Source organism: Hyperolius riggenbachi, chromosome 2 (assembly GCF_040937935.1).
Source record: "Hyperolius riggenbachi isolate aHypRig1 chromosome 2, aHypRig1.pri, whole genome shotgun sequence".
Taxonomy (NCBI): Eukaryota; Metazoa; Chordata; class Amphibia; order Anura; family Hyperoliidae; genus Hyperolius; species Hyperolius riggenbachi.
The window spans coordinates 101644141-101788319 of record NC_090647.1 but is presented as its reverse complement, the minus strand read 5'-3'; the positions used below and the strand labels follow the sequence as shown (position 1 = coordinate 101788319).

Below are 144179 nucleotides of genomic sequence, written 5' to 3'. Positions count from 1 at the left end.
ACGCAATTAGGGCACATTTTCAGCAGAAATCAAACGCAATTAGGGCACATTTTCAGCAGAAATCAAACGCAATTAGGGCACATTTTCAGCAGAAATCAAACGCAATTTGAGCCATATTTCAGCAGAAATCAAACGCAATTTGGGCACATTTTCAGCAGAAATCAAACGCAATTAGGGCACATTTTCAGCAGAAATCAAACGCAATTAGGGCACATTTTCAGCAGAAATCAAACACAATTTGGGCCACATTTCAGCAGAAATCAAACGCAATTTGGGCACATTTTCAGCAGAAATCAAACGCAATTTGGGCCATATTTCAGCAGAAATCAAACGCAATTTGGGCACATTTTCAGCAGAAATCAAACGCAATTAGGGCACATTTTCAGCAGAAATCAAACGCAATTTAGTCACATTTTCAGCAGAAATCAAACGCAATGATGGCACATTTTCAGCAGAAATCAAACGCAATTTGGCCACATTTCAGCAGAAATCAAACGCAATTTGGGCACATTTTCAGCAGAAATCAAACGCAATTAGGGCACATTTTCAGCAGAAATCAAACGCAATTTGGGCCACATTTAAGCAGAAATCAAACGCAATTTGGGCACATTTTCAGCAGAAATCAAACGCAATTTGGGCCACATTTCAGCAGAAATCAAACGCAATTTGGGCACATTTTCAGCAGAAATCAAACGCAATGAGGGCACATTTTCAACAGAAATCAAACGCAATTAGGGCACATTTTCAGCAGATATCAAACGCAATTAGGGCCACATTTTCAGCAGAAATCAAACGCAATTAGGGCACATTTTCAGCAGAAATCAAACGCAATTAGGGCACATTTTCAGCAGAAATCAAACGCAATTAGGGCACATTTTCAGCAGAAATCAAACGCAATTAGGGCACATTTTCAGCAGAAATCAAACGCAATTAGGGCACATTTTCAGCAGAAATCAAACGCAATTTGAGCCATATTTCAGCAGAAATCAAACGCAATTTGGGCACATTTTCAGCAGAAATCAAACGCAATTAGGGCACATTTTCAGCAGAAATCAAACGCAATTAGGGCACATTTTCAGCAGAAATCAAACACAATTTGGGCCACATTTCAGCAGAAATCAAACGCAATTTGGGCACATTTTCAGCAGAAATCAAACGCAATTTGGGCCATATTTCAGCAGAAATCAAACGCAATTTGGGCACATTTTCAGCAGAAATCAAACGCAATTAGGGCACATTTTCAGCAGAAATCAAACGCAATTTAGTCACATTTTCAGCAGAAATCAAACGCAATGATGGCACATTTTCAGCAGAAATCAAACGCAATTTGGCCACATTTCAGCAGAAATCAAACGCAATTTGGGCACATTTTCAGCAGAAATCAAACGCAATTAGGGTACATTTTCAGCAGAAATCAAATGCAATTAGGGCACATTTTCAGCAGAAATCAAACGCAATTTAGGCTACATTTCAGCAGAAATCAAACGCAATTAGGGCACGTTTTCAGCAGAAATCAAATGCAATGAGGGCACATTTTCAGCAGATATCAAACGCAATTAGGGCACATTTTCAGCAGAAATCAAACGCAATTAGGGCCACATTTTCAGCAGAAATCAAACGCAATTAGGGCACATTTTCAGCACAAATAAAACGCAATTAGGGCACATTTTCAGCACAAATCAAATGCAATTAGGGCACATTTTCAGCAGAAATCAAACGCAATTAGGGCACAGTTCAGCAGAAATCAAACACAATTAGGGAACAGTTCAGCAGATATCAAACGCAATTAGGGCACAGTTCAGCAAAAATCAAACACAATTAGGGAACAGTTCAGCAGATATCAAACGCAATTAGGGCACATTTTCAGCAGAAATCAAACACAATTAGGGAACAGTTCAGCAGATTTCAAACACAATTAGGGCACATTTTCAGCAGATAAACGCAATTAGAGCTGCAAAAAGAAAAGAATTTACTCACCTGGCACTGGCAGAAGTCTTCTCTCCCCGTCTCCTCTCCTGGCCGGCTCCTCAGGCGTGCAGTTCCCACGGAGCTGCCTCCCTCCTCCAATCTCCCGCGCTGATTGAATGCAGGGCTACGGGAAGATGTCCACCCGATACCCTGTACTGGAGACATAAAATAGTCTCCAGAGCAGGGCTTCGGCGGCGGCCATCTTCCCGTAGCCCTGCTCTGCTTTGCCAGCCCCGCGGGGCTGCGGGAAGACAGTGACGTCACGCCGACGTCACGGAGCCGCCGAGGCCCCTAAGACCTTGAGGCCCCAAGCGGCCGCGTGGTCTGCTTGGTGCCTCGCGGCGTCCCTGGTTCCTCTTTATGTTGTACTATACAGTAATTGACAGAGTAAATTAATAAGATAACAATATAAACAATACACTCCCTCTCAGACCTGTTGTACGGAATAGAAAAATCTGTAAGTTTTACTAGCCCCACTGAGCGTCAACAGAATTTATCTGCCCCACCCTCCAATCCTTAACTTGAACTTTAAGTGGCATGTTTCATTATGAGATGTGCATGTACAGTGCCAAGTATACAAATAACTAGGCTGTGTTCCTGTTTTTTGTTTTTTTTACTTTTTCTACCTGAAAGAGTTAAACATTCAGTTATACAAGAGTTTCTCTCCAGTAAGACCCAGTCAGACTAAAGTGTAAGCCTCACTGATAAGGAATTACAGCCATGAAGCTCTTTCCTGGCAGAGATTAGCTTCCCACTGCAGAGGATAGATAAAAAGGGTCAACATTTCATATATTTTAGTTCTCTGAGACAAGAAAAGACTGTGTCATTGAGCAGAAACAAAACAACAAATATACTTTTTTTTTGATATATGGACTTTGTTTAAAAACACAACATCCAAAAGTGGCTTGATAGTGTACTGGTTAAGGGCCTCTGACACAGGTGACCAGAGTTCGAATCTCAGCTCTGCCTGTTCAGTAAGCCAGCACCCATGCAGTAGGAGACCTTGGGCAAGACTCCGTAACACTGCTACTGCCTATAGAGTGGACCCTAGTGGCTGCAGCTCTGGCACTTTGAGTCCGCCAGGAAAAAAGTGTGATATAAATGTTCTGTGTCTTGTATAAAAATTTGGGATATCTAATAAAGTCATTTTTAGAAGTAGGAAGATAGATGCAATTGTTTATCTCATCAGTTTATTTTCAATAAAGGAAACCTGAGATTAACTTAAAGAAAAAAAATGATACATACCGGTACCTGGGGCTTCCTCTATCCCCTTCGGGCTGATTGGGCCCTCACTATCTTCCCAGGCCACCTGCATCCTCTGCTAGGCCACTCGGTAATTCAGCCAGTCTAGGAGTACTTCCCATGTGCAGCCTGGCCTCGTGCACGCCCCATTGCGTTTCCGATGCTGGGAGAGTTCTGCGCCTGCGCAGTAGAGTGGGGCCGAACCTCCGATTTTAGGTTCGCGAACCGGGTTCGCGAACTTCCGCGTAAGGTTCGGTTCGCGTAAAAGTTCGCGAACCGCAATAGACCTAAATGGGGATGCGAACTTTGAAAAAAAAAATTATGCTGGCCACAAAAGTGATGGAATAGATGTTTCAAGGGGTCTAACACCTGGACCCCCAGGTGGAGGAGTGGGATACATGCCAAAAGTCCCCAGGAAAAATCTGGATTTGACGCAAAGCAGCGTTTTAAGGGCAGAAATCACATTGAATGCTAAATGACAGGCCTAAAGTGCTTTCAAACATCTTGCATGTGTATACATCAATCAGGTAGTGTAATTAAGGTACTGCTTCATACTGACACACCAAACTCACCGTGTAACGCACCGCAAACAGCTGTTTGTGTAGTGACGGCCGTGCTGGACTGGTGCGCACCATGGCGAGAGTGCAGGTTTTGGTGGCTTTACAGCCCATATGGTCGCCTGGCTGATGTACAGAACAGGTATGCAGTGGCGGGTTCACTGAACAGAACAGGTATGCAGTGGTGGGTTCACAGAACAGGTATGCAGTGGCAGGTTCACTGAACAGGTATACAGTGGCGGGTGCACTGAACACAACAGGTATGCAGTGGTGGGTTCACTGAACAGGAATACAGTGGCGGGTTCACTGAACAGAACAGGTATGCAGTGGCGGGTTCACTGAACAGAACAGGTATGCAGTGGCGGGTTCACTGAACAGTACAGTTATGCAGTGGCAGGTTCACTGAACAGGTATGCAGTGGTGGGTTCACAGAACAGGTATGCAGTGGTGGGTTCACAGAACAGGTATGCAGTGGCGGGTTCACTGAACAGGTATGCAGTGGTGGGTTCACAGAACAGGTATGCAGTGGTGGGTTCACAGAACAGGTATGCAGTGGCAGGTTCACTGAACAGGTATGCAGTGGTGGGTTCACTGAACAGGTATGCAGTGGTGGGTTCACAGAACAGGTATGCAGTGGTGGGTTCACAGAACAGGTATGCTGTGGCAGGTTCACTGAACAGGTATGCAGTGGTGGGTTCACTGAACAGGTATGCAGTGGTGGGTTCACTGAACAGGTATGCAGTGGTGGGTTCACAGTACAGGTATGCAGTGGTGGGTTCACAGAACAGGTATGCAGTGGTGGGTTCACGGAACAGGTATGCAGTGGCAGGTTCACTGAACAGGTATGCAGTGGTGGGTTCACAGAACAGGTATGCAGTGGTGGGTTCACAGAACAGGTATGCAGTGGCAGGTTCACTGAACAGGTATGCAGGTATCCAGTGGGCTCACTGAACAGAACAGGTATGGTGGGCTCACTGAACAGAACAGGTATGCAGCCAGGAACAAGCTAAGCCTAACTAATCTTTCCCTATGAGAGACAGTCTGCAGCAGCTCGCCCTACTCTCACTAACGCAGGCAGCACACGAGTGAGCGTAATGGCCGCTGCTGCCTGCCTTTTATTAGGGGGGGAGTGGCTCCAGGGGCTAGTGTAGCCTAATTGGCTACACTGGGCCTGCTGACTGTGATGTAGAGGGTCAAAGTTGACCCTCATGGTGCATTATGGGGCGAACCGAACTTCCGCAAAAGTTCGCCTGCGGGACGCGAACGCGAACCACTGAAGTTCGCATGGAACCGTTCGCAGGCGAACCGTTCGGCCCAACTCTACTGCGCAGCACTACTGCAAAGGCGCAGAAGGCTTCCTGCCACAGGAGCACAATGGGGGAGCGCACACTGCTGGACTGTGCCTGCCCCAACTGGCGGAATTCCCGGGCCATCTAGGTCAGGATTCAGGCTGCCTGGGAAGACGGGAAGGGATTGATCAGCCTGAAGGGGCTGAAGGAAGCCCCAGGTATGTATCATTTTTTTTTTCAGTTAGTCTCAGGTACACTAAAGGCTCAGTCCTCTCCCAAGCCTCACTGTAGAGCTGGATTGGGGCTTTACATTAAATGGAGAATCTCCATATTTCTTGGAATTCCCTTTAGCTTAGAGATTAGAGGACCAAGCAAGGAGCTTTTCTACTCAGCAGTCAGATTAACAGAGGTGAGCCCTGTTGGCCATGGATAACGGCTTTCTGCCCATCATGCTCTGCTTTGCCTGAATGGCCAAGTAGAAGCTAGAAAGGTTATGTGACCCATTCAAGCAGCATAGCCTCCGTTATTGTGAAATGGCAGCAGTGGAGGTAGAAAGGACTCAGGAATGCAGGAGAAAAAACGAGACAGGACTAAGTCCACACATAAAAATCCCTGACAGCGCCGCTCATCATTCATTCCCGGGCCAGACTCTGGTAGCCTTGTAAACAAGCCACCCGCTGATTCCAAATGATCCCTGTCACAGAACTCATAATTGATGCTGAGAATTGCTGCTGTAGCAGAGAGGGAGCCAGCAGAGAACACAACATGGCAGCTCATACAGTAGACCCATCTTACCTATCCAGATCCCTCATTTACATTCCTCACCATTATACAATACATTCCTTATGCTCCAACATTCCTCACGTCTGGCTTTGTTTATTTCTCAATATACTAAGCAACATGATCATTATTTCACAAGAAAACATTCTGAAACCTATAGCCATGCATCGACACCAGACTGGCCACTTACATAAAACAACAAGGAACGTTCATTGGGGCCTCACTAACTGGGCCCTGTAGGCACATATTGTGCTCTGTCTTGTTATGATGCATATCTTACCGCCAGCATCATTACCTGTTTTCATTTGTGTGGCCCATTTTAAGGGTAGCTGGTATTTAAAGGGAAATTCTGCTTTTATGATGAGAAAATAAAAACTTTCAGTCCGGCTCTACACATTCCAAAGATTAATGGCAAACATTATCTTGGCATGCTTATTTCATTTTTACGCGCATATAAAAAATTTGATGGTTCCACAGTGTATATCAGAGACTGGTAGATGGGATTCTCAGAGTTTTCACCAATTAAAGGATAATGGAAGTGAGAGTTACATGGAGGCTACCATATTTATTCTGTTTTACCATACCAGTTGCCTGGCGGTCCTGCTGGTCTATTTGGCTGCAATAGTGTCTGAACAACACCAGAAACAAGCATGCAGCTAATCTTGTCAGATCTGACAATAATGTCAGAAACACCTGATCTGCTGCATGCTTGTTCGGGGTCTATGGTTAATAGGATTAGAGGCTGAGGATCAGCAGAACAGCCAGGCATCTGGTATTGCTTAAAAGGAAATAAATATGGCAGCCTCCATATCCCTCTCATTAGAGTTGTTCTTTAAAGTGAATGAGAACCAGAAAAAAAAATAAACCAAATACTTACCTAAGGAGAGGGAAGGCTCTGGGTCCTATAGAGCCTTCCCGCTCCTCTCACAGTCTCCACGTTCCAGCACTGGCTCCCCTGGTAGCAGTATTCGACTGATTAGTCAAATACTGCTCCTCTGCTGCTGAAGGAGACTTTGGAAATCTTCGGAGCCCGAGTGCTCCCGAAGACGGACGGCTCCATACTGCGCATGCATGTGGATGCGCTCTCAGGCCTGCGCGGTATGGAGCCACCTGTCTTCAGGAGGATTTGGGCTCCTGAAGACTTCAGAAGCCTCCTGCGGTGGAGGGTTCAAACGGGGGAGCCAGTGCTTAACGGAGGGGACCGGGAGAGGATTGGAACAGAAAAATGTATAGGACCCAGAGCCTTCCTTCACCTTAGGTAAGTAGATGGTTGATTTTTTTTCTGATTCTCATTCACTTTAAAGAACAACTCTAATGAGAGGGATATGGGGGCTGCATATTTATTTCCCTTGAAAAAGAGCAAAGTAGGGAGTTTCTGGACAGTAACAAAACAATCACAACACTGAACCAGGGACAATTGTAAAGCTTAGAAGTGATAAATTGCGAAGCTTAGCATAAAGCAAATTTATATCCATGCAAATGCCTAAATCTAAGTACCGTATTTTTCGGAATATAAGACGCACTTTTTCTTCCCCAAAACTGGGGGGAAAAAGTGGGTGCGTCTTATATTCCAAAGGTACGGTATTTTCGCCCCATAACATACTTACCGGATCCTGCCGCCGCGATCCTAGCCTCCTTCGTCTGTCCGCCGTCATCCAATGTCGCAGCAGCCGTCATCAGAGGGTCCAGCAATCCCATCCAGTATCCCCGACTGATCCCCGCTCTTTAAGTGTCCAAGTCGCCGGCTCCTCTTCACTGCAGTCATGCTTGTATGCAGGCTCGCGGTGATTACGCGCTGCCGGGGCTGCCTTTCTCCATAGTTACGGCGTCCTCTTCTTAGATACAGTGCCCCCTTCTGTGTGACGAGCGGCGCATGTGCGCCGGGGTCACGCATGACGTCAGGCGCACGTGCGCCGCTCGTCACGCAGAACGGGGCACTGTATCTAAGAAGAGGACGCTGTAACTATGGAGGAAGGCGGCCCTGGCAGCGCGTAATCACCGCGTGATCACCCCGAGGCTGCATACAAGCATGACTGTAGCGAAGAGGATCCGGCAACCTGGACACTTAAAGAGCGGGGATACTGGATGGGATTGCTGGACCCTCTGATGACACCTAATGGGACCCTCAGATGACGGCTGCTGCGACTCTCGGGTGATGACAGGCAGATGGAGGAGGGGAGGATCGCGGCGACAGGATCAGGTGAGATGCAGCAGGGGTGTAGTGTAGTGTTGTTTGGGTTGGCTGAAGGGGTTACTTAGTGAAGTGTAGTGTAGTTTGGGTTGGCTGCAGGTGTTAGTGAGGGAAGTGTAGTATACTGTAGTGTAGTGTAGTGTAGTCGGGGTTAGTGAAGTAATGTGTAGTTGGTGGGGGCAGCAGGGGTAAGGGAAGTGTAGTGTAGCAGGTGTTAGTATAGATGGGCAGTGTAGCTTAGATAAAGACAGTTTTGCGGGAGTTAGAGGTCCATAAGAAGCCCCTGCACCATAGACGCACCTAGGTTTAGTTTATTTTTTTTCCTGATTTTTGCCCTCTAAATCTAGGTGCGTCTTATATGCCGGAGCGTCTTATATTCCGAAAAATACGGTAATATTCATCATGCCTGTTAACCAAGGACCGTTTGAAAGAAAAAAAGACTTACCATCCATGACATGAATATTCAAAAAATGTATTTGACAATACAGCAAAACAAAGATTGAGGGGGAAAAGATTTTACTCCATTGATCCAATTATTCGTATGTAATTCTTTTATTTTTAGGACATATCCTCCAAATAAAAGTTTATGAAAAACAACTAAAATTTATAATGTTCCTGTCGGAACTTTAGGTTTTTTTTCCCACTCTCTGCAACCAGGGGTGTAACTACAGGGGAGCAGTCCCTGCGACTGCAGGGGGGGGGGGGCAAAGCTGTAAGGGGGCTCTAACTACTACTACAGGCTGGGTGCACACATAGCAGAAATGCTAGTGTTGTGGGAAATGCTGCGTTTTTGCCGCTAATGGAAGTCTATGGGCCGCAGGAAAAAACGCATATAAAAATGCATATACATTTTCAAAACTGCGTTTTGTATAGGCGAACCGCAAACACATTAAAACGCATTGCAAATGCACCAAAAATGCAGTAAAAACGCACACAACATTAATATAAAACATGACATAAAACGCAGCCTGTCACGTTATGTTATGTGTGCCCCACTCCTTCTGATAAAGGGGTCCATCCTTCAGATCAGGTGTTTCTGTGGCTACACTTGTTATGGGTGTGAAGATTACAATGGCCACACTTGTTTTATGATCCTTGTAAGATGGGCCCCCAGGCTGTGAGGGTCACAAGAGGTAGTGAGCAGGAATAAACACTGACTTGGGGCGGGGCAGGGGGGTGGTTCTGGGGAGCATCAAAGTTTTGCTGGGGAGGGGCATGATCTTAGTTATGCCCCTGTCTGCAGCTATTATTTCTTAATGCTTTGGTCTTAGGGCCACCTCTCCCTGAATAAGGTTGACACCCTGATCTTCTGGAATGTTGCACTTTGGATGTCACTATTTAGCAGTTATTGATATGAAGCACAAAGCAATTATAATGAGTTGTTTTGTTGTATCTTATTGAAATCTCGGTTTGTTTCCCAGTGATATACAGTTAATTATGTAGCATGTTATATTATTATTATTATTATTATTGATTTATAAAGCGCCAACATATTCCGTGGCGCTGTACAAAGTAAGAAACAAACATGGGGTACATAATACAGACATTGGTGTACACTAATATACAAGATAAATAATTTGATAAAATACAAAAAATGATACAGCATACAGAATACAAAATACAGAATTGGTAATGACAGTGATAAAAGTAGCATGCTGAATAAAATGTATAATGATTTCCAAGAGACAAAAGGGGGAGAGAGCCCTGCCCTTGTGAGCTTACAATATAAAGGGAATGGGGGGAAACAAGAGGAGGGGTAGTATACGATAAAATATATAAAGGCAGTGTGTTTTAGGATACCTAGTAGGAGTGCAATTTGGTCTTAGGACAAAGGGAAGTAGCCTAAGGTAGCGCATATGCTTGTCGGAACAAATTAGTTTTTAGAGAGCGTTTAAAGGTAACAAAGGTTGGCGAGTGACGGATGTGTTGTGGGAGGGCATTTCTAGAGGAGGGGTGAAGCGCGTGCAAAATCCTGTAAGCGTGAATGTGAGGAGGTGATTCTAGGGGAGGACAACAGAAGATCGTGTGCAGATCTAAGATTGCGATTGGGTTTGAATCTGGAAATTAGTAAGGCTATGTACTGGGGAGAGAGATTGTGGAGAGCTTTGTAGGTTATGGTTAAGAATTTGAACTGGATCCTCTGGTTAATTGGCAGCCAGTGAAGAGCTTGACAGAGAGGGTCGGCAGAGGAAGATCGGGAAGAGAGATGAATGAGACGAACAGCTGAGTTCAGTACCGACTGGAGCGGGGCCAGTCTGTTAGAAGGTAGTCCACAAAGTAGTATGTTGCAGTAGTCCAGATGAGAAATTATAAGAGCATGTATTAACATTTTGGTTGTGTTCTGAGTGAGAAAGGGACAGATGTGAGATATGTTTTTGAGTTGGAGATGGCAGGAGCTGGTTATGGAGTTAAAATGAGGAATAAAAGAGAGAGAGAAAAGTCGAATATTACCCCCAAGCACCGTTCTTTGGGAACTGAAGTTATGGGAGTGTTATTAACATTTATAGTTACTTCAGGCAGAGAGGTGGCCAGAGACGGTGGAAAAATTATTAGTTATTATTATTAGTTATTGTTTTAATGTTAAAAATAAAAAACCTTGATACATAAAATTCATAACGTAGGTCCAGTCTGCATGTGCACACTACATAGAAAATAATAGTTTATGTATAGAAGTGTATATGAAACAATAAAAACACGTACAAATCAGATGCCAGTAAACTGAACATACTTATAGCACTGCAATGATATCTCAGCCTGTTCAATACATACCCAGTAATCAATTACCTCATATTGACACAATACAATAGTCAGAAAAAAAGTACCTAGTGCTTCATGCATATAAAAAGAGGACCAGCCGTTAAAATGTATAAGTTAGACTGGAGTCTACAAAAAAGCGCAAGTGCCAAAAACATCTGTACATGTGATACGCGTAACCCAGGGGCTGCTTCTGTTGGGTTCAGGGGGAACTTGTCACTATCAATCCAATTAAGTACATTTAAAACAAACCTGAATACTTATTTTAGGTTGATAATATATTTAATATTAATAATATTTAATTTTAATAATATTTGCTATTAATAGTATTAATAATATTTAATATTATTTTAGGTTGATAATATATTTTTATATTACATCTCTCTGCAGTTAATAAGCACTGTAATTCTAGCAAAAGTACATGCATCAAGGGGTACCTGAAATTATAGTCTCAAGAGGGGGTACTTAGTAAACACCATGGGCTTGATTCATTCAACCGATAGCACCTTATCAAAGTTAACCACTTAAGGACCAGGGGATTTTGAACTGATCGGTGCTGCGTGGGCTCTACAGCCCGCAGCACCGATCAGGAATGTGGCAGGGCGATCAGACTTCCCCCCCCTTTTTTCCCCACTAGGGGGATGTCCTGCAGGGGGGGTCTGATCGCCGCCGGCTACTACTGATTTGCGGAGGGGGGGGCTCCTCAAAGCCCCCCTCCGCAGCGTTTTCTGGGCTCCCCGGCTTTTCCTCAATCTACCTTTTTTTCTGAGCGGCGCAGGACGGAATTCCGTCCTGCGCCTGATAGGATAGGCTTCTGCCTATCAGATGACGGCGATCCCCGGCCAATCAGAGGCCGGGGATCGCCGATCTACGTCACGGCGCTGCTGCGCAGCAGCGCCGTGTGATGTAAACAGCGGGGAATTCTTCCCCGGATGTTTACATTATGCGTGCGAGCCGCGATCGGCGGCTCGCACACTGTTCAAGGAGGCAGTCTCCGTGAACTAGCATGGAAAGGCCGCTCGATCGAGCGGCCGTTTCCATGCTATACCACTAACGACCCGCCGACGCCTATCGGCGATAGGCGGTCGTTAAGTGGTTAACATGACTTATCAGTGTAGCATAGCAAGCGCTACGAACTTATGCCTGCTAATTGGCAATGGCACTCGTCCTGCCCTGAGCCCCTGTGGGTTTGTAGCACTCGCTATGCTACTCTGATAAGGCGTGTTAGCTTTGATAAGGTGTGCTAACTTTGATAAGGGGTGATATCATTGATAAGGTGTGCTATTTGTCATATCACGGTTTAGTGAATCAAACCTCATCTGTGATATGAGGCATGTACTCTAATAATGTTGAGAAGCACAGTTTTATATACAAATAGAGACAACTCATGTTGCATAAATGTATCACAAGTGCAGTTATGTCCTCCATTATATAATAACTGCAGCTATCTCATGTCCCCCATGGTCTAATATGTGCAGTTATTTCATGTCCTCCATTATATAATAAGTGCAGCCATCTCATATCCCCCGTGATCTAATATGTGCAATTATTCCATTTCCCATAGGCACATGCCCATTGTCACATAACATATAACATATTTGCAGCCATAATGTCTTCTATATTATAAGTGCAAACAACGCATGTACCCTTTTATATAACAAGTGCAGCCATCACGTCTCTCATCCTAAAACCAGTGCATTTATCATGTCTCCCATATTACAGGTGCAGCCATCATGTCTTTCATTCTAAAACCAGTGCATTTATCATGTCTCCCATATTACAGGTGCAGCCATCATGTCTTTCAATCTAAAACCAGCGCATTTATCACGTCTTCTATATTACAGGTACAGCTATCATGTATTACCTATAGCAACAACTATCATCTCAAGTTTGTTATGTAATAAGTGCATGTATCTCAAGTTCTTCATAAACATGCAGCAATACATTGCCCTCCATATAAGGGGTGGGGGAGCCAATGCATGCCTCCCCCACCCCTTAACCAAACAAATATGTCCATGTTTCAACCACCTACCTCTACCACACACAGCAAGAGCAATAAAGTGCTGCCCCTTCTATAACAAATATAGCCATGTCCTCCATGACATAATGAAAACAGCTATAGCCCCTCATAACATGTAATTTCCATGTCTCCCCATGACAATAACCATGTCCCTAATAACAAGTATAGCCAAGTACATCCTATATCAAGTATAACTATGTCCCCCATAACAAGTGTGGCAAATGGTGAGTAAAAGCTACTGTACAACTGTCCTCATTGTAAAAAAAAATCTGCAAATAGCTAAGCTGTGACTGATTGTATTATGCAGACTTCATAAAGTACATTCTTGGTGACAAACATTTTTCTGTAGTTTAGTGTAAGCTTTACTAGACATGAAAAGCTGCCAATAGCTGTGACTATTATAAAAGCTTGGAAAGTATCTATTTTTGATGACAGTCACTAATGAAGAAAATGTGGTATCAATTGAACATACCAGTCAGCAAATATCTGTAACTTTATTGCAAAGTAGTCACAAAGGAATGCCCACTTAATGCAAAGTTAGTTGCACACAGTGTGTGAAGACTATTGACCAAGTTCACAATACCCACTTCCTGGAGCCCCCACAACAATAATCCTTCTGTAAAATAACTAGTATCTCACTCTTTGTACTTAAAGTGGATCTGAGATAAACGTTTACACGTTTCATAATTGTGCCCATTACATAAATAGGCCAAATACTTTTTTTGTTTGTTTTAATGCTCTAATCACCTATAAACTAAACAAGCAGCGCCCACAGCTCCTCCATCGCCTAGGTATTCTGAGTCCTATGTAGCAAGTGTTCATGGGAGCTCAGACTGGGGAGGAGGAGGTGTGACGCTCTGCGGTTCCCGAGAAAACCGCTTTTGCGTCAGGGGAGCGACAAACGCAAATTTCTTTGCAAACCAACCAAAATGACATTTTTTGATTTAAAATCACTTTTTTTTCCTCTCTCCTTCCTGGCTCTACTAGCAAGCCCTGGCAGTTTTGTGTGAAATTTGTCACCTAGTGTTTCTGGGAAGTTATATAGCCCATCCATCACAGATAAGCCTGACATAAATCGTAAATCCCAAGTTTCTGGGAGAATGGTGTCTCTAGCTTTCTCTGGGCCTTGAGGACAGGGTTGGGGAACTCTGCCTTAACTGACTGATCTTTGTATGGGTGTAATGAATAGCGGAGATGCCGCCGCGTGGGCAAGCGGCAGGGCGGCTGTCTCAGCGTTCAAGCCGGCGGCTTTTTCCGCGTCAACATGTCTCTTGTTTCGCCTGGGCCTTCTAGTGCACACAGATGAAGAGCTACGTGACAGAACCTTTACGCCAACAGAAGGGGAATCAGCTAATCAGGCCGATCAGCTGATCCCAGCTGGACTCTGGATTGGCTGAGTGGCTGCTGCGGCACTGCGAAGCGCTGTAGTATATATGGGACTTGCTTGGCAGTTTCTAGTTGTCTGCCGTTGCGAATACTCACGTGTGAGCACTCAGACCTCAGTCAGATCTTACAGTGTGTTAGAACCAGTTGGAACTGGGAATTCACACTTAGCCAGATTCCGCTCAGGCGCTACTGTGTTATTGAACTGTTATACTTCAGACTAGTTCCCGGGTGTTGAAACCAAGGACCTCACACCTAAGACTAGGGAATTACTGTGTTATTACTGTGTTATACTTCAGACTAGTTCCCGGGTGTTGAGACCAAGGACCTCACACCCAAGATTAGGAGAATACTGTGTTATACTTCAGACTAGTTCCAAGATGTTGAGACCAAGGACCTCACACCCAAGATTAGGAGATTACTGTGTTATACTTCAGACTAGTTCCCGGGTGTTGAGACCAAGGACCTCACACCTCAGAATAGGATTGTGCTATATTGATACCTGTTATGATCCCTGGCTTTGCTGACCTCTCTCCTACTTACTGATTCGGTACCTTGCCTATCTGTCTACCCGTTGCCAACCTGGCCTGTACCCGGATACCGTATCAGTCTTCTGTCTCTGTACCTTATCTGCTCGTGTGTTGCCGACCTGGCTTGTATCACCCTTCTGGCTGTCACTCGTTCCTTGAGTGCACAGTCTCTCTGTACTCCTTGTGACACCAACTCTATAGGTGTCCATTAGCTGTAAAGGCTGCCTGCTCCTCAGGAAGTCTTCTTACAGTCCAGTCAGGGGACTTTACCTATAGGAGTCCACTGGCTGCAGTACAGTCTGATTCCCAGCCCATCAGGGAATCCTTGGCTGCAGTACAGTCTGATTCCTGAGTCATCAGGAAATCCGTGGCTGCAGTACAATCTCCATCTCCTCCTCTTAAGGAGATTAGTATCTACACCGTCAGAGGCCACCTGTTCCTCAGGTGTCCACTGGCTGCAGTGCAGTCCAATTCCCTGCTCTTCAGGGAATCCTTGGCTGCAGTATTGTCTGCATCTTCCGCTCCTCGGGAGATAACCTTTCTTACTGTTGCACCAAACAATCACATTACATAGGTGTCCTGTGTCTAGCTATACTTGTATTATTGGTGATTCTGCAGATCACCATATAATCAGGTATAACATCTGTATTATTGGTGATACTGCAGATCATCAATAATCAGATACACTCTGTGTGCTGACACCAATCGTTACAATGGGTAAAGGTGGCCATACACTGGCCCGATTCCCGGCCGTTTCGACAGCAGATTCGATCCTGGGATCGAATCTGCTGCCAATCGTTCGCGGTAAACGCCGCCGACGATCCGATTTCCTCCCGAAATCGGATCGGTCCGTCGATCGCGCCGTGCGGGAAATTACCCTCGATCGCCCGCGGGTAAAGTGCGCGTCGCTAGCGGCGGCCGATCCGATGAAAAATACATTACCTGATGCGTGCTCCCGGGCGTCTTCTCCGCATCTTCTCAGCGCTGCACCCGCGCCATCCCAGCGCTTCCTGGGTCACTGCAGTGACCCAGGAAGTTCAAATAGAGGGCACTCTATTTGAACTTCCTGGTCACGGAGTGACACAGGAAGCGCCGAGATGGAGCAAGAACAGAGCGGTGCAGCGTGCAGAAGATGCCCGGGAGCCAGCGTTAGGTAATGTATGCGCGGGGGGAGGACAGGCGGCAGGAGCAGCTGAACAGATTGTGATCGGTTTCAGGCTGAAATCGATTCACAATCTGTTTGCAGTAAAGGCAGCCATACGATCCCTATCTGATCAGATTCGATCAGATAGGGATCTGTCAGCTGGTCGATCTGATGGCACATCGACCAGTGTATGGCTGCCTTAAATCTCCTTTCTCTCATCATTCCCTCAGAGTTAACCCCTTCCTGATGCCTAAACCTAACTTCTTCTAACCTCTAGGACAGCTACATGATGAGGCTTCAGATAAAGGGTACCCGATGGCACATGTGGCACGGTGAACTAAATGATATTTAGAGCTTGCCTTTCTCATTGCAAGTAATAATAAACCAGTGCTTTATCTTTGCAGTTACTGCAGTCAAACTGCATTGGTAGCTCTCATGAAAACTAGTAAGTGGGCAGAAAACTTCTGTGTGCATATGCCAATATTTCTGACAGCAGGATAGAAATAAAACATTCAGTAGGTTATCCTTCTTCTCTTTTGAAACTAAAAGAATAGCAGCCATGTTAGTGTGATGGTAAACATGGCTCAGACATCAAACTAAGGTTCTCAGCCCTTAAAGAGAACCAGAGACGAAGCACCCTCATGTATTTTACCATATATATCAATGGGAACATGACAGTAAACACCTACCCTGTTCTTTGTTTCATTCTTCTCTGCTAAATCTGCCTGTTATCCACCCTGATAAAAATCCCAGACTGAGCATTCAGTCTAGCTTTGCCTGGAATGATTATAGCTGAGTCAGTCTTCTGTGATGTCTTTTCAAGTCCAAGTCTGCCCTCTTGTGACTCTGCTTGCCTGCCATTTATCCCCGAAGCAGCAAAGCAGAGCCACAAGGGGGCAGGCTTGGACTTGAAAAGACATCACAGAAGACTGACTCAGCTATAATCATTTTGGTGAAAGCTAGACTGAATGCTCAGTCGGGGATTCTTATCAGGGCTGATAACAAGCAGATTTAGCAGAGAAGAATGAAACAGAGAGCAGGGTAGGTGTTTACTGTCATGTTCCCATTGATATATATGGTAAAATTCATGAGGGTGCTTCGTCTCTGGTTCACTTTAAAACTCAAAAAAGAATATGGGACTTCAAGAAAATTCTTTTTAGGATCTTATAAATTTATTTTCAGTTCAGGATTGCTTTAAAGAGGAACTCCAGTGAAAATAATTTAATAAAAAAGTGCTTAATTTTTACAATAATTATGTATAAATGATTTAGTCAGTGTTTGCCCATTGTAAAAGCATTCCTCTCCCTGATTTACATTCTGAAATTTATCACATGGTGATATTTTTACTGCTGGCAGGTGATGTCACTGGAAGTAGCTGCTGCTTGCTTTTTTGGCAGTTGGAAACAGCCGTAAACAGCTATTTTACCATAATGCAACGAGGTTCACAAACAGGAAACTGCCAGGACCATGGTCCTCACAGTTTCCTGTGAGAGGGGTTTCACCACAATATTAGCCATGGTGTATACAGAAGTTGTTAGGTTCTCCTGCACAATATTAGCCATACAGAGCCCCCATAGGATTTGTGAAAAGGAAGGAATAGATTTCTCAGGTAAAAGGGGTATCAGCTACTGATTGGGCTGAAGTTCAATTCTTGGTCACGGTTTCTCTTTAAATGGGAGATTTTAATTTCTCCTTTTCTCTCTCAAGTTCTTTCGTAGAGAATTAAGTCATCATCTACAGAATACACAGTGGATGGTATCGTAGAGCAAGACAACGTGGCATCAGGGCCGGGCCGAGGCATAGGCTGGAGAGGCTCCAGCCTCAGGGCGCAGTGTAGGAGGGGGCGCACAATTCATTCAGCTGTCATTCCTAATTGTGTTTGAAGCAGAAAGAAATAATAAAAGGGGATACATAGCAGTGACTGCAAGCCAGATAACTAGATATTAAGGTGTTGGGGAGGGTGTGGGCCCTGTGGCGCTTCTTAGTCTAATAGCAATCAGTGTGTGACAGCTAGGGTGGGAGGGATGGAGGGGCGCACTTTGGTGTCTCAGCCTTGGGTGCTGGAGGACCTTGTCCCTGCTCTGCGTGGCATTATGCAATTGAACAAGAAGCAATTACCACTGCTGTCCACACTTTGACATCACTGAATGGTACTAACTGCCCCAAGTCTGATAAGGCTTACATTATCTACTTGTGTTTTGTTTTACAATCACAGACAATGCACTGTATCTCCTTTGAACAAAACAGCATAAATGCCATGGTCTGTATAACAATAGAGTCCCTCTATAGTTCGGTTACATTCACAGATGAAATTGATGATGTCATTTCAAAAAAATGATTCCACTGTACTCAGCAGATGGGATCAGGTTATTTAAAGAGAAGCTCTACAAAAATGTTTTTTTCTTTGTGTTGTGTGACTTACATAAGTGTTTTCAACACTGACAGAAAGTAATCTAAATGAATACCAAAATTCTGCATCTGTGACTTAAAGTGTACCAGAGATGAATAGGCAAAAAAAATTCATACATATCTGGGGTTTCCTCCAGCCCCCTTCCGGCCTGATCGGTCCCTTGGTGCCGTCCTCTGCCTCTTCGATCTATCGTATGGTGTCCCACTATCTTTGGCCAATCAAGTCAGTAGGTGTATGCTCCGTGCGGCCACGCGCCCCCCATCTTGCTCCTGGGGCCAGGAGCGTTCTACACCTGTACAGTAGTTCTGTGCAGATGCAGAAAGCTCCCAGTGGCGGGAGCACGGCAGGGAGCGGGTGCGCGGCTGGGCTACGCATGTGCAGCCCCAACTGCCAAAGATACTGGGAACCCTAATGGAAGATGCAGAAGGCGGAGGGGGCTGGAAGAAACTTTCCTATTCATCTCTGGTTCCCTTTAACAACCCTGGCAGTAAGCCGCCGGGAGCTCAATGCATAGTATAGCACGCAGCGGGTGTTTTTACTCACCTCCCGGGAAATCCGGACATCGATAGCCATTCTCCTTCCTGACTTCCGAGGCTTTGAATCACTCTGGTGAGATCACCGTCAGTGATCTCACTACAGAGTTACAGTGCTACCCGGAGGATGGAGGTAAAATTGCAGCTCTGGAGCACAGGGAGATGAGCGAGTGCTGGGGCTGCTGCAGGCACTCTGGCGGCATGATTTTTTTCCTGATTTTAGGGTCTGAAATGTGCTAAAAAGACTGTAAAATCCAGAAATAATCATACCGCCAGGGTGGTTACCGTATACACGCTCAGCAGAAGGCACGAATGACAAATGTTGCGGAAACAACTTTACGGGTGACTAAGACAAACGATGTGTCTTTTCAATGACATTAAAAAACACATAATACATGGGTACTTCTGCGCAGTGTAGGTGACAATGCAAGGGAATGCATTGTTTTGTAACGAAGACCCTGGCTTTTAAAGAGACTCTGTAACTTCGAAAAGATCCCCTGGGGGGTACTCACCTCGGGTGGGGGAAGACTCCGGATCCTAATGAGGCTTCCCACGCCATCCTGCGTCCCACGGGGGTCTCGCTGCAGCCCTCTGAACAGCCGTCAACAGGCCCGACTGTAATTTCAATATTTACCTTTGCTGGCTCCAGCGGGGGCGCTGTGGCTGCTTTCTGCTCGGAAATAGACGGAAATACCCGATCTCCGTCGGGTCCGCTCTACTGCGCAGGCGCCGGAGACTTGCGCCTGCGCAGTAGAGCGGACCCGACGGCGATTGGGTATTTCCGCCTACTTCGGAGCCGACAGCCGTCAGAGCGCCTGCGCAGGAGCCAGGAAGGTAAATATTACGTCACGGCTGTACGGAGGGCTGCAGCGAGACCCCCGTGGGACAGAGGACGGCATGGGAAGCCTCATTAGGATCCTGAGGCTTCCCCCACCCGAGGTGAGTACCCCCCAGGGGACGTTTTGCCGTTACAGTTCCTCTTTAACTTAGCTGTAGGGATAGCGGTGGTTCCCGGACAATTGATTCCTGTGAATGCAGTTGTATGAACACATGCATGTGAGTGAGCAACGGGTTAACTGTCTTTTCCAGTGACTGTCTACACACCAATATTACAAAGGACCAACACATTTAAATACTGCGTGCACAAGCGGAAGTGACATTATGCACAACATTGCTAAAACAATATTGTTTAAACGACATTGTACACACTTGGCCGACTGCATGATACTTGCTCAATAGTCGTCTGGGTTGATCCGTTGGATAGATCGGGCAAAGTGCCTGATATTGGTTGATTGTCTTTTGGTTACATTTTGTAACACAATTGTTGTACGATACGGCAACATCTGTAATTCGCCAGGCGTTTCAAATGACTTTTGTTGAGCGTGTGTACATAGCTTTAAGCCTTGTACACATGTATGAGGTAAGTCGCCCAGCAGAGATCAGGATTTGATCCCACAGGCGACAGTGCAGAGCAGAAGCTGCACAGAAGCATCACTAGCCTCCAGGCTAGCAACACGTCTGGTGCTATGCAGAGGGAGGAGGGCCAATGAGTGGTGAATGACGGAGCAATGCACTTGGGAGTCGGTCAAGCATGCCGGATCATTTGGAGGCAGGTGCTGTACACACTAAATTCTTGGCCGAGGTGGTCTTTATCAGCCGCCTCAGCCAAGTTCCATCCAGTATATGTACTCAGCAGGTCATTGGGAAGACCGAAGATAACAATCAGATCAAGCTGTGTGTGACCTGACTGCTATCTAACGTCTGTACACAGCACAAGATCATACTGAATCACTGTTGAATTCCAAGGCTCAGTTTTTTTCTAAACAGATGACAGCACTGTGTGGGCAGGAGAGAACCCTTTCATGCTTTGTGTGCTGTTTCCTCCTCACAGTTCAGCACCTCAAGAAACTTGCATGACTCACGTCATTGTAAAGAGTTTATACAACTCAAACAAAATGACCAGTCTGGCAAATCCCTGTAAAAGGAGTCCTCTCTGTAATTCATATTGTACACGCCTACCAGATGAATGGCAATAATGAAAGGAGTGGCCATTTCTAATGGCAGTGCTTGTTTCCCTAGCTAGCCCTATTAGAAAGGATCTGCTCTAACATGCCGGAGGTCCTGGAATGGTCATTGAAAGCAAGGTGATTTCACAGATTACACAACATCACTTCTAATATCTAGATGGGGAAAAGAGAAGGCAAGGTTAAAGGAAACCAGAGACGAGTTTAACTAAAAGTTTTATACATACCTGGGGCTTTCTCCAGCCCCAATGCACACGGATCGCCCCCACGCCACCATTCCCACCCTTCTTCTGCTCCGGTATCGGGTCCCGTAACTTCAGCTGTCAGTCTGCACAAGAGAAGTGCGCCCTCTACGTATCTCTCTGGCAGCCGCTGGAGAGATACGTAGAGGGCGCACTTCTCTTGCACAGACTGGCTGCGACTGGCTGAAGTTACGGGATCCGTAGTGAAGAGGGAGAAGACTGAGGATGGTGGTGTGGGAGCGATCTGTGCGGATGGGGCTGGAGGAAGGCCCAGGTAGGTATAAAACATTTAGTTAAACTCGTCTCTTGTACACTTTAAAGCGGAATATAACCCTGCATTTCAACTTTGCTCTAAAACATTATTTACAGTATATTATATGCAACCAGCATTTTTTTTTTACTAGACCAGCATTGGAAGGGTTACACAGTGCTTTAAAGTTCCTGGAGATTTCTGCAGACGCATCCGAAGCTGACATAGATACATTTTGTTTACATAAATGTATCTAAGTGTTGAATGTGACTCACTCTCTCTGACTGAGAAGGAGCTGGAGGACAGCCAAAGAGTGTGTAACATTTCTCAATAGATACATTTAACTAAATAGAATGTAACAATCTGAACTTCTGCATATCTCTCCACGGAACTTTAAACCTCTGTGTTTAACCCTTCCAATGCTGGTCTAGTAAAAAAAAATGCTTTTTGCATATAATATGCTGTAAATAATGTTTTAGAGCAAAGTTGAAATGCAGGGTTATATTCCGCTTTAAGAAGAGAAGAGGTAAAATGATATACCTCCCTAAATTTACTTATGTCTTTCGACAATCCCCAATTTGGCTTACGCAAAACTTCTTAAAAAAACTGGACTCTATCCTACTTAGATTTATTTGGGCGGGTAAGCAGCCCCGCATAGCTTTGGATATCTTATGTTTGCCAAAAAACAGAGGGGGGCTAGCCATCCCAAACTTTCAGAAATACTTTTGGGCTTCTATACTAGTAACGACCCGCTGGTGGTTTTCGCAGGATGAGTTCAATCCTGCAACCACCACAGAGGCTGCAATCCTGGGCTCGTACGAAAAATTAACAAACTTACCCTATAGAGGTCCTAAATGCTCTTCACAAACTACGCAAGCTTTGTTAACGGTGTGGAAGGCATGGAGGCCGGCTAGGGCCCCGCTGGCGAGGGAAGGTGTACTCTCACCACATACTCCGTTATGGGGAAACACCCAGCTTCAACACTTCATGACCATTCCGGACCCCTGTTTGGCGAATCCCACCTCACCCCGCCTCATGAGCAGGGCGGCCCTGGTTGCAGGGGCTTAACTAGTATTAACAGGGCCCCCTGCAAAAATCAAAGCATGGGGCCCCCTTGGTCCCCAAACCCCATGCAGGTCACATGACCGGGAGGCGGCGAATGGCAGCAGAGAGTGTTCTGCTGTTAGGCAGCGTCTGGAAGCAGGAAAAAAATGACACACGCTCCTACACACAGTTTTTGTGAGCGAACAGGGAGGTTTTTCTTTTCTAATTGGCTGCACTTTTTACAATTGTTCAGCGCACACCATCAGTAATCTGTCTTCATGTGCTCCGATATACTGTCCATATCCTTGCATTAGTGTAGTTGCATCAAATATCAGCAGCACCTCCACCATAAGCACCCACTAGAGATCAGACTCACCAGATATGTTGGCCACTATTAGACTGGCCAACCACGCTCAATTCCAGTGATCCCAGGCTCCTCAGGATCCTGGCGCAGACCGCTGCTCTGTTTCCTTAATCCTTTTATAAGTTGCAATACCTCAAAGAAAATATCTCACATAGCGTAATACTGTCTCCTTAAAATCACTTTTATTATAAAAATGCTCTCACATGTCCAAAAGAGTTATATTGCACACAGAGTTTTTTCCCACGGGCTCTCCCCCGTTGCCAGGCCGGGCTCACTTTATGGACTCCACTATTTTCCGACCCCCACTGGTTCCAATCACAGAGCGCCTCGCTTATCCTGGTACGTCCGCCTCCGCCCAATCGATTTCGTTACTGTCTCGTAACTCATCAGGGGCACGGAAGTCGGACACTAACCAGGATGTATTTATATTCACGTGATGCGGCTTTCTCGCCGCTCCCCTTTCCCCCATACACAGCGCTAATGCGCTCCTATTGGTTAAACTCCGTGATGTCGCATAAATCTACATGCTTCAATTGGACTTCACCACCTAATGCTGTGCGTGTCACCATATGACGCATTACGCGTCATAGTCCCGGCACGCTCTGCCTACTCCGTTCTCATTGATTCCCGTGGTCTATTTTGATTAGCTGGGACGGAAGTGTATTCAGCACTCCTATGACCCCTCCTCCTCCTAACCATCTATTTGCGTCCCAGCATGGCTAAAGGGGAAAACCGTTTACATTAACAATCCATATCCTGATATAAAATGGGCCCACTAGACCCTTTACTTATCAACCCCCCACATTCAAGTATATGTATATAATAAGTATACACATTAAATACACCTCTATAATTGGTAACAAATCATTCCATTGTGCTGATCCAATTACATATTACATCCTCATCAATCATGAATTGCCATAAAAAGTTCTTTACACTGTTGTGCAGAGCTTAAATACATCTCACATAATAATTTATATCCAGGGTAATGGTTCATATGGCATCTACCCCCATTTCACAATCAGTTATCAGCAATAAAGCAGTTTAAATCTAGATCAACATTGTGCCCTCCAGGCTGAAGGCTACCCATGCTGTAAATCCACCGGGTCTCCCTTCTGGAGATGTGCCTCACCCTATGACACCTCCTCCATCCATATGTAACTTTCTCAAGCCCACAAAATTGTAAGCCCCTTGGGTCACATCCATGGTGCACCCTAAAATGTTCAGATATACTGTGTCCACTGAACCCCTTTTTTATGTTCCGGATGTGCTCCTGCACCCTTTTCTTAAGGGCCCTAGTGGTTCTCCCCACATATTGTTTACCACAGGTGCACCATAACAAATAGACCACCCCCACTGTGTTACAGGTAATGTTTTGCATAATTTTAAACTTAGCCTTATTGGTAAATGACACCACCTCATCAGTTCTAATGCTATTAGCTTCCTCACATGCCAGACATCCCCTACAAGGGAAAAACCCTTTCTGACTCCAAAATGGAGTTAATCTTTTTACCGGTCCTTCCACCAGACTCGGTGCCAATATCTGCCTAAGGTTTGGCGCTCTTCTATATATAAATTGCGGCTTCTTCGGTAATATCCGTTGTAACATCCTATCCTCCTTCAATATATGCCAGTGTCTTTTCACAATAGACTCCATCCGTCTATGCTGACAAGAATACTCAGTAATGATGAACGGTACCCTATACTCCTGTGACCCCCCCTTCCCCCACCCCTTATCAAACCCTCCCTGTTTTTCTGCCCCACCTCAATGACCTCAGCATATAATTGTTCCTCCCCATATCCCTTTTCTATGAACCTATCCACCAACTTCTGTGACTGTGCCATATAGTCCTCAATTCTTGTGCAGTTCCTACGTACTCCAGTGAACTGTCCCCTAGGGACTGCTTTCAACCATTGTGGATGGTGACAACTGTCCATAGACAAATACCCATTCCTGTCCGTGCTCTTGAAAAAAGTCCATGTAATGAACATCCCTTCCTCTTTAGCCATGCTAGGACGCAAATAGATGGTTAGGAGGAGGAGGGGTCATAGGAGTGCTGAATACACTTGCGTCCCGGCTAATCAAAATAGACCACGGGAACTCAATGGTTGTATGTCTTTTTTCAACCAAAATAACTATGTAACTATGTAAACAATGAGAACGGAGTAGGCAGAGCATTCTGGGACTATGACGCGTAATGCGTCATGTGGTGACACGCACAGCGTCAGGTGGTGAAGTCCAATTGAAGCATGTAGATTTATGCGACATCACGGAGTTTAACCAATAGGAGCGCATTAGCGCTGTGGATGGGGGGAAGGGGAGCGGCGAGAAAGCCGCATCACGTGAATATAAATACATCCTGGTTAGCGTCCGACTTCCGTGCCCCTGATGAGTTACGAGACAGTAACGAAATCGATTGGGTGGAGGCGGACGTACCAGGATAAGCAAGGCACTCTGTGAGTGGAACCAGTGGGGGTCGGACGATAGTGGAGTCCATAAAGTGAGCCCGGCCTGGCAACGGGGGAGAGCCCGTGGGAAAAAAACTATACAATATACCGTATTTTTCGGACCATAAGACGCACTTTTTTTCTCCCAAAGAGAGGGGGAAAATATTGGTGTGTCTAATGGTCCGAATGTGCCAAAACAGACCTGCCTCCCCTAAAGAAGTGGTAGTGGAACATTCCGATCTGCTTGTCGGCAATGTCCCCAGGCATTTAGTTTGCTTTCCCCTGGCTCCTCCAGGCTGTTTATGCAGATACAGTATTTCTGCCCCCGGTGTGCATAGAGCTGCCCCCGGTGTCCATAGAGCTGTCCCCGGTGTCCATAGAGCTGTCCCCGGTGTCCATAGAGCTGTCCCCGGTGTCCACAGAGCTGCCCCCGGTGTGCATAGAGCTGCCCCCGGTGTCCATAGAGCTGTCCCCGGTGTCCACAGAGCTGCCCCCGGTGTGCATAGAGCTGCCCCCGGTGTCCTCATGTCGGCTTCCTCGAGCGCTGTCCCTAATCCCCTCTGTCCCGTCTGGCTCTGTGAAGTGTGAGGCTTACCCCATAACGCCGATATGAGTATCGGTAATCCTCGTTGTAAAGCCGCTGAAGAGCTCGCGCTCGCAGTCAAAGTACCGGTAATTCCCTCTTCACTTCCGCATACGTCACTAATGCGGAAGTGAAGAGGGAATTACCGGTACTTTGACTGCGAGCGCGAGCTCTTCAGCGGCTTTACAACGAGGATTACCGATACTCATATCGGCGTTATGGGGTAAGCCTCACACTTCACAGAGCCAGACGGGACAGAGGGGATTAGGGACAGCGCTCGAGGAAGCCGACATGAGGACACCGGGGGCAGCTCTATGCACACCGGGGGCAGCTCTGTGGACACCGGGGACAGCTCTATGGACACCGGGGGCAGCTCTATGGACACCGGGGGCAGCTCTATGGACACCGGGGGGCAGCTCTATTGACACCTGGGTCAGAAATAAGGACACCTGGGGCAGCTCTATGGACACTGGGGGCAGCTCTATGGACACTGGGGGCAGCTCTATGGACACTGGGGGCAGCTCTATGGACACTGGGGGTTAGCTCTATGGAAACTGGGGGCAGCTCTATGGACACCTGGGGCAGAAATATGGACACCTGGGGCAGCTAAATGGACACCTGGGGCAGCTATGTGGACAACTGGGGCAGCTATATGGACACAGGGGCAGAGATAATGCACATCAGGCACATATAAGGACACATGGAGCACATATGACACAGGGGGCAGAGATAATGACACGGGGAAAGGATAAGGACGCCAGGGAGCACATATGGGGACAGAGAAGGACACAAGCAGGGTAGAAGAGGACAGCAAGGAGACACTAAAAGTACAAAGGGATCACGGACAAAAGGGGGACATAATAATTAAGGTTGGAAGAAGACCCACAAGATGCCCCTGCACCATGGATGCACCAGGTTTTCGTATATATTTTTTTTCCTGGTTTTTGTCCTCTAAACCTAGGTGCGTCTTATGGTCCGGAGCGTCTTATGGTCCGAAAAATACGGTAACTCTTTTGGACATGTGAGTGCATTTTTATAATAAAAGTGATTTTAAGGAGACAGTATTACGCTATGTGAGATCTTTTCTTTGAGGTATTGCAACTTATAAAAGGATTAAGGAAACAGAGCAGCGGTCTGCGCCAGGATCCTGAGGAGCCTGGGATCACTGGAATTGAGCGTGGTTGGCCAGTCTAATAGTGGCCAACATATCTGGTGAGTCTGATCACTAGTGGGTGCTTATGGTGGAGGTGCTGCTGATATTTGATGCAACTACACTAATGCAAGGATATGGACAGTATATCGGAGCACATGAAGACAGATTACTGATGGTGTGCGCTGAACAATTGTAAACTGTAAAAAGGTCTGCCTGAGCCTGGTGGTAGCGCACCCTATGCGATATAATTGGCTATAGCGCTTTGATATTTGTGTTCATAAATTGGCTGCACTTGCAGTTGGGGAGAGGGAGGAGGAGGGGCCCCCAAAGCCTCTGGGCCCCCCTGCGATAGCGGGCATTGCAAAGGTGATTGTTACGCCCATGGGTGGTTGGAAATGCCGATTCCTGATTGTGCTGAAATTCTGAATTCCACAAATGCTGATTTCCGTTATTGCGTTATACCGATAGTAATGCGTTTTTCTAATTTCCATTTTTCCGCAGTAAAATGAAAAATTAGAAATACTATAGTATTGGACTAATCAGATAATGCAGTTGATTTTCCGTTTTCCATTTTACCACGAAAATTCGGAAAATCGGAAATACTTGGTAGTATTGGACCAATCAGAGAACGCAGTAATTGACTGTGAGAATCGGAAAAAATCGAAAATTTTAGATCAATCAGAAGACTTTGTAGTATCCAAATCTTTCGAATGGCCTATTTTTTTTTTTTTTAACATAATTTTATTTCGAATGGCCTATAATTACCCCCACAATCTGATTTCCGCTTTAAAAAAAATCTGAATTCTCTGATTGCTTGAAAATGTCCAAGGGCTGTGATTGGCCTAAAAGTTGCAGTGCAAATCTGATTTTCGCGGAAATCCGATTTCTGATTCTGTTTTCCAACTTCAGATTCTGTTTTCCGATCGGAATGCAGATTTCTAATTGGAAAATCTGAAATTTCGTTCCAACGGAAATTTCTGATGATCCCTAATCAAAACATAAGTGACCAACAGCCTGGCGAACTTGGGTTATCCTCCTGTAAATGAGAGACATGCTCAGACACAGAAGGCCACAACAGGACCCAGGGAATTGTAAAACATAGGAAGACCAGTGGACACAGGAGCTGATTTATTATGACAGGTGCTCAGAAAATTGGAACAATAGTGCAGCAGTGGTACAGCGTATCCAATCACAATCTTTTGTTTCCATAAATAGTTGAAATGTAATTGGTTTTGCTGTGCAGCTGCTCAATTTTGCTGCAGTTTTCTGTATAGCTGTCTTGATAAATCTCCCCCACAAGATAGTAAGGCCTGGAACCCACTAGCAGTATGTTACTAAGCCATTTCTGAGCTCTTTGTGATTTGAAAAGCTCTTGCTAATGTAATGCTATGGCTGTGATCCCACTTGAGTGATGTGATTTTATAAAAATCCCCCCTAGCATTGCATTAGCAAGAGCTTTTCAAATCACTAGGGCTTAGAAAAGGCTGCTAGTAGGTTTGAGCCCAAAGCCTACTCAAATAAATGCCACCGTTATTTGGACAGTTCAAAAGATGAACTCAGCTTAAAATGGGCACTGTATTGTAGTGACATAGGAGAATGTAATAAGCTATTCAGTGGTGCAGCTATGGAGCTATGGGCCCCAGTGCGAGTTTTACACGGGGCCCCCCAAGCACTCTATATGTAACACTTGATACGGCGCAACAAAACCTGCCAAGGTCATCCACAGTATTAGAGGTGCAAGAAGGGGATGGGGAACATTTTGTTAATGATTACTACTATTCAAAGCATCTATAGAAGTGATTATTACTAGAGTTGGGCCGAACGGTTCGCCGGCGAACGTGGTTCGCGCGAACTTAGGTGGTTCGCGTGCGGGTACCGCACGCGAACGTTTTGCGGAAGAAGTTCGGTTCGCCCCATAATGCACCTGAGGGTCAACTTTGACCCTCTACATCACAGTCAGCAGGCCCAGTGTAGCCAATTAGGCTACACTAGCCCCTGGAGCCCCACCCCCCTTATTTAAGGCAGGCAGCGGCGGCCATTACGGCCACTCGTGTGCATGCATTAGTGAGAGTAGGGCGAGCTGCTGCAGTCTCTCATATAGGGAAAGATTAGTTAGGCTTAACTTCTTCCTGGCTGCATACCTGTTCTGTTCAGTGAGCCCTCAGCCCACTGCATACCTGTACTGTGATCCTGCCACTGCATACCTGTTCTGTGATCCTGCCACTGCATACCTGTTCTGTGAACCCACCCACCACCACTGCATACCTGTTCAGTGATCCTGCCACTGCATACCTGTTCTGTGAACCCACCCACCACCACTGCATACCTGTTCAGTGATCCTGCCACTGCATACCTGTTCTGTGAACCCACCCACCACCACTGCATACCTGTTCAGTGATCCTGCCACTGCATACCTGTTCTGTGAACCCACCCACCACCACTGCATACCTGTTCAGTGATCCTGCCACTGCATACCTGTTCTGTGAACCCACCCACCACTGCATACCTGTTCAGTGATCCTGCTGCCACTGCATACCTGTTCTGTGAACCCACCCACCACTGCATACCTGTTCAGTGATCCTGCCACTGCATACTTGTTCTGTGAACCCACCCACCACCACTGCATACCTGTTCAGTGATCCTGCCACTGCATACCTGTTCTGTGAACCCACCACTGCATACCTGTTCTGTGAACCCACCCACCACTGCATACCTGTTCAGTGATCCTGCTGCCACTGCATACCTGTTCTGTGAACCCACCACTGCATACCTGTTCTGTGAACCCACCACTGCATACCTGTTCAGTGAACCCGCCACTGCATACCTGTTCTGTTCAGTGGACCCGCCACTGTATACCTGTTTAGTGAACCCGCCACTGCATACCTGTTCTGTTCAGTGGAGTTTGGTGTGTCAGTGTGAAGCAGTACCTTAATTACACTACCTGATTGATGTATACACATGCAAGATGTTTTAAAGCACTTTAGGCCTGTCATTTAGCATTCAATGTGATTTCTGCCCTTAAAACGCTGCTTTTCGTCAAATCCAGATTTTTCCCGGGGACTTTTGGCGTGTATCCCACTCCGCCATGCCCCCCTCCAGGTGTTAGACCCCTTGAAACATCTTTTCCATCACTTTTGTGGCCAGCATAATTATTTTTTTTTTCAAAGTTCGCATCCCCATTGAAGTCTATTGCGGTTCGCGAACTTTAACGCGAACCGAACCTTCCGCGGAAGTTCGCGAACCCGGTTCGCGAACCTAAAATCGGAGGTTCGGCCCAACTCTAATTATTACCATCACAGGAACAATAAATAGCTAATACTTTGATTGAGGAAGGGCCCCATGGGGCCCCTCTGGCCCAAGGGCCCGATGGGGTCCGGTCACTACTTCTGCAACCCCTATTGCTACGCCACTGAAAATATTTAAAATACCTAGTTTTATGTTAATTGAACTGGTTCCAGGATTAGAAACAGCTCCTATATCTATAAACAGCAGCTGTATATTAATATGTTACCCAGCCCTCCCAGTGATGTTTAGCCAAGGCTGTTTAGATATACTAAATTCTTCTCCCAGAGCATTCTGGGAGAGCGGTTGTAGTTTCTACTGACTTGGGAACACACAGTAAACAAAACATTCCCCAGAGATGCTCATACCAGCAGTGAAGATGTCGCCACCTATGATAAATGTAAGAATGTGAATTGCCGAAGTGAAAGATTTTAAAATGGGCAAAAAACGACTAAGAATAAAGTAATATTGTTACAAATAAACATGTAAAAACATAACCTTTCACCTCCTACACACAGATTCATTGTTAACCTTAATATAACCCAATAACTATCTCTAACCCCGATAGCATAACCATCACCTAACACAAGACTGACCTTGCTCCTAATACTAACAACATCCTCCCCCCAACCTCCAATAAAATCTCTAACCTAACAACTAAAGGTGGCCACTAATGATCCAATCTTTTTCATCCAATCTTACCATTTCTATGTAATATAAGGTAACTGCCTGAAGTATCCATTCAGTATATTCACTCAATTTACCCTTCTACTACATAGATTTGGTAAGATTGGATGAAAAAGATTGGATCATTAGTGGCCACCTTTAGTAGTACTTACCTAGTGGGGAAAAGAGTTCTGTTAATTTCTTCACACAGCTCTGAACACCGATAACCAGCATTAGGAACTGCTGCTTCAGACAAAGGTAAAAAATTAAATGAAATGCTAGCGTTTGCAAAGCAGTTTTCTCCTAGAGGGCTCAAACGACATTGGTGGCTAATGAGAGCTGGAGCCAGTTACAATGCACTCAGTTATCCTCCCTGGTAGGCATTTGCAGCGTTAAGGAGCCTTGCCCAAGGACTCCTTACTGGTTAGTTATTAGTTCCAGCCAGGATTTGAGTTCTAGTCTCCTACATCAGATTTGATGCCCTTAGCCAGTACACCATGTAGGTCATATTACTCACTGCCTTCAGCTGAAGCCAATTTGCTTGGGGCTTTGGTAAATTTGACATAACAAAATGGGTTGCATACTAACACTCTACATGTTATATTAATTAATGACAAAACTCAAATTACTCTTTAAAGTAGACATAGTGATATAATGCTTGGCCTGGCAAGTAAAGTGTAGGCTGACACTTTTAAATCTTTTAAAATCCACTTTAAGTTCAATCTTATAACTTAATTAACAGGATTTGGGTTAATTAACTGCGCATGGGTACTGAATATTTTCTTATCTGATGCTCACTTCTTACATCAGTCCACACAAGAAACAGCTAAACGATTGCTTAGTAGGTGAATGAAGAACATATGAACTGGACTAGGCATCAGCGATAAACAGGAGACAAGAAAATATGACAGCGCACAGAGAACATACAGCCAGTCTGAGGTAAGGCAGTATGAAGGCCATAAACAGGGCTGAATAAGAATAGCTGTATAACGCAACCCATCAAATTCTGCTGCCGGCTGCTGGCCAATCGGAAGGCAGAGGAGGAGAGAGGCGGCACGGCTGAAGAGTAGAGGCCACCACGTCATGGCTGGGGGCGGTACCGGGCACAAGCATCCACGCACACTGCCCGCCACCCCTTTGCCCGCTGAAGAGTTCCCAATTAATTTAAACCCGGGTTTAAATTGATTGGTCCATTTTCAAACTACATACATAATTTGCATAAAAATGTGCATACATCCCTATCCTCCAGCCAGCCGCGGCTGAAGGAGGGGCGACCAGGACGAGCCCCAGACACCGCTTCTGGAACTGGAGGGAGGTAAGTGGCACTTACACCTAGCTATCTATACTGAAGGCGCCTATACCTAGCTATCTATAGTGAAGGCACCTATACCTAACTACCTATACTGAAGGCCACTATACCTGGCTACCTATACTGAAGGCCCCTATACCTAACTACCTATACTGAAGGCACCTATACCTAACTACCTACACTGAAGGCACCTATACCTGGCTACCTATACTGAAGGCACATATACCTAACTACCTATACTGAAGGCACCTATACCTAACTACCTATACTGAAGGCACCTATACCTAACTACCTATACTGTAAATGTTGGTAGATCTCCTGGACTCAGCAAATTTTAAAGTAGCTCGAAAGCCGAAAAAGTGTGGGCAACCCGCTCTATGGTGTAAGACTTGGACCAGTCCAACAGTACAATAGAGTAACCAAGCAGCTCAGGGTCTTTCTGTAAGTATCTTTATATAAAATATGTGATCATTTTCAGATTCATTAGTAACACTGCCATAGTTCACCTACCTTATCATATACTCTGAAGCAAGGCCAAGAAAAGGTTCTCCAGTACCAGTATAGGTAGACAAATGTGCCCCCAGTATGAAGTAGGATCCCCCTCAACCCAGCATAGGTAACCAGATGTGCCCCCAGAATGAAGTAACAGTACTTCACTAGCGGCCGCTACTATGTCAATTAACGTAGTTTCTATGTATACATTCATTGATACTTAAGGTTGCTATACATCAGGCGACTTGGCAGCCGATCGACTATCCAATTCAATTATTATAATCGAATCGGATGAAAATTGGTGCCGCCAAGCGCATACCCGACCGACAATGCAACCAATTTTGGGGCGATCACACATGCTGCAAGATGTTTGGCCAACTTACTGGATAGGGTGCGCAGCAGGAACAGCGTTCAATTTCAGGACAATTGATGAATGCGGCGAAAACCCTGGTGCTGCCCCCCCTCCCCAATGTTAAATGCCCCCCCCCCCCCCCCGGTGCCCAGTGCAAGGTATACATTACTTGTCCGTGGCCTTCCGCTTGTCCCTCTGCTAGCTCCAGGCGCACTCCTTGCTCCATACACACGTGACACCTGGTTTCCTAGTAATGGGGCACGCCACGTGGCACTCATGTTTGAAGAACAGAGTGCATCTGGAGCCAGCGGGGACAAGCGGAGGCCGTGGACAGGTAATGTATACCTTGCACTGTGCACGGAGGGACATTTAACATTAGGGTACAGTGTCGGGGCAGCATAGCAGTCGGATGCGGCATCACAAGGCTGATTCCGGATCGATTTCAGCTTTAAATTGATCGGAATCGACCTATGGTGTATGGGCATCTGAAAGATCTCTCTCTTATCAGAGTCGATTAGAGAGAGATTTGTCTCTTGGTCGAATCAGCCCATACATCGCTAGCTATATGACGACGCAGGGTTTTGAAAAAACGGTGGCCTTGCGGCGCATGCATGGAAGCGTATCCGCTCAGCGGATCATCTAGGAACAGCCTTATCAGTCCGCTGACAGTACGTACACACGCACTACAGTCTGCTGAAAGTCCGCCCAGCGGGAGGGTCCGACGGACCCGTCGTTGGCTTCTGTAGTGCGTGTGTACGCACCTTTAGTGCTGCATCAGATAGTGCCAGAAATGTGCCCAGTCTTGCACAGCACTGCTTCTGTACAAGTCAGTAGATCTACTGACTTGTGGCTTAGATGAAGTCACAGAGGACGTATATCTACTGACTTGTGGATAAAGTGGTTAAAAACGCTACCGCAATTGCTCATGAAATTGCTTACAAACCGCCCATACAAAACGCTAGCGATTGCGATTAGCAATTTATAGTGGGTTCCAGGCCTAACAGGATATAAAGGGATCAAAATGTACATATGGAGCACAATTATAGCAATTACTATCATTTTCAATATAAGACTATAGTTTCATTTGTGCTTAATTTGATTTACATGAGCCTTTTTCCTGGAACACTAGCGCTACACAAACTGAGAATCCCCCGTAGGTTGTGAGTCTTTCCCATTCTATCCAAAACGGAAATAAAAAAAATGGGTTGAGCTGAAGTTTAACTTAGAAAATGGCTTGTGAAACTATTATATATCAATTTTCAGCAAAAGCGTAGTTTCAGAACTAGGAACAGTTGACAAGTGTGCAGACACCACCTCCAGTCACTGAAGACGACCAAATTAATTTTCCAATATGAGAGGGAGAGTTTCCAAAGACTGCCTGTGTCTGGCTGTAATGGCTTCGGCATGAGAGGCGATACACACGGCCTCCTGCCTGCGTTACCCATCTGCCGTCCTGACCTATTTCTCCAAGAGGTAATATGAGTACAGGTGTTCCTTCCAGGAGGTAATTGCTGTAATTAGGCTGGTGCTGTGCTGAGCTCTGGCATTGGCTGGTGGAGTTACCATCCTGGAACTGCTCCCCTCATCACTGAGCTGAACTGAGTGCTGTGCAGTTATAGCAACATCAGTAAATACAACCTTCATTTTGTGGTAACAAAATCACAGTACCTATAAAACAATATTTTAATACTTTATAGCTTTACTGGACTGAAGTACTGTATTTTTTTGTATTTTCTTGCATCTATAGTTGAGTGCCCAAAAACTGGAAGAAGCCAATGAAAGTGTAAACCATAAATACCGCTGTGAATTGGGCACCAAATAAAAATGAAAAAATATTTACAGTGGTAATTAGGGCTGCTCAAATGCGGATCCGGGAGACACCCGGATAGTTGCTATCCGGGTGTCTCCCAGTAAACCTGTGCAGGTTGGGCGGGGGGTCAAGCTTACCTGTCTGACGTCTTCTTCGTCCGTCCCTGGCGCCTCCCACGATGCAGTCCACGCGCATCACATGACAACACTTCCTCATTCAACCCGGAAGGAGGAAGTGTTTGTAGTCACGTGACCCCTGCGTGGAACGCATCGTGGGAGGCGCCAGGGATGAACGAAGAAGACGTCAGACAGGTAAGCTTGACCCCCGTCCAGGTTTACTGGGAGATATCCGGATAGCAACTATCCGGGTGTCTCCCAGATCCGGATTTGAGCAGCCCTAGTGGTAATGACGATAGTAAAACATTGGTAAATGTTACAGATTTTTTACTACAACTACACCTAACCATATTCTCTCTCACACAGAACCCTCCCTCCTACGATGCCTAATTGTAAAACCCCCCTTCCTGACGCCTAACCTTAAGGGTCAGTTTCCACTATAACTAGGTGAATCACATGAAAAAAAACGATTGTGAATTCAGATACGTAAGCAAGTTTTTTTTTTCTTGTTGTCATTGATCACTATTGACCCACGCATGTGAAAACGCGTACACGTCACCGCATAAACCGCACTGAAAAGGGTAAAGCTAATTTCGCCTGTAATGGAAACAGGCCCATTGAGGGTAGGAACACACTAGGCAGAATCGCATATGCGTTTTCCACTATGTGCTATGGAAATTGCATATGCGATTCTGCCTAGTGTGTTACTACCCTTAAATACATTGCTATGCGAATTTGCATGCGGATAATTCATGCGAATTCACCATAGTGGAAACAGGCCCTAAAGTGTACCAGAGCCGAAGCTCGGGTACAAATTTAGATACTTACCTAAAGACAGGGAAGCCTCAGGATCCTATTGATGCTCCCCTCTGAATCCTGATGTCTCCCGTCGCTGAGCGCAGCAACTCTTCCAGCAGTTTGGCCACACAGTAGCCACACGAGCCAGCCAACGCATGCGCAGTAAGTGGGAGCTGCTCGTGTACAGTGATCTAAGGCTTCAACTCCAATATACCTTCCCTGGTGGTCTAAAGAGGGCCAAACATCATACAAAGTGGCAGGGCCGGGCCGAGGCATAGGCTGGAGAGGCTCCAGCCTCAGGGCGCAGTGTAGGAGGGGGCGCACAATTCATTCAGCTGTCATTCCTAATTCTGTTTGAAGGAACAAACTATGATTCACTACTGTCTGCTTGACATATAAACTTTATTAAATACTGTACACATACTATACCCAACCCATTAAAAGAGCAGTACTGCGGTGCAAGCCTAAGCTAAACACAGCCGGCTGTGTCACATACACGGATCTCCACTGCATACAGCCACACTTCCACACTCACTGATGTTTATACTCCCGGGAGTTTTTATGAAACAGTCTGCATGCAGCAAGCTAGAGTCACATAGCACCAGGAGGTCAGTGGTTAGTCATGCAGGGGCTGTAGCCAGATTGTTAGTGCAGCAGTTCCACGTTAATGGCTGGCATGTGCCTCATCAATGTTTTCATGCAGCGTTAATGGTGCTGGACAAAACTTGCATCGAGCGCATAAAGCATAATATGGGTTGCCACTGAGGGCTCTCACCACCTCCTACGCAATGTCCCACTTCGCTGTAACTGCTCAGCAGTCTCCCGTGGTGCGCTCTGTGTCCTGCTTAGTCCACTCCGCTGTCATGGGTATACAGAAGCCGGCATACTTGCGCTATGAATCACGCTTCCTGCTGTTCACAGTCTCGCTGTTCGAGACCCGGATGTGACGTCACCGCACTGCCCCAGCATCACTAGTATCGGCCGCCCACCGGCCTTCGTCATCTGACGAAGGCCGGTGGGCGGCCGATACTAGTGATGCTGGGGCAGTGCGGTGACGTCACATCCGGGTCTCGAACAGCGAGACTGTGAACAGCAGGAAGCGTGATTCATAGCGCAAGTATGCCGGCTTCTGTATACCCATGACAGCGGAGTGGACTAAGCAGGACACAGAGCGCACCACGGGAGACTGCTGAGCAGTTACAGCGAAGTGGGACATTGCGTAGGAGGTGGTGAGAGCCCTCAGTGGCAACCCATATTATGCTTTATGCGCTCGATGCAAGTTTTGTCCAGCACCATTAACGCTGCATGAAAACATTGATGAGGCACATGCCAGCCATTAACGTGGAACTGCTGCACTAACAATCTGGCTACAGCCCCTGCATGACTAACCACTGACCTCCTGGTGCTATGTGACTCTAGCTTGCTGCATGCAGACTGTTTCATAAAAACTCCCGGGAGTATAAACATCAGTGAGTGTGGAAGTGTGGCTGTATGCAGTGGAGATCCGTGTATGTGACACAGCCGGCTGTGTTTAGCTTAGGCTTGCACCGCAGTACTGCTCTTTTAATGGGTTGGGTATAGTATGTGTACAGTATTTAATAAAGTTTATATGTCAAGCAGACAGTAGTGAATCATAGTTTGTTCCTGGTGTCACATTGTCACTACTGGCTCCCCTACAATAGGGTAGACATAATTATCTTACATGATTCAGGCGCAGGATATTGTTGGAAGGCCTTAATTCTGTTTGAAGCAGAAAGAAATAAGAAAAGGGGATACATGGAAGTGACTACAAGCCAGATAACTAGATATTAAGGTGTTGAGGAGGTTGTGGGCCCTGTGGCCCTCTTAGTCTAATAGCAATCAGTGTGTGACTGCTGGGGTGGGAGGGATCGAGGGGCGCACTTTGTTGTCTCAGCCTTGGGTGCTGGAGGACCTTGTCCCTGCTCTGCAAAGTGGGGAAACCATTTGAGGGCCAAATTTCATGACTCTGTGGGTCAGTTTGACATGTATGGTTTAGAAGAATTAGACTTCTGTATTTCTACAGCAGACCCTTCCAGGATTGTAAGGCCCTTCCCACGCTGATTCTGTTGCATTGTGTCGCAAAGGGCAATATCCATTGCAATGCAATGCAATGATATTCCTATGGAGCTTTGCACAAGGAGTGCGGCGCATCGGGTTCTGACGCATGCTGTACTTTAACTGAGCAATGCGCGCATTTACAGTAGGAGTGAAATATACTTTCATTGCACTGTAAGCCTCAATGTATGGTCGCACTCGCACCGCAACGCAACTGCATTGTGTCTTTTCGTTGCGTTGCGATATGAGCAGCACAATGTTATTGGTGTGAAAGGGCTGCCAAACTGGCAGTAGGAAATTTGGGCGCCACCATAGGGTTCTATTAAATTTATCGTCAAGGAAGGGAAATTTAGGTTCCAAATCCCGCAGGCGGCCACATTTTCCTTGCTTGCCGATAAATTTAATGGAACCCTATGGCAGCGCCATAGTTTTAGGCATCAGGTAGGGGGTTTTAGGCATCAGGTAGAGGGTTTGTGTGTGTAGGTGTGTGGGGGGGATGGTTAGGCATCAGGAAGGCTGTTTGTGCGGGTGGCGGTTAGGCGTCAGGGGGGAGGATTCAGTGTGAGAATAGGCTTAGCTATCCTCTATAATAATCCTCAAGTGTCTCTGCGTCCCATGTCCGTGTGTGGTTTTTTGTTATGTGTATGTGCAGGGAGGGAGGCAGAGACACTGAGGAGAGCTGGGGAATTACGCGCGGCTTGCAGGGGAGGACGAGGCCAGGAGGGGCGGGCGTGCGCTGATATGAGCGGTGACAGACCTAGCCCGTTTTTAAAAGGGCTAAGGTCACTAGTAGTATAATATATTTAATAGATATTTTACTATCTTTTTTACGTTTTAAAGGAAACATCTGAGGAAAATAAAAAACAAGATCTACTTACCTGGGGCTTCCTCCAGCCCCTGCCAGCCGATCTGTCCCTCGCTGCAGCTCCGAGGTCCCCTCCATTGCAGATGCAGACCTCGTCAGAACTAATGTGCCTGCGCATAAGATGCCGACCTGGTGAGGTCGGCACTTCTGCGCCTGTGCTCCTGTGGGCCACTCGCGCTCCCGTGGCTGGGACTCGCAGAGCAGGATCATCCACCAGGCAACCTAGGCAGGTGCTTGGGGCCCTGTGGGTGTCAAGGGGCCCACAAGCTACCTTTTCTGCCCTTCTCTCCACTACAGCATACCAAAACAACCACAAGGGGCCCCAAATATACTACCTTGCCTAGGGCCCCATTAAATCTTAATCCATCTCCAGCTGGGAATGTTCTGCGCAGGAGCAGTAGTTCTGGTGAGGTCTGCATCTGCAACAGAGGAGACTCCAGAGCTGCAGCGAGGGACGTATCGGCTGCCAGGTACTGGAGGATGCCCCAGGAAACTACATCTTTTTTAAATTATTTTCTTCGAACCTTTCCCTTAATAGTAAAATATTAGTATTTTACTATTTAAATTACTGAGCGGCCAAATTTCCAAGCACCTTTATTTTGAATTTAGGCGTAACAATCAGTGTTGCCAACCGTCAGTAAATTTACTGACAGTCAGTAAAAAAGTCAACAAATCTGGGCTGTCAGTAAAGTCCATGAAAACATTTGTGGTGTCAGTAAATAAAAACCTCTCTCTCCCAGAAGATCACAGCACTTACTGCTTATCAGTTCACGTATCACTCTGGAATGTACACTGCTCTAGCTAAAGGTGGCCATACATCTGTAGACTTGGCGGCAGATCAACCATCAGATAAGACAATTATTATTGATATTCTAAAAATCGGTGCCACCAAGAGCATGCCTAGTTGACAAGGAAACCAATTTCGGGCTGAAATTGGTTGCATGCAGGGGCGTAGCAATAGGGGTTGCAGAGGTAGCGGCCGCATCGGGGCCCTTGGGCCAGAGGGGCCCCGAAGGGCCCTCCCTCAACTGCAGTATTAGCTCTCTATTGGTCCTGTGCTCATAATAATTACTTCTATAGATACTTTGAATAGTGGTAATTATTAACAAGCTGCTCCCCATCCCCTTCTTTCACCTCTAATGCTGTAGTTGACATTGGCAGGTTTTGGTGCGCCGTACCAATTGTTATGTATAGAGTGCTTGGGGGGCCCCATTATAAAACTTGCATCGGGGCCCACAGCCCCTTAGCTACGCCACTGGTTGCATGTATCAATTGCATGTATCAATCGGATAAGGTGTGCAGCGGTAAGGGCTGCGATAATCGAGAAAACATGTGATGGAAACCGCCAGTCCGTGCATTAATACTTCACCTGTCCGGTGTCTGCCAATGCACTCTTTTTCCTCATTCGAGCCCTACGTGGTTGCCGGTGTATTGCACGTAGGGTGCATGTGTGATATCTTTCATTTAATTTCAATAATAGTAGATGTCAGTAAAAAAGTGTTCTGTCAGCAAATTTTTTGTGCTTTATCAGTAAAAATGTATTTCTGAGGTTGGCAACACTGGTAACAATGCAAACATGGTTTCTATAAGTCACAAAAGTCTGTCCATTAAACACACGAACTTCAACTTGTAAACTTAGTTTTTTTTTTGTAAACGAGCCAGTCTGCTTCTTATAAAGTGGCCTATGTCATCATCTGCAAGGTCTAATGTCATGTTATAAGCCTGGTAACCTTAGCGCCGCCACATAAACACCTCTATGGAACAATGAGTGATCGGCCCCGACTGCTTGATGCACATTAACCCCTTCCTGCCAAGTTGGAAGTTTGGCTTGGCCTCTTCCCTGCAGCCAGAAAGTTTCCCGGGGTCGCACCTCTGTGCGGTCCCGCCCCGAGAGAGAGGCTGCGGTCCCCCCCTCCTGCCAGGGATTAGGTGGCTGCTGCTGCTGATGGAGGAGGATGCTGGGGAGAGAGAGGAGGCAGCTCATACAAAGGATCGGGGAGGCGGCGCCGCTGCTGCCGGGGAGGGGGAAGAGAGGAGGTCAGAAGGCGGAGAGTGGAGGACAGACAGGGCACAGGGGCATCGGGGGCTCAGCAGCCGGGCACCCTGCATCTCTGGCAGAACACCATGGATGCCTGAGCCATGGAGAGCAAGGCTGCAGAGGATGACTGCGAGGACTCGGGGGCGGAGACCGGGGGGTAAGTACTCTCTGGGCTCGGAGTGTGACTTACAGGCTTAGCATTGGGGGGGGGGTTGTAGTAGTGTTTACATGACACACACTGCTGGGACAGGATGTCTTGCCTGAAGAGCTGACACTCGTCCCCACCGAGTTTACTGGATGTGTGAAGTTTTGTGCCTGGAAAACTCCCGTTGTGTTTCTACACTGAGATCGCTGTATTCTGTATTGAGGTTGGATGTAGCTGTACAGTTTGGGTAGTTGAGTTATTTAGGTGAGATGGGTATTAGGAAGTACATTCCCCACACTTATAAACTTCTTCTGACTGTTGTGATGCTGTGTGCTGCGTCCCATCGCTGTATCCCCAGCATCATGCTATAATAATGTGTACTGGAAGATATGTTTCTGATATTCATCATGTGAGGAGGATGGATGTATGAACAGTTATTGCTCCTTGCACAACATGAGATAAGCAGAGCATTGGGTATAAAGGAAAATAAAAACAATTATTATGGTGACAGGACTGCTACACTTCCCTCCTGACAGGAATGGAGAATGTTATAAAGTTTGGCTGTCACACAGAGCTGACTCTCTAATTGGTATTGTTCAATTTGGTGATATATTCTGATGTTAACCCCATTGGTTATCATCAATTACATATCACTTGTAGAACCCGTGTGAAAATTCCTTGCTTGGAAAATTGCTCTGTTTTAGTGCTTTTTAGAGCCTTTCCTATATTTATAATTGAGACAGAATTACCCCAGAAATGCTGCAGGACCTGCCTTTGCGTTTGGGGAAAAATCACATCACTCTGGTGTGATCCATCCCATTCAAACACTTTAGCCAAGTGCTTTCTTTTCAAAGTGCTAGCTTTTTGAAAAGCTCTCTAGGTGTGCAGCAGCCCTTTAACTGTTTTCTCTCTATGGGGAGAATAAGGACTTTATCCCAAGATACTGTACTTTGTTTTGCCCTAACTAACTTGCACTGTTATAGTATACTAGAGACCTTAGCCCGTTTAACAACGGGCTCTAGGTCTGTCACTGCCACCACCTGTAGGCGCGCATGCGTGCGCCCGCCCGGCCCCCTGGCTGTCCTGCTCCTGTCCCAACAACAGCTGTCCCTGCAGCACATGCGCAGTAGTGCAGACGCAGGGACACACACACACGGACATGGGCCACAGAAACACAGGCTGCTGGAGAGATATGCAAACAGCGCACTTCTCTTTCGTTAGACAAGACAAATAACATTTATAACTCGCTTTTCTCCTGGCGGACTCAAAGCGCCAGAGCAGCAGCCACTAGGGCACGCTCTATAGGCAGTAGCAGTGTTAGGGAGACTTGCCAAAGGTCTCCTACTGAATAGGTGCTGGCTTACTGAACAGGCAGAGCCGAGATTTGAACCATGGTCTCCTGTGTCAGAGGCAGAGCCCTTAACCATTACACCATCCAGCCACCATGTTAGACTGGCTCCGGCTGACGGAAGTGTGAGGACGGCAGCGTGGCAGCGATCGTTGCGGATGGAGCTGGAGGAAGCCCCAGGTATGTATAAAATCGTTTAATTATTCAGCTCTGGTACACTTTAAGGGCCCATTCACACTTAAAAGCGCAAACCGTTGTCCAGTTTTGCAGGAGTGATTTTTCCGCGATTTCATGTGGAAAAATCACTGGACAGTGCAGCGATTTCTCCGCGATCACATTTAGCGCTTCTATAGCACTGAAACGCGTTCGCTGGAAAATCGCCTGAAAATGGTGCAGGCCATGCGTTTGCGTTTCGCGATTTGCGGCGATTAGCACAAATCACTCAAGTAAGAACGGGCCCATATGGTTTTTATTACACTAGCGCTTTCAAAAGCGCTAGCGTTTGAGCGTTTTACTGGCGATTTCGGGCCCAAAAGGACAACTGAAGTAAGACGAATATGGAGGCTGCCATATTTATTTCCTTCTGGCTGCAGTAGTGTCTGAATAACACCAGAAACAAGCATGCAGCTTATCCAGTCAGATCTGAAAATAATGTCAGAAACATCTGATCTGCTGCATGCTTGTTCAGGGTCCGTGACTAAAAGTGCTAAAGACAGAGGATGACCAGGCAACTGATATTGCTTAAAAGGAAATGAATATGGCAGCCTCCACATCCCTCTCATTACAGTTGTCCTTTAAGTTGAACACACACACACACATCACGCACGCACGCACACACACACACACTCGCTGCCACTGTTTCCCATTGTGCCACCAGGTTCCCCCACTAAGTTTACTCACCACTAAAAGTGTCCCAGCTCCAACGAGCTCTCGGTTTGGCTCTTCTGAGTGAGTGACATCATTGCAATGGGCATTTCTCTGCAAGTTGTATGTAACTCAGGACATATGTAACTCGAGGACCACTTGTATCTTAAACGGATGACAGAGTCAGCATTTTAGGGCTGGTTCATACTGTGAGCAATTGCGCTCAATTTGCTGATTGCCAGTGATCAGCAAAGTGCTACAGCAGTGTCGCCCTACGAGGGTGTTCTCACTGCAGCGTTTCGATTTGAAGAAAATTGAAAAAGTGCTGCTTGTACCATTTTTTTGAGCGATTTAAAAAAAAAAGAATGTGAAAAAACACACATTTTAAAAAACACTTTGCAAAATCACAAACGCTTAGTGCATTGCGATTGCGTTTTGTAGTGTGAACTAGGCCTAAGTATTGGGGCAGCATGGGCCCAATCACAAAGCAGGAGTTGTAAAGGAGTGCAAAAAAGGGTACATGCAGGCACTTTTTTGCTGATTTTGTTTGCCGATTTTAGACAGCTTCTTTTTTAGGCTATGAGTTCTGAAGCAAACATAATTTCAAGAGCCAGAGTCAAACATAAGAGCCAAAGTAAAACATTCTTTTAGTAAAGCAGTTCCTAATGTCTTTAGCAGGCAGATGCTTCACTTGTGTATCAGGGATATACAGCTTGCTTATCCCATTTAAATGCAGCTCAGTAGAAGTAGCAGCCAGATGCAAATGGCAGGGGGCTTCTGGGAAGGATGTTAGTCACAAATTAGGTGTAAAAACGGCACTTTTTGCTTTCTATCACTAGCAGTAGTGAAAATATCCTTCCAGCTGCATCACATCAGCTGATGATTTGTATGCAATGACATCAATTCACTAAGACACCTTCGGGAAAAATGTCATGCTTGGTAATTCGCCTCATGCAGTATTTTAGACTTTTTTTTTACAAATTCACAAAATTTTCATGCATGAGGCATTATGTTGGTAATTTACAGAAAAACTCATGACAATTCAGTAAGGGCTCGATCACACTGGAGGTGATTTTTTTTAAGCGCTAGCGATTTTCAAAAACGCCCAGAAATCGCTTGTGCAATGATTCTTCATGAGAGAGTTTACATCTGAGCGGTTCGTTTCCGATCCGCTCAGCAAAGCACTACCTGTACCATTTTTTGAGGCGATTCCACCAGGGCCGGGTTTACCATAAGGCACTGTAGGCACGTGCCTACAGGCGCCTGATGATGGAAAGGCGGCTCACTCCCCTCCCCTAGTGCTGCCCTCCTCCCTCTCACCTTCCCTATGCAAGTCCTGATGAGAGTAGAAATGAGAGATTACTGACCCTGCTCACTGCATTCCACTGACAAGATCTCCCTTCAGTCAGGCGCACCACTAGCTACTTAATACTGAGTTTCCTCTAGCTACCTAATACTTGGGGGCACCTCTAGCTACTTTCTACTGAGGGTACGTCTGGCTACCTAACACTAAGGGGCACCTGTAGCCGCCTATGATGGGCAAGGGAAGTAAGGGAGAATTGACAGCTGGCATAGCCAGCACATTTGTGGTGAGGTTTGGTGGGGCTTGTAGGTTCATGTAGGGTGGAGTCTAAGGTGCCAGGACATCTGTGCCTATAGGCTCCTGTGAGGTAAATCCGTGCCTGGATTCCACCTCAATGGAAGGTATAGGAAAAACACAAAAAAACTCACAAAACTGCTTTGTGCAGCGATTGCGTGAGCAGTTTTAAGAATAAATACATTGGGCTCGATTCACAAAGCGGTGCTAACCCAGTTAGCACGTCTAAAAGACTTTAGGCATGATAACCATTGCACCATGCTGGTGAAAAGCCAGTTTAGGCGTGATAAGTTTAGGCGTGATAAGTTTAGGTGTGATAAGTTTAGGCATGCTAAGTTTAGATAAGTTTAGATCGCTTGCAAAGTCCCGCACGCAAAGCAGCGCCATTAAACTTTATACAAAGTGCACCAGTCTTTGCTAGCGTAAAACTTTTGATAAGCTGTGCACTGCGGTGCTAACGCAGTTGGCGCTTAAACTTATCATGCCTAAACTTATCACACCTAAACTTATCATGCCTAAACTTATCACACCTAAACTTATCACACCTAAACTTATCATGCCTAAACTGAGTTTAGGCATGATAAGGGGCTTTTCACCAGCGTGCTAACTGTTAGCACCGCTTTGTGAATCAGGCCCTTTGTATTTATTCTTTTCCGGGTCAACGAGTTCACTTCCTGACGTGCGTCAGGGAGTGAATAAAAAAGTTTGGGAAAAGGGCGTAGAAAAGCGCTTTTCACAAAAATGCAACACCCACCCAAGCACCGAATCACAAATAAAAATTGCATCAAAAGTAATAAAATGCGAACGCAACGCAATGGGAACAAGGCTTAAGATTTTGACCTCTTGCAGTATTTCTTTCGTTATTTTAAGGACTCGGGGTATTTCGTTTGTTATTTGATGGATTATAACAGTGATAAAAACAGCATTTTGTTTTATTAATTATACTGACAACAAGTAAAGTCCAAGCAGCATAAAATTAAAGTTACTTGAGATGGGACCCCTTACCACTTCAGGACCATGCATATTAAAATCTATGTCCTGTCTTTGAATACTAGTTTCTGGCACATTGTAGATTTTTACTCCATTATTCTTATATACTTTTACAGCTCACACCTTCTGCAATGAATGAGGAGCACTTTTGATTGGCTCCTGATCACCAGGATTGCAAATTATCACTTTTTCGCTCTTAAAATCCTAATTTCCACCTCTTCTTAGTGCCCCGGCAGTGTACCTAAAAAATAGATCATCTACATAATGTTTACATTTCTGCATAGACAACATATTGAATAATCTGTTTCTGATAGTTTTACTGCTGCAATTTAAGATATTTACTTATTTTTAGTTGAAAGTTTCAGAAAATTCATTCTTGTTTATTTTTTAAGCATATTATCTCTTAAAAACACAAGCTAATTCCAGATTTACTATAAGTAAGTGATATCAAAGGACAGTCCTAATGGTCCTGAAAAAAACAAGACTAGATATGTTTGGGTAGACTAAAAATTGCCCGAGATCTATCAACTTAAAGTGAGGGCTCGTTTCCACTATTGCGGTGCAGAATCGCCTGGATTCCACCGCTGATGAAATCGCTTGCGGATGCGATTCCCCATGCGTTTTTTGCCGCGAATTCGCATACGAATTCGCATAGGTGAGGGTATATGCGATTTTAACCATGTCACTGCCTGTGTGAATTTACATCGGTACCTATGCGAATTTGCATGCGAATTCGCGGCAAAAATCGCATGGGAAAAACGCATGCAATTTCCCTATTAAATACATTGCATGCGATTCGCATGCATTCCACTCTCAGGCGAATTCGTTGGCTCTTTTGTGCGTTTTTTCACCGCTCAAAAAAACGCACATCACCAACGCAACTGTGGAAACAGGCCCATTCACTTTCATACCATGTGCGAATCCGCATGCGTTGGACGCATGCGGATTCGCGATAGTGGAAACGAGCCCTGAAGGTCCAAGCTAAAAAAAACAACAACAAAAAAAAACTCTACTTACCTGGGGCTTCCTTCAGCCCCGGCAGTTGTTCTGTGCCCTCGCCGCAGCTCCGTTGGCTCCCGGTCTTCCCCACTGCAGAAGCCGACCTTGCCAGGTCGGGTTCCGGGTCGGCTTCTTCTGCGCCCCACCGCGCGGGTCACGTGATCCGGTTGACATCATCAGGATTGTACTGCGCAGGCACAGAACTACTGCGCCTGCGCAGTACAATCCTGATGACGTCGGCCGGACCACGTGACCCGCGCCGTGTAGCGCACAAGAAGCCGACCCAGAAGCCGAAGGACACCGAGAGCCACCAGAGCTGCAGTGAGGGCACAGAACGACTGCCAGGGGCTGGAGCAAGCCCCAGGTGAGTGGAGTTTGTTTGTTTTTTTAGCTCAGATGTTTCCTTTAAGCAAAAGCATAGCAGAATTATGAAAATTGGCTTGGACCTGAAGTGGATGTATACACACCTGGGGCATCCTCCAGCCCCCTCCAGCCTGATCTCTCTCTCATTGTCCTCAGTCGCCTTCTTCTTCGCCCGCAACTGGACCCCCAAAAAAATCCTCCTTTCGGGGACAGTTGGTGCATGCACAGTCCGGCCAGGCGCGCTCCCCCATCTTGATCCCATCGCCAGGAGCTTTCTGTGCCTACGCAGTACTACTGCACAGGCACAGAGTGCTCCAGGCTACGTGAATGCAGCAGGAGCGTGCGCGCTGCCAGGCCGCTCTTGCATAGTTGGCCTGGACCGAAGGACTTTCCAGGGCCATTTGTGGAAGAGGAGGGGGTGGAAGTGATCAGACCGGATGGGGCCTCGAGGAAGCCCAAGGTATGTACATTTTATTGCTTTGAGCCCAACTCAGGTCACTTTAAATTTTTATCAGCTCAAAACCATTAGTATCTTATTAAAAATGTTAATTACTACATAATGATTATTAGGAAATTAGAAAACTGAGTTGTTATTATTAACTTTCTATTTTTCCTGAATAGTTTTACTGCTTCCGGACCACGCTAATTGAAATCTATGCCCTGTTATCCCTGTCAGGGCGTAGATTTCAAGTAGCCCGCCACACATTGACCACAGGGTGAGGAGCCAATGAAATCGGCTCCTGACCTTCTCACAGAGCTCTGCTGGCATTGCGGCGGCAGAGCCAGTGAGCTTCAGCGACGACGGGAAGAGGGAATGACAGGTCTGGGCGGTGTGACGTCGGTAGGCATCTTTTTTTTGAACCAGTGGTGTCTGGTCCTGAAGGGACCAGAGACTGCTAGTACTGAAATGTCCTGAACTGTCTGTGTACAAGTGTGACCACACTGCGCAGCGGCAGTAACATCCCACCCCTGCGCAGTAGCACGGTGCCACTTGTGCAGGCCATCCTTGCATCTGTGCAATGTGGCCATGTTCTTGCATGGCTGGGAGTGCCCTGCATGAACAGATTCGACAAGCTCCTGTTAAATGTGTTCAGAGGGTCCCCGGCACTGGATCGGTGGGGTGGAGATGAATGGTGGAACCTCTGGACTATCCACAGGCTTTTCTTTAGATACGTTTCTTTTTCTTTTTTTTTTTTCTTTTGCATTTTTTTTCTCATAGGTACACTAGAATTCCTTGAATACATATGTATCGCATGCAGACATAAGCTCTGTAGCTATTGGAACATTCATGTAACAGGTTGCTTTTGCAGCATTGTGTGGTGTTTATGTAGAAAGCTAGTTCTTTGTGAGTGACGTACATTTCTTTATAAGTCAGCATTGTTATTAATCCGGCACCAACTGTCAACTGTCACATTGCTCTGGTAAGCACAGGGCTTCCATAATCCCTCACTGAGTTCCCTGTGGTAAAACTCCCTGTGTGGCTTATGCACAGCCTAAGATGATGGACACGAAAACATGGCTAAGCTGCCTTATTTAAATAACGTTTTTATATTGTCTGTTGATTGGTTTGCTGTTGAAGCTCTCTCAGTACCAACGTGCTCTACCGGCGGCTTGTCATTTCTGTTGAACTGGAGCAATGCAGATTGCATGAATATTCTATCCCTGAGAGGAAAATGCATCCTACCATATCCCCACTTGGTCCCTACTCTCCCCTGTTTTATTAATGGAAAACAGAAATTTGCTATCTTAAAACAGAAGGTATTTGCAATAATTCAGGTTGGAGTGAGTATATGATATCTCCCACAATGCATCACTGCTGAATATGCAAATTATCCCTTGTTGCCGCTAGAATGCAGTGATGTGTCAGCTTGTTAATTGTACATAGCTACAATAATCCAACATGCACACAGACTGTTTCGGATTGGTTGACGCTCATCAGTGCATGACATGGATTAATGTGGCCCTATGGGGTAGGACTTGAAACACCCAGAGTTACAGACTACCCAGCAAGCTCATGGTGAACCAGAACTGATTGGCGTGTATAAGGGGCTGTGTGTGGAGAGATAGTATACTGTGTTTCAAAGAGTTTAGAGGCATCAAAGATGCTTTTGTCCCACCCCCCTGAGAAAGCCGGAAGCCGGCGAAACCGTTGGGAGCCACTTGCTTGCTCGCTTCATGGGACGCCACGCCACCCTGCACATGTGGCAACGTGGATTCTCGGGCTACACCATCTGCCTGGCATGACCGTCTGCACAGCATCGGGCCGTCATTGCTAATCCCGGAAACGCTACCCTCTGGCACACGCCGATATCACCGCCTACCCTTGGTCAGTGTATGGTCCCTATGGAGCTGCACATACTATGGAACAGTGCAGTATGACCACTGAGTGCACACTCAACACGAACTTTGACACTGGGAACTGGTGAGGGTATTCAATGCTGATTCATGTTGCTTACCTACTCATCTGTGCTGCTTTGCCTGGCTTTACATTGATGTCGCTAATGCCGCTGTGAGTCCGGAAGGATTTGTCTCTTTTCAGTTATCTGTTTAAAGTGGATCCGAGATGAAAAACTAACTATAACAAGTAACTTGTCTATATATCTTATCTAAAGTTTAGATCGTTTACACAGCAAATATAGCTGCAAACAGCTTTAATAGAAAATTATTATTTCTTCCTGTGATACAATGACAGCAGCCATGTTGTTTGTAAACATTACACAGAGGCAGGCTTATCTGCATCTTGATCACTAAGCTTGTGAAAAAAACCTAATCCCCCTCCTCCCCTCTGCCTCTGAAATCAATGGCTAGTAACACCTCCTCCTCCTCCTGCCCAGTCTGAGCTCCCATGAGCCCTTGCTACTGCCAAGGCTCTCTGAAAACCTGTGGGTGTGGTTTATTTAGTTTATCGGGAATTAGAGTATTAAAACAAAAACAGAAAAGTATTTGGCTTGAGGAATTCCCAATAAACAATAGGAAAGGAACACAATTATGCAATGAGTGAAAGTTCACCACGGATCCACTTTAAGTTGTGGCAGAAAATCTGCACGTTTTGCTGGCATCAAGTGTTGGACTGGGTTGCGATTTAGAACAAGTTTTCAGTGACTATGCGTTTCAGTATTCCCTAAGCTTAGTATTAAGGACCCTAAATTGGTGGCCTGTGTGGGGTGGCCATCCCATGCGGTTTTAAAATCGCTGTTTTTAATATAATACCAATAAAATGTTATGCTTTGAATTAATTGGAGGTTATCAAGCAGTTATTATCACACTAGTCAGTTGTTTTATATTCCACTTCCCACTTTATTTGGATGCTATCATCACACACTTCCCTGGATAAATAATGGACAGTTAGAATGGGAGGGGAGTACATGGCAGCTCCTATAGCTATTAGAAACCAGGAAAAAATAAGTAGGGCTTGGTTTCCTTTATGCCACACACTAGACAATTTTTATTTAAATGATTGGACATTCAATCTGATAAATCCATTGAATTGAACAAATATTGCTTAGAATCTTGGGCATTAGTTGAACTGTAATTTTTATCAGTTGCTCAGGGGGAGGAGGAAGTTTCGAGAGATCGTGGCTGCTTACTTTTTTATGGCATCAAAAGGTACAAAGCAGTGTCATTAAAATAAGTGGAGACAGTTCAAGTGGCTTTATAACACTTTATAACACATTTCTCCTGAAATCTGATTAAAATTTAGTGCTGCATGATGGTGTAATGATCGTCTTTCCCAGATGAATTACAAGTCAGTGGGTAATCGATCATTTGCTGAAGGGTACCACTATCGCATAATGTATAGTTAGACTTAGCATAACTATAACCAGTCACCTCAACCTATCTCTATTACTTACCTTATCTCTCCACTAAAGCTGATTACTCACTGCTCAGCTGCTCCTGCGATGGTTGTCAGCGACGCCTCTTCCTGTCGGTGGGTTAAGCATGAGGTCACGTGACGTACACGTCGGTGCGAGTGAGACTTCCAGCGATTGCAGTACTTTGTGCGATGTCGTCAGGAATCTTAAAGATCCGATCCGCCGTGTTGGTCTTTCGTCATTGGCGCATCACTAAGCGATGTTCGCCTTGTGCGCCTGTACCCACCTTGCAACGTTGTGTAAAAATTGCCGGTCGTTAGGAAAATCATCTGGAAAATCGCCAGGGGGGTACTTGGCTTTACAGTAGCCTGGCACCTTCTAAGCAGTAGTGACCCTGACTAAGGGCCTGTTCACACTTGTCAAGAAAACATACCCGTTGGGGATGTTTTTTTAACCCTTGCTCAGCGCAGTAGTGGATCCTAATGTTAAAAATAGGACCTGCTTCCACTTGGTAAAAAAAAACAGATCAGCTTGAGTACAGATTTCCAGACAGGTCGGGAAAATGTATGCGAAGAAAGTCGCCACATTCGGTTCAGCCGCTTTGATCACCGCTGTGACGTTAACACTCACGTGTCTCCCCGCTCGCTTCCAGGAAGCAGATCGGTGACCGGAAGAAGCATGGGGATCTCCAGTGGGCTGCAAAAGACTCACGGTGGACCAATGAAAATTCTCCCAGCTGCTAGAGAGAATTAGTCTATTTCTCTATTGTATGCTATGTAGAGCCTCATGCTCCTGCTGGCCTCCGGGCTGTGTACTGTGGGACCGTGTGGCGGAGGGACACATGAGTGGCGATTGCGGGTGAAGTGGACGGGCAGATGCGGAGTGGGCGGACCAGATTGCTGCAAGCGGGTGCAAAATGGATGGAGCACATCCAATGGGCAGATGCACTTACGTGTCCGTTTTGCATCCGCTCAAGTGTGACCGGCCCTAACACAATACAAATAGTTTTTATTTATTTTCAAATTGAGAGGTGAAATCATTTTTTCTGATTGACTGTAACATTTAAAAAATCTGACCAATGTATCACACACACACACGTGTTTCAAATTTTCCCCAATTAGGAAAAATAAAATCACTGAAAACTCGCAAATTGCTTGGGTTTATAAATCACAAAGTTTTGAATTATGAAATGGGGGGGGGGGGGGGGGGGCACCTCCAGCCTTATGGTAGGTACGCCACTGCTCTGAAGGATCCAGGGCTTCCCTGTATAGAGGTACCGTAAGTACCCATTTGGGGCATTTTTTTTTCTCCTCACAGGTTTGTTCAGCCTCATAAAACAGTAACGTACCACAACACACACATTTAGAGATGTTAGTTTGCTTCTACCTCCGGCAAAAATGAGTCCCAGAAGCAGAATAGTTCTCAAGAAAGGAATAGAGCCCATGTTATAAATATTTGATTGCCTGTGTCTACAGCCAGGAGGTATGTAGGGCTGAGTTATTGTCCAGCTGCTACAATAACATTCCTCACTGTTATCAGGCTGTGAACAAATTGTGCAGCCCATAAACACTACTTAGTGAGTCATTTGTTTATTTATTGAGCAGATATTGCCAGCGGTTGCCTGTAACCCACTCAGGAAGGACTGGTTGGGGGCATCGGTGGCAGATTGATGGATGGGGTGCCCTGCCTCCAGCCAATAGAACAGCAGCATGTGAAACACAACACCTGTGTCCAGAGAGGACCAGACAGTGGGAAGCAGTTAGAATAAACAGCACCAGTTTCTCCTTTATCACGATCATTAGCGGCCTTTAGGGATAACATGGAAGAAGGACCACCATGGTTGTTGATGACATTGTTTGGGGATTCCCATGAAGGAAAGGACACACTACTTCATCATATTATCCAGGAGAACAGATGCTGGAGGATTTCTAGACCAGCCAAGAGAAACAGATCTCTTACAAGTGATATACAAACTCTATTTGCCTATAGTTACAGATTGGCCAGCAAGCTCTTGATGAACCAGAACTTCTAGGAGCGTGTAAGGGGCCGAGGGCCCTTTTCCACCTGCAATCGCTAGCGTTCACGCTGAACGCTAGCGATTGCTGAATCGCAAGACCGGCGATTCCCCCGACGTTTGCGGCCGCGATTTTGCTATGCACTGCATAGCAAAATCGCGGCAATTATCGCTCCGCCGCGCGTTCGCGTTCCCGACAAAAACGAATCGCGGTAGTGGAAATGACCTACCGCGATTCCTATGTTAAAAAGCAAACCGTAGCGATTGTAAAATCGCTAGCGGTTTGCGTTTTTGCGATTCAGCCAGCGCAAACACGCTGGTGGAAAAGGGCCCTGAAAGGGATCAAAAAGCCTCCTTACTAATATGCTATGTAAAACAGAAGTTTGCCTTCTTAAAACTAAAGCTATTTGGAATAATTCAGGTCGGAGGGAGCATTTGAGGTGTCCTACAATGCATTACTGCTGAATAAGTAAATCATCTCTTTGATGTCCCTGAAAGCTAAACACAGACTCAGAACGGATGCATGTAGTCCTAGGAGTTCTGGTTCACCATGAGCTTGCTGGGTACTCTGTAACTCTGGGTGTTAGAAGTCCTACCACATAGAACCGTATTAAAGAAAATCTGTAACTAAAAAAGTTCCCCTGGGGGGTACTCACCTCGGGTGGGGGAAGCCTCCAGATCCTATTGAGGCTTCCCCCATCCTCCTCCGTCCCACGGCAACGGCGTTAAAGCTCCCGAACGGCAGGGATGCAAATATTTACCTTCCCAGCTCCAGCGCAGGCGCAGTGTCTGCTCTCCGCTCGGAGATAGGCGGAGATAGCCGATCGCTGTCCGTCCGCTCTATTGCACAGACACAAGTCTCCTGCGCCTGCGCAGTAGAGCGGACCCGACAGAGATCGGCTATTTCTGCCTATTGCCGAGCGGAGAGCCGCAACAGCGCCCCCGCTGGAGCCAGAAAAGGTAAATATAGCACAACTAGACAATTGTCGCCTGTGCGTTCCGTGGGCCGCAGCGAGACCGCCGTGGGACACAGGAGGACGGGGGAAGCCTCAATAGGATCCAGAGGCTTCCCCCTACTGAGGTGAGTAACCCCCAGGGGAACTTTTTTTTGTTACAGAGTCTCTGTAATCCATGCCATGCACTGATGTGGATCAACCAATCTGAAATAGTCTGTGTGTATGTTGGATTCGTTTGGCTCTGTAGTATTATCAAGCTGACACATTTTTGCATTCCAGCAATTCTGGAGGTGTGTTTGGCTATCAGGGACTACAAAGGCACAATTTGCATATTCAGCAGCAGAGATGTGGCGAACGGTTCCCAAACCGTTCGCCGGCGAACATCTCTAAATCCCTGGGGCTTTTACTACTTCCGGGTCGCTCTGACCCGGAGTAGTACGCCTGTAGTACGTCACGCTCATGCGCAGAGAGTGCCCGGCAACAGGAGCGCGATCTAGGACGCGCTCTGCCGGGCAGCGCAGGCGTACTACTCCGGGTCAGAGCGACCCGGAAGTAGTAAAAGCCTCAGAGATGTTCGCTGGGCGAACAGTTCGCCACATCTCTATTCAGCAGTAATGCACTGTGGGACACCCCAAACGCTCACTCCAATCTTTTTGCCTGTGTTAAAGGAAAAACTCGGGCCACATATATTCTACTAATGGTGAATGAACCAATAGCAGCTCCTTAATACTTGGTCAGAAATTAAATACAGAAGTGAATATAAACCATCAATAGAAGCAAAGTCAGCATCACAGAGATAGATTGTGCTATATACTGTAAACCAATACTAATAATAAAGTGCAGGACAGAAGTATATATTTCAAAAAGCCACATTTATCTTTAGCATGCATTAGCAATTCTGCTCTAGGTTTATGGTGAATTTGTAAAAAGGAGCCGTCAGCCATACTATACTAAAATACACATATATAAGTAGATAAATACTTGCTCCACTTACATAATATATGTATTGCACTGTCCAAGTTTTGATTTTAGTGATTTTTCTACAGTACAAAAAGAGAAAATCCTTCTTAGCATTTCCCATTTTAAGTGTGGCTATTTTGAGGCCAATTCTGATGTCATTTCCTGCCCTACTCCTCTGCTTGATTTGCCCGCCCTTCACTATAGAAAGTGAATTATCTCAGCATGAGAAATATTGGCCAATCAGAGAGGAACAGAGGTGTAGGAGGGGAACACAGGAGGGAAAGAGGCTTCAGCCAATCAGGCTGCATTAGTTAAGTCTGTTAGAGAAGTAAAAAAAGGACAACCCAGCATGCCTTGCAACTTCTTTTTTGTGTACCAAATTTTGTGTGTACCAAATAAGAGTCAGGTAAACTGGGGAATGATCATTTATCAACAAGAAAAGTAATAGTTATTATAACTTTTGAATTGCCTGGTTAGCATCCTTATTACTTGTTTACTAGATAAAAATAAATAATTGTTTTTTATTTTATGCTTGACAGTTACTCTTTAACCAATCCCCATAAGAAAATCCTCCATTATGGTGCCTACAGGATCCCCTTCCTGATGCCTAGCCCTAAACCTGGACTGTTGGAATCAGGACCTTGGGTACTCCTGAACTCCCATTACTGGGTTTGCCAAGTTCTGCCACGGTACCCTGGCATCACCTTTTCCCTCTTTCACCGGCTTACCATCGTGCTGGAGGTTCAGCTGACCCGTCTTTCCTCTTCTGACGCTGCATCATTATTCTTGGTCCATAGGGAGCTGGATGGGCAATATGAAAAAGAAAGTCCTGTTTTACAACCAGTCAGAGGGCTGATCTCCTTCACGCTGATCTTCCAGCTTGCCCATCCAGTTCTGTTTCCTCCTCGCATGATGTCAGCCTGGCTCCCATGAGAAAAAAATGAAAGTAAGAGAATTACAAAATAATCATTTAGCCTCCGCCGCCAGGACTGTTTACTCCCTTTCTTCCTTGTGCTGGATATCGAGGGTCTTTGCCATTCTAAGCTATATCAGCAACCATGATCTATAACAAAGGGGGACTCTGCAGAAGTACAGAAATTCTGTGCCTCTCCTGCAAAATCATGTCATTGACAAGGGACTCATCCCCAAGAGGTAACTACACTGAATGTACAGCTGCTAGGCACCCTAACAACTGCCGACAACTGCTGCACCACTGCCGGATACCCCCGACACTGAGCTATCTGCTGCAACCCCGCCGCGCATAGTGGCTCCCTGCCACCATACTATAAAGGCATCCCCAACAGAAGTGGTTTTGAATTTGCTGCCAGGGCTCCCTATTGGTCCAGCCAGGGAGGATTCCCATTGGTCCAGTCTTAGGGAGGATTCCCGTTGGTCCAGCCAAATGACCAATGTGGAGCCCCAGCAGTAGAATCAAAATTGCTTTATGCAGGGGGGGCCTATACTGCAGTATTGTGGCAGAAGAACCCTGGCAAAAGCATCTTTGAATTTGCCGCCGGGGTTTTCTATTGGTCATTCCACCGAGCACTGGGATTCTTTTTGGCTGGATAGTGCAATGGTTAAGGGCTCTGCCTCTGACACAGGAGACCAGAGTTCGAATCTTGGCTCTTCCTGTTCAGTAAGCCAGCACCTATTCAGTAAGGAGACGTTGGGCAAGACTTCCTAACACCGCTACTGCCTACTGAGTATGCCCTAGTGGCTGCAGCTCGTTTTGAGTCCGCCAGGGGAAAAGCACAATATAAATGTTCTATGTCTTGTCTTATTTATAATTTTTGCTCAGGTTTACAAATCATATCAGTGAAATAACGTGATAAGAGCTGAGCAATTGTCATACCTGACAGGCAGAATTACACAGTTCTAAACCAGGAAGGTGAAGCGTATTCCTCATCAGGTTTACTAAATTGCTCATTTGTCACAGCTTTCTTATACAAAATAGGGCTCTGGATACTTTGTGATCACGGCCAGCTGCCTGTGAAGGGAAAGTGAAGTCCCTTAATAGATAAAATTACAAGGGAGACAGCAGTGCTAATGAAACTCTGGAGCCCCATCTTGTACAGGAAACCTGGTGAGCCACAAGTTGGTTGGGGGGGGGGGGGTCGGGGTTAAGGGGAGGAGGGAGTCTGTGAAGCTTCTTTTTCATGCATGTCATAAAATATCCCCACAAAAAGTAGCTAGTCTGTTTCATGTAGTCTTTATGTATGGATAATTTACTTACTTTAGGCACCAAGTGTCCAGCCTAGTTGCAAGTATTTTATGCAGCAGATAATTGTTCAGGTTACATGGCTAAAGGTGGAAATGTCTATGTTCCTTGTCTAGTTAAAGAGAGAACAGCACTGTCAGTGGCGTAGCTAAGGAGCTTTGGGCCCCGATGCAAGTTTTACAATGGGCCCCCCTAAGCACTCTATACATAGCAATTGATACGGCGCACCAAAACCTGCCAATGGCAACTACAGTGTCAGAGGTGCAAGAAGGGGATGGGGAGCAGCTTGTTAGTGATTACCACTATTCAAAGTATCTATAGAAGTGATTATTATGAGCACAGGACCAATAGAGAGATAATAATGTAGTTGAGGGATGGCCCTTCGGGGCCCCTCTGGCCCAAGGGCCCCGATGCGGTCGCTACCTCTGCACCCCCTATTGCTACGCCCCTGAGCACTGTATGTTGATAAGTGATGTCCTGCAGGTGGCTGCAGAACTAGGCATTACCCCCCTCCATCTAACCCCCGCCCCCCACCTCCCATCCTTCAAGGGAAAAAAAAATCAAATTATCTGTTTGCACTCTAAGGCCTTGTTCACATTGCGTTCGGCTTGTGTGTCCATCCGCGTTGGTCTGTTTTTGAGGCGTCTTTTTTTTTCCGATTCCCGGCGCTTGGGTGGGCGGTTCGTTTTTGTTCTTAGCGGTTTTCGAAGCGTTTGTTCCGAGCAGTTTGGTAATTCACTCCCTGACGCACGTCAGGAAGTGAACTCTGACCCGGAAAATAATAAATACAATCTATTTATTCTTAAAAACACAAACGCAATCGCTACACAAAGCGGTTTTGTGAGCGTTTTGCGTTTCTCCAATACTTTCCAATGAGGCGGAATCGCCTTAAAAATGTTACACGCACTGCTTTACTGAACGGACAGCGCACAACCCGCGCTGATATGAACCTTCTCATAGACATTCAGCGTTTGGTGGATGATTTTAAAAATCGCCCACGTGTAAAAAAACCTGAAAACGCCTGTAGTGTGTACAAGCCCTAAAGCTATGTGCAAACAGAAGATATTTCTCTTTCACTTGTTCTCCTGAGTTCTCGTCTGTTCATTTTGATAGCACTTTTTCACCTAGTTTTTTTGGTACTTTTTCAATTGCGAAGTTCTGAAAAGTTATTTTAAAAAGAAGATGAAAAATCATCTCCTAGGAGAAAACTCAGGTGAATCAGTGAATTGCATATGGGCCCAGGTGTCCTATGACATCATTTACCAATCCGCCATGACAGGTCACTAAGGGGTTGATACACAAATGGTTGGTAAATTTATAGTGCACTGGCTACTAATGCCAGGGGAGCAATGGGGCAGCCCAGGGGCTACTGAGGTAAGTGCAAAGTGCTGGTGAAATCACTGTGCGCTACCTGTGCAAGACAAATTTACCAGTCATTTGTGCATTAGGCCTTAAAGGATACCTGAACTGACATGTGACATGATGAGATAGACATGTGTATGTACAATGCCTAGCACACAAATATCTAGGCTGTGTTCCTTTTTTTCTTTATCTGCCTGTAAGAGTTAAATATCAGGTATGCAAGTGGCTGACTCAGTCCTGACTCAGACAGGAAGTGACTACAGTGTGACCCTCACTGATAAGAAATTCCAACTATAAAACACTTTCCTAGCAGAAAATGGCTTTTGAGAGCAAGAAAGAGGTAAAAAAAGGGGGGAATTTCTTATCAGTGAGGGTCACACTGTAGTCAGTTCCTATCAGAGTCAGGACTGAGTCAGCCACTTATATACCTGATATTTAACTCTTTTAGGCAGAGAAAGAAAAAAAGGAACACAGCATAGTTATTTGTGTGCTGGGCACTGTACATACACCTGTCTATCTCATCATGTCACATGTCAGTTCGGGTATCCTTTAAATGTGCTTCTACAAACAAGTATTATTGCTCAGCACCTCCCACTCAGCCACTGCGCGTCATCCCCCTGCCCTATCCATAGAAGGAAACAGACTGCAGCGTGTCTGTACAGGAATCATTACTAAAACTGTTATCTGGAACAATCACCAATGATGGTTCTGGACGATTGTGATTGAGCATCTGGCAGCAGCTTTAGAAAAATGCCCACTGGATGCAGCACATGCCATTGCTCAAGAGCAAACGTTGGAGGTATCCTGTCCTGAGGACATTTAGACTATAGGATTTGCATTTTACAACTCAGCATGATATTAAACTGTCACAACTGCAAATGTTACCTTTGATGGGATTTACTATGATGTCACCGATGACTTTTCCCGAGCTGAGAAAGCCGAGGGTTTTCTTTGTTCTAAGCGTGTTGTTGTTTTAAAGTATTATCGAAGCAATGACCTTCCAGCCATCTGCTGCTAATTAAAAGGAAAAGTGGACAGAGTAAAAAATCTCCAGCTTATTTCTGAGACCTGCGTCGGCCTTGTGGCTGGTCTGTGACATTTGCCTTCTGCAGTATGTTCCAACCGGTCACACATCAGGGATCACACATACTTCAAAGTGAACCAAGAACCATTTTTAGCACACAGGGGAATCTCAATAGCACAATTAATATGCATGCCAACAATGTGGCTCATTCATAAAAAAAAACGTAAATTTTACCACTTTTTACATTTAAAAGTTTAGAAGAGGCTTTTATTTCCGAGAGGTCTGCCTAACTGCAGACGTTTCAAGCAGATAAGGACTGATGTAATTATTTCATTGCACACATTAGCAGAGATCAAACAAAACCTTTCATAGGGGGGGGGGGCGGGGGGAGTGGAGATAGGACACTATACTTCAAAGAGTTTACAGAAGCCACAGATGCTATCTTCACACCTTCCCCTGGATAAATAATTGGCAGCTAGAAGGGGAGGGGGGAACATGGCAGCTCCTATAGCTATTATAAACCAGGGAGCAAAAGTGGTGATTGGTCCCCTTTAACATATGTAAATATTTTCCTCTGCCTGTAAAAAATATATCTTGCTAATAACTATTCCGTTTTAAAAGGTAGTTTCCTAACACGTGCAGGAGAAAAAGCGGAGGTTCTTGTGCCTTATGGGAGAAACATACTGAAAATGTTTAAGTCGTTGGATTTATAAGCAATGAATGCGTGTTGCTGGTTCCATTTCGGCGGACACTACTCCATTCATCTCTTTCAAACGGAGATTTTAAAGTCGCCATTATACGGTGACAATGATTCATTTAGTGTGCAGCCCCTTATTTCACATTCATTATAAAATACTCTCAAGCTGCCACAAGCCCCATCAGCTGGTGAAGCCCCCAGGCAGATTACTGGACCAAAATAGTGTCTGAATAATGAGCAAAGGCTCTAAGTCCGGCCACAAAGAACGACAAATAAGCCAATTAGTTTACATTGCTCCGCGCTGTACACCCAGCTTCTGGGAAGATGCACAATGCCTTTACTATTAGCACTGTAGTACAAATGTATGATGCTTATCTTTATTTTATTACAATATTATTTAGTATTTATATAGCGCCGACATCTTCAGCAGCGCTGTACATATACTGTCTTGTCACTTAACTGTCCCTGAGGCCCTTTTCACACCAGAGAGTTTTCATTGCGGTACATTTCATAACTGATGCGGTTTGATGCGATGCGCCGGAAGTATCGCATCTGACTAGAATGCATCAGCGATTTATGGGTTCGTGGTGACGTGCGTGACTGGAAGTCATGTAAATCAATGGCGCCATAGATATTTTAAACTATTTCGCGGTATGCCTGCGCAGAAACAAATTTTTTTCAATACACTTGCCTGCAAGTGAGCGATAGAGAGCCTCTCTTATGATTTGAATTGCTGCCGAGAATTACTTGAAAGCTCATTACCCCAGGTATCTGCAATGCCTGTTTTTAGCGTTGGGGTGCGAAGCGATCATCCGATCACACCGCAATAAAAACGCTAGTTGCTGGTGTGAAAACTGCCTCAGAGGGGCTCACAATCTAATCCCTACCATAGTCATATGTCTGTGTATGTATTGAAGTCTAGGGCCAATTTAGGGAGAAGCCAATTAACTTATCTGTATGTTTTTGGGATGTGGGAGGAAACCAGAGACACGCGGAGAACGTACAAACTCTGTGAAGTTATTTTACACATTTCCCCAATTTTTTACCCCTCCTATGTTGGCACAGGTCAGCAAAACAGGAATATACTGAACTATCCCAAATTCTTTCTGTCCTCATTTTGTGCCTGCTGCTTATCACGGCTCTTTTCACTGACCAAAAGGGAACCTAAAGCGAGAGGAATATGGAGGCTGCCATATTTCAGAATCAGATTTATTTCGCCAAGTACAACATGAGTTGTACCTGGAATTGGTCTCGGCACAACAGGGTCGGTGGTGGTACAGTAGCAGTAGTACACAGGTGCACACTAAAACATACAACATACAGATAACGTACTGTGATGCAAACAGTGGTAGAATGCATACACAAGCAAGAGTAGCGATGCAACAGTGGTACAATGCATATACAAGCAAAGCAAAGCAAAGAGTATCAGGCGTAGGAGGAAGGATCCATTGAAAGATGGACCCAGGAGAAAAGACCCAGGAGAAAGGACCAAGGGTAATCCGCCGCCATCGATGGAACTCAAAACGCTTTGCAGCGATACTTTGAACCAAATGCCTTCCTGTCCACCCCATGGGAAGAGAGAAAGAGAGGGAGTAGAAGAAAGGGAGAAAAGACGATAAAAAAAGTGAAAGAGACAGCAAAAGTGAGAGTTTGACCCCTTGGGATTGCGGTTGTGGTCAGTTTGTGTTTTGGTTATTTATTACCTTTTATACAATATCAGGCCTGGCTGTCCCGCTGATCTCTTTGGCCATGGTAGTGTCTGGATCACACACCTGAAACAAGCATGTCAGCAATTTAGTAGAAAGCTTCCGGGCACCAGTTGCAATTGAAAAAGAAAGCACCTTTATTTCATCCTCAGTACAAAGATTAAAAAGCAGATGTTGTAGCTTTACAGTCTGTTTTGCAGAGTCAAGCTCTGCTTCTTCAGAGGCAAAAAGTTTTTGCCTCTGATGATGCAGAGCTTGACTCTGCGAAACAGGCTGATTTGCTAATCGCAATAGCTCCAGTGGAATTTGGCCCATCCATTAACATTGGCAGAGCATTTAGGGAAATCGCTAGCGTTTTGAATCGCTCTCTAAACGCTCAAAAAAAAAGCTCTAGTGGGTTCCAGCCCTCATTGTGATTTGGAAAATCGCAGTACATGCAGCATTAATCTATTGCATAGCAGCGAGGAAATCGCTTACAAAGTGCTACCACAAATCGCTAGCGATTGCAATAGCATTTTGCAGTGAGTCCCAGCCCACAGAGTCTTCATGCGGGGGTAGCTAGTCCATACACAACACAGATATGAACACTCATTTCAGGAAAGTGAAAACATCAAGGTATTCAGTCATTCTTCAGAGATGACAGCTTCTTTATGTGCTGGATGAATATTTTAGCACTTTCGGGAAAAATATAATTGCCTAGTGTGATGAATTTAGCAGTGTGAATAATTCAGTGACAGCCATATATTCTAACAGCTGTGCATGCTTGCTTTGCAGGTCTGACTACAGCCGTATGTCCTCTACAAGCAGTAAGTACATTGCGTGATGTGTATTCATGAATCCCAAAGACTCTCAAGCACTCCATAAGACTTTATTCTATTTAGCACTAGTTTTGTTCATTTGTATTGGCCTGCCTTCAGCATGTGTGAAACAGAATATTGCTAACATTTGTATAGCGCTTTTCTCCTCTTAGGCTCAAAGTGCTTGAGAGCTGCAGCCACTAAGAGCGTGCTCAGTAGTTCACCTTGCAGTGTTAGGGAGTCTTGCCCAAGGGCTCCTTACTGAATAGGTGCTGGTTTACTGAACAGAAAGAGCTGAGATTTGAACCTATGCATCTTCACACCTAGGTTCCCATCTTTACAAAATGTAAGTCTGTATAATCTGTAGCCTTATGTATCTTTGAAAGCAAGAAGTCTTGAATCTGGATGATACCATTTATTGGCTAACTTAGAAGAAAAGCAGTAAGCTTTCGGCTATGAAGCCTTCGTCACACTGATTCCTGTATACTGACAACATATAGAACACAGCTTATATACATACACTGGACATTAAAAAGGAGATACATTGTTCTGCAATAAAAGTAATTGGATGCCTTAATTAAGGGGCCCATACACCTAACGATTTTCCCGCCGATATACAGCCATTTGGATCACAGTGATCAAAACGGCTGTGAAATCGCCGCGCACACCGCTGACAGAACGATTGATTTCCGTCCAGAATCGATCGTTCCCGTCGACCCATCTGTGCAGAAGATTTTTCTCGGTCGCCGGCGGGTCGGGAGTGCGTCGTTAGTAGCGTTCGAATGCCTGACGACCGACGCAATACAGCGGGTATACATTACCTGCTCCGGCCGGCGCGAATCCCCGCTCACTGCTGTCTTCTCCGCTCTGGTGTTCGCCATGCTTCACTTCTTCCTGCCCGACAGGAAGTTTAAACAGTAGAGGGCGCTCTACTAGTTAAACTTCCTGCCGGGCAGGAAGAAGTGAAGCATGCCGAAGACCATACCAGAGAAGACAGCAGTGACAGCGGGGATTCGCGCCGGCGGACCGGGTAATGTATGGGGGGGGGGGTCGGCAGCACCACCTCCACCACAGATTGTGAACGGTTTCAGGCTGAAATCGATTCACAATCTGTTTGCAGTTAAGGTGGCCATACGATCCCTCTCTGATCAGATTCGATCAGAGAGGGCTCTATCTGTTGGTCAAATCTGATGGCAAATCGACCAGTGTATGGCCACCTTTACATCAAGAGGATCTCACAGGGATGCTAACAAATTAATCTATGACCTAAAGATAAGACCACTAGCGATAGTTCGCGGGAGTGTATACTCTAAGCCAGTGATCTGAAAACTCCGCTCTACAGCTGTTAAGGAACTACAAGTTTCACAATACATTTATTATGAATCATGACTGTGGCTGTTAGACTCCTGCAATGCATTGTGGGACTTGTAGTTCCTTAACAGCTGGAGAGCCACATTTGCAGATCACTGCTCTAAGCGACAAAGATAGTCTGCAGGCAAAGTCTTCTCTGATCGATTAAACTGGTGAATCGCTTGCAGCTTTTGTCACGCGAACCCTTGCGTAGTCTGTTGTCCTGCTGTGTGTGCAAAAGTCTTCAACAGAGTCGCTACCAACATACATCTAAGGAAACATCCGATGAGGGGGCTCTATGTAGTACATGGCAGACAGCGACTGCCGTGTCTTCACGTTGTTTGTTGTCGCGTGTGTAAAATTGTCGCAAGCTCGAATTATCGCTTCTAAATGCACACTGTCTCTTGTCTGTTTGTCGCTTCAGACAAATGTATGCCGTGTGTCTTAGCCTTATCATACCACAGACTTAGTGTGATGTGGAGACATCGTAACTCTTTCAAACATCACTGGGTCATACTACATGCAATGTTTGTTAGAAGAAAAGCAGTAAGCTTTCGGCTATTAGCCTTCGTCATACTCATTCCTGTATACTGGCAAAATTCAGTCTGATGAAGGCTTCATAGCCGAAAGCTTACTGCTTTTTTTTCTAAATTAGCCAATAAATGGTATCATCCTGATTCAAAACTTTTTGCTTTTACTGATGGCTAACCCAGTACAACACTCTACTTTATCTTTGAAAATGGATGTTGCAGACTAAAGCTGGCCATACACCACTTGATATATGTAACGATTGTGGGATATCTCCGTGGTCAGCGCACAAGATGTGCGCTGACACTGCGGAAGTCCTCCACAAGCATGTCAAAATACTAGAACCCAGCTTTTGGTGCAAGCACCAGTAGAGGGGAATTCCCACCGGCAGATGGAGCTGTGGAGAGCAGAGGAATAAACCCTCTGCGCTGCCACAAATGTCAGATGGAAATTGTACGAAAAGAAGCAACACAAGGCAAGATAGCCCCTAAAGAGAGAGAGCGCAGAGACAGAGTCAATGTGTGTCCACCAAACTAGTCGCCACCCAGCGGCGGTGAACACACAACAGCGGAAACGAAGTGGGAACGCAATCGCAAGAATGGCGATTGCCAAATAGTGACACCAGACTGAGCAGGACAGAGCACGAGAGTAGCAAAGGCACAGCAAATAATAAGGAAAATAACAAACGCTAGCTAAACGCGAACACCGCACTCATTCGCAACAGCGAACGCGTTTTCTGCACGATCACCGTGCGATAGGCACCCAGTGATAAGCATGCCACCCTAACTAGCCACAAGTAACACAAATGTGCACAAACAGACAAGACAGACAAATGAGGTAGCCAGTAGCAACCGCTGCTCCAGCTTACACTCCAGGAACACAGATCAGAAGGATCCACAGCCACTACCGCTAGAGGCTAGTGCGATCCAAACAAGACAGACAGATGAGGTAGCCTGTAGCAACCGCTGCTCCAGCTTACACTCCAGGAACATAGATCAGAAGGATCCACAGCCGCTACCGCTAGAGGCTAGTGCGATCCAAACAAGACAGAGCAATTCGCTATCAACCACCGCTGGCGACAGCGCAATCGCGACAGACAAGACAGGACAGAATAGGCAGTACAAATTTTACACAAACTGACTGCACTAAATAGGAATGCAAGGAGCACTCCCCAAGAATTAACTATACTAAGATAGCAGTGGCTGACACTCCAGGTGAGTCCAGCAGGAACAAACCTCTATGAGCAGCAAAGGATTCTGGGATCACATGGTATTTATACTGCAATCCTTCAAAGGAGGCAGCCAGGCCATTTGCATGACAAGTGTATGCAAATTGCTCTGCAGCAGAACAGGTCTGAAACTTGCAAAGCACAGGCAGGTCTATTTTCCAGAGACCTGCAGCCCTCAGACTTAAGGAATGGACAAACAGCCGTCTTCCCGTGCAGACAGCTGAGCAGATCGTTACAATATAAGGCTAGATCGATCATCAGATAGATCCCTCTCTGATTGAATCTGATCAGAGAGGGATCTATTGCCTGGACACATGTTGTGACGTCACACATCTACCAGCGTCACATGGAACAGGCGCTCACAGTGAGAAGGCCAGAAGTCCCGCTGTGCAAAGTTGAGACTTTAAAACATTGAGCATGGGCACCGGGAGGGGGGGGGGGATTGTCAGATAGCACACAGTCAGGGTCTCCTTAGTGTTGTTTTGCAGTCGTGGGGAGGAAATCGATATATAAGTTCTGGTTACGCAACTGTAGGCCACAGAGATGAGTGAACTGAGGATTCATGCTTACTTATCGCCCCTGGCTCATCATCATCGCCACATGCATACTTGATGAAAGTTCACCAGGGGAAGTAGGCAGAAGCAGTCGATGATATGAATGTTCAGAGAGCTGAAGAACCACCCGGATCACTCCTAAACGTGCAGAGGTTTAATGGTATGCTTAAAACAGTCTTCTGTCAATTGACTGTCACGCTGAGGTTGTTCTCATCAATTGCTGTATATTGGTGTGTAGATCCGCCCCCCCCAGTGATATTTAGATACTTACCTCAGTAGTAGGAAGGCTCTGGATACACCCCACCTTTCCAGCTCTGCGTCCTTTCAACCATATACGACAAGGCTTGCTGGAATATTCTTCTCATGGCTGCACTACAATCCATGTAGGAGCGCATCCATACTGGGCATGTTCGAGTAAGGGCCATGCACAGCTTTTTCCTCTATGTGCGAGCATTTTATTCTGCTGGGCACATGCAGACCTAACTCACACATGCCCAGTACAGCGAATCTCGTACTCAGAGCTGACGTCAGGGATTGCTTACTTTATTTGATTTGTTTATTTTAACAAAATTCTAATTTCCCTTGAAGTCCATGTGATGAAGTGTTACAGACAAAAAAAGGTATCACATAAAAAAAAAAAATTAGGAATCCAGAATTGGTGAAACCATGAGGAGAAGATATACATTATGTTATGCCCGCTTTTGTCGCCAGCTGCTGACTCCCTCTGTAGACCCTGGTATACATTCACTTCAAACATATAATTTGTGGTAGTGCCTTGGATTGTTACTGTCTTTTAAACTCCACAGTCAATTATTACAGGGAAGGCAGAAGGCAGATGGTTCTTTTGACCTAGCGTATGACATTACCCAGAATCCCCCATTACAGATGAATCATTGTAATCCTTCTTTTGTATAAGTAGTAAAGCGGGACTTGTGTTTTCACTTGCTAATTCTTTGTACTGGCTTTGAGCTAACGAGTGAAGAGAGGTAAATCTGCTTATGGAGAAAATTGTCATTAAAATACTAAATTCCACTTAAGTAGAGTCAGTCTTGTATACCCAGTTGCGAAGCCTGACTTAATGCTGGGCGGTTTTAACAGTAAGTCACACGATCTTGGCGTGATAGTCAGCAGCGGAGATGGCGAGGAAAAACAGTCACGTGTCTGTACCGCGCATATTCTGGTGATGCCTTCATACAGAAATAAGTCTTTACACGTGTGTTTTCCATAACATTGTCAAAATACATTTTATGATTGTGACTGAAGATATAGTAGAATCCCTTTATAGTAAACTCCAAGGGACCAGGCAAAGTAGTTTCCATGCACAAGCAAGTCACAGATGACAGGCAATTCCCTCAGTAATCAGGCGGCAGCTTACACAGGAAGTCTCATCAGTAGGTGCTTTTGAGGTAATCCACGCAGGCCCAGAGTAGTGTGCAGATAGCGAGCAGGCTATAAGTGGCTGCCAGCCTGCCCGCCCACTGTCCACTGCTCATGGGTCTTTGACTGACGTATTGACGCATGTGCTCGCCCACTTTCCACTATAGCCATATATAGAATACCACAGGGGCCAAATACAGGTTTACTATAACTGAAGTTCTGTTATATCAGGGTTTACTATACCAGGCTAATGCCTCCCATTTACTTATAATGGTGCTTGGCTGGCACCTGGGCACTTAGATGTATGTTTACTATATGTTTACTATATATATGTTTACTATACCTGAATGTTTACTATATTAGACTATACTAGAATGAGATTATACTGTAATAACTGATTTATATGTAGGGCAGGCGTGATTGTACTTTATAGTTTTATGGCCCATTTCCACTACTGCGGAATACACAGGGTTTCCCTGGCACTCCCCTGCCAGTGAGTTCTTCAAGCATTCAATCCAGTCTGCATCTGCAAACCAGCCTGAGCCAGTGGACTTGTGACAGCAACAGAAAATAAAAGTTTAGTGCCAGCTGGTATTTCTTAAGCATAATAGCTAGCTGCCTATTGGTGTTTACTCTGCTCCACACTGAGGCATATGATGTTTAGAACACTTGCGAGTCCCCCCCACCCCCCAGTGACGGGACCATTATGCTACTATATTTCTGCTTCTGCTGCAGGGGCTTTCCATGCCCTGACAATACAGAAATCCACTGGCGTTTGGAATTACACAGAACGCCTTACATAGCTTTAGCGTAATTTGTTTAATAGTGGAGTTCTCAGCTGGAACCTCAGGCAGCACAATTACTAGGTACACTCCCACGTTTTTATGTGAAGTGAACTTCCCATGCAATATAGATGAGTGCTTAAACTGCTGATTCCCAGAGTTCACTGGAGGAACTGGGATGATAAAACATGGAACATGGTGCACTGTGCTTGCTTCTCTTATCCATTTCTGTTGGAGAAACACTATATGATCCACCACATATGAAGAACGAAGCAAGGAGAGGAATATGTTTAACCCTTACATAAACCCATATAGTTAGCATCAGCTGCAGCAATTTGGAGCTAAGAGCAGGTGGAATAAGGGAGATTAGTGGTCATTACATTTCCTCTCTGGTAGGCATACAGGCACAAAACTACCCTAATGACTTAGGTTCTTTATGACCAAAAGTAAGAAAATTAAGGTAAACCTGTACCAAACTGTCCTTCACTAGATCTTATTTCTACCATGTTGTATTTACCCATATAACAATAATTCACATTGCCATATACCGGTGATCTAGCTGGACCAAGCTACCGAGGGTGTAGATTATTTAGTCAGTGTTTCCCCACTGTAAAGTCTTTCCTCTCCCTGATTTACGTTCTGAAATGTATCACTGGTGGTGACATCTTTAGTCCTGCAGGGTGATCTGTACGGAATGTTCGTTTACTTAGAATTCTGTACACAGAGGGAGATACTGGTTGTTTGGCAGTTGGAAAAAACTGTTATTTCCCACAATGCAACAAGGTTCACACACCTCAAACTGTCAGGACCATGGTCACGACATCACATTGTGGGAGGGGTTTCACCACAATATCAACCATAAAGATATCCTTGATGATCTATTTGAGAAAAGGTAAAGATTTCTCATGGGAAAGGGGGTAACAGCCACTGAGTGGAATTAAGTTCAATCCTTGGTTAATGTTCCTCTTTAAGCCGCGTACTCACTCTAGATGAAACTGCTGGTGCGGGTGATAATGACGGTTTCTGCCAATACTCTAGTGTGTACGGCAGCCTCCAATGCTTCCTGACACCTCTGCCAGTGATCAGCCTGTATGTTCTCCCTGTGTCTTCGTGGGTTTCCTCTGGGCACTCAGGTTTCCCCCTCATCCCAAAAACATACAAATAAGTTAATTGGATTCCCACTGAAATTGGCTCTACACTACAATGGATATATGACTATGGTAGAGATTAGATTGTGAGCTTCTCTGAGGGACAGTTAGTGACATGCTTATAAATACTCTGTTAAGTGCTGTGGAAGGTATCGGCGCTATATAAATAATACATAAATATATGTCCCCATGCAGTCTGGCTAGTTACTGCAGACAATCATTTCACATTTATTTATCCATACGTCATGGTTTAGCTGTGAGCTTATATATATTCAGGGGGTTGCCCACATCCCAGTGGATACTTTATATTGTGTGAACTGTAGCTAGGTAGAAGTTAGTGAGCGGTATAGTAATGACCTGTCTCCCCGTGGTTTGCGCCTGGCCGGATATGAATGGAGACAATTATAGGACATGAAGCTGGGAGCGGGCGCGCTGTGTTAGATGATCCTGCTGCTGTGCTGATGACTATGTTCTTTTTACACCAGGAATTATCTTAATACTTCCGCATCAAATCATTTGTCAAGACTAGAGAGTGCTTCAGTTTTCTACAAAAGCCGTGCTGGCAAAAGACAACATAGCCTAATAGCAGGACGGCAATGGATGTATCTGTGCAAGGGCCATGCTACTCAGTCACGGGCATTCAAACCTGCAGATTAGTACTGTGGTATGAAACTCAGTATTTCCTCTGTGCTCTAAAAGATTATTTACAGCATTAAATCTACTATGACAAAAAAAACTGTAGTAGAACAGCATTCAAACAGTTAAACACAGCACTTTATTCTTTAGTGGAAAGCTCCTTGCTTCAGTGGAAAGCTTCTGGCCACATCCCAGGAGGTGATATCATTATCTTTTGTTTACATTCTTTTGCCGTATACATTTAGTAAACATTAGCAAACTGCTGAAACTGAGCTATACTGACCTGAGAAGCAGAAAGAACTGAGAAGTGATCAGTAGATAGATTTTAATATATAAATACAGCAGCTATGCAGTGAAATGCAATAGCAGCTTTCAGAGCAGATAAACTGTATTTTGGGAATTTGTAATTTTAGACAGACAATATTACTTGTGCACAAAACAAATATGGTAACTGTAGGGGTAATAAAAACGTTTTTAGTAACATTTTTCTTGATTGTTATGTCAGTTTTATCCCACTTTAAGGCTGTGCACATAGGATGGCAATATGTATTATTACAGCACAGCCTGTTGACCAGAGTCCAGCTAGTGGCTTAATATACAGTATATGGGAAGTGGAGGCTGCAACTGCATCAGTGCCCCTGGACCTGGCTGAGGGACCCACATAAGGCCCTTCTCAGGTCCCAATAAAAGTAATAAAGCGCACACCACAATTCAAAATGTCAAACCAATATATTATACAGTAGAATCCCTTTATAGTAAACTCCAATGGACTGGGAAAAGTAGTTTAACATTTCAGAAATGGTCATACTCCAGCACATAAAGTGTACTATAGCTCTGGCTCTTAATTCGGTCAATAATTGGGAGTCATTTTCTTCTCTTTAATGCTTCAGCAAGTGAGCACAGACATTGGCCTCAATTCACTAAGCTTATCTCCTGTCTTTAATAACTCTTCTAGAGTTGTTACCATGGTGATAAGGCATGTAGTATTCTGAAAACATTTTACCTCAGGCAAACCTAAAGTTAACTCTTCTGTCTTTAAGTTAACTCTTTAATCCTTAAAATAACTCCAGAGTTAAAGACAGGCTGTTCATTAACTGCGTGTGAAAATAACTACAGAGGAGGTAACTTAACTACAGAGGAGGTAAATTAACTACAGAAGAGGTAACGTAAGGAATGAAGAGATAAGATAACTCTCTTACTGTGTGGAGGTAAGTTTTCTCTTGCCTTATTATCTCCAGCATGATCTTAGTGAATTGAGGCCAATGTCTAAGCTAGACCAAAATGCACAATGTTCAATATGCAGGAATTTGCATGCAATAATCGCGCACCAGCTTGCATAGGAAGTATAGTTCTCACCACTTAATGCAGGTACAGTACTTTACAGTGTGCTCCTCTATCCACATTTCTGTGCAGCCTGGATGATACTATAGCATTGCAGCCATGCACAAGCTAGTCACAGATGACAGGCAATTCTCTTAGTAATCAGGCAGCAGCTTACACAGGAAGCATAGGTCTCACCAGTTAATGCAGGCACAGTTCTGATAGTGTATAGTACTGATAGTGTGCTCTTATAGCCACATGTCTGTGCAACCTGTATATTACTGTAGTGTTGCATCCATGCACAAGCAAGTCACAGATGACAGGTAATTCCCTCAGTAATCAAGCAGCAGCTTACACAGGAAGCATAGGTTTCACTGACTGCTGCTTTTGAAGTAATCCAGGCAGGCCCAGAGTAGTGTGCAGATAGTGAGCAGGCTATAAGTGGCTGCCAGCCCGCCCACTGACCACAGCTCATGGGTCTCTGACTGACGTATGACGCATGTGCCCTCCCACTTTCCACTATAGCCGGATACAGACAACTAAAGGGGCCAGAAAACAGGTTTACTATAACAGAAGTTCAATTATATCCAGGTTTACTATACCAGGCGTTTCTCCCTGGTAGGGATTAGATTGTGAGCTCCTCTGAGGGACAGTTAGTGACAAAACAATATACTCTGTACAGCGCTGCGGAAGATGTTGGCACTATATAAATAATAATATAGTTCTGCACTCTTCACTACACAGCCTTTAAAAAACAGAGCTCCACATAGCGTAATATTGTTTCAGAAAAGTCTAAACACAGGTATTCCACCTTGGGATCGTGATCAAAACAAGTGCTCTCTTCTGTGGGGCATTAAAAAAAACACCTCTATTCACCAGCAGCTCACCAGATGTGAACCACTGGTCAGTCAGTCAGTCAGTCAGATGGATCAAGCGTACTTTAAAACACACAGGGTAGAGACAGCACAAAGCGGCTGATTCTCAGTTAACAATGTGGTACTGTACTGTGCAACTTACAGTTAAAACCCAGGATACTGGACAACTGAGCAGTAGGGGTGTCTCTCCAGACACAATCAGGCCAGTGGTTAATATAGTTTGCCTTATTTGGCACATTAACCATTTCCCATCCAGACCTTGTCTCCCCCTTATGGGCCAGAGTAGTTTTGACAGTTTAGCTATGTCCCTATTTAATCAGCAATAACTTTATCCCTAATTATGACACATAAATGAAATACAGTAGGATGCGAAAGTTTGGGCTACCTTGTTAATCATCATGATTTTCGTGTATAATGTGTTGGTTGTTATGATAACAAATTTCAGTTAAATATATCATATAGGAGACACACACAGTGATATTTGAGAAGTGAAATTAAGTTTATTGGATTCACAGAAAGTGCGCAATAATTGTTTAAATAAAATTAGGCAGATGCATAAATTTGGGCACTGTTGTCATTTTATTGATTCCAAAACCTTCAGAACTAATTATTGGAACTCAAATTGGCTTGGTAAGCTCAGTGACCCCTGACCTACATACACAGGTGAATCCAATTATGAGAAAGAGTATTTAAAGAGACACTAAAGCGAAAAAAAAATGATATAGTGAATTGGTTGTGTACTATGAATAATTACTAGAAGATTAGCAGCAAAGAAAATATTCTCATACTTCTATTTTCAGGTATATAGTGTTTTTTTCTAACATTGCATCATTCTATAATATGTGCAGATTACACAACACTCAGCGTTCAAAATGAGTCTTTCAGAGCAGTCTGTGAAGTAATGACCTCTCCTCTAGCAGAGAAAAAGTAAACAGTTTACTTACAGTTGAGATAATAAAAGTCAGATAACAGCCCTCTCCACGACTAAGGGCTGAGAGAGCGTTTACTGCCAGCGTTCGGGGCTTGGCGTTAAACGCTCCCATTCAAATGAATGGGAGCGTTTGTACCAAGCTTTTACGCGTGTTTACACGAACGCGGCGTTCGGGTCCGGATTTTCACTGGCGTTCAAGGAGCCCCTGGAAGCTACATGTTGCTTCCGGGGGCGGTTAACCGCGATGGGTAATGTTCCCCTAGGGGAAGAAAAAACGCGACCGCATCCAAAAGCAACGCGAACGCTGCTAAAAGCCCGAATGCATTACCGCCGCGACGCCAACGAACGCGACGCCTCCAAACGTCCGTCTGAACCAGCCCTAACTTAATCGGAGAGCTTAATGGCTTGTTTGCATAGAGATAACAACTGGAGTTTCTCAACTCTTCCTGTACTGGAAACAATTAGACTGATGTATCTGATCTTAATGCTTTATTTCTTAGCTGTACTACACATACAAATCATAATATCATAATTTTTTTTCCGCTTCAGTGCCTCTTTAAGGGGGTCAATTGTAAGTTTCCCTCCTCTTAATTTTCTCTGAAGAGTAGCAACATGGGTGTTTCAAAACAGCTCTCAAATGACCTGAAGACAAAGGTTGTTCACCATCATGGTTTAGGGGAAGGATACAGGAAGCTGTCTCAGAGAGTTCAGCTGTCTGTTTCCACAGTTAGGAACATATTGAGGAAATGGAAGACCACAGGCTCAGTTCAAGTTAAGGCTTGAAGTGGCAGACCAAGAAAAATCTTGGATAAACAGAAGCAACGAAGGGTGAGAACAGTCAGAGTCAACCCACAGACCAACACCAAAGACCTAGAACATCATCTTGCTGCAGATGGAGTCACTATGAATCGTTCAACCATTCAGAGCACTTTACACAAAGAGATGCTATATGCAAGAGTGATGCAGAGGAAGCCTTTTTTTCACCCACAGCGCAAACAGAGCCGCTTGAGGTATGCTAAAGCACATTTGGACAAGCCAGCTTAATTTTGGAATAAGGTGCTGTGGACTGATGAAACTAAAATTGAGTTATTTGGGCATAACAAGGGGCTTTATGCATGGAGGAAAAAAACAACACAGCATTCCAAGAAAAACACCTGCTGCCTACAGTAAAATATGGTGGTGATTCCATCATGCTGTGGGGCTGTGTGGCCAGTGCATGGACTGGGAATCTTGCCAAAGTTGAGGGACGCATGGATTCCACTCATTATCAGCAGATTCTGGAGACCAATGTCCAGGAATCAGTGACAAAGCTGAAGCTGCACCGGGGCTGGATCCTTCACCAAGACAACGACCCTAAACACTGCTCAAAATCCACTAAGGCATTCATGCAGAGGAACAAGTACAACGTTCTGGAATGGCCATCTCAGTCCCCAGATCTGAATATAATTAAAAATCTGTGGTGTAAGTTAAAGTGAGCTGTCCACGCTCGGAAGCCATGAAACCTGAATGAGATAGAGATGTTTTGTAAAGAGGAATGGGCTAAAATACCTTCAAGCAGAATCTAGACTCCCATTGGAACCTACAGAAAGCGTTTAGAGGCTGTAATTTATGCAAAAGAAATCTACTATATATTGATTTCATTTCTTTTTGCCTAATTTTGTTTAAACAATTATTACACACTTTCTGTAAATCCAATAATCTTCATTTCACTTCTCAAATATCACTATGTGTGTCTCCTATATGATATATTTAACTGACATTTTTATTGTAAAAACCAATGATTTATACAGGAAAATAATGATGATTAACAAGGTTGCCCAAACTTTCACATCCCACTGTATATATTGTTTTTTTTCAAGACAAACTAGGCTTTCATTATATGGCATTTTTCCCCTCGAACAATGTTGTTTTATATGCATTTTAGTGGGGGAAAAAATAGAAAAAAACACATTATTTCTCAGTTTTACCAATTCAAGTTGAAAAATAAAAAGCACTACTGTAGTTAAGAAAAACACATTTTGTTTGGCTATTCTTACCGTTTATCATTTAACTTAGATTATGTTCCTGTCACAATCTATGGTGAAGATATTTGATTCTGAAATATTGCTACTCTGTGTTTTTTTCACTATGAACTGAGAAAATAAAAGTATTTTTAATGGTAAAAAGAAATCTCATTAGCTCAGGGAGCATATATTCCCTTTCACCAATTAGTGCTGTATCAGGTAGTGCCAGAAGTGTGCACAGGAGCAAGCCCAATCCTGCACAGCACTGCTTCTGCTACAAGACGTATATCTACATCCTCGTAAATTAAGTCGCAGAGGATGTAGATCTATTGTAGTGGTGGATAAAGTGGTTAATAGTAATTGTGGTGGTGTCCCCCTGAGCACTCAGGGAGTAACTCTCGGCGTCCCGCTTGCTATCCCCTCCCACACGTGGCTCTCTCTCGCTTACACTTTGCACTCGCCTGGTCGGCTCGTACTAGAGTGATATAGGGTATAATTCTGACTATTTTAGTCTAATAAAAATGAACACCTGTTAGGCATCGGATTTTCAGACATACTGGCATTAAAGCAAACCAGAAGTAAAAATAAACTTATGAAATAAGTGATTGATTTTGTAAAACTAATCCTACATAAAGCTTTCCCTGAGTCCCATATTTTTACTTCAGGTTTTTGGATTGAAAATCCAGTTTTGAACTTTGAGCCATAGTTAACGTTACACTTGCCTAACTGCTGTTCACTGAGCTCCCCCACAGAGAAATGATGACCTACTGAACATTTAATTACTACCCTGCTGTTATGAAAGCTTACACAGTCACACAAAGTTTTCATGACCTCCGAAGTCCAGCCTTGCCGACTGCAGACTGCAAAGATACAGCACTGGTTTATTAACACATGCAGTGAAAAAAATATAATATGGTACAATGTAGTGTGAGAAAATTATACTCACAAACAAGGGTTACCGCTAAGGCAACCACTGTAGATGCAGGTGAGGAGATTAAACATGTCCTCACTCAGGGTTAAGATGTCGCTCTCTGTAGATAGGAAGATGGATAGGGGTGGGTCCCCCTCCACCAAGGGTGGACACTGCAAACTCGTAGGTAAACAGGGGCGCCAACAGGATAAAAACATTCACTAAAAGTTTTAAAATATGCCTGGAGGAAGTGGTGGACTTACCTCCAAAAGCAGACTAGACAACTATCTGACATAAACAAATAAATGCTTTATTGGTACCCCAAATGGATGCAACGCGTTTTGCAGGACAAAACCTGCTTCATCAGGCAATAGGCAGGGGACAAACAGTAGCCGTTCAGCAGCACGTATAGCGGGGGGAAGCCATCTAACTTATCTGTGTGTTTTTGGGATTCGGGAGGAAACCCACGCAGACACACGGAGAACATACAAACTCCCTGCAGATAGTGCCCTGGTTGGGATTCAAATCAGGGACCGCTGTAAAGCGAGAGTGTTAGCCACTATGCCACCATGCTGCCCACTGACAAGTGACCAATGCAGCCATGTCACTTAAGGTACACTTTAAATTATCTTTCAGAATCTGTGCACATCAATGTCATTACTATTCTATGAGAAAAAATCCTATATAGTCAAACGGGCAGAGCTTATCCTGAACTTTTCTGTAGTCAGTACAGGAGGCCTTTGAGAATGTATATAAAAGATGCTACCAGATGACTACACAGTACCCATTGAATAAACTCTGTAAATAAAATTAATTGACCATTGTTGGGGGGGAGAGGGGGGGAGGGGTGTCACATGTTAAGTTGAATTAAGATTCTACGCAGTACATTTATCTTCTTCAGTTCTGAGGCAAGGGAAATTCTATGAAATGTTTCAGTTATCTGCTATTTGTTTCTTAAATGAGTGCTTTCTCTCTGCCAGAGGGTATAGCTTGGCATCAATTGTGTATGTCTATTGCACTGAGCACAGATAAGGGCACTTTCCACCTCAGGAAATTACTCACTTTCCCATAAAGAAGAGATAGATGTTTTCCACTTGCAGAGCTTCAGTCACTAGAAAGCCTATTCTGTGGCATCATACATGTATCCATATCTCACTTCATTTTGAGTCCCAATACTGTTTGCTTGGATAGGGTGATGACCTCAGGCTGTGGCTGCTATGCTGTCACTTATTCTCTGAACTGACATGGTGTAATACATTACCACATGAACTAGCTTTTCATATACCAGAGTCGGGACAAGGTCCTGCCACCCCAGCCGTCACACACGTTCAGACTATGTGCGTTCCTAGCTGTTTTTACAGAACGCATACAGAAAGATTTTACGCATAGAAACGGCTACTAATGTTTTCTAATGGCCTCGTTCACATGTATGCGTATGAGACGCATACGTTTCTCATCCGCATTGCTGCACGCAGTTCTGTGCATCATGCACAGAAACGGACACAATGAAAGTCTATGGACGCGTATCAAAAACGTGTACTATTGCGTTTTTAGCGTACGTTTCCCTCTGCGGTTCCCATAATTCTTTTCTCTTTCTGTTATTGCAAAACGCAATAGAAAACGTATTCGAACGCAAGAAAATGCATGCGTTTTTCAACTTGTGTTTCTTTGAATTTATACGCGTTCTACAAACGCTGACAGTCTGAACAGGGCCTAAGAGGCGCCCCAACTGTGTGTCATTTTTGTTCTGTGTTACAGATATTTTACAATCAACTTACCCGGTCCCTTATTCTCACACAAACCCTCCCTTTTTATGCCTAACCCTACCCCCCTCCCCCTGGTATCCAAAGTAACTAGTAGCCAAAGCACTAGCCGTTTGACTAGTGATAGCCAATTGGTTGGTATTGCCTGCTAGCGGTGGGCGAGGTAGTAGCTGATCAGCCAGTGATAACCGATTGGTAGCCGAACTAGAGCTGTATAACCGCAGTTTAACATTCCGCGCTCAATTCACCTGTTTCCTGTGAGAGGCCCCAACTTCTTACTCTCCCTCTTTCAGAAACAGAGCCCCACCCCTCCAGACCAGCTGCTGTTATAGCCACACTTGTTACAGTTCCTTTTGGTGGAAGATGATGTAAGTGTTGGGGAGGAGCAGTTTTTATGGACTCCCCATAATTTCTGGTTACAACCCATGCAAATTTCATTTAAATAGGGAGCCAGTGCTGAAATAGTAGACATCAATGAATTTGGTCAAGGTGGAACTGTAGTGAAAATAACACAATGAATAAAATTGCTTATGTTTTACAATATTAATGTATAGATTATTTAGTCAGTGTTTGCCCATTGGAAAATCTTTCCTCCCCCCGATTTTCATTCTGAAATGTGTCAGGGCTGATTCACACTACAAGAGCTTTGATTTGAAAATCTCTCGCTAATGCAATGCTATGGGGGATTTTTCCAAAATTACATCTCTCCATTGAGAACACACACACAGGATAACATTAAAGAGAACCAGAGATGAAGCAACCTCATGTATTTTACCTTATAAATCAGTGGGAACATGACAGTAAACACCTAATCTGCTCTTTGTTACATTGTTCTCTGTTTAATTTGCCTGTTATCACCTCTAAGATAAGAATCCCGACTAAGCAGTCGGTCTGGCTTTGCTACAGAATAATTATAGCTGAGACTGTGTTCTTTGCTGTCTTCAAGTCCAAGCCTGCCCCCTGCTGGCTTTGCTCAGGAATCATTATAGCTGAGTCATTATAGCAAAGCCAGAATCAATGCTCAGTCCGGGATTCTTATCTCAGCTAGATAACAGACACTTTTAGCAGTGAGGATGGAACAGAGAGCATGGTAAATGTTTTCTCTAATGTTCCCACTGATTTCTATGGTAAAATACACAAGGGTGCTTCGTCTCTGGTTCCCTTTAAGGCCTCTTGCACACTGCACGTGATTCAGATTCAGATTCCGCTTTTTAATCAGTTTTTACATCCGATTCAGATTCCGATTTGCAGTGTGCAGGGAGCAAACTGAAAATCAGAATCGGAATCGGATGTAAAAACTGATTAAAAAGCGGAATCTGAATCTGAATCGCTTGCAGTGTGCAAGAGGCCTAACAAGAGCTTTTAAAACCACAAAGTGCTTAGAAAAGCTCTTGCAGTAGGAATTAGCCCTCACAGGTGGTGACATCTTTAGTTCTTCCAGGGGATCTATAGGGAATGTTAGTTACTGAGAATTCTATGCACAGAGGGAGATACTGCTTGCTTGGCAGTTGGAAAAAGCTGTTATTTACCACAATGCAACGAGGTACACTGATAGCAAACTGTCAGGATCTTGGTCATGACATCACACTGTGGGAGGGGTTTCACTACAATATCAGCCATACAGATGTCTTTGATGATTTCTTTGAGAAAAGGTAAAGATTTTTCATGGGAAAGGGGGTATCAACTACTAGCTGGGATGAAGTACAATCCTTGGTTAAAGTTCCTCTTTAAAGGACACCCGAGGCAAAAATAATCTAATGACATAAACAATTGTATCTATCTTCCTTCTCCTAAAAATGACTTTTTAAGATATTCCACAGTTTTATTTTATGTTTAAATCTACTTTTTAAGATTTAACTGTTGTATTGTTTTTACTCAATGACACATTCATTGAAGTAAGCCAGAGCTAAAATATATGAACTATTGACCCTTTTATCTCTTTCCTGCTCTCAGAAACCCTTTTCTGCTAGGAAAGTGTTTTATAATTGGAATTCTTATCAGTGAGGGTCACACTGTAGTCACTTCCTGTCTGAGTCAGGACTGAGTCAGCCACTTACATACCTGATATTTAACTCTTTCAGGTAGAGAAAGAAAGCATAGTTATTTGTGTGCTAGGCTCTGTACATACCCATGTCTATCTCATCGTGTCACATGTCACCTTGTGTATCCTTTAAATGACCAGTAATGATGTGCATCATTTTGGCAGCCGCATCTATAGCAGATATAAAAAAAATCCTGGCCACATATCATCACTAATGCATTTTCATTGCAGATTACAATATAGAAGCAAATAAAGCAGGTGACAAGAAAGCTGCTGAGAATAAACTATAGTGCCAAATATTTATTGTATTCCCCATTTCCACCCAAGCCTGAAATAAGAGTGTTCTGTAACGCCAAATAATCTGTTAGCATGATGGAGTTTTCTTCTCCATGGATCTTTGATACCAAATCCTATTTCCATCTACATCATGCAAATCCTGCTGCTCTTCTAAACTGCTCCTTTGGGTGCCATTTGGCATCACTTTTGTAATATAAAAAAATCCAGCTCAGTTCTGGAATGTTAAAGCACGTGTTTATAGTATGTCCTCCACATTCATCTGCTAAGTGTTACTTGTGTGTGTCAGTTTCAGGAAAAATCAACATGATTGGAAATCCATCTAGCGCTTGTAACAATGGCTGGATGTGTCGTGGGGAAGCTGGGGGAGGCTCTGGGCTTTGATGTGGAATATGAGCGTTTCCATCTTTCTGTCAATCTTTTTTCCAGCACTCAGCTACGGCCGTAATCAAGAAGAGGAAATTCTTTTAGTGGCGGGGCTGAAATGCTCTTCTCTAATTAATAGGCGCACAGTTTGCGGCGTACGTCTGTTACTGCCGCTATTCATTTGGGGCGCAGAGAGAAGCCGAGAGATGGCTTTCCCTACGCTAGATAATCCAGGGTAATATAAAATATATATCCTCCTACTGATGACCTAATTCCCCCCTCTCTGCATGTAATTTGGGGTACCCAAATTATGGTGGTTGAACCGTGTTGCCCGAATCTGGCACTGTGTGGACCAACTTGAACCTACTTGTACCAATTTTCATTATCTTCCCACAAAGAGGACCTAAAATGTAGTCCATTTTTTCAAAGAAGTCCTAAAACTAGATAATAATACTTAAAGTGTACCTCAGGCGACATGTGACATGATGAGATAAATGTGTATGTACAGTGCAAAACATATTAATAACCAGGCTGTTTTACTTGTTTTATTTTGCTGCCTGAAAGAGCATGGAAGTGACAGCTTCTGTTTTGTTGGTACCTTGTTGGGAATATAGTAAATTTTACTGATTAGCCAATGAAAGCCATAAAAGTTCTCCTGGCAGAATACAACTTCTGAGAGCAGAGGAAGGTAGAAAAAGTTCAATTGTTCATGTATTTTTATTTAGGGACACTTAACCTCTTGAGGACCGCAGTGCTAAACCCCCCTAGTGACCAGGCCATTTTTAGTAAAATAGGCCACTGCAGCTTTAAGGCCAAGCACAACACAGCACACAAGTGACTCTCCCCCCCCCCCCTTTTCTCCCCACTAACAGAGCTCTCTGTTGGTGGGGTCTGATCGCTCCCCCATGTTTATTTTTTTTTATATACAGATATTATTATTATTTATTTTTTTTTTTATAAAAAAGTGTGTTTTTTTAAAATATTTTCCCTCCCCACAGCCGGCCAATCATGGCGATCGGCTGTCATAGGCTTCTGCCTATGAGAGCCGATCGCTCTCCAGTGTCCCAGGGGGACAGCCGTGTCACACGGCTGTCCCCAGTACAGCGCTGCTGCCGATCGCAGCGTAGTACAATGTAATTAGACGGCTATTTCACCGTCTAACAGTCTCCCGCCGCTCGGAGACTGAAGGAGTGGCGGAGCTCCGCCCCCCGAACAGGAGATGTTCCTGCACTGCAAGCCCCAAGGACTTTACGCAGATCGGCGTTAGGCGGTCCTGGGGCTGCCGCCACGCCCATCGGCGTGACGCAGTCGGCAAGCAGTTAATAGGTTGCCACTGAGCAGAGACAACAAAACATTCATTTTACTTTGTAAATGTTTAAATATAAAAAAAAACACATGGGATATCTAAAATAAAGTCATTTTGAGGCGTAGGAGGATAAATACAATTGTTATCTCATCAGTTTATTTTCACCTTGGGTTCACTTTAAATTAAATAATTGCATCTAAAACATTATGCTAGTTAATGCATGGCAGGGTTAAAAGATAAGACTAGAGTTGTCGATCTACAGTTTGGTTAACGCCACATGAATAAGCCAGGATTCTCCCATCTTTGTCTGGGAGAGACAGTGATTGAACATTTCGCCTTGAACGAAAAGTGTCATACGAATACTGCATTCCAGCATGAGAGCCTTCTCCCATCCATAATATACAGTTATGGCGGTTTCTTGTATCAGGTGTGGTTAGGTACCTCTGGACAAGGACAATTTGTGATTATAGATGGAACTATGATCGTTAACAAATTATGCAAAATAAAAAAAAAATGTGAGAGTATTTATCTGTGAACCGAAGCTCAAGAGAAACTAGGTCATGCAGCTAGACAATGATTTGAAATATACTACATTATCTACCATTGAATAGTAAATCAGAAGAAATTGAATGTTTTGGGATGGCTGAACCAAAGTCCTGATCCTAATCTCATAGAAATGCTGTGGAATTATGTAAACCAGGAAGTTCATGTGCTGAAGCCAATCAGAATTTCTAAATTAAAGCTGTTCCATTAAAAGGAATGGGCTAAATTTCAGTTACAGTTACAATCACATTAATTGCCCTAGTTGGGCCAGCTCATGCACTCTTACATAGACTATGCATGCAGCATCTGCCTATGACTGAATAAATTCCATAGACCAAGTAGACTGTGCCTACAGTTACTATGAAGTGTAGGCGATATTGGGCACACAAAAGAATGTGCCTGACATTTCTGTGCAACGTGGGCAGTGTTGGACACAGCCTCAGCATCCCGGTAGTAACATGCAACATACAGTGCTGACCATACAGGAGATTGTCATTATTGTCTGGTTCTGTTGAGATGATGTTGTCATCATGTTCTGTAAGTCTGGATGATTGATTGGCTGCTGTGAAGAACAGCTTGTGATAAACGGGGCCCATTGGTCTCATCTTGTACTCTCGTATGCCTGTGGCCAGGTACATAGATGATGTTTTTCAGATGCAGTATTATATTTCATCACACTATTCGCTATCATGTGCATGGAAAGCATTTCATTTCATCACCACTTGGATACTGAATGCAGTTACTCCCCATTCTCTCTGTAAACTGATCCGTGGCTTCCTTCCAGCCATGATCCCCTGGGACGGGGATGACAGGCCTGTGTTTAGAGTAAGCTTTTCTGTGGAATGTGGGGCTAGTATCTTGATATATAATATTCAGCTGTGCAGCCCTAACCGCAGTATGATAGGTGCAGTGCCTAGATTCTATGAAGGAGGGGAAAAAATGAAAAAAATAGGAAAATAAAAGTTAATATTATAAGGCAGATGTGTAATGCAGCAAATACTTAAAAATTTCAGCCTTATTTCTTCTATCCTATAAGTTCCTATACCTGTTCTAATGTCGTCTGCCTTACTGCAGCCTTTCCTAATTGCACAGTGGCTGTATTATCTCTGTTATATAATCTAATCTTCTTTCCTTTGTCGGCTCAGGCAGGAATGTGCTACTCTGCTGTGATAGGTAGAAGTTATCCCCTCCCTCTCCACGCCCCCTCCAGGCTCTGTATGAGTCACAGATTGTGCTTCTCTCAGCCTATCACATGCTGGTTAGCAGCCATGTTTTTTGTTTGTAAACACCTAAAGCTGGCAATTACAAGCCAGGATTGCAGCCGGGAGTGGCAGAAATAGCATAGAGAGGCCCAGGAGAACATAATGAATAGAATGGTATGCTTTTTATTGTAAGAATTTTAGAGTACAGATTCTCTTTAAAAATTTCATTTCAGAAGCACATCCACGGCATTTGCTAAGCTTCTTTCTTTGGACTTTTTAGCAGGATACAGTATGCTGTCTGTGAGGCCTATTTATAAAGAGTGCCGACAAAAGTTTTGTACTTGTTGTTTCCTTTTTTTAATTCAAATCACCACTTTCTTACCGGTAATTCCTCATTTATAAAAGTGGGGATCAGGTCTGGTCCCCTGGTGATCTAGCCTTGAAACATGGATAACTGCAGCGTGGAATACCCCCCAAGGGCTAGTTTACATCAACCAAAATTCATTTATAGACTATAGACACTCTACACCTGTGGTTCCAGCATTTAGGGACATAGAAAGATGATTTGCATATTCAGCAGTAATGCATCATGGGAGATTGTTCTTGCTCACTTAAAGCTGAATTATTGCAAATACCCTCTGTTTTCAGAAGGCACATTTATACTAAGCAAAACTTTTTAAATAAAAGTAAGAGGGCTTTTGGTCTCTTTGATCCCCTTAAACTACCCTAGTGGGTCACCATGTGGGCACTCTGTACTAGTTTGGCCAAATCATATGTCCTATAGCGATATTAAATCATGCCATGCACTGATGAGGAGCAACAACTCTGTAATAGCTGTATGCCTGTTAGATTAATGTGCCTCTGTAAAATGTATAGTCTATAGGCTCACTATTCACCTACGGATCTGGGTGTGTATCTGGCTTTTTGGGTCATAAAGAGATGATCTGTTTATTCAGCAGTAATGCATTATTACTAGAAGCTGGAGTATTATTCTTCGCACCGCTCCGCATCCACATCTCCCCTTTGTGAATCCCTGCACTGGCTCCCTATCCATTTCAGGATAACTTTCAAGATTCTATCCCTGGCGTATAAATCTGTGCACAAAACCTGCCCTACCTACATCTCGGCTCTTGTTCACAGGTATACACCAGGTCGCCCCCTCCGATCCTCCAACGATCTTCGCCTCACCACCCCACGCATCTCCCATTTCCATGCCCACCTGCAGGATTTCTCAAGAGCCGCCCCCCACCCTCTGGAACGCCTTTCCACCACCCATCAGACTTACTCCCTCTTTCAACACATTCAAGCAAGCCCTCAAAACCCACCTCCTACCACACAGTAACTCTCTACTGAATATTTCACAGCCCCACCTAGTGTTTCCACCCCACCCTTTAGATTGTAAGCCTCTGGTAGGGTCCTCCTTTGCCTAGTGTAATCTACAGGATCCATGTGCTCCTGTCCTATGACAGCCTGTACTTGTATTACTGGGCCTACCTAACCAGCCCATATCCCATGATTATGTATTTTGTACAATTTGCATGTATAACTTTGCTCTATGTTGTATAACCTTGTTATGTCTGTCATCCTTGTATCATTGTATATATGTATTGTTCAGCGCTGCATAATATGTTGGCCCTTTATAAATACAATGAATAATAATAATAATAATTTAGTATTTACAGTATATATAGCGCAGACATCTTCACCGCGCTAAACAGTGTATATATAGTCTTGTCACTAAATGCTCTCCAGAGGGGTTCACAATCTAATCCCTTCCATAGTCCTATTCCCATGATAGTCTAGGGCCAATTTAGGGGGATAGTCAATTAACTCATCGGCATGTTTTTGGTATATGGGAGAAAACTAGAGTACCCAGAGGAAACCCACACAGATAGAGCCCCGGCTGGGATTTGAACCTGCGACCCAGGGCTGCAAGGTGAGAGCGCTAACCACTATACCACTGCACCATGCAATTACATTCTGTTATTAAGAAGGCACATTTATATGCCTTTTTAAAAACAGACCAAAAATGAATCAACAAATCAATATTAACCACTTCACCCCAAAGCATTTATTACTCTAACGGACAAGGGTGATTTTCCCCTTTCAGTGCTCATTCCTTTCATTTGCCAATAGCTTAATCATTACTAATCACAATGAAATGATCTATATCTTGTTTTTTTCTCCACCAATTAGGCTTTTTGGGGTTGATATTTGTTTTCACTAATTACATTATTTTCTATGCATTTTAAAGGAAAAAACAAGGACAAAATGAAAAAATACCCTATTTCTTTAATTTCATCCCCTATAGTTTTAATATAAACAATGCTACTGTACATAAAACCCACACATTTTATCTGCGTATTTGTCCTTGTTATTACAAGATTTTAATTATGTCCCTAGTACAAAGTATGGTGACAATATATTATTTGGAAATAAAGGTGTATTTTTTGTATGGTGTTTTTTTCCCCACTAATCTCACGTGCACGCGTGCGGGAACAGCGGCAGCAGCACTGTTTCACTTATCAAAAACGTCCTGGAGCCGTTAAGAGGCTCTCGCATGTTTTTATAAGTCTGCTTGTCCTTTAATGGTTAAGGTAAATGCAAACTTGGCCTAAAAAGAATTTTGGCTAGATGGGAGTTTCACTCTCTGAAGGCAAACCTGTTCCCTCACAACCATAAATCAAGTCCACATCTGATTCTCACCAGCCGCTTAAGACAGAATGTATGAAGACTATAGCTCCCTCAATGCAAACTCTGATGTTTACCAGTTGCCAGCCATGGGTGCCATTCTCCAGAAATTACGGTATATCATATGGAGATGAATGGTGCAAGCAGTTAATAGTCTGAGAGTGAATAGTGATTATGGGTAATGTGAGGTGAAGTGACACATAACAGCATGTTAGATTCTTTTTTTATTTGGGGAAAGGGAGGGGGCACACAAAATAGTGTCCAGCAATGCATTGTCGGAATACACTAAACCGCAACACATTAGCGGAAACATCAGACATTGCTTTCTATGTAATTCCTGATGTCCATTGGACATAAGACCAGTTTTGAGTGTTGCAGCCGCACTTATAGTAATAACTAATTAAGCGATCAGTATCTTTATTGTTTATTAAAATCAATAGTGTATTCAACCAAATTGTAGTGACATGCAGTTAAAGCGGTATAAAACCCCTAAAAACATGTCTTCCTACTTTTTATATGCCATACGGTTATCATATTTGCTTTTGTGCATAAGTATTATTATTCATTTAGAAATTACAAGTTTCCAAAGTCCCCTTTTTTGCTCTGAGAGCTGCCTTTGCTTTTTATTCATAACTGCTTTATTCATCTTCTAATGCAAGCAGAAATGCTTTCTGATTGTCTGAGTGTCTTTAGTAGAGTCTGCAGTGTCAGAGAACTATTTACATTCCTCACTTGATACAATTAAGTAAACACAACATAACATTATCTCCAGTTCGGATGCGTCCAGCTTTCTCTGCACTGAGCTTCTAAGTCCTGTGTTTAACCCTTGGAATGCTGTTCTAGTAAAAAAAAAAAAAGGTGGTAGTATATAATATGCTGTAAGAAACAATAGACTCGCACACCAAAGCAGTAGTTTTAGAATGCATAAAGTTTATGTTGGTACACTAAGTACAAACAGCAATACATGATCAGCAAATGTATGATCAAAAGGTGATCAGCAAATGTAAATGTCATACAGCAGTACACATTTAGGGTATCACAGTAAGTGGAAGTACAGCACAACAAGATTCCCTGGGTACATACAATAAAGAACCTTCACATGTCAAATATGAACGATAAAGGAGTACAGCAATAGAGCAAATAGCACGAAGCGAAACACATTGACAAGTGAGCAATCAAAAATGTCCCAGAGGAAATGATTATACCCTGACAGCGCCGTTTCGGGGGGCTTCCCTTCGTCAGAGGGTATCAAGTAATGGACTCTTGCCTGGCTGCTGCAGCGTTGTATACGCTGTGCGCAGTTTAAATACCTGTATCTAAATGGATAGCACGCCCGCTGTGGACACCGGGCCGGCCCGACTGGCGTCCCTGACGTCACGCGGCGTGCGCCGCGCGCCGCGCGCGTCATGACGTCACTTCCGGATGTCAACCTCCGCCCTGCGTTGCCAACCAAGACGGAGCGGCCGTAGCCAGCCCCGACATGGCCGCCGTGCATGCGTGGGCAGAGATCTCAATCCGGGATACATAAACATAACCTGGTTAGAGAAATACAAATTGAGCAAGGCAATGTATATGTAGAGTCCATTCCACGGGTCTTGTAGAAGAAAGAGCGGTGTCCAACAGTGGCGGGGCGCAGATTATCTATAATGAGAGACAAAAATACAAGAAATTTTAGACCAATAGCATACTAGCAGCAATTCTCAGCAACCTTAAAGGGGAAGAGTCATAAAAATTAGAAAAATAAAACAGTGCACTCATGCACCAGCAATAAGGATGTGGTTGTACAAACCACTATATTGGGACAGACAGCCCACAGGCCAACATCACCAACACCCGCCAGCAGTAGATAAGTCAATTCATCTTAAAAAAAGGGGACAGATTAGAGTCCTCATTCATTCCACGCGGAAATTTACTATCCAGTCTATAGATCCAAAATAGTTCCCTCTGCATAAGTTTAAGTTCCCTATCACCCCCCCTGAACGACGGGGCCACCTCCTCCACAACCCTGTACCTCAATTGAGTGACATTGTGGCCTGCATCCAGAAAATGACGTGCCACAGGGGAACTGACTTCACCGCAGCGTATGTTGCTGCGGTGTTCGCTAATCCTAGTACGGACATCTCTAGTGGTCTGGCCAACATATAGTTGGCCACAGGGGCAAAAAAGACAGTATACCACAAAGGTACTAGAGCAATTGGCAAAAGTTCTAAGCACAATACGTTCCCCAGTACGTGGATGGGGGAATGATGTACCCTTATAAACATAACTGCACTGTGCACAGTGTCCACAGGGAAACATACCGGTTGGTTTTGGTAGATTAGAGAGCCAGTTGCCCCGATCACTAACAGTCGGTCTGTTGCTTTTAGCATGGACCAAAGAGTCCTTCAGATTTTTCGAGCGATGAAAAGCACAAATTGGAAATTCCCGGAATGTATCCCCCAGTGCTGGGTCACTGTGCAACACGTGCCAATGTTTGGTAACAATTTTCTTTGCCTGTAGGGATAAGGGAGATTAGGTTAGTACCATTGGGATACGTTTGGAGTCAGGCTTAGGATTGCAGGTGAGTAGGGATGAACGATCCCTTGCAGCAGCCCTGTTAAGTGCTTCAGATAAAACATTGTCATCATAGCCACGTGCCTGGAAGTTACTGAACATGATACCGCCGCGTGACGTCAGGGACGCCAGTCGGGCCGGCCCGGTGTCCACAGCGGGCGTGCTATCCATTTAGATACAGGTATTTAAACTGCGCACAGCGTATACAACGCTGCAGCAGCCAGGCAAGAGTCCATTACTTGATACCCTCTGACGAAGGGAAGCCCCCCGAAACGGCGCTGTCAGGGTATAATCATTTCCTCTGGGACATTTTTGATTGCTCACTTGTCAATGTGTTTTGCTTCGTGCTATTTGCTCTATTGCTGTACTCCTTTATCGTTCATATTTGACATGTGAAGGTTCTTTATTGTATGTACCCAGGGAATCTTGTTGTGCTGTACTTCCACTTACTGTGATACCCTAAATGTGTACTGCTGTATGACATTTACATTTGCTGATCACCTTTTGATCATACATTTGCTGATCATGTATTGCTGTTTGTACTTAGTGTACCAACATAAACTTTATGCATTCTAAAACTACTGCTTTGGTGTGCGAGTCTATTGTTTCTTACTGTACTAGTAGGACTGCATCTGCAGCCCGGTTTACTGACTCAGCACCCATCTTTTGATTCTAGTTGTATACACCTAGTATGTGTGAACCAGGTGTGCAAACCTTTTGTATTTAATTAGTATATAATATGCTGTAAATAATGTATTAGAGCAAAGAAGAAATACTGGGTTTTATTCCGCTTTAAGTCGTAAGACAGGCAAATATCAGTGACTTATCTGTGAAATATCTGCAAGTCCACATAACAACATCATTTTGCAGTCATGCACCTCAGACAACACAAACAGCCAGGAATGCCCCCAAACACAACTCTTAAGGAGCGTACACACGCCGGACTTGTTCAAACTACGGGTCGTCAAGTCCCGCCCGCCGGGCAGTCGTTCTGACGACAGTTGCATGTGAGTACAAGCTGTCGTCAGACTGATAAGACTGGTTTTGACTGATCGGGTCTGACGACCCGTAGTTTGAAAAAGTCAGGCATGTGTAGTCAGCAAAGCCTCCCAAACAACAATTAGGCAGAAATACTCCCAAATCAACACCGCAGATGCGCTTGTCTATTGCTGCATCTGAGGACAGACATAGATTACATACAGAGTGCACTAAGTGACGGGGTGCTTTAAAAGATAGTTATGTGGAGGGTGGGGGGTGCATTTTTATACTGCTTGTTATTAAAGCAAACGTGAACTGAAAGTTAAAAGTCAAAATAAATATAATACACGTCATACTTGTCACCCGTGTAGTCTACTCTTCAGTCTTCTTTCTTGTCTCCTACATCCTCTGTGATCGATGGGATTCTCCATCCTCCATTTTGAAAATGGCCATTACCCCATAACAGCTTCCTGATCAGCACACTGTTAAACTGTATTATCGCCCATGTGAGCCATAGGGAAACATGGACATTACCTTGCTCATCAGTAATTCTTTCCTAAATAAATATAACTGACAACAACTGATAGATACCGGACAGCGACTCATATATTTCAGTTTTTACAAAATCTTGTCAGAAATGGAAGGAATCGTTGTTAGAAGAAAATGGTGAGCATCTGAGAGGAACAGATGGTGAGGTTAGTATGTAATATTCATTTGCAGGTACATCATGTGTTTATTTTAAATAATTTTACTCGTTCAGGTTCCTTTTAAGTTAATGCTGGTTATGGTCAGGGCCGGATTTCTGGCAAGGCCACATAGGCCATGGCCTAGGGCACCAGAAAATTAGGGGCGGCTCAGTGAGGGGCAGTAAAGCTATTCTATGCAGCCATCCATATCTACAAGAACAGATTTAACCTTCAAACTCCCTGTCCTGTACTTGTGCCGTCCCTGCAAGACCTGTAAGCTCTATCCTGCATGTACACTTCAGCCTAGTTCTCAATGGTTCCATCATTAATGAGATAACAGACATAACATAAAAGTTCTTAAGGAAAACATAACTTATAATCTATACGCATATTACTAAAATAGTCATCTGTGACAACTGACATCCAATGAGGGAAAGTAAGTAGAATTCTCATTGGGGCACACAGAGATAACAACCAAACAGACGGTATAGTTGGCCTTGGGCGGTGAAAAGTACAAATCCGGCCCTGGTTATGGTTACAGTTTGTGATGTTAGTTACATATAGTAGCTCTGTTGAAAGAAAAGCTAAGCTGTATGTCCATCAAGTTCAGCCAAAAATTTGTTTATAATAAACCTGATTTAAGAATCAGTAGTCTTGCTGTTCTGATTTTTGTGTTGTAGTAAAAGTGTCCTGGACTAATCTCAGCTACCCAATGCTGACATTCACTTCCTTGGCCGGGTGCCTCAGAGGGATTACTCCGCAGCTCTAATGCCTCTGAAGATTTCAAGACTCAAAAACAATCCCAGCAAGAGGTGACTGAAATGTCTCACCCGTTGCACATCAGTCTCCGTCATTTTCCTGCCACCACAGAAAGCACAAGAATCACCTGCCAGATTTTGGGAGTCAGACAAAGTCCGTTCTGTTTCCGGACAAAAAGCATTTCTTTTCCTGCCAATAACTGTAACAATATCCAGTATTAAAATAAAGCACAGGCTTTTCTAGACAGTTGCCCTCTGCAGTCAACACTGATCTGATCGAGTAGTTTTCTCTGGAAGCCAAAGTACGGCTGGTTATAGACCTACAATAATAGTTAGGGTGTCTATATATTACTCATTTTTTCGGGCCAGTCGTTCTTCCAATCGGAAAATTTTATCGAATAGGAGGAGAATTGAAGCCACAACGTGGCCTTCCGATCAATCTTTCCATCGAATCAGCTGAAATTGATCAAAAGGATGGATCGGGCATGCTGGAAAATCTCGGTCACAAGGGCTCAATCGGGTGCATGGTGGTAATGGCGTTAGATTTTCCTGGCCATCAAGTGTATGTCCCCCACTTCCCCGTTCAGGGCTCGCCTGTCCAGTGGTGAAACTCTTGGCCTCCTTCTATGTCTTGCGTCACCACAAGTGCCTGACCACGTGATGCCAGCCAGTGTTACGTGGTATAGGGACTTGCGGTGATGCTGGACAAGGGAGGAGGGCAGAGATTGTGCCACCAAACAAGTGAGCCCTCAACACTCGCCACAGGCACGGCAGGAACACATACATTTGGGTGGCACGGCTAAAATCTATTGGAAATCTGTCTGCAGTGTGTGGGCAGGCAATAGATCCCTCACGGATCAGATGCAGTCAGAGAAGGATATATGTAATGGTTGATCTGGTGGCAGATCGATAGGAGTATGGGCACCTTCAGTTAAGCAGGACAATCCAATCACTATGAAACAAGCCCACTAACAATGTGATAGGCTAAAAGTTTTTTTTGTTTTGTTTTGCACAAACAATAGCATGTGATCGCCCTCAATGCAATGAGGTTGACAGCTAGGAAACTGTCATAGCCATGGCTAAAACATCACACTGTGGGAGGGGTTTCGCCTCAGTATCAGCCACATACACTAAGTGGCCAAGAAATGAGTTGGTCCACCTTTAGCTCTGATCGCAGCCGATATTCTTCTTGGCATGGACTATGTGTGCTACTCGCCTTTCACCTCTCTCGTTCAACAGCCTTTTCCGACCAGAATAGTCCTTATCACTTGACTTTTTTTTCTTAACTGCCACTCTCAAAACACCCGAGATACTGCTGGGTGAGAAAATCCTAAGGCTCCCTGCACACTGCAAATCCGTTTTCCGATTCCGATTCCGTTTCCGATTTTCCTTGAATACATTCAACAGAAAAACGGATCAAAAAACGCAGCATGCAGTTAAGATTAAAAATCGGAATCGGAATCGGATGTAAAAACAGATTAAAAAGCGGAATCGGAATCTGAAATGCATGCAGTGTGCAAGAGGCCTAAAAGAGTAATTGTTTCAGAGATGCTAGCACCAGCTCTTCTTGCACCGACAATCATCCCTTGTTCAAAGTCACTTAAATCTTTCGTCTTACCCTATTTGCACATTAACTTCTGTGGCAACTACGTCATCCGAAGCTGAGGGTTGTTTTTTTTATAAGCAACTCTGCGTTGTTATATATCTCTGCGTCACTGTTGGACTGGTTTACTTTCAAATAAGGGGTCTCTCTAATTTTTGGGCCAGCCCATGTAGATGTCCATAATGAACTCTTACACAAAAGGTAAAGATTTCTCATGGGAAAAGGGATATCAGCTACTAATCGGGATGACGTTCAACCCTGGGTTAAAGTTGCTCTAAACAGTTCCAGCAGGAAACAAAAGGTATCAGGCAGCACCGATTTGTCCTGAAGAGGAAGCCAGCAACAACCGGGGACACCTTTACATACATTTTCTGACCTAAATAAGTAGGAGCTATCTTTTTGCGTATGTATGGTTCTGGTGTTAATAATTTGGGCATAGGGAAAAGCCGAGAGATGGCTCTCCCTGCACTAGGTAATGTAGGGGAAAATAACAAATATATTCCCCTATTGATTACTTAATTTCTGAATTAGTGTTAAGACTGTCTTTAGCCAATGCCTGCGAATTAAGCTACATGCACTCTTTACAATTTCCTAGTCTGAAAAGATCGAGACAGGTTGCTTCGACACCTGCCCTGCCTTGGGCACAACCATAGACCAGGGTGGGGACCAGGAGACCTTAACCAGTACACAATCCTGACACAGGAGACTTGGGCTTGAATCTCTGCTTTTCCTGTTCAGTAAGTCAGAACCTATTCAGTGAGGAGAACTTGGGCAAGTCTCCCTAACACTGCTACTGCTTACAGAGAGTGCCCAGTGGCTGGCACTTTAAAGTGAAACAGAGGCGAAGCATCCTCATGTATTTTACCATATATGTCAGTGGGAACATTAGAGAAAACCCCTACCTTGCTTTCTGTTTCATTAATTACTGTTCAGATTGCTTCTATAAAATCCCTGACTGAGCATTCAGTCTGGCTTTGCTATAATGATTCAGCTATAATGATTCCTGAGCAGAGGCAAAAGGGGGCAAGCTTGGGCTTGAAAAGACAGCACAGAAGACAGACTCAGCTATAAAGATTCCTGAACAAAGCCAGACTGAATGCTCAGTCAGGGATTTTATCAGGGTTTAAAAGAAGCAATCTGAACAGTAAATAATGAAACACAGAGCAGGATAGGTGATTTCTCTAATGTTCCCACTGATATATATGGTAAATACATGAGGGTGCTTCGTCTCTGGTTCACTTTAAAGAGACTCCATAACAAAAATTGCATCCTGTTTTTTATCATCCTACAAGTTCAAAAAGCTATTCTAATGTGTTCTGGCTTACTGCAGCACTTTATACTATCACTGTCTCTGTAATAAATCAATGTATCTTTCCCCTGTCAGACTTGTCGACTGTGTCTGGAAGGCTGCCAAGTTCTTCAGTGTTGTGGTTCTGCTATGAACTCCCCCTTCCAGGCCCCTCTATGCACACTGCCTGTGTGTTATTTAGGATTAGAGCAGCTTCTCTCTTCTCTCTTATCTTTTACAAGCTGGATAAATCGTCCTCTGAGCTGGCTGGGCTTTCACATACTGAAGAATTACAGACAAGGGCAAAGCTGTTTGCAGGAAGAAACAAGCAGCCTGAAACTTCAGTGCATGAGAACAGGGGGAAAGAAACACACAAATGATCTCTTGAGATTCAAAAGGAAGGCTGTATACAGCCTGCTTGTGTATGGATGTATTTTCTATGTGTGGACATACTGTACATCAACCAACTTCCTGTTTTGGTGGCCATTTTGTTTGTTTATAAACAAACTTTTTAAAACTGTTTTTAACCGCTTTTAATGCGGCGAGGAGCGGCGAAATTGTGTCAGAGGGTAATAGGAGATGTCCCCTAATGCACTAGTATGTTTAATTTTGTGCGATTTTAACAATACAGATTCTCTTTAAAGAGGAACTGTAACATCAAAATGTCCCCTGGGGGGTACTCACCTCGGGTGGGGGAAGCCTCAGGATCCTAATGAGGCTTCCTACGCCGTCCTCCGTCCCTCGGGGGTCTCGCTGCAGCCCTCCGTACAGCGGCGGCGTAAATATTTACCTTCCCGGCTCCTGCGCAGGCACTCTGGTGGCTGTCGGCTCCGAAGTAGGCGGAAATACCCGATCGTCGTCGGGTCTGCTCTACTGCGCAGGCGCAAGTCTCCGGCGCCTGCGCAGTAGAGCGGACCCGACGGAGATCGGGTATTTCCGTCTAGTTCCGAGCCGAAAGCAGCCACAGCGCCCCCGCTGGAGCCTGCAAAGGTAGATATTGAATTCACAGTCGGGTCTGTCGCCGGCTGTTCGGAGGGCTGCAGTGAGACCCCCGTGGGACAGAGGACGGCGTGGGAAGCCTCATTAGGATCCCGAGGCTTCCCCCACTCGAAGTGAGTACCCCCCAGGGGATCTTTTTGATGTTACAGAGTCTCTTTAAGTCCGCCAGGAGAAAAGCGCAATATAAATGTTCTGTGTCGTGTCTTGTCTAATTTGTCCCTTTGGGCACGTAACTCGTGGTCCAGCTATTGCTGGAAGATTTAACAGAAATTCCCCCTGGCCTATGGCTGCGCCCAAGGTAGGCGCAGTGCAGTGCATGCGCCAAAGCGACTTGACTCGATCTTTTCAGCCTAGGAAAATGTAAAGAGTGCATGTAGCTTAATTCGCAGGCATTGGCTAAAGGCAAAGTCTTAACACTCATAAGCCAAAAAAAGCAGATGAGTGTGGCACTTCCTATTGATTCGAAGTGAACTGGGTGGATCACACAGGTGTATATAATCCATGACCATGCATCACCATATGCTGCATCCACTGTCACTTGGACGTGTGCTCTGCATCAAAATGAGAATAGTTCAAACAGACTTACTAACAAGAAAACAGAGCAGCAAGCGTGCACCTTCCGTCCCACAGATTTATTGTAGCAATGTGACAATATGAATACATGGCAGCATCAAACACTCAAATGCATGGCAAGTGCAGTAGCGGTGCAACTCCAAACATAGCTTACATGTCCAGAAACAGCAAGGTCGACGGTGCAGGAGGTGTGTGCTAGGCACTAAGGTGGTGGAGCGACGACCGTTTTGCGTCTGACTGACGTTTGGTTACGTTGCGTACCACTGCATCAATCAGACGCGAAACAGCCGTCGCTCCACTTGCACTTGCCATGCATTTGAGTGCTTGATGCTGCCATGTATTCATATTGTCACATTGCTACAATAAATCTGTGGGACGGAAGGTGCACGCTTGCTCCTCTGTTTTCTTGTTAACACTATTCAGAAGTTTTACTGCTAATACATTTTGAAGGACAAAAAAAAAATCATAGGCATAAATGACAAATTTTCTTTTGTATTTAATTCCCAGCCCAATATCACTTTGTAGAGTCGTAGTAATCTTGAAGATCACACACCAACGTCCAGCAGAGGTAGTAGGTGCAGGACAAAGTAGCAAAAGTTCATACAAATATCCAAAGAAGTTCTGCGCGCCACTTTAACAACTCAAAACTGTGCCTTGACAAAGGGGACCCTTTGTGGCCTGAAACGATCGTTGGTTTTACGTTCGATTGTGTATAAACAGTGATGGAGAAATAAAAAGTTCCTGTAAAAGTGGTGTGTGGACCTTCTTTGGATACTTTGTGGAGTGCTTCTTAAAAAGTCAGAAGCAGCGTTGAAATGTTGAAAAGTAAGTGTGTAAAGGCATTCTGGATTGTCATCAGACAGGAACCACGTTGCGAACTGATTTCAAAGCCTTTGGAAGTACAGTAAATCTGTGAACATCCACAACATGGGACATGAATGGACCAGTGTGCCCCTCCATCACCACTGACACTCCAAGAGAATAGAGAGAAGTCATTTAATTGCGGACGGGGAAATAAAACACAGGAGGAGTGGCTGCGATATTGTGAACTGTAAAGTACTCTACTTAACGAGCTGATTAGCTATGCTGCTCTTCATTCTTGGCATACGGCTTGGATTTTCCAGGGCTCAACAGAAGCAGATTTCCTGAGCTGTCTGTGTAACTCTAGCTCCTAATGATGGCTTTGTACAGTGCTGCGGTGGTCTTCTGAAGCTATTTGTTTTACCATCCAGCCCGATGACACAATCAGATGTTCCTTCAGAATACTAATGCGGAGGAGAAATCGCACAAAGCTCCCTGTTTTCTCTCTGCTCCATGCTATTAAGCTGCCCAGAGCACATCACGGGGACAGACAAGAGAGTGCGAATACCTTCCACAGCTCACATTATGAGAGGTGTCTGCGCAGATTACTTCTCAATTCTCTCTCCTGAAGTCACTCATCTGACCTCCCCTCACACACTTCCCCTGCATCTGAAAGCTGCCCATACACGTCAAGACTCAGCTGCCATTTCCAGCTTAAAAGGACTGTTATTTCAATTTAAAGGGACATGATGATGAAAACTTTAACATTTAACCAGTTCGCCACTGGGGGGGGGGGGGGGGTCCCCTTCCCCTTATGGACTAGAACAATTTTCACCTTTTAGCTCTCCTCCCTTTCATTTGCCAATAACTTTATCACTACTTATCACAAATAATTTATCTATATATTGAATGCGGTTTAATGGGGATAATTTGAAAAAAAATGGGAAAAAATTATTTCTCAGATTTCAGCCATTATAGCTTTAAAATGATACATACTACCATCATTAAAACCACCATATTTTATTTTGCCATTTGTCCCGGTTATTACACCATTTATATTATGTCCCTATCACAATGTATGGCAAAAATATTTTATTTGGAAATAAAGGTATAATTTTTTCAGTTATAGCGTCCATCACTAATTACAAGCCCTTTTTTGCAAAGCTAATAGTACACATGAAAAAAGTTGAATCCCTAAGGTAACTGTTTATGTGTTTTTTTCAAATGTAATTTTTTTCTATAAAAGTGTTTTATTTTAGTAACTATGGGAGGGGAAGTAAGGGGATAATTAATGGGTATTTTATTTAATAGGATGTGTATGTAGGTGTAATTTTGCTATTTGGCCACTTGATGTCCCCTCACTTTATTCTGATTGTGTTTGCTTTACTGCATACATGCGTTTTACTGCATACACGCATTACAGGAAATAACACATGTATGCTATCACTTTCTGTTTTGACAGTGAACACGGCATCTCATTGATGCCGGTTTCATTGATCTCGGCCACTTAGATTACTGAATGGGAACTACTATCCCATTTACTGATCTGTGTATTAACAGGCGGCGATGTGAACAGGAGCGCGCACAGTGGGGGCGTAGATATACTGTATCCAAATCATTAACTAGTTAAAATACATAAGTAAATATACAGTAAAAGATGTTCATCTGCTCCGGGGTAAAATGCACTGTAAATGACTTTCTTTTTGTGTAGCTGTCATTTGAAGTAACGCCAGGGACCCATTTGCAGAATCGCAGCAGAATGGTTTTGCAGCGATTTTGCTGCAATTCTCATTCAAGTCAACGAAAGAGCATTTTTCAAAACGCGAATGCTGTGCAAAATCCGCCAAAATGCTGCAAGTGGATCCCAGGCCTAAGTGCTTTTAATCTGACGGTTCTTTTCAAAAGCACTTACTGAACAGCAGTTGCTCAGTCTAACTGACACAACAGTGTGTCCATGAGTAGGCTGGCTGGCCAATATATTTGTACAGCTTCTTCCCAGGGAGCAAAGAATAAAGAAAACCTTTAAAGAGACTCTGTAACAAATTTTTCAGTCTTATTTATTCTATCCTATAAGTTCCTATGCCTGTTCTAATGTGCTCTGGCTTACTGCAGCTTTTCCTAATTGCACTGTCTCTGTAATAAATCTTATCTCCTTTCCTCTGTCGTGTCTGTCGGGCTAAGGCTTGAATGTGTGGAATGTGCAGGGCTGCTTGTGATTGGTTAGAAGCGATACACACCCTCTGCAGGCCCCCTGCACACTCTGTATGACTCACACACTCTGTTTATGTGAGCCTATTACAAGCTGGTTAGTTTGTTTGTAAACACTGCCTAAAACTGTTAATTACAAGCCAGGATTGCAGCAGGGAGTGGCAGAAACAGCACATAGGGACAGGAGAAAATAAGGAATAGAATGGTATGCTTTTTAGTGTAAGATTATTAGAGTACAGATTCTCTTTAAGATCACACCAGATTAAAAACACTTACTGTAAGTGAGAGCTACATAGAAATAAAGTCATTTACAGTGCATTTCACAATGGAACAAATGTACATTTTATACATCAGTGTACACTTGTATCGTAAATTTTACAGTTCTACATCATAATTCCCCTTTAAAATGTAATGCAATTATATTTCTATAGTGTGTCCACATCAGCGCATCAGCAGTGCAGCGCAGCACGCTCCGTCAATATAATGCACAAATGAAATTTGGACTTACCTGGGGCTTCCTCCAGCCCCCCCCCCCCCCCCCCCCCCTTCATAGCCTGAAAGGTCCTACGGCATCCTCTTCTCCCCTGTCCTGGTCTTGCTGGCGGCTCCAATAATCGCCCACGCCACGCACCCGTCGTGTCATCTAGCCTTAAGCTTTCTCTGTATGCGCTGTTTTCTAAAGACTTAAACATTTGTGATTATCCACATCATGGTCGGGCTTCTGTGATCAATGTGTGCAAAGGCATTGATGAAAAAACGGTGCAGGGGCTTGCCACTAGTAGAATATTGTTAAAAATAAACTATATTCTACTTCTGAATTCCAATAGTAACATGTCGGTAATACCAACATTTTACTAACCTAACACAGAACCTTTCCTCTACCGATGCCTAATACTGAACCGTCCCTCTATCTATGCCCAACCCTTAACCCCGCCCTGGTGGCGCCTAACCCTTAACCATCCCCCCCAAACCCCCCCCCCACTTCCCCAGTGGTGCCTAAACCTTAACAACCCTTCAACCCTTCCACCCACACACATGCCGCAAAGTCCAAATAAAATAGCGGTCACCGAGTCTTCCCAACATGCAAATTTTGGCTGTGCATAGCGGTAAAACTCTGTACCAAACTCTTCTGTCATTGCCGTTAATGGTGGCTTTTGACGTCTACCCCAACTAAACAAAAACAAAAATGACAAAAACCTGGGGAAAAATATATATATACTAAACCTGGGTGCGTCCATGGTGTAGGGGTTTCTTGTGGAGCTTCTCCCTCCAAGCTGTCTCTAACCCCTGCTGCCCCCACCAGTTACACTAACTAACCAGCTAAACTAACCACACAACCAGCTACATTAACTAAACCAATTACACTAACTACACTACCAGCTACACCTGCAGAAGAGCGGATGCCTTCACTTATCCAGCCGCACACATTTTTGGGGAGAAAAGGTGGCCGAAAAATATGGTACCTTATTTACTCGTGTAAAGCCTAGTTCTTCAGCACAAAAAAAATTGAAAAGTTACCCTTTTTGCTTATATACGAGTCATTGGAGCAGAACGAATGAAGCAGGTTTTGTTACTGGCAGAGGAGCGTAAGGGTCTTGCACTAGTGATTCTGCTCTTACTAGCTTGCGCCCTGCTGTGTCCGTGCCCCATATCCCCTGCAACATGGTGTGCAAAGTGCGCTGCTCAAGACTACCTGTGTGGTTTGTGGAGTGGAACATGTAAGCAACATGTTAGCAGTGCAACAATTGGGTGTTCTTTGCTGTATCTCATATCTATGACGCCATCTAGTGGTGTCTTGAGACACAGCTGTATCATCCTTGGGGCACATCTGGCTATGGGGAGAAGGAATGATGTACTGGGAGCACATCTGGCTACTGTGGAGGGGGCTATACTGGGGAGGGGGATTATACACAAGTCAATCATCTTTTCCTGGTTTCTGAGGGAAAAGTGGGTACCTCGGCTTATAAGCGGGTCAGCTTATATGAAAGTATATACGGTATATTATCTTTAAAGGTGCTAATTTAAGTTTGTTTTTACTATATACTGTATGTAGAAATTATCAGTATAAGATAATCTAAATTTGTGTGTCTATTTCAATAGGTGAGCTGTCAGTAGATGAGGTGCAAGATCCCTTCTTGGTCAGTATACACATCATTGCAGACCCTGGAGAGTCCAAATGCCTGCAAGATGCCATTGACAAGCTGCTGGCATGGATCCACCCTGAGCTGCAGCTGTTCCGTGTCTCAGAGAGGCGAGTTTCCAAGAAACGGAAGCTGAACAAGGGCTTCTCCTACCAGCCTGCTCTTGCCATCATATTATTTCTACAAGAGGAGTACGGAGAAGAGCAAATCTTACATCTTCATGACTGCTTCCAAAAACCGCCCTGGCAGTTCCATCACACGGAGCGTGTCCATGGCAAGTTCCTCCCTTACATGCCATGCAACCAAGACTTTTTCACTGTGGCCCAAGGGACCCCACTTTGGGCCATTAGACAGGTGCATTATGGGAAGGAGATTATCCGCTTTACGATCTACTGCAGCTACGAGAACTTTGCCGACATGATGAAAATGTACGAGCTGATACTGAAAAAAACAGTATGGAAGAAGAAAACGGACTTTTGTGTATTTCCCATCTACTCCAACATGGACGTTGATATTGAATTTTCTTTGAAGAGACTTCTTAAGGGACAAACTCCAGTACCTCTGGATTCCTCGTTACTGGAATTCAGAGTGAAAGACTTTGGACTATTAATTCCTCTGTTACCCAACCAGTGCAGCCCAATCAGTGAAGGCCGGTGGCAAACAGAAGATCATGATGGCAATAAAATTCTTTTACAGGTAAATATCAATGTGCTGATTGTGACCTTGCTCTTATTTCAGAATGCAGCCATGAGAGATCAGTATTTATTCTAACGACAATCCAGTCGTGGGTCTAATCAGGTGATAGGAGGGAACATCACAACAAGCCTGCCTCTTCCTGTCTGGAAATTTGACTTAAAGAGAAACTATGACCAAGAATTGAACTTTATCCCAATCAGTAGCTGATACCCCCTTTTACATGAGAAATCTATTCCTTTTCACAAACAGATAACCAGGGGGTGCTGTATGGCTGATATTGTGGTGAAACCCCTCCAACAAAGAAATTCTGAGTACGTACTCTTGGCAGTTTCCTGTCTGTGAACCCTGTTGTATTGAGGGAAATAGCTGTTTACAGCTGTTTCCAACTGCCAAAACAGCAATCAGCAGCTACATCACTTGCCAGTAGTAAAAATGTCACCATGTGATAAATGTCACAATATAAATCATGGATTTAAAATATTTTACAATGGGCAGACACTGACTAAATCATTTATACATAATTATTGTAAAAATGAAGCACTTTTTTTATTACATTATTTTCACTGGAGTTCCTCTTTAAAGAGAACCCAAGGCGATATTCAAAAGGGGGGAGAAGCATACCTGATGCAGCTCGTCTTCTGGATCCCATGGCGCTACTTGAAGATGTAAAATAAAAACAATTTCCAAGATGGCCACGACCCCGGGAAGAACTTCTGGGGTCACGGCACATCCCCAAAAACAGTGCACAAGTGGGCCTGAGCTCTGGGCATGCTCAGTAGCTCACTTTTTTTTTAACTGTGAGCGCACAAAAACATTGGAGAGGAAGTAAAGGGGTGTTCCTGAAGCCTGAGAGGGCACTCTCTAGGTGTCCCTCTCTGGAAAAGGACACCCCTTTTGTTATCGCCGTGGATCCAGTGGCCAGGAGGAACCAACAAAAGTAAGGAAAGGAGACAAAGGCATGTGATGATATCACTAACATGCCTCTGTGTCTAAATCATAGCAGACATTCCGCCTCAGGTACACTTTTTTTTTAAGCATGAACGTACTTCTGTCCTTACCTACGGTTCTACTAATTTTTTAGAGGCTGCATTCCTTCTTAGTGCTATTAATATTATTAGTGTTTAAAGTGAACCTGAGGTGAATATAATACAAAAAATTATATATCTAAGAAGAGAAAAGACTCAGTATACTGTAGAGGTTTCCCAAATCCTTCTTTCCCCCACCGTTTGCATGGGTGGACAATATTTGTCGCTCTTTCGGAGGTAAACGTAGGGGAGAGGGATTCCCTGTGTAAAACGCCCGCCAGGAGCGTTCCTACAGGGTTTCCAGAGCTGCCATTGGGCAGCTCTCCCTGGCCACGCCCCCTGCAGCTCCCCCGCCTCCTTGCACGCTGTGAATGAGTCTCTCATTCCAGCGTCGTGACCCAGAGGTCACAAAAGGGAAAGTGGACAAGGAACAGCGGAGAGCGGCGGTTTTTGCAGCTACCTGAATCACTCACCCCCCAGATCAGGTAGCCATACATTTTTTTCTTATGAGCCCACCTCAGCCTCTCTTTTAATAAAAGCAGTTTTGACAGCTGCAGACTGAAATGGAAACCTAATTTTTCATATCAAATTTGCAGCATGTCTTGTGCATGACACTTTTTTAATCAATATTTAATGAAAGTGAAAACCCTTTGAATCTCTGACTTATCTCTGATTAACTTTATTTATGGAGGTTGCATTGGATTACCTGCTGGATGGCACCTGCGCTGTCTTTTCTCCTTCAGACTGTGATATATTCCTCTTAGCTAATAACTGGTGAAAGTACCCAGCATTGTGCACTGGCGTTACTGGCTGACGTCTGTTTTCCAAGTGTTGCATTCCTTTTCTTAAACTGCCCTTTTGAAAGTTGTAAATATGATAAAGCCATTTGCTGAATATATTATTCAGGAAATCCATCAGCCACTGAAAATCTTATATTTATGAGAGGGCTGCTAGAGAAATTACCCTCCAATTAAGAGGATATGTAGAATGTGCTAAATGTATTGACAGCAGAGCTTGGAAAAATGATTACCATGCTTGTAGGAGAATAAGTCATATCCTGTGCTGCGCTGTGATGAAGGTGGGCAACGCATTTCTCCAGCGCACTCTGCATTATTCATACATACAGTTTACACTCATTATTCTTGCTGATTTGTATAGCGCCACCATATTCCCATGAATCACACCTGGGTTATTTCAAAATATACAGCATTTATACAAAGTTAGGGACACTTGAGGACCAATAGGCGTACAGCCTCACCTGAACTGAAAAAATGGGCGTGGCCATGGGTGGGGCCAAATGTACATGAACTTAGCAGCGGTGTAAGCTACGGATAACGGGCCTGCCCATCGAAATATTGGACGGAGCTTCCTGTCCTTTATTTAGATAATTTACAATCAGTATAGGCATAGATCAAAGATGTATACGCACATACAATTTTGATTGGTCAATCACTGACCCCCAATTTTCCCACCCCCGTGCAGTAAGTGGGCCAACAGACATTGGCCTCGATTCATCATTCTCTTTGAGATAACTTTTTCCAGTTTGTTAAATTACCGAATTCGAAGTTTAGCAATTTCTAGTTGTATTCATCAAGGTTTTTCCTCATTCGGTGTGAATTCGATAACAATTCGGTAAACCATTCGGTAACGTGTCGATATTCCCATTTTACAGCGGTAATTTAACACAAGGCCATAAGATTCCCATGGAATTGTGGGTAAAAGGCAGTCCTTTGAACAATACGTAGCAACATTCTGAATAGGGCTTAACACCTGGACTAGGATTCTGTAAGTGGCTTGGGACAATCCCACAATTTGATAGGAGCCTTTTCTAAAAAAAATATAGTGCAGCTAGCAAATTAGTTAACCCTGGCACTGCCTGTGTTCTCTTACAAGATGATTCAAGAGACATGCAGATGTCCTGTTATAGCAAATAAATCTATTCTCTTGCAAATTGATATGGTTCTAGACCTTATTCTTGCCCTTCTGCGCCTTTGAATCACTCTTAGCTGATACCTAACCACTTCAAATGGCTCCATCTTCTCTGTCAGCAATGATCTGACAGGAATAACGACAGAGCAGTGAAGGAGATAACTAATCCTAAATCCTAATTTAGGATTAGTTAGGAGATAACTAATCCTAAATGTAACGCTAAACCACGCCCACTTTAATTTTCATGAATTGCACTCTCTTCCGTTTTAACACATCACTAACGAATTCTTACCGAATTATTACCGAATGCTCGCTAACAGCTGTAGATAAATTTGATGAATCCTGAAATCAACTTAACGAATTCGGTATTTTACCACATGCGGGTTACTCTGATTTAGTACAAATACAATATCTACAGAAGATGCAGCTGCATGGCACAATGCATTTTATAGTTTAGGAAACTCGCGGAATCTTTAGTGATCCCCAATGCCCAAGTTACCCCCAAATGCATTGTTATTTCCACCCACTTCGGGCCAAAATTGGTTGAATGTATCAATTAGACATGCTGGGAAATCAAATCTCGGGTCGACGTGGTCGATCTGGTGCGCAGAAGCAACGGCGTGCGATATTGCGACAAATGCAACAAAACTCCTGGCGTTGCCTCCCCTCAAGGTATATGTGCCCCCCTGACCGTGCACTTATATTTTACCTGTCTGCCTAGTGCCTGCTTTGGTGCCCATCCATCTTTTGCTTCCAAATTTGCCCTCATTCACTGCTGGCGTATAGGACATGGCGTGTGTGATGTCACAAACGCTGCTCACTGCTATATGCCGGTAGCCATGTGGGGGTGCCAATGCGGAAGATGAATGTGCACCGTGACTGGTACTCAGGGGACAGGTAAAGTATAAATGCACAGACAAGGTGACACATATACATTAGGAGGGCAACGGTGTATGTAGCGTCACAAGGCTAATTCTGCTGAGCTTTCATGCTTAAAACGATCGGGAATCGGCCGTTCGATCAGAGAGAGATCTGTCTCTTGGTGGAATCTGCCCATACATTGTTTGATCTATGGGCACCTTAAAGAACAATTATCAAAGAAACTGTTCTTCTGTAAACCCCACATACCCATAGAGCTTTTAGGCAGAAACAATAGAAAGCTTTTCAGAAGTCTCTCATCACAGCCTGTGGGGAAAAATGCCTTGTTTACCAGCTGTAATTTGTGTCGGCATCGGGCTAGAGGCTAGAGCTATACCATGTAGCTAGGTTCCACTTTTATGTCACTATTCACAAAGGAATGATTTACTGTTTGTTTCTGCCCTGACAGCTTTCTCACAGATTATTATTATTATTTTTTTTTTTTATTTATATAGCGCCAACATCTTCCGTAGCGCTGTACATAGTACAAACAAATAATGGGGAACAAATATACATAAGAAATACAAGACACTGTACCGTCATGACATTGAATAGAGTAAATACAGATACATACATAGTTGATATGTGGTTGGTACATGTACATATGTTAAAATAACAGCAGTATGAGAAACACTAGGAGGAGATCCCTGCCCTTGCGGGCTTACTATCTAGAGGGTAGTGGGGAGGAAACAAAAGGGAAGGAAACACAAGGATTAGTGGGTGAGCCAGTGTGCCTTCAGTGCTGCCTATAGCAAATTACAGATCATATGAGAACATCTGAGGGATTTTTAGATACAGAGAAGGATCTGAAAAGAAGGACCTGTATTTTTTCCTTACTTAGATGCTTCACCTGCCCCCATTCAGAATGAGCTATTCCTGGCTGTAAACTGTTTAGACTGCAAATCAGAGAGAGAATGAGACAGGAACACACAGGGCTGCAGCTGATGATTATTTACAACACATTTCAAGCATATTTCTGCTTTCTATCATTTTGAACAGATTCCAGTCTCAATATTACAGCCAGTGAAGATTGTTTCTGTATGCTGGATGTTCTGCACACAGTCCTCCATAGTAATGTCCACAGTGAAAACTGTTTCCTGTAAATGTCATATTTTCTTCACATAAAACATGAAAAGATGAAAAAAAAGCCTTTGTCTTGCTATTTGCTAGTAATTAATGGAAATACATGTGGCATTTAGAATTTTAGATAATTATGATAGCTGTCCTTCAGCGTTAGCTTTGCTTTAGGTCATGTATACTTAATGTTACAAAATATAAATCATCAAAAAGTGTCTACCACTGCAACAAAACACCCTGTGCCAGCAACTGCTGCCTGCTAAGCACTGTGTGTTTACTGATGGGATGTATAATCTTCTGTGAGTAATGACAGTTGCCTTATAATTATGGACTGCCACTAATCCTACCAAATCCCTTTACCTAACAAGTCTCTGCTTTCATTATTACTAATAGTAGTAGTAGTATGGTACAACATTATTTCAGCTATAACCTGGCAGTTAAAGAGTCATATTGTTACGATGTGACAAAATTCAGACAGCACTGCAGTAAAAAATTAGGAAGTGTTACATCAGAAGAATCCTATTCCTGTGCTGTTGTTTATATTATCTGCACAGACATTGCTGTACAGCACCGCCTGCTGGACGTTCAATGTAATGCCACTAATGTTCTTCAATAGAAATTCAGAATATGGATGACGTAGTAAGAGTCTTTCTCTTATGTAATATTGTTAAGCATCAGCTTTGCAATGCTTATACTACACCACACACTACTATTTAAAGCCCAGGTAAACACAGGGAGCAAGACTTCCATCATTTACCTGAAGCATGCCTCACCTACTGAATGTTGATTGCTCTTCTTAAAGGGAACCAGAGACGAAGCACCCTTGTGTATTTTACCATGTATATCAGTAAGAACATTAGAGAAAACACTTACCATGCTCTCTGTTTCATCCTCACTGCTAAAAGTGTCTGTTAGCAGCAGTCACAAGAATCCCAGACTGAGCAATTAAATCTGGCTTTGCTGGGAATGATTATAGCTGAGTCATTATAGCAAAGCCACAAGGGGGCAGGCTTGGGCTTGAAATAACACCACAGAAGACAGACTTAGCTATAATCTTTCTGTAGCAAAGCTAGACGGAGCAGCCTGACTTCTCAGTCGGGGGTTCTTATCAGAGGTAATAACAGTCAGATTACACAGAGAACAATGAAACAAAGGGCAGATTAGGTGTTTACTGTCATGTTCCCACTGATTTATAAGGTAAAATACAAGAGGGTGCTTCATCTCTGGTTCTCTTTAAAGGACACCCAAAGTGATAGGGATATGGAGGCTGCCATATTTATTTTCTTTTAAACAATGCCAGTTGCCTGACATCCTGATGATCCTCAGCCTCTAATACTTATAGCCATGGACCCTGAATAAGCATACATAATCAGATGTTTGCCTGAAGTGCAAATTGATTTGTCGCCTTTGTTATGATGTGTACTCCAGATATTATTGATGCATGACAGATAAGCAGGACTGCCAGGCAACTGGAATTGTTTAATTGAAAGGAAATAAATATGGTAGTCTATATATGCCTCTCACTTCAGATGTACTTTAAAGAGACTCTGTAACAAAAAAAAAGTTCCCCTGAGGGGTACTCACCTCAACAGGGGGAAGCCTCTGGATCCTAATGAGGCTTCCCATGGCGGTCTCGCTGCAGCCCACGGAACACACAGCCGACAATTTGTCAGGCTGTGCAATATTTACCTTGCCTGGCTCCAGCGGGGGTGCTGTTGCGGCTCTCCGCTCGGAAATAGGCGGAAATAGCCGATCTCTGTCAGGTCCGCTCTACTACGCAGGCGCAGGAGACTTGCTCCTGCGCAGTAGAGGAGGCCAACGGCGATCGGCTATTTCCGCGTATCTCTGAGCGGAGAGCCGATACTGCGCTGGAGCCGGGAAGGTAAATATTTACATCCCCGCTGTTCAGAGGGACACAGCAAGACCGCCGTGGGACACAGGAGGGTGGGGGAAGCCTCGATTGGATCCGGAGGCTTCCCCCACCCGGGTTAGTACCCCACAGGGGAACTTTTTTTTGTTACAGAGTTTCTTTAACGCCCTTGGCGGTACGCAGTTTCTGAGGCTGCGTCCACCGGGAGGTTTTTTGCCTAAAAAATTTTTTTAAATGCTTTAGCTAGCATTTCGCTAAGCGTATGGCCAAAGTTGCTCCAGTCCCCCCATGCCCGCCGATCGCCGCCGGCTATATGTACCTCGCCACGATCCCACGAAAAGCGCAGTTTCCCGATTGGCTTCCAGTGTTGCTATGGCGATGATCGGAGATGACGTCATCGACGTCATCCGCAATCCTGATCGCCGTCATCGCAAAGCCTGGAGCCGATTGGGCAGCTGCGCCGGCGTGGGAACGCTGGGGGGTACGTATAACGGAGGCTATTGAGGGGGACCGGAGCAACTTTGTGCAAACACTTAGCTAGCAAACCGCTAGCTAAAGCGTAATGCACCGATTTAAACAAAAACGTCCTGGGGCCATGTGATCCTCCGTGGCGGCTAACCCGTATCTAGTACGGGGTTAACGCTAAGGAGGTTAAAGAATCGTATTCCTCAGTTGGACTGGGTGGATTTATCCCAGTAGAACAGTGGTCTGCTGCAATGACAGCAGTTCCACCTGGTTTGGCCATAGTCCAGTGTTAAGATGTACGCTGACTGGTAGAAGATGCGCATACATTCTAGTTTGTCAGTGGGACACAGGGCCCTGACTGAGCCAAACAAAAGCCACTGTGACTTCTATAGGAACAATCAATATGTAGAAGGTGGCACCTGCTTTACTGATAATATGTAATGGGGAGGGAACCTGGCTACAATCTTGCTGTCTGTAATATGGTGGCTGCCATCTTGTGTATTGGAAATTCCACACATGACCTTACCTATTTAGCTGAAGTTCCTGAGGTAAATCGGACTGCTGCTGCAGACACTAAGGGGTATATCTGCCTCTGCAGAAGTTTGTTTATAGTAGAGTGCTGCATCAAAGTTAAGCAGTGTTACGTCAACTTACTCGCAAAGACTCAAAGGCAGTAGACCATGAAAGATATCTGTGTCTTTGTGATCTATCTTCAAGAAGGATCACCCTTTTTTACCCCCTATTAGTTGTAGGTTACAGCACCCATCCAGTCCTGTCTCGTATATTATTGATAATTGAAAGTAAGAAGTTTAATAAATAACTGACGATCAGAAAAACAATTGGAAATCAGATCGGACCTGTCAGAAATTATCTACAGGCATTTGACATGTCTATCTGACTAGAAATTGCATGGTGTGTACTAGGCATAAGGCCATTTTTATTCTTTTTGGTGGGGGGACATACACAAGCTTCTGCTCAGGATCTCGTTCAAATGCCGTGGATTTTTTTCAAGAATGACAGCATTTAACAGCTAAGCTTTTGAAGGCTTTTAATGGCCTTCAAGAGAGCGTTGCGTTTTCTGGGCTTTTGCAGGAAGTATATGGAAAGGCTGGGCTTTTATGGGCTTTCATTGGCTTTCAGTGGCTTTTGCTGGCTTTCAAACTCCTTCTAGAAGCTGCATGTTGCTTTTGAGATGAGAGGAGATGCTGGGATCAGCTGCCAGGCTTTCATGAAAGCCTGCAAAAGCTTGTACTAAACGCTTCCATTCACTTGCATAGGACGGCAGTAGATCCCTAAAAATGTTAGGGCTGGTTCGCACGGGCTTCTGTTGAGCTTCGCTCAGCATCTCATTCAAACGTTGTGTTGTTTTTTTGGTTTTTTTTTTTTTTCAAGAATGCCCGTGTTTAACTGATAAGCTTTTAATGACTTTTGAAGGCTTTTAATGGCTTTTAGGAGAGTGTTGCGTTTTCTGGGCTTTTGGTGGCTTTTGCAGGAAGTATATGGAAAGGCTGGGCTTTTATGGGCTTTCACTGGCTTTCGGTGGCTTTTGCTGGCTTTCAAACGCCTTCTAGAAGCTGCATGTTGCTTTTGAGATGAGACAAGACTCTGGGATCAGCTGCCAGACTTTCATGAAAGCCTGCAAAAGCTTGTACTAAACGTTCCCATTCACTTGCGTGGAAGGGCGGTAGATCCCTAAAAACGTTATTTTTAAAATGCTGCGTTTAATGCCAGCAAAACGTCCGTGTGAATCAGCCCTAATAACTTATCAAAACATATTTGGGATTCATAACAGATAACAGCATAGATAATATATTTCAGAGTGCAGATACTCAGTTTTTTCCCTGCATAATATTATTATTATTTAGTATTGATATAGCGCTGACATCTTCCACAGCACTTTACAGATTATATATAGACTTGTCACTAACTGTCCCCCTGACGAGCTCACAATCTAATCCCTTCCAGTCATATATCTGTTTCTCCATGCAAGTGATCTCTAGTGAGCTGAAATTTTGCAAAAAAAATATGGAATACCTCATTACTTAGCTGTCATGAGGTATCATTTTTATGATACCTTCCTTATCCAACTGTGCTGTCCTCTCATATTTTTATAGTGGTAACTGTAACAAGAAAAAGGAAAAAGATACACACTAGGGGGAGCAATTGAGTAAATATTGAGAACATCATTGCATATCTGCTGCTGCAGCTGCTCTACATTAGAGACATGGAAATAGTCCTCAACACAACTGTGTATATACTAGAATACTCGGCTAAAAATGTTATACTGAAAATAAATAAATCTACAAAATAACCAAAATTTGATTACAAAAAAGCTGCTTAAAGGGAACCAGAGACGAAGCACCCTTGTGTATTTTACCATATATATCAGTAAGAACATTAGAGAAAACACCTACCCTGCTCTCTGTTTCATCCTCACTGCTAAAAGTGTCTGTTATCAGCTGTGATAAGAATCCTGGACTGAGCATTCAGTCTGGCTTTGCAGGGAATAATTATAGCTGAGTCATTGTAGCAGAGCCACAAGGGGGCAGGCTTGGGCTTGAAAAGACACCAGAGAAGACAGACTCAGCTATAATCTTTCCGTAGCAAAGCTAGACTGAGTGCTCAGTCCGAGATTCTTATCAGAGGTGATAACAGTCAGATTAAACGGAGAACAATGAAACAAAGAGCAGATTAGGTGTTTACTGTCATGTTCCCACTGATTTATAAGGTAAAATACAAGAGGGTGCTTCATCTCTGGTTCTCTTTAAAGTGATATAAAACTCTGACGTGACATTCTCAAATAATGTGTTTTCCTACTTTTTATTATCCATTCAGTTACCATATTTGTTTTTGTGCACAAGTAGTATTGTCTGCTTACAAATTACAAATTCCCAAAGTACAGTTTATCTGCTCTGAAAGCTGCCATTGCATTGTTATACATAGATTTTAATATATAAATACAGCAGCTATCTAGTGATAATTTCTCATATGTCTGCTTGTCAGCTCAGAACAGCTTGTTTCAGCACGTGACTGGTTTTAACTAATTGTAACAACAGAGGAATGCAAACAAATGATGATTTTATCTCCTCTTCGGATGAGGCTCATGAGCTGAAGTAGCTTTTCATTGAAAAACATAGTTCTGTGTTTAACTGTTTGAATGCTGTACTGCTAAAATGTTTGTTGTGGTAGTAGGTTTAACGTTGTAAATAATCTTTTAGAACAAATGGGAAATGCTGAGTTTCAGACCACTTTAAGGGCACGTTCACACTATGAGCGTTTGTGGGGATTTTTAACCTCCCTGGCGGTATGATTATTTCCAAATTTTAGGGTCTTTTCTGAACATTTCAGACCCTAAAATCAGGAAACAATCATGCTGCCAGGAAGCCAGCAGCAGCCCCAGCACTCGCTCATCTCTCTGGGCTCCAGCGCTGCAATTTTACCTCCATCCACCGGGTGGCGCTGTAACACTTTGGGGAGATCAATGGAGGTGATCTCACCAGAGTGACTCAGAGCCTCCGAGGACAGGAAATAGAATGGCTACCGACGTCTGGATCACCCGGGAGGTATGTAAAAGCTCCCTGCTGCCTCCATTCACTTCCATTAAGCCTCGGCGGCTAGCCTCGGGATTACTGCCAGGGAGGTTAAGCGCTTGCGATTTTAGAAATCGCACCAAGAGCACTTGTGCAATGATTCTCTATGAGAGTGTTCACATGTAAGCGTTTCGATTTCATTGAAATTGCAAACGCACTACATGTACCATTTTCTGAGCGCTTTGGCTCAATTGAAGGTATAGGGAAATTGAAAAGGCGCTTTGTATAGTGATTTCCCGAGCGCTTTTATGAATAAATACGTTGTATTTATTCATTTCCGGGTGGAAGAGTTCACATCAGTCAGGAAGGGAAAAAACGAATCGCTCTGCAAAAGCGCTTAGAAAAGTGCACAAAGTGCAGGGAAAAGTGCTTAAAAAACTCTCAATAAATCGCTTAGCACTTGCAATAGCACTGGTAATTTATAATGTGAACATGCCCTAAGGAGAACTCTATCCCCATGTCTACATAGGTTTCCTCTGGGCACTCCGGTTTCTCACACGGTCCAAAAACATACTCGGCTAGGGTGACACTTGTCCATGCAAAAAAACATCAGATTTGTTTTGTGCCATGGGCGTTTATTGTATTTTTCCAGCGTTTCCGTTTTTGTGTGCGTTTTTCATGCGTTTCTATTTGTGTTTTTAAGTAATATTCATATTTAGCAAGTTAAAAAAAAACATTCTAATTATTTTTTACCTTATTTTAGCAAAAACACTCACCTTAGGAAAGCATTGCATGCAGAACGCATGCATGCTACATACAGTATGTAGAAAGAATGAACTTGTTGAGTGTTTTTTAAAAAGCATCTAAAAATGCATTACCAATGCATTTTTGTGCAGCCATAACCTATCATGTGCGTTTTTGCATGTGTTTTCTAAAACGCATCTGATTCAAATAAGTGTGATACTGAAAGCCTCCCATGAGGAGATGAATTAGTCCAGCATCAACATGAAAGAAAGTCAGATCTGTCAGCTTTTGCTTACCTACTTTAAGTGACAGCAACATAAGAAAAAATAATTTATAATGCATTTTACTAATTTATTGCATACATTTTACAATTTTTCACAAGAGTTTCTTTAATCCCACTCATCGCTCCCAAACACTTGCTACAATGCTCTGCTAATGCTGCTGAGAACATTTAGGGAAAGGTAGGTGAGTATTCAAACTGTCACTCATGGTTTTTGAGTAGAATTTGCCTTGATGTATACAAGCAAATCAGTTTACTTTTACTCTCTGTAATACTGGCATTTACAGCAGTATGTTTATCTCCTTGCAGCAGGTCCACCACTTGACCAGGAAATCGGTGTGGAAACACCAAAGCTTCTTGTCAAGGAACATAAACGGTGTGCCACTAAGCATGGCTCCTCACCGTCGCAAGCCAAGATGTGAGAAGAATAAGCCTCATCTGAGCAATGGGCGGATTCTGAGCTTTGTTGTTCCCCAGAACAATTTCACCAAAAGCCAGGAGAAGACACAAAGCTCTAAGACCACCAGCAGCTCCTCACAGTGGTTCCAGCGCAGCAAATCCCTGTTGTGTTTGCCAACACTGAGTACATTCCCATCATGTGAATCCTTCCCCTTCAGCGAGCCTCCTCATGGCTACGGTGACGAACCCCAAACCTTTCAGATGCCTGTGTGGCACAGCAGCCCACGCATCAACATTGATGAACTGGAGGGGGCGCAGGAGACAGATGTGGATACAGGAATGAAACTTTCCAGCTCAGACTTGTCTGTTGTGTCAGCCTACTCGCCTCTCGATGGCCTATCCAGTGACTTAGAACCTTCACTTCCTTCCTGTAAAGATATCACCTCACAAAATAATGGACCGACGGCAAGACATAAGCTCTGTGAGCTTTCCTATGAGTCATTTCATTCTGTTTCTGAAAGGTCCTCCTGCTCCCTGGTGTCTTCAGTATTCCCCAGTATATCCAGCTCCACCTCCATGACAGAATTCCAGAAAGACAGCGGCAGCCATTACTGGAATACGGTGGAGATCGGCAAGCAGGCAGCAGAAACTACAAACACTGAAGAAGAAGAATTTTATATCTAGGCTTTTACTTGGTCACGTTATCAAGTGTAACATTTCCAATAAAGCAAATCTGAAGTGACACTAATCAAAAAAGATAAATACTCACCAGTGTAGAGGGAAGGCTGTGGATCCCATAGAGCCTTTCTAGTCCTATGTCTGTGGCCTCAGTCCACTGGTGTCCCTGGTGGAAATTCCACTCATTCTAAACTCCTCAGAAGGCCTCAGAAGCACTCTTGTCCCCAAGTGCTTCTGAAGACGGGTGCAGCCATAGTGCACATGCATGAGCCTGGACTTTGGCTTGTACAGTACAGACCTGCTTGTCTTCAGAAGTACTCAGGGACTCTAACGCTTCCAAAACCCTCGCGAGGAGTCAGAAAGGCCTATCCCAGTTGGTCAAGTAACTTCAATGGAGGGAGGACAGCGGGGTACTAAGGGCACAGAGAAAGGACTGGAAAGGCTCTGTAGGATCCAGAGCCTCCCCTCTACATAGGTGAATATCTATCTTGTGTAACTGTTGCTTCAAATTTGCTTCTAAGGGAACCTAAAGCATGAGGTATATGGAGGCTGCCATATATACTTCCTTTTAAACAATACCAGTTGCCTGTAAGTCCTGCTGCTCTCTTTGGCTTCAGTAGCATCTATATCACACACCAGAAACAAGCATGTAGCTAACTGGGTCAGAAAATCTGATCTTGTTCAAGGTTTATGTCAAAACGTATTAGAGACAGCAGATCAGCAGAATGGCCAGGTAACTGGTATTGTTTAAAGAGAACCCGAGGTGGGATTTAATTATGCTAGTGGGGCACAGAGGCTGGTTGTGCACACTAACACCAGCCTCTGTTGCCCCATGGTGTGCCTCCAAGACCCCCCTGCGCCGCTATACCCCCCGCAGTGCTAACGACATGCAGCGTGTCGCCAGCACAATGTTTACCTATGCCTGTCTGTTAGCGCCGCTCCCCCGCCTCCTCCGTATGGACACTACCCGCTTGCGTCACTTCCCTCCAATCAGCGGGAGGGAACGGACGCGGGCGGGTAGCGCCGATGCGGAGGAGGCGGGGGAGCAGCTCTAACAGACAGGCATAGGTAAACGCTGTGCTGGTGACACGCTGCGTGTCGCTAGCACTGCGGGGGGTATAGCAGCGCGCAGGGGGTCCTGGAGGCACACCATGGGGCAACAGAGGCTGGTGTTAGTGTGCACAACCAGCCTCTGTGCCCCACTAACATAAGTAAATCCCACCTCGGGTTCTCTTTAAAAGAAAATAAATACGTCAGCCTCTATGTCCCTCTCACTTCAGGTGTCCTTTAAATGGAACCTGAGGCGAGAGAAAATTGAGGCTGCCATATTTATTTATTTTTAAACAAGGCAAGTTGCCTGGCAGTCCTCCAGATCCTGTGTCACTAATACTTTTAGCCATAGACCCTGAACAAGCATATGCAGATCAGGTACTCTAATTCAGGTTTTACTGGATTAGCCATATGCTTGTTCCAGGGTTTTGACTCAATTACTACGTATGCCAGAAGATCAACAGGACTGCCCGGCAACTGGCATTGTTTACAAGGAAATAAATATGTCAGCCTCCATATTCCTCTCACCTCGGGTTCCCTTTAAGGAACAGCTCAGCTCATAGCATCATGAAACTGGAAAATATTCCTGAAATCATTTTGGATTATTACAGTTTATAAATGCTCAGTCAGATTACCATTGGAAGAGCATTTGTATGGTTTTCTTTGCTATTACATGTAAAATATTGTTGTTTTTTTAAATAGAATATATCCGCAGAATGTAAATTATTTGGATAGCTTTACAAGGTAAATTCCTGGGTTAATTCATAGGATGGTAAATGTGAATCGGTTAGCAATGCACAACGTTTGGCGCATTGCATGTCTGATCTTCCTGCAATAAATATAAGTAAATACTTGGCTGGATGGTTCTTGGCCTTGTCCTCTTTAGAGATGGTCAGTAAGATGCAAATAATTCTGGCTTGCATGCAAATTGTATGCATATTGCATGTAGCTTGGAATTAGGCGAATCAACTTGACTGGAAGGGCATTTGAATGTACCAGTTGAAAGCCACATGCTATGCTTGGGAGTTGTTTCCACAACGCAGTCAAAATCACCTGACCTCACCCACCTCTTCTCTGTACTGAGTGAGATGAACTCACTGTAGCTACATTTCCTCCCTCTTCAGTGTGTAATGAAGCATTTACCCATTCCCACATTTTACCCAGTGTGCTACAAAAGTCATGTACCTCATATTACCCTGTGCTGCCTTCAGTAATAAACCATTTCTCTCTGCTCTTGTATTACATAATTCTATAAAGACACGGAGGAGGTTGTGGGAAGGATTACATGCTTTCTTACACATTAGGCAAAAACAGGGAGATACGACTATGCTCAGTAATAGTGCTGCAGTGCTGGCCACAAAGAGTTAATCTCTCAGCAGTACAAGGCAGTGGGCTGGATCAGATCATCTGTGCGTGTAGGGAAAGACTAGGTTCTGCCCTCAATCAGCTCCTTTCTGACCAGATCACATGACTGATGATGTGACAGGCATTGCCACCTCAACAGAGAAAGGAATTACAGAACCCAACCAGCCTGGTTATATATAACTATATATACATTGCAGAAAGCACAGATGTGCAGTGCAGACAAGCTTGTGCTGCGATAATTAATGCAAATCACTATCATACGCATTTGAAAGTGAGGCTTCAGTGGAATGGATATAATTTCTTGTTGTTTTTCAGCACAGTATAGTTTCCTACCTGTGACTGTTTACCAGCTACATAGGCTTATTGAGGAACCAATCAAAATGAATCTGATGATTTCACTACCGAAAACTGCACTGCTCATTGGATAGGCCCTGTTTTAGTGGGTTAGAGCTGTTGTCAAAGAAAATGTGAAGCTTGGTAATTGTTTGAAGATACTGGAATCTGCCAGCAGATTCCAAAATCGGAACCTACACCTTAATTTCTCAGCTTATTGACCACAGGGTCGGGTGATCTGCTCAGATCACACCTAGTTCCTAATATGGCAAAGTAGACATGATTTTCACTTCTAAAAAAGGGAGGCTTCAAAAGAAAATGAATATAAACTGATTTATCAAGATCAATGTGAAAAGAAACCAGGCAAACTGAGAATTTGCCCAAAGCAACCAATTAAGGTGGCCATTAACAATACGATTCTTAGGACAATCACTTGTAGTATTGATCGCATCGATACGTTTTTAATGGAATAGCAGCTAATCCTCATTTACTGGACCCGAACGATTATTTCTGATTGATCAATCCTCCAAAGAATTGCGCCGTTAATGGCCACCATAAGAATGATTGCTTCATCTAACAGCTGGAACATGACTGGCTGCTTTGGGCAGTTTGGGCTGTGTCACCACGAAAATTGCAGCAGTTTTGCCGCGATTCTTTCTTAGATCACTCACAAAGGACTGCATGCAGTGCTTTTGAGATCATACAGTATATGGAGCCTTTGCACTAACCATTTGCAGATTGCAGTGCAGATGCTGCAGAATCACCCACAGTGTGAAACGGTCCTTAGTCTACTTTTTTACTATTTTCTTTACAGCTTGCATGGTAGAGCAGGTCCCTGTTGTGGCTTTTCTGCTGGAAAACTGTCCAGGGCCATATTCATAGCCACTCCCCTCCATCCCAACTGCAACCCCCCCTCCATTCCAAGCTGCCTTCACCTACCCTTTTATGTACTAATGTTCCTTTTTTAAAGGGAAGGTTCAAGCAAAATAAAAAAATGAGTTTCACTTACCTGGGACTTCTACCAGCCCCATGCAGCCATCCTGTGCCCTCGATGTCACTCACTGCTGCTCCAGTCCCCCGCTAGCAGCTTGCCGACCTCGGAGGTCGGCGGGCCGCATTGCGTACGTTTTTACGCATTCCCGCTAGTGCAAGAACATTAACACATACATTTTTACGCGTTACTGGTTTAATGCGTAACTTTATACGCATTGAACCAGTAATGCGTAAAAATGTATGTGTTAATGTTCCTGCACTAGTGGGAATGCGTAAAAACGTACGCAATGCGGCCCGCCGACCTCCGAGGTCGGAAAGCTCTCAGCGGGGGACTGCAGCAGCAGTGAGTGACTACGAGGGCACAGGATGGCTGCATGGGGCTGGTAGAAGCCCCAGGTAAGTGAAACTAATTTTTTTTATTTTGCTTGGACCTTCCCTTTAAATACACAGACCTACACTCACCTAAAGGATTATTAGAAACACCTGTTCAATTTCTTATTAATGCAGTTATCTAATCAACCAATCAATTGGCAGTTGCTTCAATGCATTTAGGGGTGTGGTCCTGGTCAAGACAATCTCCTGAACTCCAAACGGAATGTCAGAATGGGAAAGAAAAGTGATTTAAGCAATTTTGAGCTTGGCATGGTTGTTGGTGCCAGTCTGTGCCAGGTGTCTGAGTATTTCACAATCTGCTCAGTTACTAGGATTTTAACGCACAACCATTTCTAGGGTTTACAAAGAATGGTGTGAAAAGGGAAAAACATCCAGTATGCGGCAGTTCTGTTGGTTGAAAAAGACTTGTTGATGCTAGAGGTCAGAGCAGAATGGGCCGACTAATTCAAGCTGATAGAAGAGCAGCGTTGACTGAAATAACCACTCGTTACACCCGAGGTATGCAGCAAAGCATTTGTGAAGCCACAGCACATACCACTCATCTCCACTACAAATAGGAAAAAGAGGGTACAGTTTGCACCTTTAGGTGAGTGTATATGTAGTGGCTCCTGTCTTCCATGTCCAGCCACAAACTTGTTTCAAATGCAGCAGGGCATGAGTAGCAGCCCCAATTTCAAGAACATCCTCCTCCCCCTTCCATGTGCTGCCTCCTGTATGTGGCAGATGATATCCTCCCTGTGGAGTTCACCATACGTACCTCTTCTCCATTTGTAGCCCATGGAATATCCCTGTAAACCTCCAACCTGAATTCATGATACCAAATTGGTGGAGGCTATTCAGGTAACCTTATTCGTCCATGCAACACAAACTTTTTTGGAAAGTCCAGCACTGCTTTCATACCACTGCACAAAAAGGGTGGACCAATAAAGAAAGTGTATGCTGGAGGGGGAAACGATACCTTTTGGAGCAGGGCCTGTTTTCAGCATTGCCATCTCACCTTTACTTTGTCTTGTGTTGTCTACAAAGTGATAGGTTATTGATTGTCGTACATAATATAGCACTACAGTAATTAGTGCCTTATAGGAGTGTTTTTTAAAGGAGAGCTGTCATTAAAATAGTATATGGACTATAAAGATAACTTCTAGATATACAGCAATAATCTAAACAGTAGAACAATGTATGTAGAGATGTGCAGAGGTCACTGTTGCCACCCTAGGCAATGTTGTGAAATATCTTTCACAGGATGGATAATAATAGCTTCTATTGGGTCCACTGAAGCCAGTTACGTGTTTCCACCTCTTGCCCATTTGGGTTATCAGTATGTGCAGGTGTATGAAGTGCAAATCTGTGAGCCTTTGTAGCACCACTTGTCACACTTGGTGATGTTACTACGCAGCAGAGAAACATGTCATATCTGCAGCCGTGCTCAGATGTGGCTCCTATGGGAGGAGGGGGGGTCAGCTAGTCCACCGGTGCACAAGAGCAGCTGACAGGCGCAGGAGACTTGCGCGCAGGATACAGCCGGTATGGGTTATCCCGCTCCTGCACAAATTCCAATTGACGCTAAATACTATTCCCCCACGAGGCCGCCATGGATGGTGGGGAATGAAATAATTCGGCTTCCAGCAATTGCTGGGGCCCGAATTATAGTGTTTTATTAGTTACTCACTGCTGCGACCAAGTCTCCTGTGCTGGAATTAAAGTTTTCGGCTGACAGGCGGTGACGACTCTTATGAAATAGACAACCTTTCACAGTGAAAAGTATTGGCCTTTAAATTCAAATAAAACACAATTTAAAATATAAAAATTCTACAGTGTTGTGCCTACTGGTGTGTGCAGCTGAATCTGGATAGGAGGTTCCCACACTCCCGGAAATTCAACCAAACAATATAATGATAATCCAGACAGCGCTCAAATAAAATCTAAAGTTTTATTCATAACAATCTAAATAGTGATCGTAGCGCAAAAATGTTTTCAAGTCACCAATATGGTGAACTCGTAAATGTCACTCTACTGCAGTAGAAAAAAATGGCCAAAATGATAAAACTCTAAAATTCTCTAATTGGCATAGTAAGTTGCGCAAAAAATGAGCACTCTTTGGGAGAAATTGTCCCGACCTTTCAGGTTTATTTATAATCCTATATTTAGTAATAACAAAGTTGCTCCGGTAAATGTGATAATGTATATTCCTACAGTGTCCCTTCTTTTATGCATCAATTGATAGGCAGTTCAGCTGATTTCCAGATAGAATCTAATATGCACATTAATGTGTTAAAAGTTGATATACTCACGATCCTTCATAAAGTTAACGTGAATTATAGTATCCTATGTAGATGTAGGGGTAATTAGTCCAAAACGTGAGGTAGTAGGCATCCAAGTGACAATGATGTCTATTACTCACAGTCCTTTGCTCGATTGGCGATAGTAGGAGCCGCTCAATCCCGCTCTCTCCGGCCGGTAGCTGAGCGGGAGAGACTTAACAAACTGCTTAGATGACTTCAGCAGCGTCTGACTTTTAACACATTAATGTGCATATCAGATTCTATTATACATATATAAAGTAGGATGAAATGCCATATTAACTGAAAAATTAAAATAAATTAACCAATAAGGATGTTTTATTTAGCTTTACCTATCCTGTTGTTTTTTAGTGTTCACTGTCAGATTTACCAGAAAATTAAAAAAAGAAAATATTTATGCTGGTTTCCATCTTTACTGTTTCTCTGTAATGCCAACAGTGACATCACTTCTGCCCTTTTTTTTAACCCAGCTCTGTGTTAATTTACCACTTATTCTACAGATTACTGTCCCTCCCACAGCAAATGTCACCTAGATAACAGGCTTACAACACTATGTAAACACTTCAAATTTAGCGGGGGATTCAAATACCTTCTGGTCATAGTGTCCTTATCTTATCACAAATGGGAAGTTTATGTTATTTGGATTTTGAGATAAGCTTGTTACTGTAGCTAAAAATAAATAAATAAATACTTCCCACAGTCCTGTTGGCACTGCACGGTTAGGGACCTATTTTGGAAAGGGTTTTACATATATATTTGGGGCACTATTTTTAGGCAATTTTTTATTTTTGGATGTTACAACCTCCTTTAAGAAACACTTTAAATTGAAATCCTTGATTATAAAACATACAGCCTCTTTGGTCTAGTAGAGATGTTCAGCCCTACATGAAACACAAACTGTTAATAAAAATGTTTATCCATGTACATTTTCTAGCACCATTGCAAAGGCCTCCAATATCAGTGTGTGGGAAATAACTGATGGATCTGTGGTATTTGTAGCTACACTGCACAACAAAGCTGTTTAGCTGCTATTGTTATAGTAAAGCAATTTGTATAACTAACTCCATGAACATCCTTTGGGATTTATCTCATCCAATGGGAAACTGGAGCAGCCAAAATCTTTACTAATAAAACTAAGTTGTGATACTGTATGTTTGTGTGAGGTTTTTATTTGTATTTTGAAGTGCATCTTAGGTTAAAGTAAACCTGAGAGGGGGGAACAAGATCTATTTTACTTACCGGGAGTTTCTTCCAATTGATTCCTGGTGGCAACAACTTTACAGCAAAATGGCGGGAGGAAGGGGGTTGAGAGGTGTAAGACTTGGACAGTTTGTAATATGGGGAAGCACAGGTTCTACACTTTCCCTTTATAACTCACTAGTAAAAAGGTCCGCCCACTAAAAAACGGGCACTAGACCACGGCTCCTTCCCTCCCCAGCCATGCAGCACACGCATGGACGCAAGCCTCGCATGGGCAAGGCCATGCGCGCCACTGTCTGAAGTCCTCCCGCATGCCACGCATGTGCGCCAGGCATAACAGGCACGGGAGGATGCAAGGACGAGATTTATTATACAGTAGAGACCCTTTATAGTAAATTCCAAAGGACCAGGAAAAGTAGTTTCTTATATCAGAAGTTTACTATATCAGAATTGGTCATACATTGAATATTTATACAGACGCATTTGCTGGAACCTGAGGACTGAGTTTTATTATATTCAGGGGTTTACTTTACTATAATGAGATTCTACTGTATAGGATTTAGTCAGTGTTTTCCCATTGTAAAATCTTTCCTCTCCTTGATTTACATTCTAAAATGTATCTTTTTTGATGGCATCTTAACCACTTGAGGACCGCAGTGTTAAACCCCCCCCCCCCCCCCCCCCCCCCAAAGACCAGGCCAATTTTAACTAAATGGGCCACTGCAGCTTTAAGGCCAAGCTGCAGGACCGCACAACACAGCACACAAGTGATTTCTCCCCACCAACAGAGCTCTCTGTTGGTGGGATCTGATGGCAATTTCCTGTGACCGTGCCACACTGCCAGACGGGAACCAAGTTTTACAAAAGTAGTGGGACACCTAGTGGCTGAACTGCAATTTGACATATTGCTACATTCCCTCTTTTAACTTACAAAAAGTAGACTCAACACACAGTATATGTATATGTAACAATCCAACAAAAACTCTAGCTGTAATGATCTGTCTTGAGAGTTTGTACCTTAAACATAGTTGTTTGTTTGAGACGGCTTCCTAGTTGTTAAACATGCTGCCTCTCCATGTACTGGAAGTCAGGAAAATCTCACTAGGGGTATAGACCACAATAAAAACCTCACAGAAATCTTCAAGCATGGAACACAGACAGCCATAAAAATGAGGTAGGGTCCTCCACCACTCTGTCCAAACTACTGTATTTTTTGGATTATAAGACTCACTTTTTCTCCACCAAAAGTGGGGTAAAAAGTCACTGCGTCTTATAGTCTGAATGCAGGGAGTTCCTGACATGTGAATGCCTGCCAATATGTACCTGCAACCCGCTGCAATGTCCGGGACTCCCTGTACTGTGTCCATGCAAAGGAGGACACAGGGGGACACAAAGGGGCATAGAGGGGGACACAAAGGGTCATAGAGAAGGACACAAAGGGTCATAGAGGAGGACACAAGGGGACACAAAGGGTCATAGAGGAGGACACAAAGGGTCATAGAGGAGGACACAAGGGGGACACAAAGAGGCATAGAGGGGGACACAAAGGGTCATAGAGGAGGACACAAGCAGGACACAAAGGGTCATAGAGTAGGACACAAGGGGGACACAAAGAGGCATAGAGGGGGACACAAAGGGTCATAGAGGAGGACACAAGGGGGACACAAAGAGGCATAAAGAGGGACACATGGAAAACAGAAGCGGACACAAGGGGGAAAGAGGAGGACATGGGGAGATACAAGAGGGCATGAGGTACAAAGGAGGCATAATCCACAAGATGCCCCTTCACAATGGATGCACCGGGTTTGTTATATATTTTTTCCCTGGTTTTTGTCCTCTAAACCTAGGTGCGTCTTATAGTCCGGAGCGTCTTATAGTCCGAAAAATATGGTATAATAAAAAGATTTGGACACTGTAGAAGCTTCATTTGTTTGTCATTACATGATGCAGAGGAGCACAGCTCCTATAGTGAACAGCATTCAGTCCACTCCACCTTCTCTTATAGAGGATAATGCTATGTATTACTATGGGTAATAAATGAACCTGCTCCATTGTGATGGATCACTAATGTTTGTAAAGTAGAGGGCTGGCATACATATGCATCCACTACTAATGATTTATGCTGCTGGCCACAAAAGCCAGTGTCGCCTGTCATGATTAACAGAGCACACTATCAATTCCCTTTTATTGATGCTTTAATATCTCCAGACGCTGAGAGCTCCTCTCGTTACATAAGCAGGAATGACGCTCGGGCACAAGAGTCATTTACATGGAACAAACTGCATCTGAAATTATCTTCTGCCTGTACTGAGGACAGACAGGGACAACGGCAGCACTGAGCAAGATCTCCACAACATCAAAACTCAGTGCAGAAAGCTAACTGATGGGGGACGTCTCACATGTACAAACTGTGATCGATGCTGCAGTTCTGGTCATTTTACAATTGGAAAGCTGTTTTAGTTTCTAGTGGAATTCTCGATTGTATTCTAAACAATACAAGACAAATAACATTTATATTGCGCTTTTCTCCTGGTGGACTCAAAGCACCGAAGCTGCAGCCACTAGGGAGCGCTCTATAGGCAGTAGCAGTGTTAGGGAGTCTAGCCCATGGTCTTCTTACTGAATAGATGCTGATTTACTGAATAGGAAGAGCCAAGATATGAGCCCAGGTCTCCTGTGTCAGAGGCAGAGCCCTTAACCAAACACTAGTAGAATCGTCACTACTAGTAGACTTGTCACATCACAAGTCAGTGATGTGACTTGTTTGATATTCTGTAGTTGGTAAGGATGGTAAACCAGGTGCAAATTGTGTATGCAAATGTACGCAGCTTGAAAAATTAACTAATCATTCTGCTGAGGTAAAATTTGATCGGTCCACTTTCAAGCTACATAAATTTGCGTAACCCTACATCAACTCGGAATTATTTGCATCTCATTGACCATCGCTAATAGCTGGGGGCCTGCGCTATGCTATGGGGGAAAGAGTGCACACACCATCTCTCTATATGGATAGAGGCGCTCATGTTTGCTGCACAGCCCCAGCAGTTGAGGCACCTGTATTTTTCACTTACCTGAGGAAGCAGGCAAGCACCCGCGAAACGTGTTGTCAATTTTATGTGCTCAAATAAAATACTTTTTTCAATAGACTGGTCCAAATTTTTCAAGAGAGGTAAGATTGCTTCTCTGTTTATAAGATCAAGCGCTTTATTATCCTGTTTTATGCATTGGGCACCTCCACCCCTGTTTTACGTGTCTTGTCATAGCTCTTTAGAGGTGATAGTTTTTTAGTTTGTCCTAAAGAACATTTGGATTACGAATGACCAGTTCCTGTTACAGACCTGGAAAACCGAGTGGGGATGGGTCACTCATTTCCCGTCTGCTCTAGCCTTTGTTAGTATAAACATCATTAGCAAATTGCTTTTCCGAATCTCACAATTCTGCACCATTCGGCTCTGAGTCCTGGTCTCCTTCTGCCTTTTAGACGAGCCTGGGGTTGTTACTATCACAGGAACCATCGACGGCCAATCACAACTGGCCAGCGCAGGAGCAGAGGAGGATCATCCACCAGGCAGGTGCTTGGGGTCTAGTGGAGTGTCAGAGGGCCCAACTACCACCTTCTTTGACCTCTCTCCACTTCAGTTTACTAAAAAGAACCACAAGCTGGCCCCAAATCTAATATTTTGCCTAGGGCCCCATTACATCTTAATCCATAGATAAAATGCTGCCAAATAAGGCCCCTTTTCCACAGGAGGTTGGAAGCTGCTCCAGTTCACCGGCTGGGTGTTTGGTAGTGTCAGCATTGCGCAAGAAAGGCGCCCCCCCCCCCCCCCATGGGGTCACCTCTGAGCTGGGCTGCTGCTGTGCTCAGGCGCAACAAATCCCAGTTTTTCGACACCAGGTGACAGCACTATGTGGTGTTATAATTAATGCTGCCATGTAAACACATTCAAATCAGAATGAAAAAAAATGCTATCGATTACTTTCTCCTATATTGCGGTCACCTATAGTAGGTAGTAGAAATCTGACAGAACCAACAGGTTTTGGAGTAGCCTATCTTCTCATGGGGGATTCTCAGGGTTTTCTTTATTTTCAAAAGCACTTAGCGAATGGTGGTTGCTCTGCCCAACTGCCCAAAAAAAGTGTGCAGCGAGCAGGGAGGCTGGCCAGCATCTTTGCATAAATCCTTTTCAGGGAATGTCTTTATAAAGAATAAAGGCCATGCTGAGAATCTCCCATGAAGAGGTGAACTAACCCAAAACCTGTCAGCTCTGACAGATTTCATCTACCTACTGTAAGTGACAGCAACATAGGGGAACAGTAATGTATGGCTCATTTTACTCTGGATGAAATGTACTTCTGAAGAGAAGTGGAGAGCCTGATCTAGCAAACCTTTTTTGGATTATTTTTAAAAAAAGGCAAATGATCAGTAATGGTACAACATCAGCATTCACAGCAGGCAAGGGGCTTGATTCACTTATCACTTAGTGGGCACAAACTACAGCGCTAACCTTATCTGAGGTTAATGTGCCTTATCTGAGGTTAGTGTGCCTTATCTGAGTTAGTGTGCCTTATCTGAGGTTAGTGTGCCTTATCTGAGTTAGTGTGCCTTATCTGAGGTTAGTGTGCCTTATCTGAGTTAGTGTGCCTTATCTGAGGTTAGTGTGCCTTATCTGAGTTAGTGTGCCTTATCTGAGGTTAGTGTGCCTTATCTGAGGTTAGTGTGCCTTATCTGAGGTTAGTGTGCCTTATCTGCAGTGTGCGATGTAGCTTTGAGCATCTTTTAGTGTGCACAAAGCTATTTAGTGTGCACAAAGCTACTTAAGGGGCACTAAGTTCAGATAAGGCACACTAACTCAGATAAGGCACACTAACCTCAGATAAGGCCTTGCCTTAGCTAAAGCTGAAGGTAAATACTCCATTCTCCTCCTTCTTGACCTTTCAGCAGCTTTTGACACAGTAGATCATCCCCTACTCCTCCAGTCCCTCCAGTCCATGGGCATTCACAATCTTGCCCTGTCCTGGCTTTCATCCTACCTCTCCAACCACTCCTTCATGACCGCCTTCAATGAGTCCTCATCCACCCCCAACCACCTCTCGGTGGGAGTCCCCCAAGGTTCGGTCCTTGGCCCCCTACTGTTCACCCTATACACATCCTCCATTGGCAAGTTTATCTCCTCCATGGGTTTTAACTATCATCTGTATGCAGATGACACCCAGATCTACCTCCACACCCCTGACATATCCACCACTACCATGGACAAGGTCTCCTCCTGTCTATCAGCCATCTCCTCCTGGATGTCAGCTAGGTTCCTGAAACTAAACCTAGACAAAACGGAATTTATGATCTTCCCACCCCGGATATCCATAAACCTCCCAGATGTGCATGTCACTGTTAACCACACTAATATTCACCCTACCTCTCAAGCCCGCTGTCTGGGTGTCACCCTGTACTCCGCACTCTCCTTCACTCCCCACATCCAAAACCTCACAAAGTCCTGCAACTTCCACCTTCATAACATCTGTAAGATTCGCCCTTTCCTGACCTCTGCCACCACCAAACTCCTCATCCATGCCCTCATAATTTCCCGCCTTGACTACTGCAATGCCCTGCTGTAGGTCTCCCTATGACCCGAACAGCCCCACTGCAGTCCATCATGAATGCAGCAGCCAGAATTATTCACTGCTCCCATCGCTCCACCATGGCGGATCCCCTCCTTGAATCCCTCCACTGGCTTCCTATCCAGTCCAGAATCAGATTCAAGATACTGTGTCTGACCTACAAATCTGTCCACAAAACCTGTCCAACCTACATTTTCGAACTTACTCAGAGGTACACACCTAGCCGCTCACTCCGCTCTTCCAATGAACTTCGCCTAACCTCCCCCCGCATCACCCAGTCTCATGCACGCCTCCAGGACTTCTCAAGAGCTGCTCCAACACTATGGAACTCCCTACCTCCACCCATTAGGGCAGCCCCCTCCTTCAACATCTTCAAGAAAGCCCTCAAAACTCACCTTTTCACTCTGGCCTACTACCCCTCACAAGTGCTCTAAACCCACAACTGAACTCTGGTCTCCTACCTCTCGTGTCCATACCTCTCCCTTTAGATTGTAAGCCTTTGGGCAGGGTCCTCCTCCTTTTGTGTCCAACCTGATCATGCACCTCCATTACTGTGAACCCATGCTATGCATCTGAGTGAACCTAACTTGCCTAATCTCCATGCTCCATCCAGTGACTGACTAAGCATTACCTGGTACTCATACTGTGCTGCATGATCTGATCTTTCTTGTATTCAGGTATTGTCATTTTGCTGTATGTCACCTCTAAATATTGTATGTATCCCTATTTATTGTCCAGCGCTGTGTAATATGTTGGCGCTTTATAAATACAATAAATAAATAAATAATAAGGCACACTAACCGGCTTAGCGCCGGAAAACTCTTTTTTACTCCGGCGATAACACTTAGCGCCGGTTAGTGAATCAAACCCAAGATGTCAGTACCTTACTCCAAACTTACCAAAGAATAACAACACAGGAAAGAAATATTACAACTGAAGTGTTCTCCAAACTGCTTACATTATTATTATTACATTCAAAAATGGACACAGAGAAATGGCATAACTGCTGATAACCCACTGATACACTTCATTCAAAATCATCAAGTGTAGCTGCCCACTAAGAAGCGTTAAAAGCCTAAATTAATCCAAAATTGAACAAGGCACACTCTGAAAGCAATTGCGTTGATTAATGCAAATTATAAGTATTAGCTTTAGAACTGAACTTTTCAAGCTGAAAATAATTTGAGTAGCTATGCACCAGTAAATGCAGGCTTAAAGGGAACCTGAAGTGAGAGGTAAATAGAGGCTGCCATCATCATTCCCTTATGCCTGACTATCATGCTGAGCTTAAGGCTTAAAGGGACACTTAAGTCAAACAAAAAAAATGAGTTTTACTCACCTAGGGCTTCCAATAGCCCCCTGAAGCTGCCCGGTGCCCTCGCCGTCTCCCTCCGATTCTCCTGGCCCCGCCGGCAGCCACTTCCTGTTTCGGTGACAGGAGCTGACAGGCTGGGGACGCGAGTGATTCTTCGCGTTCCCAGACACATTAGCACCCTCTATGCTGCTATATGGTATATGATATATGCTATAGCAGCATAGATGGCGCTATTGTGGCCAGGAACGCGAAGAATCACTCGCGTCCCCAGCCTGTCAGCTCCTATCACCGAAACAGGAAGTGGCTGCTGGCGGGGCCAGGAGGATCGGAGGGAGACGGCGAGGGCACCGGACAGCTGCAGGGGGCTATTGGAAGCCCCAGTTGAGTAAAACTCATTTTTTTTGTTTGACTTAAGTGTCCCTTTAAGTTGTTGAGTCACACACTTGCAACAAGCATGCAGGGCTGGCACTTCCAATAAGGCAAAGGGGGCAGTTGCCCCAGCCCCCGAATCCATAGGGGCCCCCCAAGCATCTGTCCCCCCTATAAAAATGTATTTTGTGATGCTGCGGGCCACTGGGTACCGTGGCTTGTAGTGTCAGGGAGGCATATTTTACCTGATTCCACACTGGCCCAGTTGCCATGGTTTCCTCCACCTCGCCTTCCGCCCTCCTTTCTTCCTGGTGGTGAAATGCATGCACTGCAGACGGCTGCAGCGGCGCTCTCCCCATCGTAGGGGGCATGAGACGTCAGTATGTCTATGTCTGCGAGGAGGAAAGAGGCGCTTTGCTGTTACCATGGTCCAGGCGTCTTACCACTAAGAAGAAAGGAGCAAGGCGGAGGAAACCATGACAACTGGGCCAGTGCACAGCATCAGCACAGAAGTCAGGCAACTGGCATTGTGTATCAGAGAATGAATTTGGCAGCCTCCATATTCCTCTCACTTCTGAGTTGAGGTCATACAAATGCTCACATCACATCTGCTTCTTGTGAACTACAAAGTCCCTCCTCCTCTTGTAGACATATGGGGTTATATTCACTAACCATCAGTAAACTGAATGTGTGCAGTCCATGCAAGTTACTGGGATTTTAACAAATGATGTAACAATTTATGCAATTTACGTAACTCGCATTATACATTACCCTGACACACCCCCTGATGAAGCTGACGTATCAGCGCAACGCATAAGTGGGCGGGGTCAGCTCCACATCCCACACTGAATGCTTTGGTAAACACAGAGCCAGCTCCTTCTGCTTTACTAGCCTGGGTTGACCTGGACATTTGCACTGATACTGGAGGGTGAGCTTGGTATATGCAGCTTGCTTGGCTGAGCCATTGTTGCACAAACTATACAGCTCACCACACACTCAAGTGGCTTTTTATCTGCACTGCTGTGTTGGACGGAAAGAGCGGCTGCGCTGGACTTGCTCCCTGGTTACTAACTACAGCTGCATTGCTACTATCCACTGTTTGTTTTATCTTTATTTATAAAATGTCAACAGTATCTTAAAGAGAATCTGTATTGTTAAAATCGCACAAAAGTAAACATACCAGTGCGTTAGGGGACATCTCCTATTACCCTCTGTCACAATTTCGCCGCTCCCCGCCGCATTAAAAGTAGTCAAAAACTGTTTTAAAAAGTTTGTTTATAAACAAACAAAATGTCCACTAAAACAGGAAGTAGGTTGATGTACAGTATGTCCACACATAGAAAATACATCCATACACAAGCAGGCTGTATACAGCCTTCCTTTTGAATCTCAAGAGATCACTTGTGTGTGTTTACCTTCTGTCCCCAGCTTCTCTCATGCACTGAACATTGCAGGCTTCCTGCAGACAGCTCTGCCTATGTTGTTAATTCCTTAGTATGTGACAGACAAGCTCCTTTCACAGCCTCCAGAGGAGGATTTTTATCCAGCTCTCTTCTATCACTGATAAGATAGCAGAGAAGCTGCTGGCTTATGTAAATAAAACACACACTGGAGTGTGCATAGAGGAACAGTTCAACACTGAAGAACTTGGCAGCCTTCCAGACACAGGCCGACAAGTCTGACAGGGGAAAGATACATTGATTTATTACAGAGATGGTTATAGTAGAAAGAGCTGCAGCAAGCCAGATCACATTAGAATAGGTTTAGGAACTTGTAGGAAGGTAGAAAAAACGTTGTAATTTTTGTTACAGAGTCACTTTAAAGCTAATTCTGAAGCAAATAGGAAGCCAGTGGACAGATTTAGGGTCGGTCCACACTTCTCCCGTTCTAGATCGGATCAGTGTGAAACGGATCAGTTTTTATGAAAAACGGATCCATTTGACACAGATTTGATCTGGATGGTAGGGCATGTTCCGGTCCGTGCACGCGTTGATCATGCCTCTATTTACACGTCAGTACTCACCTCGCCGACACCGCTCGTCCCACCACTGGTCCCAATTCTTCCTAGCAACGGAGAATTTTCATTGGTTCAACATTGGTTCTCTCTGTTGCTGAGGATTCCCATTGGTCTAATGGAGCCCAATGGAGAATCCCCATGCTTCTGTTCACCCCCGGGCTCATCAGACTGGATCGAATGGACGGCGGGACATGTGAGTATGACGTCACAATGGCAACGGGATGTGGTTAAAACGGGCGATGCAGATGCGGCGACTAGCCTAGTGAGAGTGGACAGGGTCCCTTCTCACAGGCTTTCCCATCCAGTCTGGATGAAAAGTGTCAAATTCAGACTCTCCGCGATGTTTTCTTCCCATGCAACTCGGATCCGTGTGGGATCCGTGTTTCTGCACAAGTGGGAGAGGGTCCTATTTTTAACATAGGATCCGCTTCCAGCATTTCTGCAGAGCTTTAAAAATGTATCCCACGGGTACGTTTTTAAAGCAAATGTGAACTGACCCTTACAGAGTGGGGCAGCAGGAGCTGAGGAATGGGACAAGTTAATAATTCAAACAAAAGTTTGCTTTCATGATGGACTGTAGGGGAGCGATTAGGTTTATAGGGAGGCCAGACAGAAGGGCATTGAGGAGTTTGGAAGTGTCAGGAGTCATGAAGGGGCAAATCTTGGAGATGTTACAGAGGTGGAAGTTGCAGGACCCGGTAACATTTTAGATGTAAGGGGGGAAGGAGAGTGCAGAGTCCAGGGTGACGTTCAGACAGCGGATTTGAGAGGTAGGGCAAATGGTCGTGCTGTTGACCGTGATGTATGTCTCCAAGAAGGATATTGCTGCACGGGGCAGGAAAACCATATATTCCATTTTGTTCAGGTTTAGCTTCAGGAACCTGGCGGACATCCAGGAGGAGATAACTGAGAGGCAGGAGGAGATCTAGTCCATGGTGATGGTGGAGAGATCTGGGGTATAGAGGTAAATTTAGGTGTTGTCGGTATACAGATGGTAAATAAAGCCCAGGGAGGAGATAATCTTGCCAATAGAGGATTATATAAGGAAAACAGTAATGGGACAAGGACAGAGCCTTTTTGGGCCCTAACCAAGAGGTGGGTGGGGGTGGTTGATTCATTGATTGAGGTCCTGAAGGAGCAGTTGGAGAAGTGGTAGAAGAACAAGGCCAGGATGTAGTCGTGAATGGGATTGGAGGAAAAGAGGATGGTCTGCTGTTTTGAATGCGGAGGAGAAGTCCAGGTGGGAGAGGAGAGGAGGATTGATCTTTTCAGATTTGGATAGGGTGAGACCATTGACAACTTTGGTGATTGGTGAGTGCTGTTTCAGTTGAGTGGGCAGGCCAGATTGTGGGTCGTCAAATAGGGAGTTGGTGCTGAGGTACTGGGTCAGGCGTCTGTCTATCTATCTATCCATCGATCTTCCTGTGACAGGGTACACCGAGAGCAGATGTTTATAATTTGCAGCGTGACTTTGTTCCTTGCTATTTCTATTCGCATACTTTGCAGTTTACAATTTATACATCCTTTAGAACACAAAGTGTTGAAGATAGAGAAGCCCTGAGCTAATTCCTCACATTCCCTTCCACAGGCATAGACAGATGCTAAGTATTCCGGGCTGCACACCAGCATCGTTGACTGCTGATTGTTTCTATGTCATGTATTTTATCTCTTAGAAAATGGAAGTATCACTTAGCCCCGTGTCGGGGAACAAAGATGTTAGTGAAACGGAAAGTGTCACCTGTCGTGTAGCGTTTGCATTCCTGCCCCCGGGCCTTGGCATGGCTATTCGCAGCCATCTGAGCACATGCTGCGAGATCTTAACTTATTAGGCAAAGATTTCCCTTTGGAGCAGTGAAGGGAAAAACATGAAAGGGGTAAAATTGGAACATCTTAACACTTCAGTGCCAGCCACCAAGCGCCAGATTAAGAGCTTGCAGCAGACTATCCCTCTAAGCCCGGAGTGATATCGCCCCGAGCAGATCCTGGGCACAGGACAATGATTGTTCTTCAAAACACAACAAACAAAAAAAATCTATTTCAATCATTTTATAGAAAGGCATCTAAACAAATCTTTTTTAATGTTTCATTCATATATTTAGTTTATATAATGGTATCCTCTACCGCAGCTTTGTACAAAGCAGTGGAATAGGGATCACCATAGCAGCTACTGTCCCAGCTAAAGGCCTACCTGCGCTAGTTCATGCATTTGTATCCTCCCGCCTGGACTACTGCAATGCCCTATTCACTGGATCCCCGGATAAGGTTCTGCACCCTTTACTGTTAGTATAAAATGCAGCAGCCAGACTCCTAGCCAATGCCCTCCGCAGCTCACACATCTCCCCAATACTGAAAACCCTTCATTTTAAGATCCGCCTGCTGACATTCAAAGCTCTAAACCCCATGGGACCCAAGTACTTAGCAGATCTATTGGAACTATATGCCTATCCACGCACCCTCCACTGTGCCCACCTGACTGCATGGTGCGACATTAACAACCTGTTATTAAATACAAAGAAGACCAAAGAAATTATTCTGGACTTTAGGACCATCAAAAAGACCACTCACCTACCGCTAATGATCAATGCAGAGGCTGTGGAGAGAGTTTCCATCTTCAAATTTTTGGGAGTCACCATCGCAGAGAACCTGTCCTGGGCTGACAATGGTTTAGCTCTATCTGGCAAAGCACAACAACGACTCTACTTTCTGAGAAAACTAAGGAGCGCTAACCTCCCACAGAAGCTGCTGGTTAATTTCTACAGATGCACTATAGAAAGCGTTCTGACCAATTGCATGACAGCCTGGTACAACAGCTGCACAAAGGCTACTAGAGAAGCCCTGCAGCGAGTTGTTAAAACAGCAGAAGCCATTATTGGCACTGAACTACCATCACTGGAACTTTTGTATAAGACTCGCAGCGTGAGAAGGGCTAAAAACATTATCAAGGACAACACTCACCCTGGAAATGCCTCGTTTGAGCTCCTTCCATCAGGTAAACATTTTAGATCAATCTGTACACACACAAACAGACTGAAACACAGCTTTTTCCCATCCGCCATAAACTTGATGAACTTTGAATCCTCTCTGAAATAATTAACACTGTGTACAAATTGTTTAAACATCTGTAATACCTGGCATACTTGTATAATTTCTTCTCTTCCTTGTTACTATCACTATGTTCCCTATATGCACCGTGGGGTTGTCATGAAAACATTTTTTTTGTTGTGTTACACAATGACAATAAAGTGAATTGAATTGAATTGAATTGAAGACAGATTTGGTTATTGCCAGGATCCACGTATATAAACATTTGGTGCACAGGCCTTTCCCCATGCAGCACCTACTGTATGGAACTCAATAACTGATTACAGGTTAGAAAGCAAACAGTAGTTCTAATGAGGCATATTTTTTATGAACTATAGGTTACCAGTGGTGAAACAGAGGGACCAGTACTAGGGCCAGTTCCAGGGGTGCAGCTAAGGTTTTTGTGGCCCCAAGCGGACTGTAGGAAGTGGCCTTAGGCGAACAATGGGTGTGGTTATCCTGCATAAGTGGGCGTGGCCATGACATGTGGGTGGAGCTGGAGTGCAGATTGGGGGCGGGGCTGTTTGCGGGGAAAATGGATGTGGGGGTGATTGAGGAGCGCGCAGCGCCGAAAGATGGATTTGGCCATGACATTGTATGGGCGGAGCTTAACCGTAGCACAGCAAACATAGCCAACTATGACCATTAAATAATAAATGCAGCAAATGTTACCCCAGACACCAGAAAATAAAAACGCAATTTGTGCAACATTTCAGCAGAAAACAAACGTAATTTGTGCAACATTTCAACAGAAAACAAACAGAATTTGGGCCACATTTCATAAGAAATCAAACGCAATTTGGGCCACATTTCAGCAGAAATCAAACGCAATTTGGGCCACATTTCAGCAGAAATCAAACGCAATTTGGGCCACATTTCAGCAGAAGTCAAACGCAATTTGGGCACATTTTCAGCAGAAATCAAACTCAATTTGGGCCACATTTCAGCAGAAATCAAACGCAATTTGGGCACATTTTCAGCAGAAATCAAACGCAATTTTCAAACGCAATTTGGGCACATTTTCAGCAGAAATCAAACGCAATTAGGGCACATTTTCAGCAGAAATCAAACGCAATTAGTGCACATTTTCAGCAGAAATCAAACGCAATTAGTGCACATTTTCAGCAGAAATCAAACGCAATTAGGGCACATTTTCAGCAGAAATCAAATGCAATTATGGCAGAGTTCAGCAGAAATCAAACGCAATTAGGGCACAGTTCAGCAGAAATCAAACACAATTAGGGAACAGTTCAGCAGATATCAAACGCAATTAGGGCACAGTTCAGCAGATATCAAACGCAATTAGGGCACAGTTCAGCAGAAATCAAACACAATTAGGGAACAGTTCAGCAGAAATCAAACACAATTAGGGAACAGTTCAGCAGATATCAAACGTAATTAGGGCACATTTTCAGCAGATAAACACAATTAGAGCTGCAAAAAGAAAAGAATTTACTCACCTGGCACTGGCAGAAGTCTTCTCTCCCCGTCTCCCGGCCGACTCCTCAGGCGCGCAGTTCCCACGGAGCTCCCTCCCTCCTCCAATCTCCCGCGCTGATTGAATGCAGGGCTAAGGGAAGATGGCCACCCGAAGCCCTGTACTGGAGGCATAAATAGTCTCCAGAGCAGGGCTTCGGCGGCGGCCATCTTCCCGTAGCCCTGCTCTGCTCTGCCAGCCCCGCGGGGCTGCGGGAAAACAGTGACGTCACGCCGACGTCACGGAGCCGCCGAGGCCCCTAAGACCTTGAGGCCCCAAGCGGCCGCGTGGTCTGCTTGGTGCCTCGCGGCGCCCCTGGCCAGTTCATTATAGTCTTTTTATTTGTGCCCTGACATTGCCATTTTTTATTGCCTTATGCAAAAACATCTCGACAGTTAGGCGCTGAAGAGAAGCCAAGGTTGCAGTCATTAATAGCAATGCATCATGTGAATTCAATGTAGTACAGTTTGGCATGAAAAATATCAAAAATATTTGGAAATTCTAATAACAAACTAAGCAGAAGTACTGAATGCCACATGCCAGTTTTAAAAGCAAATATCCTGGGGTGTATACAGTGGCTTGCAAAAGTATTCGGCCCCTTGAAGTTTTCCACATTTTGTTACATTACTGCCACAAACATGAATCAATTTTATTGGAATTCCATGCGTAAGACCAATACAAAGTGGTGTACACATGAGAAGTGGAATGAAAATCATACATGATTCCAAACATTTTTTACAAATAAATAACTGCAAAGTGGGGTGTGCGTAATTATTCAGCCCCCTGAGTCAATACTTTGTAGAACCACCTTTTGCTGCAATTACAGCGGCCAGCCTTTTAGGGTATGTCTCTACCAGCTTTGCACATCTAGAGACAGAAATCCTTGCCCATTCTTCTTTGCTAAACATCTCCAGCTCAGTCAGATTAGATAGACAGCGTTTGTGAACAGCAGTTTTCAGATCTTGCCACAGATTGTCGATTGGATTTAGATCTGGACTTTGGCTGGGCCATTCTAACACATAGATATGTTTTGTTTTAAACCATTCCCTTGTTGTGCTGGCTTTATGTTCAGGGTCGTTGTCCTGCTGGAAGGTGAACCTCCGCCCCAGTCTCAAGTCTTTTGCAGACTCCAAGAGGTTTTCTTCCAAGATTGCTCTGTATTTGGCTTCATCCATCTTCCCATCAACTCTGACCATCTTCCCTGTCCCTGCTGAAGAGAAGCACCCCCAGAACATGATGCTGCCACCACATTTGACAGTGGGGATGGTGTGTTCAGAGTGATGTGCAGTGGTAGTTTTCCGCCACACATAGCGTTTTGCATTTTGGCCAAAAAGTTTCATTTTGGTCTCATTTGACCAGAGCACTTTCTTCCACATGTTTGCTGTGTCCCCCACATGGGTTGTGGCAAACTGCAAACGGGACTTCTTATGCTTTTCTGTTAACAATGGCTTTCTTCTTGCCACTCTTCCATAAAGGCCAACTTTGTGCAGTGCACGACTAATAGTTGTCCTATGGACAGATTCCCCCACCTGAGCTGTAGATCTCTGCAGCTCATCCAGAGTCACCATGGGCCTCTTGACTGCATTTCTGATCAGCGCTCTCCTTGTTCGACTTGTGAGTTTAGGTGGACGGCCTTGTCTTGGTAGGTTTACAGTTGTGCCATACTCCTTCCATTTCTGAATGATCGCTTGAACAGTGCTCCGTGGGATGTTTAAGGCTTTGGAAATATTTTTGTAGCCTAAGCCTGTTTAAATTTCTCAATAACTTTATCCCTGACTTGTCTGATGTGTTCTTTGGACTTCATGGTGTTGTTGCTCCTAATATTCTCTTAGACAACCTCTGAGGCCGTCACAGAGCAGCTGTATTTGTACTGACATTAGATTACACACGGGTGCACTCTGTTTAGTCATTAGCACTCATCAGGCAATGTCTATGGGCAACTGACTGCACTCAGACCAAAGGGGGCTGAATAATTACGCACATCCCACATTGCAGTTATTGATTTGTAAAAAATGTTTGGAATCATGTATGATTTTCATTCCACTTCTCACGTGTACACCACTTTGTATTGGTCTTTCACGTGGAATTCCAATAAAATTGATTCATGTTTGCCACAAACATGAATCAATTTTATTGGAATTCCACGTGAAAGACTAATGAGTAATGTGACAAAATGTGGAAAACTTCAAGGGGGCCGAATACTTTTGCAAGCCACTGTATATAGTGAGGTATAAACATGCCTTCTCTATGGAGAAAGGGATTACCAAAATAAAAGAAAAGGGTTCTTAAAGGAACACTGAACACAATAAAAAAATGCAATACTTAACTTACCTTGGCCTTTCTCGAGGCTCTCTAGCTCTCACTTCCTGTGCCTGAAATTCAAATTACGCGGAAGTGTATTGTTGCTTCCGCACATGCTCGCCACAAAACGTGCACAGAAAATGTTTTGAAAAGCTGCGTCGCCATAGACTTACATGACTTCTGGTTGCCACACCTCACTGCGCATGTTGCCCAACAACGTGCTGTTGCTCTCGCATTAAATCGGGCACTTCCGGCGGATCGCACTGCGCCAGGTATGAAATGCCCCAGGGCCTCATTGTAGCTAGAACCGGACCTCTCTACGATAGTACTCGTTAACCGGCAATTTTCACACTGCTCAAATGTCTGGCGCACCGCCCAAGCAACTGCCTACCTGAGCAGCGTGCACTTTGATATCAGCACTCATCAATGTATTTTACAAGCTAGTCTGAAAAAATGTTTATAGTCAAAAAGTTCTAGCCAGAGAGCACTAAACCCTAAAATGTTATTATAAAGTTTTCTGCTATTAGTGCCAATAACAAAAGTACTATGTTACCAGTGCCAACATGAAGGGTTCCATGCTACCAGTACCAGGAATGAACGTACTCTGCCACCACCAATAGAACGCTGGAATGTTCTGTTCCATGCTGCCACCTCCACCATGGAAGGTAAATAGCTACTACTTCCAAGAAGAAATGTACCAAGCTTGCAGAGCCAAGCTACAAGTGTCCCATGCTACCAGCACAGTGATGGAAGGCACAGTGCTACTAGTACCAAGAAGAAAGCTAGCACTGCCAAGATCGAAGGTACCATGCTACCAGTACCAAGATGGAAAGCACTGTGCTACCAGTACCAAGAATAATTATACCATTCTACCAGTACCAAGATGGAGAAGGCACTGTGCTACTAGTACCAAGAAGAATGGTACCATTCTACCAGTACCAAGATGGAAAACATTGTGCTACCAGTACCAAGAAGAATGATACCATGCTACCAGTACCAAGATGGGGAAGGCACTGTGCTACTAGTACCAAGAAGAATGGTACCATTCTACCAGTACCAAGATGGAAAACATTGTGCTACCAGTACCAAAAAGAATGATACCATGCTACTAGTACCAAGAAGAATGGTACCATTCTACCAGTACCAAGATGGAAAACATTGTGCTACCAGTACCAAGAAGAATGATACCATGCTACCAGTACCAAGATGGAGAAAGCACTGTGCTACTAGTACCAAGAAGAATGGTACCATTCTACCAGTACCAAGATGGAAAACATTGTGCTACCAGTACCAAAAAGAATGATACCATGCTACCAGTACCAAGATGGTGAAAGCACTGTGCTACTAGTACCAAGAAGAATGGTACCATTCTACCAGTACCAAGATGGAAAACATTGTGCTACCAGTACCAAGAAGAATGATACCATGCTACCAGTACCAAGATGGGGAAGGCACTGTGCTACTAGTACCAAGAAGAATGGTACCATTCTACCAGTACCATGATGGAAAACATTGTGCTACCAGTACCAAGAAGAATGATACCATGCTACCAGTACCAAGATGGAGAAAGCACTGTGCTACTAGTACCAAGAAGAATGGTACCATTCTACCAGTACCAAGATGGAAAACATTGTGCTACCAGTACCAAGAAGAATGATACCATGCTACTAGTACCAAGATGGAGAAGGCACTGTGCTACTAGTTCGTTACATAAGGTGAAGAAATACAAGTGTGTGGCACATCCCATAAAAATGGAGTGAGATTTGATTGGAGCAGAGCAGTATATGAACGACACTTGGCAATACAATGTTTCAATTCCCTGCACCTATAAGCTTGCTTTTCTTTTTCTGTCAGATCGCATTGCAGACGTGTGCACAGCTTGCATAGTAGAAAGACACATCAGTATTCAGTATTCCAAGAAAAAGTAGATAGTGTGCACCTTCCGTCTTGAACAGATGGTTTAATGGCAAACATATGACAGTTCATTCAAATGTGCAAGCAAAGTGTCATTTCCATCAAACAATGACCCCCCCCTGTTGGGGCGAACAATGCCAGGCAAATCTTACGTGACCGGCGTATGTTTGCCATTAAACCATCTGTTCAAGACGGAAGGTGCACACTATCTACTTTTTCTTGGAATACTGAATACTGTGCTACTAGTACCAAGAAGAATGGTACCATTCTACCAGTAGCAAGATGGAAGGCACTGTGCTACCAGTACCAAGAAGAATGACACCATTCAAACAGTGCCAAGATGGATAGTACACTACTACCAGTGCCAAAGGAAAGGTACCATGCTGCTAGTGCAAAAATGGAAGGTACTGTTCAACCAGTACCAAGAAGAAAGGTGCCATGCTGCATAAGCCAAGATGGAAGGCCCAAGCTACCAGTACCAAGCTAAAAAGTACCATGCTACCAAAGCCAAGAAGGATGGTTCCATGCTACTAGTGCCAAGAAGAAAGGTTAAATGTTAGTGGTGCCAAGATGGATGGTTCAATGCTACCAGTGCCAAGAAGAAAGGTTAAAAGTTAGTGGTGCCAAGAAGGATGGTGCCATGCTTCCAGTGCCAAGAAGAAAGGTTTAATGCTAGTGGTACCAAGAAGAGCAGTTCAATGCTACCAGTGCAAAGAAGAACCGTTTATGGTAATCCTACCAGTGCCAAGAAGAATGGTTTAATGCTACCAGTGCCAAGAAGAAAGGTTTAATACTACCAGTGCCAAGAAGAACAGTTCCATGCTTCCAGTGCCAAGAAAAATGGTTTCCTGCTACCAGTGCCAAGAAGGAAGGCGCTGTGCTACCAGTGCCAAGAAGAATGGTTCCATGCTACTAGTGCCAAGAAGGAAGGTGCTGTGCTACCAGTGCCAAGAAGGAAGGCGCTGTGCTACCAGTGCCAAGAAGGAAGGTGCTGCTGTGCTACCAGTGGCAAGAAGGAAGGCGCTGTGCTACCAGTGCCAAGAAGGAAGGCGCTGTGCTACCAGTGCCAAGAAGAATGGTTCCATGCTACTAGTGCCAAGAAGGAAGGTGCTGTGCTACCAGTGGCAAGAAGGAAGGTGCTGTGCTACCAGTGGCAAGAAGGAAGGCGCTGTGCTACCAGTGCCAAGAAGGAAGGTGCTGTGCTACCAGTGCCAAGAAGGAAGGTGCTGTGCTACCAGTGGCAAGAAGGAAGGCGCTGTGCTACCAGTGCCAAGAAGGAAGGTGCTGTGCTACCAGTGGCAAGAAGGAAGGCGCTGTGCTACCAGTGCCAAGAAGGAAGGTGCTGTGCTACCAGTGGCAAGAAGGAAGGTGCTGTGCTACCAGTGGCAAGAAGGAAGGCGCTGTGCTACCAGTGGCAAGAAGGAAGGCGCTGTGCTACCAGTGCCAAGAAGGAAGGTGCTGTGCTACCAGTGGCAAGAAGGAAGGCGCTGTGCTACCAGTGGCAAGAAGGAAGGCGCTGTGCTACCAGTGCCAAGAAGGAAGGTGCTGTGCTACCAGTGCCAAGAAGGAAGGTGCTGTGCTACCAGTGCCAAGAAGGAAGGTGCTGTGCTACCAGTGGCAAGAAGGAAGGCGCTGTGCTACCAGTGCCAAGAAGGAAGGTGCTGTGCTACCAGTGCCAAGAAGAATGTTCCATGCTTCCAGTGCCAAGAAGGAAGGCGCTGTGCTACCAGTGCCAAGAAGGAAGGTGCTGTGCTACCAGTGGCAAGAAGGAAGGCGCTGTGCTACCAGTGGCAAGAAGGAAGGCGCTGTGCTACCAGTGCCAAGAAGGAAGGTGCTGTGCTACCAGTGCCAAGAAGGAAGGTGCTGTGCTACCAGTGCCAAGAAGGAAGGTGCTGTGCTACCAGTGGCAAGAAGGAAGGCGCTGTGCTACCAGTGCCAAGAAGGAAGGTGCTGTGCTACCAGTGCCAAGAAGAATGTTCCATGCTTCCAGTGCCAAGAAGGAAGGCGCTGTGCTACCAGTGCCAAGAAGAATGTTCCATGCTTCCAGTGCCAAGAAGGAAGGCGCTGTGCTACCAGTGGCAAGAAGGAAGGTGCTGTGCTACCAGTGCCAAGAAGGAAGGTGCTGTGCTACCAGTGCCAAGAAGAATGTTCCATGCTTCCAGTGCCAAGAAGGAAGGCGCTGTGCTACCAGTGGCAAGAAGGAAGGTGCTGTGCTACCAGTGCCAAGAAGGAAGGTGCTGTGCTACCAGTGGCAAGAAGGAAGGCGCTGTGCTACCAGTGCCAAGAAGAACGGTTCCATGCTACTAGTGCCAAGAAGGAAGGAGCTGTGCTACCAGTGTTAAGATGAAAGTTGTAAGGCTACCATTAAATCGATGACCTTTGAACAACCAGGCTTCCTAACAAAATAATAATAAAAGCAATAAAACCTTTGGATAAAACTTGGATAAAACTGGAATGATGAGAAGGAGTCACTGCAATTCTTATCCAGTATAATAAAAGCAGTAACGCATAAAAAGAGGGCTCTTAGTGCTGAAAGGCAGAAGGAATATTCTATGTTTCTATTACACCGGAGGACCACTTTAATGATTCCACATAAAGCATCTCTCTTGCTTCTCAATGCAAGTCCTGTTTTACAGCCAACCTAGAGCTTTTGTTTCCATCGTTCTCATGCAGCCTCTCCTAACAAGGCCAGGTAGTTGTCACCAGAATGTACATCGCTGGAGTTTTAGCATAATTATCACAAATTGGAAAGTCTTTACATGGCAGATAGTTGTGTATTCGAGACGCATTAAGGAATGCAAAATCCAGCAAATACCATGAATTGTTTCACACTATAATGAGCAGCAACAATCATCTGTGCTTTTCTCGGGCAGGTCTTTGTGCTGCTGGTTTGTTTTTTTATTGTTTTAGGATGAAGAGCGGTCCACAAATGATGCCCAGATTCTCGGAATTGTTTCTCACGGTTTTAGATAAAATGTCAATAATTTGAACCACAGTGGTGGCGACTTGTACGGCTAATAAGGATCTCTCACTGCAGTAAAGCTGGTTACTGGATCTCGCACCATTCACGGACGGTGCCTTCAGGCTACAGACTCTGGGGAGAAAGACTTACTAACGTTCCCCAGAGTTGGAGAAGGCTGGAGAATGTATCTGATCCCAAAGAGCTGGACTGGAGTTTTTAACAACTGTATGCTGTTAAAGCAAATCTGAAGCAAAAATAATAAATTTATGAGATTATTACTATTTTTATTCTATAAAACGCCAACATATTCCGTGGCGCTGTACAAAATAGGAAAACAAACAAGGGGTACATAACAATACAGACAATTATATACATCAACTATGGATACTGGAACAAAATACAGAACTGGTGATTACAATGACAGATGGAACATGATGAACAAAATGTATAACAGAGAGCAAGCTAATAAATAAATAAAATGACAAGACACAAAAGGGTGAGCAAGCCCTGACCTTGCGAGCTTACAATCTAAAGGTTGCTAATAGAAGGAAGAGTTAAGAAACTTCAGTTGTTATCTATGCAAAAGATCTTCCCTTAGCTCTCTGACCCAAATTGGGTCGGAGACAGTGCTGTTTTCTGAAGCACTTAAACAATCAAGAAACACTGAGAGACAGGTTGAGATAAGGTTTTACTGCAGGAAAGCTCAAAGGGTCATTAGCTCTGCTCTGTTTTATAGTTTATATATAGCTATATAACTAAAAATAAAAATATGAGACTCTTTTCTTTGCTACTAATATTCTATTCATTATCTGTACCACACATACAAATCATTATATCTTTTTTTTTTTTTTTTTTTTTGCTTCAGGTTTGCTTTAAGT

General features: G+C 44.4%; 1 protein-coding gene across 4 annotated transcripts; it reads left to right on the top strand.

Annotated features, from left to right (window-relative positions):
- Positions 1-31741: 31741 nt before the first annotated feature.
- On the top strand, positions 31742-115406 carry FAM124A (family with sequence similarity 124 member A). Of its 4 annotated transcripts, none has more exons than XM_068265056.1 (4): positions 31742-31796; positions 62543-62574; positions 100961-101697; positions 113845-115406. In XM_068265056.1, the coding sequence occupies exons 1-4, from the start codon at positions 31762-31764 to the stop codon at positions 114616-114618; spliced, it is 1578 nt and encodes a 525-aa protein (XP_068121157.1). In that variant the 5' UTR covers positions 31742-31761; the 3' UTR covers positions 114619-115406. The 4 variants fall into 4 exon arrangements, with proteins under 4 accessions (XP_068121157.1, XP_068121156.1, XP_068121158.1 ...); XM_068265055.1 differs by lacking the exon at positions 31742-31796 and adding an exon at positions 40738-40870; XM_068265058.1 differs by lacking the exon at positions 31742-31796 and adding an exon at positions 52740-52792.
- The last annotated feature ends 28773 nt before the right edge of the window (positions 115407-144179 follow it).

Coding starts and splice junctions, on each gene's coding strand:
- FAM124A (XM_068265055.1), top strand. CDS start 40,815: ATGGAGAGCAAGGCTGCAGAGGATGACTGCGAGGACTCGGGGGCGGAG. Junction 40,871..62,542: donor TCGGGGGCGGAGACCGGGGG/GTAAGTACTCTC, acceptor CTTGCTTTGCAG/GTCTGACTACAGCCGTATGT. Junction 62,575..100,960: donor CCGTATGTCCTCTACAAGCA/GTAAGTACATTG, acceptor CTATTTCAATAG/GTGAGCTGTCAGTAGATGAG.